The sequence below is a fragment of the Patagioenas fasciata genome, chromosome 3 (genome assembly GCF_037038585.1).
Source record: "Patagioenas fasciata isolate bPatFas1 chromosome 3, bPatFas1.hap1, whole genome shotgun sequence".
Classification (NCBI taxonomy): Eukaryota; Metazoa; Chordata; class Aves; order Columbiformes; family Columbidae; genus Patagioenas; species Patagioenas fasciata.
In genome coordinates, this window is record NC_092522.1 from 61,951,830 (window position 1) to 62,053,589 (window position 101,760).

Below are 101,760 nucleotides of genomic sequence, written 5' to 3' on the forward strand. Positions count from 1 at the left end.
CTCTAAAGTTTTTGGGTCATTTCCTTTACATTACCCATCACACTTTACCTTATCCTACAAACTGCCTTCAAAGATTAGGATCAATGAAAAATAAAAGCTCTGTGGAAACACAAATCCCACTTTCCCTCACATATATTTTCAAAATGCTAAGAAGGTATCATAAACATACCTAAAATTAATCTCCTTTACGAGTCATGACTTGTTATACAACAAATAAAACAGAGGCATGTGACAGGAAAACACAAACTGCTTTTCAGTTTGTTTGCACCAAGTTCAAAGGTGGCAGGGACCATATTACGTTCCGCCTGGCAGAGCACAGGCGTGATCGATGTCCTCAACATTAATGCAAGACAATAGTAACAGGTGGTAGTTTGGGTACTTTGCATTTCACAGTGTTCTCTGCACATAAAAGTGAAGCATAATTCTGCTGTATTAGCAAATTAGAATCGTGCTTGTTTTACCTGTGTTTAAAAAGGACTATGCTTTCTGCTAGAAATTACAGAAAACTTTCATCTGAATGTATTTGTGTACCTGCACGTACCTCAATCCATTCCTTATAGCTGAACTCTGGAAAAAACTAGCACTTCATCCTGTACAGTCTCAACGGGAATTACGATGGGCAGAAAGGAGGGGAGGAAGGGGGCAAAGGCGCGTTTTTATCTGAAGGAACACGGCTTTAAATACTAGTCAATCTAAAACGTGCATTGTGCCTTTTCCCCGAGACGCCGCACACACAGCAGGCGGGACGGCGCTTTCCAGGCGCAGCCGAACGCTCCGGGACGCCGAGGGCAGCACCTGCGCGACCCGGCCCTGCCGGCGGGAATCGCCTCGGCGCCGGCCAACCGCGGCCAGGCCTGGGCGGCGCGGGGAGCCCGGGCTGCCGCTCCCCACAGGAGGCGGGGCGCAGCGCAGCCCGTCCCGGGACAAACCGGGCAGCCGCCTCCGCCTGCCAGGCGGGCGGAGGAACGGATTTCGGCCGCCTCCAGGCACTTCACGTCTCCCGGCCCTCCTCGCCTCACGCAGCGTGGCCACGACAGCGGCGCGAAGGGTCGCTGAGCTTCGTTGGCGGGCCCGTCGCGCTGCCGGGGACTCGACGGCGAGCTTCGCCTCGGCCCAGACGCGCCGCCGACGGGGGTGGGGAGCGGCGACTTCGGGCCCCCTCGGGGCAGCGACGCGGCGTGTCCGTTGCCGGCGGTCTCGGCCGCAGCTCCTCCCCTCCCCCGCGGGCAGGGCGGGTGGCGACGCCCCGGCGGCGCATTGTACCTGTCCCGTAGGAGGAGCCGCAGCCGGGGAGCCGGAGGGACAAAGTTAACTGGAAAGTTTACAAGGGGCCGTGGGTGGGAAGGGAAAAGGGGGGAGCAGAGGGAAGGTCGTTCCCGGGGACTCCCCAGGGGGAGGCAGCAGACGCGCTGCGGGGCCACGGGGGACGGGGAGGAGCGGCAGCCGCAGACTCTCCGCTCCCCTCACCGGCACTTGCAGGCCCGCTGAGGTGACCGGCTCCCGGGAAGGGGACACGTCCGTCCTCCTTGCCCGCCTCCCTGGGCGTTCTCGGCGGCGGAGAGAAGCGGGCTCCTTGGAGCGGGGACCCCGCGCTCGGACGAGCCCCGGTGGGGGCGCAGGGCTGCTGGCAGCCCCCCGGAAGCTCCTTTGCCACCCGCGCAGGGGGTCGCAACCCCCATTCGCCGGCAACCCCTGCTCTCTCCTCCCTACGACCGGCGGCTCCCATGGCTCTCAGCAAAGCGCTGCGGCTGCTCTGGAAGCAGGAGCCGGGGCCGAGCGCCCTGCTGGAGGCGCGCACCCGCCAGGACTGCCTGTTGCTGGAGGCCGGCACCGTGGCGGCGCTCAGTAAGTGCCCCGGGCCGGGCCGGGCGGCTTCCCGCGCGGTGCGTGTGGGGAGGTGGCGCGTCTGTGGGTGCGCGCTGGGTGCCTCTGTGGTGCCGACGGGACTCGTGTGGGGCTGGCGGAGGGGTGCGGGGGCAGCGGCTGGTGCCCGGGAGGTTTGGGGCACTTTCCCCTGTGGCAGTGAGAGGGGAAATCACAGACCTGGGCCCAGTGGGGCGCTGACCTTAGGGAACGCGCTTACCTAATTTCAAACCCCGGCCTCCAGAGTGGCCCTGCAGGCCTGCCCACTTGTTGACCCCCGGTGCCCTGCCGTGCTCGGAGGGTTGCCCAGCATCCCCTCCCTGTGTGAGCCCAGGCCCGAGCCATGTGCGACCGACCGGCCGGTTTTCTGCTCTGGTTGCCTTTAGCCTCCTCACCAAGGGCCCAGGTGGAAGAAGTGGCAACAGCCCCCTGCTTGGCTGGTGGCCACGGGGGCTCGGCATGGGGAATAATAATAATTATACCACCAACCTGTTCCTGCAATCATGCCGCTGTTTGCAGTGTTGCTGGAGTCCGTATTCAAGCAGCTCAAAAGAAAAGGGGAAGACTTAAACTGTCAAATCTTCGTAGTAAGAAATTGATGTATGTTGTGTTTTGCACAGTGTCAATCACAATGTCAGCCCAGAATCGGGCCCTCTGAGATGAATCTTCCATGATGTACAGTGGCAAGATATCCAAACTAAAATGCTTAATTTTTAGGTGTTAGGGATTTTATGGATGAAGAAAGCCAAAAGGGTCATCAGGTGGCAGCTGATTTTCATGAGAACAGTTCCAGTAATGGAAAAAATTTTGACTTGTCGTGATAAAGATCAGTTATTGCCACACTGTATTGTGGTTATTGTGTTTTTTTAAAAAACACAATTTTATTGGAATTTTATATTGTGTAATACTTCAGGGGTTCAGTTTCTTGTTAAATTAATTGGTAATAGTGGATGTGAATGTGTTACATTTTTCTAGGTTTTTTTTGTGTCAATTTTCAATGAACTGACAAAGTGAAAAGTCTGGTAGTACTGAATAACATTTTACTCACTTTCCCAGATTCAAAAGCCTGTTGACATGAAAGCTTTCCATTGATATCAGTGGGTTTTGGTCTGTATTTCATTATTCTGATACAGATCTAAAGCAGTTCCACTGCCTAAAGCAAATGTGCATGAATAAAATAGAGAGACCAGTTTTCATCTAGCTGACTCCAAGCCATTTGTATGACCAGGAGTTGGAAAGATCTCACTACAGTCTCACTAATGAAGGGAATTATCAACTTAGAGCAGATTTTTCTCCCTCAGTGTTGCTATCCCCATTTGAACTGCTATACCTAAAAATGATTAGAGAATTTATATAGTCTCTCTTAAAATATGTGTTGAAAGAATTTTGAAGTAGCAATCTGTATAGTACATGTAAAAGCCTGTTTGTCATAGCTTTTGAAAGTCCAATGTCGCCTTTTGAAAGTCCGATGTTGCCTCTTGAGATAACTGTAATCATGCATGCATTGGCATCCAGCCCACTCCATGTTATTAGCTTTGTAATTTTGTTTCATTTTATTTATCTTTTCCCACCTGGGTTGGTTCCTAGGAAAAAGCTCGTTTATCCAGTTGGGCCTGTTTAGTTTGTTTCTTCTGTTTATGCAAAAAAGGACCAGAAAAGGAGGCAAAACCAGCAGTAGGTATTGTGATGGTGAATTTACAAAAGTTGTGAAGAACAAGCTCTGCAGCCAGGGTGGCAACAGAAACAACATTAATTCTGATTTGTTTGACTGGTGTTTAGGTTGTCACTAACCTTAACCTCACACTGAAGTGCTTTAATGTTTTCTGTATGTGTGGTTTCATTTATACTAGCCCTAGGATTGTGTTAATTTTGGCTTCTCTGTCTAATTTTCCGTTTCTAAAACAAAGTTTTAAAAAATTGCATGCCTGTGGTGAGGAGGAATTATGCAACTGTGCCTTATGCAAACTTCCACACTAAACAAAAGCAGATCTGTATACCTGCAGTACTTAAGTTGTACAACACTTTGTGCAGTTTTGCAATAGCAGCCTTGTGCCAATAGAACCATAGAGAGGCGTAATCATGGATGGACAATGAAAGCCAGAGAACAAATTTTAGTTGTCGTGCGTTATTCTTTTTCCATAATTACCAAGTGTCTCTTTGCCCTTGATCAGGCATGGCATCTCAATTTTTAAAAAAATTCGGTTACTTCTGTAATACTTTTGTACTGGAAGAAACTTAAATGTTGAATTTAACCTAGTTCAAATGGCATAAGGGAGTGAGAATCCATCTAGAAGAAATGGCGTTACAAAAAACAAGTCTAAAAAAACACGTGTAAGTGTGGTGCCTATACAGGCTATAAACCTCTGGCAAATCCATAATTAAAACAAATGCTTTCAAATATGTAAACCAAAAATTTGATACTGTCTTGTGAATGGTTGACTTTATACTTTACCCTGTCTCAATACACTATAAAGACCATTATGACAATTGTAGTTGTAAATTGGTTGTATTTCAGAATTTCCTTATTGCATATAGAGATTTAATACTTTTAACTTGAAAAAAAAAAGGGCACATTTGATATTGGTATTGGGAAAGTATTATGGAGATCTCTAATTGTCTGGAATGTGAGCAGTTTATAAAATGAGAATGCTCAGGCTGTAATGGAAGGCTAACTTAAGAAACTTTTGGAAAAATCAAGGAATCAGAAATCACAGTGGGAAATGTAGCTATGTAACTCCAAACATCTTAAGTTAATCTGCATAGCGACATAATATTAACAGAACAGTTTTCTGTTCTGTCATAAATTATGTAGTATTTTTGAAGATGGGAGTTTTTCTTCCTCTTCTCATGATGTCACTGTAGAGTGGAGGGTAAAACTCGCTCTTTTGAATTTAACAGCACATTCTGCAAGAGGCTTTTTGCCACTGGCAAACCTGAAGCTTCAGAAGGATGGGTGACAGCCTGGAACAGTTCTTCCAGGAATACTCTGAACTAGAACATCAATAACTAGATTTTATGGAAGAAACTCAGAGTTGTGAAGGGTGTAGAAAAATTGTCATTGATTTAGGAGTTTTTGCTTATACAAAAAGGAGTATAGATACAAATGCTGTTCCTACTTTTAACATATTACAGTTTTTAGTGGTTTATAGATGAAGTGAACTGCACAAAGCAGTTCTCAACTGCTGTCAAGTCAGTCACTGAACTAAACTGAGGCTACAGTGCTGAAAATGTAGTTATTTAAACTTCCTTATAGTAGGTAATCTCAGTGACATGATGTCAACAGGAGTGGTCTGCTATTGAAATTCAGCATAAAAATATGTTATTGCAAGGGCAGACCCAAAGGCTGCACAGATTTTTTTTGTTATTGTTGTTTTTGTAAGCACTTTGGTTCTGCAATTACTTTTATTAAAGGATGTTACAACAACTGTTACAGTGGATCCCAAATGACCATGGACTTTTGAAAATACTGAAATGCAAAGCTGATACAATGCATGTTGTTGCACATATGGCTGAAGTTTTTCCTCCAGAATTTCACCCGCAGCTCTGAGAAGTAAGCCTTTACTAGAGACAATAGAGACAAACTTATATAGAACTAAGGGGTGTGTACACTGCAGAGGAGCTTCGGCAGCTGCAGCCCCAGGTACGTGTGTGGTTCTCTGATGTGGCTGAGTGAAACCAGGGTCAGCCTTGCAAGGGGCGGGATGCAAAACCAGGAAGTGGCAATTATTTAGCTACGTATATTTTTTTTTTTTTGGTACAAAATGCAGTTTCTGTCCTGTACGTACATGCACTGTTTACAATTAGCTTTAGTTTTGTATTTAAGTGGATAAATATGCCACTGAGTGAGGTACGGAAATAAAACACCAATACTTCTTTAAATGGATTGTGTATGTATTTCTAAGCACTATATGCTATTCAGAACAACGAACCCTAGAGCATGACTCATTTTTACTCTTACGCTAGGATATTTATATAGCTAATCTCCCTACTCTATCTGTATTCCTAAACCTTCTTGCTTAAATTTAAAGAAAATAAATAATCCAATTACAATTTTTTGTGACGTTTTCTGTAGTTTAGTGGTGATCAAAGTTTTTCCGTTTGTGGTTCCCTGCAAAACTTGTAGTGGAAGTAATCTATGTAGCAGAAGCCTTGCTTTTCGTGGTTACACTGGCAAAAGTCACTTGCAAACCATGGTTTCTTGGGCTGAAATTCAGTGCTCTAGGTTACAGGAAGAAGTCTGTGTTACAGTTCCTTCTTTGTTGTTGAAATGGAAATTGAGTGCACAGAAGAAGAAAGGTGGATTGGTATAAATGTAGAGTGTAGATTACAAGACTCGTTTTCCATGCTAGGAAACTGTTAGCGGTTCTGAAGTGTAAATTCTGCTTGGTGATTTGTGTCTGTAGTGACTAAAAGTTTCTGTGTTAGTATATGTAGTATATGACAGTAACCACATAAAGATAATAGTCAAGCTCCAGAGAAATGAGTTAGGGACTTATCTTTTATCTTTTATTTTTATGACTGCCTGTGGACCACACTGATGGCCAGTAGAAACCTGGTGGTTTTATGAGTCCATTCTTCTTTAGTTGTGAATAAAAATATTCACATATACACATGCAGCAATGAAAACATAGTCCCTCCCTAGGAAAAAAATGTTTTCAATCTAATACAGGAAGCCAGGGAACTGATCTCTCCAAAATGCCACATTCTTGATTTGTTGTGTTTTCAGCCAGAAGTACGAATTTCTAGAAAATAATATTTTGAATTTCCAGAGTCTCTTAACTGTAACTCTGACCACAGCGGTCTTCCCAACTCTGTATTGCTTTACCTATGTTGTATTTCAGAATACAGTATGACTTGCGTAATGTCTGTGTAGCTCAGATTGAATGTGAAGAGGAAGATTTTAGTGATGAAAGATAATGAAAATAAATGAAAATACAACAAAGTGGTTTAGGCCTCTCTGAGGATGTCAGAAAACAGAAGTTAGAGCCAAGTTAATCATCTAAACTCCTATCATATCAGACATTGGACATTTTTCTAGGTAAGATGCTGGTGGTAGTGTTTATATATATATATTTTTTTTTTCTCATGTGTTTGGCTTTTCTTATGTATGAAATTTCTGTTTGATTATAGATTTGCACTTTCTAGGGAAAACTCACACCTGAACAACATAAATAAAGGAAACAACCTACTGAGACTCCATCACATCGTACCTGTGTTCCTAAAAGGACTTAGAAATGCCTCAGAATACACATGTATAGCAGTACCTACCTAAGCAGGTGCCTAAATGTTTTCAGAATCAGGCTTGAGAAAGAGGGGAGAGCCAGAATCTGTAACCTGGTTCCAGACTCTTTTCTTAAGTGCTCTTCAGTGTTGGACTTTGAACCACAGTGCCTTTCTACCCCCTCCCTCCGGTGTCTGACCTTTCCTGGAACCATTTGTTTGAGTAATGTTTTGGTTCCTGTTGAAGTCTGGGGGATCAGTCCCAAGGAAAGGCTGAATAAAGGAAACTGCCGATGTCTGGCCAGTTACCACTTGCCGTTAAATCGAATTTGCAGCTTTTACAGGCAGGAAGTCACACTTGGATAGGCTGTGTGGTATATGTAGTTATAGGTCTTTTCATGGCGTTTCTTTGGTTTTGAAATATTTTACACATGGAAAAAGATGAGTTTTAGTTGAGTTTATTGTAAGTTAGTTTCACTGAATTGTTGTGTGCCTCTTGTTTTGCAAGGGTTAAAATTTTGAGGCAACATGCCAGCCTTCTATATAGTTTACATCAGGTGCTTTTACATAGTTGATATTAAGAAAAGTGCTTGAGGAATGCAGACAGTGTGCAGGTCTCTAAAGCTGTTACAAATACAACACAGTTGTGGCAACTATTGCAAATGGGTGGATACTCAATTATATGCTTAGTGGAAGGAAGGATTACTAAAAATATTGATGGAAAGCTTTAGTGGAGTTTGGTAATTCCTGTGTGTACTTTAGTACCTATAGCTATTATTTTACTGTTTACTACTGTAAACAAATGCACTATATATTAGCAAACTGAACTTGTTCTCTAAGTAGAAAACTTTTTCACGAGTTTCATCAAGTTCTGTAGCAGTATTGTGCATTAAATGTGTATGTCTGCATGTGTGCGTGTATATATGTATTTCAATCCTTCTCTCTCTTCCCTCTTCATCCAAGGATGAAGTCTTACAGTGTGCTGTACAGTGTATGGAGAGGTCAAGGAAAGATCACTTTGTTGCTTTTTTGGTTTCTGAGTCTAAATTGCTTCAGAGAGCAAAATGAAACCTAGAACAAACAACAGAATCTGCCATGTGGTAGAAGTGATTGGCAAGTTGTTAGCCAGCCAAAAAGAGTGGCCACACAGACTCAAGTCCTCCAGGAGCTTTGTGTTTAGAGCTTCTCCCTTCCAGGCAGCTCTGCTGGTGCAGGTGCCCTGACCAATGCTGCTGTGGAGGCAAATGTCCCGTCCAATGACCTGCCCAGAAGCACAGGGTATTTCTGTACCAATACTTGCAAAACACAGCTATTTCTGTGTTTGGAAAAGTCTTATGCCAGGAGCTGATGTGGATGTGGTGCCGCTGGCTTGACCTGGGAAGCTTTGGTGGCTTCTGTGTGTGCCACTGTCAGGTGCTTCTTGCCATTAGCAGCATGAGTTATGTGTTGCTTATTTCCACACAGAAATAAATGCCATTATTTTTGATCATGCTCTTACCAGACACTTTAACAGCCAGCTTTCCAAGCTGTAACTCTATTTTGAAGAGTATTACTGTGCTTTCAAGATGTCTCTTGAATGCTTTCAGGTTGTGCCTAGCCTGCAAGTTTGCAAGCTCCTGCATCAGATTGAGACCTGAATCTCTTGCTATTTGTGGTGTTCTCTCTTGCTTTCTAGAAGTGGAATATTTGGTGCAATAATTTTGTTTATGATTTTTCTTTTTTATTTTAAAGACAATGAAGATAAGCTTTTAAAGCAAATAACACATTTAAGAAAAATCAGTATGTTGTTGCTGCTTTTTTCTAGTCAAAGTGCCATAGAAAGCATAACATCACTTTATAACTTTTTTTTATTATTATACATAAGGAAAGCCCGAGAGTGAGTCTTAAAAAAAATGTTATCAATGTTGTACTAGTATCAATGTTTTATTAGTATTAATGTTTTACTAGTTACTGTATCAATGTTTTACTAGTTACTGTAATTCACTCAGTGTTTGTAAGAAAGCAAAATAGGTAAGTTGTGAAAGTCTGATGTAAAAAGTAAAATTAGGAAAAAGTTAACAAATCCTCTTTATTTGTCATGGATGCAGAAATTGAGACAAATGTGTTTTAATTTCCTTTGGGTATTGCCTCTACTAAGGACTTCATGAGAATTGTGGAAGTGGAAATGTCTTTTCTTTCACTTCAAAATGTCAGAAATATAAGAGATATTTATTTATTTTCCATGCTTCTCACTGAGCGCTGTGCCTCCCTGAGATTTATGAAGTCTCCTCCTTCCTCTCCTTCCTCTCCTTCCTCTCCTTCCTCTCCTTCCTCTCCTTCCTCTCCTTCCTCTCCTTCCTCTCCTTCCTCTCCTTCCTCTCCTTCCTCTCCTTCCTCTCCTTCCTCTCCTTCCTCTCCTTCCTCTCCTTCCTCTCCTTCCTCTCCTTCCTCTCCTTCCTCTCCTTCCTCTCCTTCCTCTCCTTCCTCTCCTTCCTCTCCTGTTCTATCATCCATCGCAAGCAGTTCCAGTTTCCTTTTTATGTTCATCTGTGGTTTGAAAAGTAAATGGACATTAGAGAGTCACAGCCTGTTTTCCTCATTCATGAGTCTAACCTTACTCCTCATTAAAAATTATGTACAAAACACAGACTTGCTCATTCAGGAAGTACTTCGGTTTTACTTTAACCAGTGGCAAGTTTGGGCCATGTTCTGGTTTAATATCTAAGTGTTCGGTTTGTGCCCATTGAAGTCAGTTGTTGCAGAAATAGACAAATCTTACATTAGCATCTGACCATTTATTTATTTTTAAACAGCTAATTCTTACTTCACTAAAATATAAGTTTAATTTCTCTTGAAATCAACATCTGATGTGTCTACATCAAATTATGTTATCTTGCATAAAAAAATTCTGATCCTGTCTGAAATTAGACTATGAGAATCTGCAAACAGAAACCATCTCTTTTTGCACATTAGTAAAAGAGACATATTTTAGCTTGTGGCCAGACAAAATATTATTTTTGTCATTTTAGAATGGTGTAAAGTTTACATGTGCCTGTATATTACTTTGCTTATTCTGAGTCTGATGTGGTATCTGTTCTGTAGAACAAGAACATCAGTAATGATCATGTTGTTTGGAAGGGTAGTTAGTCCCCTTCCATCTTCTAGGGTGGTGTATGGAGGGGCTTTGCATTTCTGTCTGGTCGCTTTTTAATCACTGTGTTCTTATGGCATTTCAACCCTACCTTTGTACTGTAGTTTTGTTTACTGAGCAAAATCAACTGGGAAGCATTGGTGGAGGTTGTAGCAATCTGAAAATTTGATAAAGACTGGAAAACTAAGGTTTGCTGCCTTTTGTTTTTCAGCTCCAGAAGAAAAGGATGCAATTAAAGGACAATATGAAAAACTCCTGGATGCTTATGGCTGCTTAGGAGAGCTTCAGCTTAAATGTGGTAAGTGATCATCTGTATGACTGAGATTATAAAATGGCCAGACAATGCCAAATGACAAGAACAAGTGGCTAAAGTTTCCTAATTCCTTACCTTGTGGAAGCTAATTGAACTTTGTTATGTACAGTCTGGAAAAGATCTATTTCTTTTTCTATGTCGTGCCAAAAAGCATATCACTAAATGATAGTCTAAGAATTTTGGATACTTTCTCACTTTTGTTTTGTCTAACATTCTAAGCTGCCTGAAGATAATTGCCATTTTTTTTCTCCTACCACATTTGTCCAAAGCAAGAATCATGTTTAAATACTGATTAATCATGATCATCTGAGACTGCAGTAGTACAGATTCCCAGTCCATACTATAATGCCCAATTGCTTTTAATTCAGTAACTTGGGTGGATAAGGATTTGCAGAAACCAACTTCAACAAGTATACTATGGAGTATTTATTGTCTTTGCTATAAATTTCTGCATGGTTTGGGAATCTTGATTTAGCAAAGGACTCGCTATTATACTGCCTACAGGAATGTTAATGGGAATAACATGTTTTAGGAAGACAACTGCAATCACTGATTTGTAGGTAATAGTACCTTACCACGCAGACTTCAAATTCACTGATGAAAAAGATGCATTGAAACAAAAAGCACTATGTGCCTTTTTCCCATAGTCGTCTTAGAGTGAGCCTCAATTTTGTCTTGGAGGAATGACTGTTTTCCATTAAATAAGATGCTTGGTCAAGGAATCTGCCACAGAAGTGGTGGTGTGAGCACTGGTGTGTTTAGACCAGTAGATTTAAGGAGGTATTTTTTTAGCTCACTTACCATTTTATGGCTTGAGTAATAGGATTTGAGATTGACCTGAAGTTGTGACTGCAATCTGAAAGATTTCTGTGTCATGATTTAAAACTGTAGATCCATCCAGTCTTTTTAAATGAATGTGGGCTTTTTTGTTTTGTTTCGTGTGGAGTTAATTAGTTAATTTCTATGGAGATTGGTATCAATTTGTCAATGTAATGAAAAATGGAGGGCTTGTAATTAGTTTTTCTTGCCACTTGGACCTGTTTTTCTTCATAGGAGTGTAATGAATCCTGTTGTAATAGTAAAGGAATGTAGGTGTTGAATTTAGGCTCTTCAAGCTACAGATGAAGGTAGTTTCTTGTATGTCACAGAAACTAAATATATCTGGTTTTAGCCTTCATATTAAAAGGCGAATGATTTCAAATGGGGTGTGAAATACACTCATTGTATTAGTTCTCTTTTCTCCTTTTATTTCTATGTTTCCCATGTCCGTCCTTTTATTTGAACAACACCTGCTTAACTTCAGTGCCCTTCAAGTGTGAGTTTTTTTCCTCTTTGATCTCTGTCATTGCAACTCTGTCTTGTTCTAACATTAAATTACATGTCCTGGTACAGGACTTCCTTTAGAAGGGACTGTTAAAAATTTTATTGGTAATTGGATAAAAAAAGTTAACTACTGGAGGCAAACCTCTATTAGTGAGTGAGTAAAAAGTCAGGAGGGTCGTGCTGTAATGGTAAGCAAAGGTAAGCAAACATTTTCTGCTGCTGAAGATGTTTAAAAAAGCAAAGATGATTGCATGCCACCTCACCATTCAAGAGGTAGCTCATTTTTTTCACTGTCTCGGTTAGATTTTCCGTCTCTACACATAAATAAGTTCTATCCCTTTAGCTATTGCTTACAGAAAAAATTAACACTAGAAAGGAATGCAATGTAACCTTTTTCTTTTCTACATAATGTATTCTAGCAGCTGCAAACAAGGGCATAATTGGCCAGCTCTTCCTGAGTGATCATGCAGGCTTTGTTCAGGAGTATCAGTATTTTTTCTTCCTACTGGAAACCTGCAGACCATAAGTACTAAATTAACTGAAAATATTTGTGAAAGTACATTCCACTGGGATATTAAAAGAGTATATTTGCAGAGCAGAAGGGGAGACTTTTTTCAAGACATGAAAGATGTCTCTGAGCACTTTAATTAATCTCTAAATATCGCTACTTAGGAATCCAAATAAATCACATTGTATACCCGCCAAAGCAGAGCGTGCTTTTCACAAGAAAGTAGATGAAATATGTGAAACTGACTCACAAAGTTAATGTTTCCCACCAGTAATAACACTCACTTCTATGTACTTATGTCTGTTAACATGACTCACTAAGTTCTTCTGCTTTCTTTTATAAGATGGATGGCAGCAGAATGAATTGTACAGTGTTTCTGCCCTGTATCTCAGCCAAGATTTTGCTGCCAAAGAAGATCTAGCAGTGGTAAATACATCTTAAGCAAAGTGTTAAAAGAGCTGGCTTTGCAGCTTTTGGTTTAAACACTGTGATGTTAGGAAGGAGTCTGTATATTAGGTAGTATTTTTGTCACCATCATCACATAGGTTGTTTATTTTAATACAGCTGCTGTATTTGGGGAGGCACTCTGAATTAATTTGATTATGTGTATACTCTTGCTGTTGCACATAGAACGTGTAGTTGAGAAGAGGAAGTTTCAAAGGCAAAAAGGACAACTGACTACCTGTTTTCTATTCCTTTTGAATGTTTTTCTAATGTGTAATTCTGTTCAGAAGAGGGAGAAAGAGTATCTTTGAGACGAAAACTGTAGTTTGGAAAATCTTGGTTATTTTCATAATTCTGCTATAGATTTCCTAAGAGGTTTTCAGCTAGTTGCTTGGAATCAGCTCCTCTGCTGTGTTCTGTTGCTATTTTTGAAGGCAGATGAGAGGCAAAAATACCTTGCAAATAGTTTTTCAGTGGACTGTCAAGTGAAATGGAGATATGTGTGGGGTGGAGATGGAGCAGGCTGAGGGAACATAAGACAATGGCATAACTGTGTTGGACAAAAACTGAAGCAAATTGATTTTTAAAAAGAAAAGGCAGTCTGGAGTGAAATATTTATGGTTAAGAAGGACAAAAGAACTGAGTGTTGCCTCCTTTTTGCTGCAGCTCGTAATAGGCAACTCTGAAGTCATGCCCTAAACTGCAGGGGAAACAATTGCCTTGAGTCATGTACACAGGTTAAATACAGAAACTGCAGCTTATTATTGTAGGCTGTGACGTACCAGAACTGTATTTCCTGTTCAACTTGGATTAAGGCAGTTGATTTCACAAGAGTTTTTGGAAAAAATGGATGCAAGTTATTTTTGTCTTGTTTCTATGCCAAATATTCTTCATCCTCTGCCCCCTTGTGCAACCTGATCAATGGGCATTCAGCACATATTGCTGTGAGCAAAACTTTTCTTATGTTTCCTCGAGAGTGTTCTTTACAGATGGTCGTGGTGATTTATAGCAGTCATGGGGCAAAATAATGATCTTGGTCACATTTAATGAACACTTCTACCTGTCTATCTGAGGTCAAAATTTGGTCCATAAGATTTGAATTTTTTTTTCTTTAGTACTGTAGGTGGGTCTTCCTTTTTCACAGATACGTTGCTGTAGAAAGTGTGACCAGTAAGGAACACTTCACTTCTTGCTCTAAAATTATTTCAGAGTTTTCTTTAAAACACTCCAGATTGCATCTTAAGGAAATGAGGGACATTTCCACAGATATGATTGTCAGATGTAGTTCTTTTGTTCCTAAATCACATAGTCTATGTGTAAAGTTTAGAAAGGCTAATATGAAGCAGGACTGCACATTAAACTAATTGTAAAAGTTTTCAGTTTTTTTTTTTTTTAGGTTAGTTTTCATTTGCCTTAGCTCTAGCCTCATTATTCACACCCTTTGCAGCTGTCAATTGAATATAACATGCTTTCTGCTACCATAATGCACATGAAATCAGGGGAAAATTACTATAAATTTTGCACACAGTATACTTCCATTAATTACTTTTTTAATAAGAATTGTTGGGCTCCTGTTTCAAGAAATAAGACTGGAGTTTGGCCTGTCTCCTACTCCAAATAGCTCCTGGGAGCCGGGAGCCTCCATAGACTGGCTGCACTGGTAGTACTGACAGGGCCACTGACATTAGGGAATTGATTTAGCATTAATTCTGCCTTTAATCTTAAGGATGCACTGCCAGCATTTAAAAACTCAACTTCCTGACTTATTTGAGCTACACTTAAGTGATGACTGCTCACTTCATGGCTTTAGTATTTTTTTTCCATGTTGCTGTCGGTGTTCTGGACGAAAGAAACATAAATACCTTGATACTGTTTAGCTCCTTCTGAAGACTGTAAACCCATAATATGTTTTCTGATGATGCTGCCAGGTGTATTTGACTGGACTATCTTGTATATTTTTGTTGTGATGGGTGTTAATCTGGTACTTCAAGTGATATTTGTGTAAAAACAGTTTCACTGGAAACTTAAAAAGGAGCAGTATTTTTAATATAATTATAGAATTGGAAATGGTAGTGAGCTGCAGTTTTGAAAAGTTAAAGCTGCAGGGATTAATAGAATAGTCTCGACTAGTTTAAGGGGAAATACCTTCTAGCTTTAAGGAATGTTTGGGTGTTTCAATTTAGAATCATAGAATAGTTTGGGTTGGAAAGGACCTTCAAAGGTCATCTAGCTCAACCCCCCCCGTGCAATGAGCAGAGACATGTTCAGCATAGAATTGTAGAATGGTTTGGATTGGAAGAATTTGTTTTCTTTTATTAAAGTTGTGATATTTTCACAATTTTTGCGTGGTAAAACCGATTTAATTTTAAAAATCCTCACTTTCTTGTGCAATGGCCTCACAAATCCACCTACCTTCAGAAATTCTTAATTGTGTTGCTAGAAGGATTTGTGGTGGTGGTAGTTTGTTTGTTTGTTCTTTGGGGGTGGTGGTGTAGTAAACCAGGAATCCAGGAATGCAACTTCTTGCATTCTTGTGTGAGATTTACTGGATAATAAAAATGAATTGTTTAGGAACTAGAAGAATTTCTCAGTAAATTCTTGTCAGCTAAAAATTTTATTTTCCTTGCAATGAATGAACAATTACCAAATAACTTAGTATCTGCAATTATTAGAAATTGAGAAAATTTATTTTAGTTTTGCTTTTTATAAACATTACTTGCTCCAGTAACAGCATCCATCCTGATAGAAGTTGAAGCAATTTCTTCCCTTAAATTTAAGTGCATTTAGGTAGGGTTGTGGTGGATACAGCTTTTTCATGTTAAGTAGCTATTTTCAACAGGAACGAGTATGGTTTGTTGACACTTACATACCAGAAAAGAAGCCACATTGACATTTTAAAGTTTAAATTTAGAAGTAAATGGACTGATTTTTTGCTTTAATGTATCCATAATAATAATTATACTTTCAGTGACTGGAAAATAAGCAGAAGCATTCTTCCTGTGTCTGGTAATGTTAGATTTCTGCCATATTAGGTACTATTTGGATGTATAGTGCTTTTTTGTTATTCCTTGGAATAGCATTTTCAATCTGACACAATGCCCGAGTGAAAGCATGAGTGGAGGTAGCGCAGATATCATTTCCATCACAAACGCTTCCAGTGTAGTTACTGATATATTTAAAAACATTGACAGCCTGGCTTGAGGGTGCCAGAACACTGGAACAGGCTGCCCACAGAGGTTGTGGAGTCTCCTTCTCTGGAGACATTCAAGACCCGCCTGGACAAATTCCTACATCTGCTCTGGGCGAACCTGCTTTAGCAGATGGGTTGGATTAGATGATCTCCAGAGGGCCCTTCCAACCCCAACCATTCTGTGATTCTGTTGAAGTGTGAGAAAAAAATGTTTGAGATTGAATGAAGAGATTCGCAGACATAAACCGATGTTGCTGGCAAAGAAGGAAAGATGGGGAAGCTTTGTTTCACTCTGTATAGCTTAGTGGTGGGTAATTTCATAGACCTCAGTGGAGACATGATGAAAAGATGAATAGCGGAGTAATGTTTTGGTAGAGTTAATTTCGCTGTGTGAGGTTCTAAAAGGGTGAAAAGCTGATGGGAGTCTTACCTCTGCTCAGGACCCTGCGGCTACATCTGTGCTGTGAATAAAAGTGGGTCAGGGCACAGGCCTGAGCAATGTCAGTAGGATATTGTGCTTGGCTTGCTCCCTGTGCCGAGAGTGGCATGCACGTTAGGCAAGGATCTTCCTCCCCCAGCCAGTGCAGTGACAGCCTGGAGCTGATTCTCAGGAACACTGTCCAAATACTACCTGGGATGAAGGGGGTATCAGGGGATGGGGCTTGGGGCTTTTTCCCAAGGCATAGAGTCAGAGAGATTGGTGGTAAGCTGAGGCTGTGGTGTTGTGCAGTTTCTGCATTCTGGCTGTTTTGTAGCATATCCTGAGTGATTTAAGCAAATCAGAGAGATGAGAGTTGATCTGAAGCTCACAGAGCAGTCTAACTGGCAAAGCAGGCTAGCTTTATCGTAGCTTAAATCAATTCATCTCTACTTCCTTTTTTCTCCAATTTTCTGGCCTGTAAGTGTGAACTCTTTTGCTAGCCTGCCTGTGTTCAAAGGCATCATGAAAAGTACATGAAGGAGGAAGGCTGCTCCATAATTTGGCATGCTGTAAAGAGACTTATTCTGTGTATATAGAATCATAGAGTGGCTTAGGTTGGTAGGGACCTTTAAAGAACATCTAGTCCAACCTCCCTGCCCTGGACACCTTCCACTATACCAGGTTACTCAAAGCCCCGTCCAGCCTGGCCCCGAATGCTTCCAGGGATGGGACATGCACAACTTCTTTGGGCAACCTGTTCCAGTGCCTCACCACCCTCATTGTAAAAAATTTCTTCCTTATATCCAATTTAAATCTGCTGTCTTTTAGTTTAAAAACATTACCCCTTGTCTTGTCACTACAGGCCCTGGTAAAAAGTGTCTATCTTCCTTATAAGCCCCTTTTATATATTGAAAGGTTGCAATGAGGTCTCCTCAGACCCATCTGTTCTCCAGGCTGAACAACCCCAACTCTCTCATGGGGTTACTGCACAGTGGCAGGAAACAGCATTACGGCTTTGGAAAGCTGTCAGTCTCCTGATGCTTCAAGAACAATACAATAGCTTCTTAGCTGTGATTACCATTTTTGAGCTCATTAGTTAGTGATTTGGGGCAGTAGAGATGATGGACTGGCAAAACTATGTAGTTTTGATTGGCTTTTCTGTCATGGTTTATTCCTACTTGTTGCCTTCTTAAACTAAATGATTGCTTTGTTTAGATCCAGGTATCTTCTGCTGGTTTATGAGCCACAGATAAAAAGCCCACTATTATTAAGAATTTGTTCTTCTTGGCTGTTTTAATGTTGACTTTTATAATTTGGTCTCTTCTGAACCCTCTAGGAAAGTTTAAGGTCACTGAAGCCAATGACAGTGCTTGTTTTCTTTGTCTCAGCATCCCAGCGAGATGGCTTTCCCAGTCTGTCACTACTGGTTTTCTGTCCTTGAAGCTGACTCATACTAAGGCATATTAGTAGTGTTTCTATACATTGCTTCTGAGTTCTTATGAGTGAAGTTTACTTGAGCTGATCGGCTTTGCGTGGTTTCAGGAAAGTCACAGAAGCTATTAGCTGTCCCGAGAGACAGCTAACTCCTCCTAACCTCTTCTGGAGGCTGCAAGACAGTATTTAGTCAGGTATGAACAATCATGGTGATAACTAATATATCTCCTACTCTTACTTCTTAATGATTAGGCAGACTCATGTGCAAAACGAGGAGTAAACTTAGGTTTTATGTATTTCTAACCCTCCACTATGATGTCATCTAGAAAAGTACAGAAAACGTATTTCTTAAAAACACTCAAGAAAGAGCATACTCTTGTTACAGAAAGAAATGTGATGAACAGAGCTTTTTAGTAAATACCACCTACACTGGCCTTTATGCAAAACTGGAGTCAGCAGAACAGAATGAATAAGATCTAATCTCCCACCTTGTCCTGCCATTCCAGTCCCGCATGCCCACGCAAATATTCTGGCCCTGCCACAAACCACCCCTCATTCAACTTTCTGTAGCCAACCTGCGATCTGGAAGCAAGGACTTCCCTGCTGGTGCTTGAGAAAAAAAATGTAGCTGCGTGAGAGCTGATCTGCCTTTTTGGACAGTGGGTGACCATGGAGGGTTGAAGAGTGGCCCTATGAAGTGTTCCCTTTTGCTGTCTGAAACCTTACTGTCCTAGATTGTCACTGTGACCTTAGCTAATTATCTTACTCTTGGCAGGTCAGCTGTTGTTTCTCCTATGCTAGAGCAATAAATCTTGGCTCACTTCCACCTTTTCTTACTAACCACAGTGAATTGTCTCCATTAGAGACCCATTTAAATGAATTAAACAGTTTCTTCCTAGCAAAACCAGTGTTTTCAGAACAATTGTTCTACTCTTTCTTAATCACTTTATCATTTCAGAGAGAAGGAACAGAAGTTAAAATCCAGCTGTATGTGAGAGATGTGACTACAGTGGTGTTCTCAGGCTTCAAAATTTTGGGGCTCTGAAATTAAGCTGCTTCATGATTTCACACTTTACTTCACAGCCATGAGAGCTAGAATTTTTTTTTAGTGATAACTCAGGTTGTCATCTATTCATGTACACTCTATTATGACATAAAAAGCAAAATCTCAAGAATTGGTAACAATGAAACTTTGTGGATGGCTGAGCACACCCAGCTTCATCAGAAGCCAGTAAGAAATCTGAATCTTCGAAGTTCAGAAGTCAGTTGAAAAATTCATTGTGAGGTATACACTTAATCTCTTAAATGACCAGTCTTCTACCTTTCCCTTCAATTGCATCCGATGAAAACTGTGTGTTCTCTAGGGGGGTGAAATTTAATTTCTGAGTAGTGTCCCAACACCAAGTTCATTGCACTTCATAAAGTAAGTGGAAAAAACCATTCCAATGCAGCAAAGAAAGGGAATAGTATAAGTATTGTGGAATATTATGCAATTGCCCTCACTTGCCTGCAGTCAAAGGGAACTCAGAAATGTAAATGAACATAGGCTGCGTGCTTGTGGTTTGTATTTGTTTTCTTCTGAAGCAAAGATAGTGGCCTCTGCTGGAGCCCTGTCAGCATTGCATATGACAGGACCCACGCGAAGTCGCTTAGCTTGTGTCTGCCTGTAACCGTTTTGTAACTGTCTGTCATCTTCTAGGTAACGTTCGACTGCACTTTCTGGTCCTGGTGACAGGCTGTACATCGGTGGGAAAAATCCTGGACGCTGAAGTTTACAAAATTACTGCAACAGATTTCTGTCCTCTCCAGGAAGAAACCAAGGAAGAGGAACGTGTTACTGCCTTGAAGAAAATACTGAACTCTGGGATGTTCTATTTCTCCTGGCCTAATGCAGGCTCAAACTTTGACCTGACTGTGCGGGCTCAGAAGCAGGGTGATAACCACTATGAATCCGGTAACTCGTTCTTCTGGTTAGTACTGCATGTTACACCAATGTCTTCTCTCATCCCCACTTGTATCTTATTGGTCAAACGTACTCACAGGGAAGTGAACACATGCATTTCAGATGCCCCTCCTTCATTTCAGTGTCATGTCATTTTACACGCCACGAGGCCTTCGTGAATTCATAGTAAACCTGGGTCAAACAAATCACTTCTATTTAATTAAAATTAATCGGATAGTGAAATTAAATTCTAATAACTGGACATTTTGTGTTTTTAAGAAGCAAACAGATGTATTGCTCACACTACAGGAACATGTCTTTACATGTCATGAATAGTTTTCCCTGCAGTTCTTTTTAATAATTTGCTTTAAAAGTTATCTAATAGAAACCTGCACTTAAACCTCATAAATCCCATAATATATGCTGAAGTATCTTCTATTTCTTAAAAGTGTATGTGTCTAAAGCCTGTAGTTTAATATTTCAATAATGTGCCCTAGTTTTTATGTTGAAAACATCAATATTAATATGTTTGCAGATCAATGTAAATGTGTGTTGCACAGAAGGAAACTCCTGTGATATTCTGCCCTGTACTTTTTATTTTCTTGTGCTTATAAAGCAAATAAAAAGTATTTCTTGTTGTGATAAGTATTGATTGAGTGGAAAGAAAAACACATAGATGCTTGGTTTTGTTTTCCTTAGGTGGGTTCACTGCTGATGTAATTCAGTTTGTTCACTTTACAAGTTCTGTTAGAATTCTTGAATTCTTATACCCTCATTTTTTTCTTTTTAAACAAAAAGATAGTGAGGAAGCACAGATGTACTGGAAATAAATGAGGGTTATATGATATAGGTGGAATATAACTGGCAAAGTTAAATGTGGGTGTGCTGCTGGAATAGGTGAATGTTAAATAAGAAAATCGTTCATAATGGATGATAAATAAATGTGAGAGAGCATTTCATTCAGGCTAAATAATCTTTGTAGCTATGATGTGATTTTGACTGATAAGATCCAGTGTTTTCGTTTAACTCAGGAGAGAGATATAGAAAACTTTCTTTCAACTGTGCTAATTATATGTCTCTCAGAAAAAGCTCCCCAAGCATGTCAGGTTAGACACATGGCACAAATGAACTGTGTTCCAGTGGTGGAACTCCTAAGGTGGCAATATCCTTTAATAAAGAAACAACCTTTAAAGCAACTCTTTGTACCTGTACTGTCTTGTGAAACTTTTCTTCTTAGAAGATAAGTATTTGAACATTTCTTCTTTGCTACTTCTGGCTAATCTAGGAGTAGCCCTTGAAGAGGGTCCATTCTCCTATGTGTTGTAGAACAGGGATGAATGGCAACAACATCACATTTAGGGCAAAAAGGTGTTCCAAAGAACACTTATCTTTAGGCAGTTATGTGATATGGGAGATTTCAGACCAAACAATAGATTCTTGAGAAAAGTAAGCAATGGGATAAATAGTTACATGATTTAAAACGTCACACGGCCTTAGTTATAGGCAAGACCAACTGCCTGTTAAATAAACTGCAACAACAACAAAATTCTACTGGAATTTGTCTGAGTGAGGACTTCTTCTGTTAGTAGAGCTAGGAGAGGAGGCGGAAGAGATACCAAAAATTGTTTTAGAGCTGCTTTTTCAGTTACATATATAGTTGAAAAATGTAAGAATGACTTACATATTTTTCAGAGAAATGTTTTACTCTAGATGAACAATTCTTCAAGGGTTTTGCTAGATGTAGTAAGTCTTGTACAGATCTGCTATTGAGCAATAAATGATCATAAAAGGGATTTTCTTGGCCCTCATCTGTCACCAAAGGCACATTTTGAAAAGTGAAATTAGGAGACCATCATAATAAAAGAGACTAGGGTCACTGTTAACCAGGCATGACAGGTTTCTTGGGTTGTTGATCTTGAAATAATTTGAAGGTTAAAACAGACACTTATCTTAATTTTAGTAGCACTTCTTGCAATATCTCCATTGACTTATGGGTCTAGTTCCTGCTTGGAAAAATTTTCCTGAAAATCCTGATGAGTTTTAAAATTACTCTTCAACCTGTAGTGTATACTGAGGTCCAGGCAGTACTGTTCAAAAAGTAATTAGCTTGACACCGCAGTAATTTATGAAAAAAGATTACTAAAGATAAATTTATTTCTGGAGCTGAAATAGGTGACATATGCATCTGAGTTTATAAGACAGGTACAAGATATAAGGACAGCATCTTGGTGATAGCTGTGCTGTTAACATTTGCCATGTTCTGTTCACTGTAGTAGTTCACAAGGATTTCTTCCCGATATTTCCTGGTTTGGCATAAAGGTACAACAGAAAAGGGGTCACAAAATGCTAATTGCTCACATTAATGATTGTTGTGGGGTGGGACCCATGCCTGTCTTATTTTATTCAGTAACATGTCTCTACGTTGAACTTTTCAGGAATCAGCTGTTGCACGTGCCCTTCAAACACTACCAGGTGAACTGCTCTGACTGGTTGCTCAAAGTGATCTGTGGCGTAGTGGACATTCGCACTGTTTATGCTTCCCACAAGAAGGCAAAAGCCTGCCTCATCTCTCGCTTTAGTTGTGAGCGGGCTGGTGCCCGGTTTCACATTCGAGGGGTCAATGATGATGGACATGTGTCTAACTTTGTTGAGACAGAGCAGGTAAGTGGATGTATCTGTTAGCTTTGAATGAGTCAGTGTGTGCTGTGCTATGGTGAAGAGTTCTCAGTGCTCAAATATATCATTCTAGTCAAATAATCTTTGGCTAGTAAAGGAAATGAAGAAGAAACACCATCTTCTTGGAGTCGGGCAAATTCCAGTGCGACTCATTTTGGAAGAGACTTCATTATATATTCCACTTTGCTTTGTGGGGGATTCTTTCCAGTCAGAGGTGATATGGCACAGTTTTTATACGTACATGATAAAAACCTTATTTCTAGCTTATACTGAGACAAAATATATGAGTGAAATGCATTTGGCAGGCTCTCTTGATTGACACAGCCAAACAAATAACAGAGAGTCAGCTGTTTTTATTACACATGGTTTAGCTTACTGCTTTGAAAGTCAACAAAAAGCAGTGGACCTTGAAGAATCTGAAATCTTCCGTGCCAGCTGAAATGAGTGCTTTCTTATTCGAGTATAATCACCTTTTCTTTTTTGAATAGAAGTGGTAATTACTAGCAGTCAGAACCAGCATACAGAAATGGATGTCTCTAGAAGCAGAACAGGTAAATGGCTGGTAGTAGTTACCAACAAAGGACAAGGATCTGCTCCTACAGTTTGGTTGCTTTCAGTGTCTTCTGTGCAGATCTACCAAATATGTGTATGTAGCATAGATTGTTTATGTGTGTGTGTGTGTATATTTATGTAGGTGCACACAGAATGAACATAGATTGCATGGTGATGTTCACAAGGGGAAGCTGGTGAGGCATCCCTACATGACACAGTGAGTGTAGCATATAGATACTTAAGCTACCTGTGTCATTCCCTGTTCCAGAAGAGTTGTAGCTCTGGCATAGTAGGACTGTGCCTGTCTGCTGGGGGCGATGTCACCCTGCAAAGGTGCTCATACTGCAGCACTAGTATTTCCTTATGGCTCTGCATGAGTGTAGCAGCTCAAAATCAGTGTTGTCCTTTCTGTTATCCTCCTGCGTGAGGTTGGTTTGCCTCCAGACACCTGTTTGTCCAAAATCCAGCAATGGTTGAGCACTTCCAAAATTTCCTACAAGATGTTGCTTTGGTGGTACAGCTTTAACCTCTTCACCTGCTTCTGCCTAAGGATGCATGTAGAGCTGCCTTAGACTGACAGTGCTGCGTTGCTCAGCATTAGGCCTGGAGGAGTTGCAGCCTGATATTCCCCACTCTGCCACTGAGGTTTGATCCCAAGGACATGCTCAACACATACATGATATTACACGTGTGACTTTCTGCCCAGTGGTCAGAGTTCTCATCAGAGATGTGGGTGGCTTTTTGCTCATGTCTCTCCTTTTCCCGTTTTGCCTGCATTTTCAGTAGGCTGCCTTGGCAGCTTTCCACTTAGTGTTCAGGCTTCCACAAATTCTGCTTGCTGGTTGCTACACTCTTCCCCTGCAATGCCTGGGCCTCTAATATCAGCTTCTGAATTCTCTGCTAATAATTCTCTTTTGTGCCTCTGCTCCAAAGCAACTGTGAGTCAAGTTCTGCAGCGTCTACACCTTTCTAGAAAGTCTGTCACTGCATTGGGAAATGTAGATAGGGCTGCTCAGCGAAAAGTGAAATTTTCACCCAAACTTGGGGACAGAAGAAGGGACATAAGCCATTTTAAGTAATATCTTGGTACAGTCTGCGGTTTTAGTTGAGTGCGTTCTCATGAGCATTAGTGCGAAATATTCTTCAGATCCTGAATAACATGTTCTCTTGTTGAAATGCAGAAGAGAGAAACTGTTAGAAAGGGTTATCAGCTGTCTTTCAGATCAGTCTCACATTTGCAGTGCTGCACTTAGCAGTTGTCTAATTCTGACAAATACTTGTCCTACCCTCCTCACTAGCTGGGTCAGAAGTAACTCATTCTATTCAGTTATATTCCTGGAGCACATTATGTTGCAAATGATTAGCACGAAAAATAAGACGGCCTTTGCATCCCAGCAGAAAACCTGGGGATTGGCTCCTGGTGAGTACTTGGTTGCTAAGGCTTCCCTGAGCTGGGGCTGGGTCAGGCTCTTCACTGCTGAGCTTTGTTCCCGGTGTGAAGTAGGAGGACTGAAGGCTTTTGAGTGTTTTGCAATTGGGAAAGCAAAAGCATGAGAGCAAAATGGCTATAGGATGAAAGGCTCGAGTAGGTTGAAAATTATAACAAGGGCTGGCAGTTGTAAAGAATTGTGCAGTTTTGTTTGTTTTTTGTTTTTTAAAGGATAAAAGAAGGTTGCTGTTGCTAATGGTAATAAACACCAGTTTTACCAAACTGCGTGTCCTAAGAAAGTGATGTTGGGCTAACCACTGGGATGCCTGACAATCCAGTTCAAGCTGGCTTCCACTTACCATTAGGAAGGAAGAGCCCTAGAATAAACTCTCTCCTAGTTTCATAGTAGACTACTGACTAATCGCCTATGAGGTAATATGTTGGCTGAATAACATTTCGTTTCCATTTGCTGCAGCCTGTACAGTTTAATGGCATGCTGGCCGTGTGCTTTCATGGCTAAATAGCACCCTAGGATTCTGAAAAGCCAGGACTTTTCCCCCTTTTATAGGAATGACTTCTAACATTTTTCTGTTTTTAGAAGAGGGAGAAACAATTAGTCCTATCTCCAGGCAGCTCTTTTATGCATAGATGGTATGCTTTTGTCTCCCACTGAGTTAGCCTTGTGGCATTTTAGCTCTGCAATGACTCATTTCTTGTGGGCTCACTTAACTGCTGTGACTCAGAGTGCTTGAGAAGAAGGGGGGAGAAGTTAAATATCTCACTTCACTTTTGCTTTTCCAAAAAAAAAAAAGCTACTAGTAGATCTTTCAGATGTTTGATCATTTGGTTTGCATCTCTACAAAGAGAAAAGAAGAAAGAAAAAATGGTGGGAAACACTTAAAGAAAAGCAAAACATGATGGGAAAAGATGATTTTTTGAAATCTCTCCAACATGTACTTCCAGCTGTGCTGCCAGTATTTTGTAATGCAATGGCAGCCCTTTCTACTTGCAGTGTTGCAGTTAATCCTCAAGTAGTTTTAAAATCACATTCTGTCTCCCAATGACAGCTTAAATGTTTCCCTTCACCCTTTTTTCCTCCCCTACTAATGCCCTAAAGTTGAGACTGTATCGCATTCTTCTAATTCTTTTCTGCTGATAATGTTGAGAAACAAGCATGCTTTCTTAATTTAGTTTGTGTGCTTATCACTGTTTACATTTCAGCTCCTCTCCCAGTTATTCTCCGAAGAGTTGTGCTAAGCTCTTACTTTGTGACTTATGGGGAACAGCTCTAATCTACCAAAGATAAATTAATGGTTTCAGTTGTTTTCCCCTTCATAGAACTGTTCAATAAAGAAAATTGAAACCTTGACAAGACATTAAAAAGAAATGCCATTAATTTGGATTAACCTTCTCTTTCTTCCAGTTTAAGAAAAAAGTGTCAGGCATGGATTAAGACAAATGATCCCTATTTCACAATAACTCCTAGACCATGTTGGATAACTCTCCAAGAGAGGAATGGATGCAATCATGTGGTTAATTTATTTTCTGGATCAAGTTTTAGTATGGCCCCAGGTGGGGCAAAGAGGATTATTTTGGCAAGTGTATCCTTGGCTCCCCTGGTCTGAGTTAAAGGGACTTGCAGAGAGGTATGTTTAGACCATCTGTCATCCATGTGCTTTGTGGGTTGTGTGGCAGAGTTGGGGGTCCCAGAACAAGCCCTGTGAGTATCCATTTAGTCACGGACTGTGTCTCTGTGCCCCTTGAGTCTGTAATGAATGTTGCCATTTGAAGTTGTGACTGGATAATTATTTCCTTCTAATGAAGCTGGGTGATGGAGATTAGTGAATAAATTATTCCAAGCGATGAATGGGAGCTGCACGTTGGGATTAGAACACCAGCTGTTGATGTAGATGTTTGCCTCTTGCTCAGAAGCTTGCTAGCAGTACCTGTGCCTGAAGCTTGTGTTACTGGGAAAGGTCTTTGGATCCCAGGGGCAAGGTCTGGGCGTAGGCAACAAAGAGACTGAGAAGCGTCCTCTTGAACTGTCAGCCCTGTCACACTTGATCCTGGAGACAGAGAAAGAGACCACAGAAAGAGTCTAAGAGAGCAGAAGTTGAAAGAAAAACATTATAAATTCTAATACTCGTTATCAGAGGACAGGCAATCTGTTATCAAGGAGAATAGGTCCTCCACAGGGATCGAGTTGCTGGTATGTTGTCTGGTGGGAAACTGCCTGAAAATCCATCCAGCTAACTGGATTGGAGTGTTCTGTAGGCCAGACCCTTTAAGATTAATGAAGTAGTCCTCAAGTGTTTTGAGGATTTGATAGGAATGAATGTTCTCCCTGGAGCAAGTAGGCAAAAACTTGCAGCCATTTTGGATCTAAGACAAAAAAAAAAAAACAAGACTCCACAGGAATTTTTATGAAGTCCGAAGACAAAGATATAGTAGTATGTATCAACCCTAATGACAAAGTGTTGTCCAAAATGTTACTGATTGTTATTGAACTATTAGAGGAGAACTTGTGTGATCCTCTTGGATGTATTTCTTGTCCATGAGTTAAGGAAAAGAGCTGACAGGAAGATTCTGGAAATAAAGTGCTTTTTAAGATTTTTTTTTTTCTTAAAGAACTGTTAATCTTTTGTGTAGTGCCTTGGAATAAGAGAAATACACCTGCTAGAGAACAGAGTAATGAAGTCAAAACTAGAATGGCAAGAAAGTGGGACAGATGTGTGCTTGTAGAAAACACGACATTGTGAACAAAAAATGAGCAAGGCTTGGAAGAATATGAGAAAAGAAAGGCTGTACTTAACCATGCATAAATGCTGGAATTGCATAGGCAATTAAGTTGGAATCTTTTATTTATTAGTGTAATTTTAACCTGGGTATGTTACTAGTGCTCATTTAAAATTTTAACAAATGTGGTTTCTTATAGTGTATATGGGTATTAAGATTATGTCCATTCCTGAACTGGAAAGTTGTCTTAGTCCCAGTCTTTCAACCTGTTCACTTAAGACATCTACTGGCAGGAAAGCTTGTTGCCCCTATTATTGTGATGTCATGGGACTTACGGAGAAGAAGTCAATGTCATGTTCCTTGGAGTGCTGAATGAAGGACAGTGGGTATTGCTGAAATACAGGGAAGATTTGCACAGTGGTAATGCTTAATGAAATGGTTACGGTCAGTTTAGGAAGGGATAACTGGCAGAAAAGGGTGTTATTCTCCCACTCATTAAAAAAATACTAGGTCTTCTTCCAACTCACTGGCAACTTTGAAGAAAATAATTTTGGATTCATCTGGGTCATGAAAATGAGGTGAGAGGATTGTGAAAGGCTACAGAATTGCTCCAGAGAACGGAATGATGAGCCCTGTAAGTGAAAAGAAAGTGCTAATGTGCACAGCTTTCTTGCGAATGACTGTTGGAGAGGCCATGCTCCCACTTCGAAAACGTCTGAATTTCGAAAAGCTACATAGGAAAGTGCATTAAAATGTCAGTTTCTGTAAGATGCCCTATCATCGTACGGGGGCTCTGTGTTAGACCTTGTCTTGACAGAGGTTGTCCGCAACCCATCACATCAGGATATGGGCATCCTGTTTAGATCACAGGAATGATTCCCAAATAATTTGAATTTTTGTTGTTGTTGTTCAGTTCTCCAAATGGACAGCTTAATAGAGCAGAAAACAGAAGACGTAATGGGTGAAAACCAGTTAACAGAAAATGTGAGTGATAGTAGTAACAAACATCAGTTAACTCTTTCCATGTTGCATCACTAGTAAGTAGAAATATGAGCAACTGTTAATGAAGAAAGGCGGAAATGTTTGGTCAGGTTTTTTTTCTTCTGCATTTGGCATAAAAAAGGCAGGTTATATGTTCACAGTCTGTAATGGTGAAGAGATACTTTCCATTTAAACTGTAGCTCAGGAAGATGTTAAACTGCAGGTATTAAAATCAGAGTTATTATATTTTAATCAGTGGATCTAGAGAATTTGCAGCTGGGACGTCTTTTAAAAGAGCTGGCTGAAGAGATACTTGAGCTGTCGATTTTTCAGTTAGTCATGGAAACAGGATGTTCTAGAAGATTGTGAAGAAAACTGATCCTCTGTAACAAGCTGTTTGAGTGGCCAAATTGTAGTTCATGTGAAGCTTTGTCTGTAATCGTCATCATTAGATGTTTCATTTCAACTCATTGCATCAGTAAGGTGATGACTTGTGTCAGATTTTGAAGGGAGACAGTCCTGACTCTTATTTTTGTGTAGGCTCAGGACCTGATCATCAGCATTTAGTATGAGTCAGGATAATGCTGGGACTGTCAGCAGAGCTACACAAATTTGCTTTAACTTAGAATTGGCTCCTTTGGGTCCATGAGTGTGAGTGAAAAGGTGATTCAGTGTTTAGAAGTCACTGACTTACCTTGGTGCAACCTGTCTCAGTGAGGGTGTGGTAAAGACGAAGAACGTGGGCCTGTTCACCCTCCTTGAGTCCAAGGAGAGGTGCACCAGTGTGTTGCCATGGTAATTAGCTCCTGCACTCAGATTTTGGCCATGTTTAGAAAACTTTACTGAGAGAGGGTGTTTTAGAGCCATGTTACTCAAGCTGTTGGACAGACCTTGCAGTAAAGCTTCTCTGGGCAATCCCCTCTCTTGCAGGGGGTTGTGCTAGGATGCGATGCAACAGAGAATGTTTCTTAATTCATTGATGTGAGGCTAAAAACATCAAAACATGTCATTTTGCACTACATCTGGGCTAGCCATGGTTCTAACATAAGCATTGTGTCCTTGATGAAGCCACTGAAGTCATCTTAGTGAAACGAGGATAGTTTAAGTGCTCTGCAAAAATATTGTAAAGATTAGTTAGATAAAGCTGGTGATGAAAGATTTAAATACCTACCTCTGGTGTAACTATACTTATTCTTTTCACGTGTATAGCTCTAAAATTGGTACGTTGGTAGTGATTATAAAGATGAGAGGTAGGGAAGCACTTCCCGTGAGCCACCCAGCCAGCACATCTAGTGGCAAATCGAAAAGCGCAAATCACATTAAAGCTGTAGAGTAACCCATTTTCATCTTCTTTTCTATTTTGGGAGCTACTAGCCAGCTGGCAGCAGTTGTGCTAACTGATACGATGTGCTTCGAGAAGCAGCTACCTGGATGACCTGGATACCATTCCTCCATAAGGCTGCAAGACTCATTGTCATGCATGAGATAACAGAGATGTGTATCATGTGTCTCATGTATCCCCTGTGGCAAGCAGCCAGGATTCCACTGCTAAGTATAGGCCAAGGGAGTAAGCCAGGCTTTGCACAGTTGCTCTGTGGTCATACTGAATCTGAAGATAGTACCTTTTGTGCGAAGTTAGCACATGTAACGCTTTGCTTGGGGGCTGGTGGAGGGGGAAGGCAGAGGGGGAAATTAGTCTTTGTACTTTGCATAGATTTGACTCAGAATCAGCTTGTTAGCAGTGATCATAAGAACAAATATTAAGAGAGACTGAGGTCTGGTTAGGGAAGGAAATGTGGGGAGTTTGGAGATTCTCACTATAAGCCTTCTGGAAAAGCACTAAATCACATGCTGTTCACTGTATCTTGGAATGGGAGTGGCTAAGCTGCTGGTTTCACTGAGATTTATTTGGATACTCTGACAAGGCACAACATGCAGTGAAATAAGAAATAGCAAATAAAGCAAGAGGTAAGCTTATCCCACACCTGACATTACCCATCATCAGCCACAAGGAGCAATGACATTTTGCACAGTTAAATTGTGTGAGAGAGACAGGGAGAGTATATGGCTGGTCTTCCTGAGTGTGTCCGCCAGTTGATCAAATCCATCTTCACTGTGAATGAAAGATTCCTTCCTTCTTGCCAGTGGTGGTGTTTTACATTTTCTTATTTCTGGTGAGTAGTGAATTGAATGTTCTGTGATTACATGGAAGCAAATACGTTGTGCTTTGTTCCACTGACTGTGAGACTATGGAAAAGTGGCTGAGCAGTAAGTGGATACAGTGAGATACATGCGTTACTTTTTTTACCCTTTGAGTTCAGTGTCTTAAACTGTCACCCAGTGAAGGGGTCACAGACTGATAGATCTAACTGCAAATTCCTTCCCTTATTTTATTTTTGCAGACAATTTACTTGGATGATGATGTCTCTTCCTTTGTGCAGATCAGAGGTTCTGTTCCACTCTTTTGGGAGCAACCGGGGCTTCAGGTAAACAAATAATCAAAAAGCCTACCTTGCATATCTCTCTTACTACTTAAAATGTAGAAGTTACATAAAATGTAATTGTTTTCTAAAATTAGCTGCAAACTCATTCCATGACAATGCTGGCTCTTTCATTTTAGGTTTACCTTGTGGGAAATTTTGTGTATTTAGATAAACAGAACTAAACCAGGCAAATGGCTATAGTTAAGTGAAGTTTAATCCTGTGCCTCTGTAGGGAAATATTTGTAAGGAACTGTGTCCTGATGTCCTAAACTGAAGCTTACAGCAATATCTTTATAGCATTTTTACTTTGATTTGGAATAATCTTTCCTTCTGAAATGCCCAGTTGGTTTGATGATATTGACCTCCACAATAAAATTGGAGTATCTAGGGATACCAGGAGCTCTATGGGAGCACGTTACCTTGAAACAAAATATAATGTCTGGATGACGTGTTTGCTAGATTTCAGTCAAAAGAGCGATGATAATCTAATCTGATCTTCTGCTAGGCAGAGATGTAGGGTTTCATGAGGAGATTATTGCATCAAGCCTAGTGGGTTATGTATTGTCTGTGACTTACAGTTTATATACAGCTACAAGCTTAAATAAGAATCATCCTAGCACTCTTTGCATTTTCTGAACAGAGGAATATACAACTGCAATGAGTATGCACGTATATGCATGAATGTTAGTAGAGAGAATATGTAATATAACTGTTTTTTTCAGATTCTTAAAGATTATTTGATACTTTAAAATCATTAAATCAAGCACTTAGGTACCTTTCAGAACTACTGGATTTAGTGCAAAAGGAAGATGACTAAAGGATCTGTGTTGTTGTCTGTTAGCACCATCCAGTGCAATACTTACTTATTTTTATAAAGGAGTTCTGCCCGTAGAGTTGTGCACATGTCCTGCCCATGGTGTAGCTGTATCCAGCACTGTCGTTCTGTGTGTTAGGAAACCACAGAGCTCTTCCCCAAGTATTTTTTGGGTAGTGAGTAGCATCTCTAGTTAAACAGAACTTGAAACATTTCAGTAGGGACACAATCTGGTTTTTTTCCTAATCTGAATTAGATTATGCATCTTTCATTTATGCTGGTGAATACTCATTAATTTTATTCCTTGGAGGAGAGTGTGCTGGCACTGGTATTAGAAAGAACTGCAGAAACCAACCTCATGAAAGAAGACGATGAAGTACAGGAAACAATGCACAATCCTATAAATGATTAGCAGGGTGTTTTTTGGAGAGGAAAAAGCCCTCTCCATACTGTAATAACAGTAGCTAGCATTCAAAAGCAGCTTAAGGCTACTGTTGTTGACATCTGTATTAAAAGTCCTGTTAGGTTGATGGCACAGGATTTCACCCTTCCTGTTTTTAAAGGACTGTTCTGATGCTTTTTAGTTTCTGTAAATAATGAAAGATGAAATAACTCAGGACACCCAACCCATGGAACTGGCATAACTGCAGCCTTTTCTGCTGAGGGAAGGGCAAGAAGAATGTTGGGCACACACTCCTGTAAGGCAGTATGGGATATTTGCTAGAGGAAACTGGCCAAGGGATGTGCTTTGTTTGTCCATGAAAGGATGTGTAGGTATCCTTTTGCTTAATAATAATCATGTTTTCACTTGTAATTGTAAATGTTGTTGTCTAATAAAATCTGTGGCTTTTGCATTAAGGATTTTATGTGTGTGGGTGCATGGAGTCTGTTAGAGGTGATTAATGCTGTTAGATGTTTTTCTCTGAAGGAAAAAGGGAGACATCTAGTGATTTAGAACTCTAGCATTTAAAGAATTTATTTCTCGCTTCTCTTTCCAATGTTTTATTTTAGGTGGGTTCTCATCATCTAAGGCTTAACAGAGGTCTGGAAGCTAATGCTCCTGCCTTTGACAGGTAGGCTTCATTCAACTTTGTCAATAACGCAGCAGCCTGGCATTTAGCCAAGGTTGCACAACTTTATGCCTTCCTAGTGAATTCTGAGAGATGCAAAGCATCTCTCAGATTATGTTACCAAACCCCTAGGTGCGGTGGGAGTATTCAGTGGGTTTGCTTTATTTATTCACTTTTTTTTTTTGCATTTTCCTTTCTGTATTCAATGGTAATTGAGTTATTTTGGTATCCTGGCTTGTTTCTAAAAAAGTCTAACAAATACTGAGTGTTATGCAAAAGGAAGGTCTGTGTAACCTTTTGTGAGCCAACAAATGTGAATTTACATTTAAGGTGCACAGAGCACCTGTTCTTTATCATTATAACCCATGTAATTAAAAAGTAAAATACTGCTTCCTCTCCAATCCAGATCTTTTTCCCTCATTGTTCTACTGCTATACAGAAATAACAGTGTCTTATTCTATGATCAGTGTTGTATGATGCTGTCATGCTGATGCTTTTCTGCTTTAACCAGAGACTGGCTTGTAAACATTTTTAAACCATTAATACTCTGCTTGTCAGTTGGAAGCTGTAAATAAAAAAGCCACACATTAGCTTGGTTCCTTTGAACATCTGAATATGAAGTGCTGTCCTTTAAGGGCAAACTCCCATGGGAACATTTTATGAAAAGCACATGAAGGATTTGGCCTGTGGGACATTTTCAACTTGTAAGTGCAAGGCTGTGTGATTAATTTCTGTTTTGATTTGGTTTTGGAAAATCAGAGTATATGTTGATTTTGGTTAGGGCCTGTTAATTCCTTGATTTCATTTACTGCAAATGTTAGCAAACATGGCGTTAGTGACCATTAGTAGTTTTGCAGCACTGAAGACTCCAAGCAGGGATTAGAGTCTGAAAAGGACTATGTACCATAGCAGTCCCTGCTCCAAAGGGTCTTAACCTACATTCTCCAAGATTTTAAGGCTCTTAAATCCTACTGACCTCAAATGCCTTTGAGGGCCATGGTCTTTTGGTCATCTGGTGCCAGTGTCCCTGAAGCTCCATGTTGGAGGTTTGCATTCTGCAGCAGAGATAATCTATATAAGAAGACAATAATTTATTCAGCATCCTCTTGTGTTGCCCAAGAAATTGAGAGTACCTCAACAAGGAACAACTCTGTAAGACCGTTTAGTTCAGAGACTCTTTTCTGTCTGACTGATGAAACTGATAGTTTTCTTGTAAGAAGCATGAACATGAGGATCAGCTTGCACTATTCCTTCTTTCCCTTGTGCACAGTAAAGCCTTTAGGTTAGATGAAGTTAGGGATCTCTCTACTTACAGATCTGCAAAAGACAGTCCTTTGAAAATGGACAAGGAATAAGCGATTGCTTATATGGAAAGACACTGAAACTTAACAACCTGCTATCCCTTTTCTGAGTGTTAGAGTAGATTTAGCCTGTTACGTTTTTCCATCTGATAGGTTAACATGTTGAGAAGAAACTGTGAGAAGTGAATGGTAATCTTGTTAGTGGATCTTTTACATCCCCTCCCTCTGAGAAATCCTCAGGGAGCTTTGCTTACAGTGCTCTAGCAGGTGACCTGAGCTTCAGCAGTTTTACTGTAAAGAAGCAACATTGGCAGAGAAGTAGGATCTTGATGCTGGGATCAGTGGGGTACAAATGTATGGGAAGAGCTGGTGCACAAAGAACTGGTTGCAAAATCAGGAGCATAAATAGTACCAGAAAATGTAAGTAGCCATGTTTCTTAAAGGTTGTGCTGAACACTTTTTCTTTTCTACTCTTCCATTGTTTTCTTTGTGGTTTATTTCTGGTTATAGGATGTAAAGGTGCATGCTGGAAGGTGTGTGCTTGCTGTTTTTTCTGACATTTTGATGTTGCATGTCCCTTTGCAGTATGTAATAGCTTTTCATTTGTGTATTTGTTTTATTTTTTCCTGCCTATTTCTATCCAGCTTCCTCCTAAGTACTACTACAATGTTGTTAGTACATGATGGAAGATGGTTTTAAGATCTAATTGTTTCCTGATGAGCCAGCACAGCTCTTGTAGCACATGCATGCCAACTTGAAGAACAATTACTGAGGGGAGAATGGATGCTTCAGCATCTGGCTAAAAGCCCTTGACTTGAGGGTCCCTAAATGTCAGGCTTTGAAAGGTTGGGGATATATGCCAAAAATATACCACTTTATATTGTTCTATTCTGCATTTTTCCTGAAGAATCTGGGCCAGGCCATTTGGCTAAAAGGAACTTTGGTCTGATCCAGCACAGCAGTTCTTATGATTACTAACCTTCCTGCTTATATTTAATTGAGAGTGAATGTCTCAATGTTGCAGTAACTCAGAAATGTTTGTGGCCTGAGATGTGTGTTTGTACCTCTCTGGCCTTGGTATGGGGGTCGTAGGCCCCATTGCTGCTGCTGATTCTTTGTAGGCTCAGCCTTGCAAGGTGCTGAGCAATTCCAGTTGAAGTGTAATACACTTTTTTCTCTTCTTGTCTTTCCTATGTAGTTCCCAAGCTGACAGCCAAGAAGTGGGGACATACAAAGGGCAATACCAAAACTAATAGTGACATGAAAGATCTGGGGCCTGTTTCCTAATATGCTTCTGTCTTTAAGTTCAGTACAAAATGCTGTGTCCTTTAATTGCGTACTTTCACCATTTGTACTATTTAATAATTGATTGCAAGGGAACTGAGGAAGATGTCTGTAGCTGCTGTGGCTGAAACTCTCTGTTGGATGGAACAACCAGTGAACTCTGTTTCTGTATTTTGAAAAAAAGTAGTAGGAAACATAACATGTTTTTGTTTAGTACTTATGGTTACTTTTGCTGTAGGCATATGATGCTTCTGAAGGAGCAGTATGGAAAACAAGTGATCGTTAACCTGTTGGGAAGCAGAGGAGGGGAAGAGGTGCTCAACAGAGCTTTTAAGGTAAAAGCAAAGTTGTTTTTTTTTTTTTTCTTTTTAGCTGCTGATTTCCCCTGAGCTTCCGTGTTCTTTTGTTTCCTTCTGGCCCAGTAGGTGATGAATACTATATCTTAAGAAATTATGTTATCTCTTTACTAGATGTTACATACTGAGAGAATGGTGCTTCACAGTCTCATGGCTTAATTTCCAGCACTGCCTTCCTGTTTATTTCTTCACACATTATGCACATTTAACCAGACTTTTAAAAAAATAGCCTTAATTCTCGTAAGAGTAGTCCACCTTTGAAAACATGAATCGTCATGATTTCTATTATAGCCACCTATGCGGTCAGGTGCCTCATTGGATTGCCACAACTGTTTGGGGGCCAGGCCCTGGCTCACTGAGCATCTTGCAAGCTGTCTTGCTCTGACTGCAATGGGAAGTAGCTCTTCTGCACCGACCGTGATGGGAACTGGCTGCCTGAACACTGGTTGACAGCCTGGTGTATGAAGAGAGAGGTTTTCCTGGCCCTTGCGTGTCCCTAGGCACAACTAATACCTGAAAGCATCTGGTTGTGCTTCCGGGATGTCAGGCATCATGGAATTAAAGCTGCACTGAGTTCTAGTATGGTATTCTCATGGCCAGATTTCCAAAACGAATGCGTATTTGAAGCTGCAGGTTGGCACTGGTGGGATTTGCAGCAGTGCGCAGCTGCCTGAGCCTGGCTGGAGGCTGATGGAATCTGCCTCCTAAGAGCCTGTTGCTTTACAAATCTGGCATAGGTACTTTGGGGTATGTCTTCCCAAGAACAATCTGAAGAATGGTTTAAGTACACACCCGTAATGTGTTAGGTATCTGTCATTGGTAAAGAACGATGCAACAGTTCTGAGTTCAAATGTTTACTGTGTGAAACTAAGCAAAATGAAAATTGTAGTTAAATAATAGTTTCCCTCTCTCTTGGAATAATGTACTTGAGACAAGGAGTGTCTTGAGGTTTGGGCTGTTTTTCTCTGTGACCATTTCCTCCTCCTCCAAAAGAGCTGGCGGTGGGGGGAGCTATCAGCTTCTCCAGTGGAAAGTGAAAGTGAAAGTCTCACCCTGGACAGAATGTGGCCAAAGAAAGTGATTATCACTTAAGTTTGCAAGGCAATGAGGAAGCTACAGGAGTGAAGTCTATGAATAGCTTCTGTTTTCAGCTTCTTACTGAACTTCTGCATGACACAGATAAGCCTGTATAATCTCTTTGATTTCCCTATCTTTAAAATAGTTTTTATGGTTTATTTTTTCAAAAAAAACCCTATTGAAATTTAGGGGTAAGAGATGATTGCTTGCAAAGTGCTCAAATAACTTAGGAGGATATGAATCTGGCTTTTCTTGTTACTTTAATACTGATATTTTATCAAACACTCACGTTCTTGAAGACAGTGTTCTGGCCAGTACCATACAAATAGAGATTAAGTCAGAAATGGTGCATCTCTAGAATAAAGACTTTGCATTCATTCATTTATTATAAAGAAAGATCTGTTTTAATGGTTAAACTTTAATGATGTTTAAAGATAAATAAATTATGAAGGCACTTTGTGAGCTGAAAGAATTTAAACTGACAGCACCAGAAACTGAAGTTTTGTACCCATCCAAAACAACCACCTCTTGGTCTTTTCTTTACCTTTTTGTTTTAATAATGGATGTTTGGAAAGAATAGATAGCTAATTCTTACTTTGATGAATTTAAAGAGCTTGAATTAAAAAGAAGGTAGTTCATAGGGAATGATTAGAAATGAAAACTTTTCTCCTTTTCTGTCATTAGTTTATATCTTTGTTTCTCCATCTTCCTTTCTTTGTATTCCTTCCTTCCTTTTTCCAAGCTCTTCCTGCAGTCTTAGTATTTCTTACCAGAGTTGGTTCAAAATATTATTGTAACTGCTGCTGCAGGGTTTCCTTGATCAGCATGTCACTGCTACCATTTGTTTATGCAATGGGAAGAAATGAAAAATTATAAATGACCAACTTACCTTCAACCTGAATCAGCTGTTACCAGGCCAGAAATCAATACTGTTCTCAGTAATGCTGTTCCTCTTATAAGCATCCCTTACAACAGATGTAATTATGTTTACAGTAAAAGCAATACTCTAGTGTAGAGTTACAAATGCTCTGACAATTATTTACACTGAGGCAGTGGGTAAATATCATCCTCGATTGCATTACTAGTGCCAGCAGCTGTAAAGGCAAGTTGAGGTGTCAACAACAGAGGAGCAGATACCAAGTGTTTTGGCTTTTCTAACAGCATAGTGAAATGTATTTTGTACATCTCTCTCCAACCACCATGCAGGACCTTTTAAATTTGTTTCTGTGAGGAAGGCTTAATGGCTTGCTTGATACAGTTATACTGGTATAACTGCTGCATGTACACTTCTAATGTAATATTAGAATTGTTTTGTTCAGTTTGTGTCACAATCCAAGTGGGGTAAAGTGTCTGTCTCTTGAGAGGAAAATGTGCAGGAGGGAAGGGAATGCATGAAAGCTCACATAGTCAGAGCTAATATAAAAGTTTTCTCTGTCTTTGTTGTGGAGAGCAGGACGTATTATTGTCATATCTATTACAGATACCTTAACAAAATTTGTGGTGGTTAGGGAAATGCATGTGAGGTCATAGAAACAGGAAATGAAATAATGACGCTATTTGTGCCTTTTCTTTCACTTTCGTCTTTTACCACAAACATTTCATAATATGTTTCTTGGGACATAATTTCGTTCTTACTTCCTCCCCAGGCACCCTCTACCTAAATTTAGGGCCACGTTTTTCCCATGTCTTGGCGCTTCAAGAATGGTTAAAAAATGCACCCATGCACTTTTCTGCTCCTGTACGGTAAACAGCTTTGGACACCCTTGCCATCACCGTCCTCGTCCTGAGCCTGCCCAGAGCATCCCTGCTGCTGCACACCCTCAGGCACAGAGGCACAGCCCAAGCTGCAGGGGTGCCACTAGCCAAGGTGCAGACAGCAGCAATTCTCAGCTATACTTTGCAGCTGCAGTTTGGGTTCTCTTGCAGAAATATTGGGGTCTGACAACTCAGTTTACTTTTGGAAAGGAAACAAATAGAGAACTTCAGTTGCTTTATTTCACATTTGGCCTTTCAAAATTCCTTGTGAACTTCTCAATATTAAAAATATGATGAAGAGTCAAAGTTTAGTAATGCCAAAAGCATGCTGGTATCAATCCTTACACTGTGACTTGAGCATGATTTGTTTTCCTTCATTCTCGATCTAAACAGAAACTGCTATGGGCCTCTTCCCATGCAGCAGACACTCCCATGATAAACTTTGACTACCACCAATTTGCAAAAGGTGGGAAAACAGAGAAACTGGAAAATTTGCTGAGGCCTCAGCTGAAGTTGCACTGGGAAGACTTTGGAATCTTCACGAAGGGCGAGAATGTAAGTCCACGGTGAGTGTCCCTGCCCCTCTGTCCCAGCATAGCCAGGCACCACCTGTCTTGGCCTTCCCAGGTTGGTTGTTGTGTTGGGACCATGAGCATAAATGGCCACCTTGAAACAGAGTTTTGAGACAAAGTGTAGCTGTGATGTAAATAGATTATTTGGCTTAACTGCATATTCATTGTTTGAAATCTGGAAAATTACCAGTGCATGGATTTGCTAATAGAGTTTTGCAGATGTAGTCAAGTAATTAGACATGCTAATGGAACACATTGTGCATAACGTGCTTGTACTGTCAAAATGTGTGTGGGTATATTCAGACTGAACACTTGATGATCTTGTTCAATCAACTAATCATTAGATGTTATTTTAAAATATACCTTCTTCTTCCTCCCTTTTCTTGTGTTTGATTACCAAAGTCTGCAGACAGGTACTTTTCGAATGAATTGTCTGGACTGCCTGGATCGTACTAATAGTGTACAGTCCTTCGTTGCACTGGAGGTGAGTTTGTCAGAGGACCTTTTGTGGATGCCTGCACTGCATCTGTTGTCTGTTCCATGGGGCAGGCAGGAAAGAGGGCATAAATGTCAATGATACAAGTCTGTCTTGTCAGCTCTATGATACAAAATGATGCTGGCTGGAATACTTAAACTGGGGCTAAAAAGCAAAAACACATTTAAGAACAATGTTGGTTGGTTTTTTTTTTTCTCTCCTTCTGCACCTAATCCAGATCCTGCTTACTCAATTAGAGAGCCTTGGGTTGAACTCTAAATCTATAATTGAGCGATTCGTGGAATCCTACAAAGCAATGTGGAGTCTCAACGGTCATAACCTGAGCAGAGTATTTACTGGCAGTCGTGCCCTTGAAGGGAAGCAGAAGGTAAAGAAAAACGGCAAAACTGCTTATTCACAAATAAAGAAACATGTCTGATTTACTCTTTAGTGCCACCTGCACTGATGGTTCCTGTCTGATATAGGTTGGGAAACTCAAGGGTGGTGCCCGCTCTGTGTCTCGCACCATTCAGTCAAATTTTTTTGATGCGGTAAAACAGGAAGCCATCGAGTTGCTGCTCATGGGTGACTTTTTCAGTGAGGAATATGCAGACAAAGGCAAGATGCTCATGGACCACACTGCACTGCTGGGTAAGACTGGTGTAAATACTTCACTTTTCTTTTGTGTCTGTTTTTAGCTGTCTGATGTAAGCAACTGCACCCTTTTGAAAAAATTGATAAGCTACTTTTGTACAAATCTGTTGTTTAAAACACTGATTTCAAATGACCAAAGCACAGCTCTCTGTGTTTTAATTCCACTGTGCTTATTTCTTATATTTTGTTTTGGACTTCTGGGTATGTTTGTCTGCTGTTTGATGATGATCTACTCTGGCAGTTTAGAGGAGTTGGACCAGAGGGAAAGATTTAGGGGTTATATTCCCAGTGTGGTCCTGTCTAAGTTTGTCTTGAGGAAGTCTGTTGAACTTAGATGTTTTCTCTCCTTATTTTTGACCTGCAGTTTGCACATGCTTTTAGCCATTTTGATATTTGAAGGCACATTAATGTTGTTATGCTGGTTCATTCTCTGCTTTACTCCAGGCCCTGACAGTCCACAACATATACACATTTGTTTGCACCCATCTGGAATAAACCAACATAACTCTCTCAGAGAACATACTTGTGTGCAAAATATAGGATAATTGCACCCACAAGCAGTATCGCATGGTCAGTTTGCTCCAGAGAACTACTGGATTTTAATAGGATATATGTGAACCCTTCAGTGGCACTTCGGTCCTGGGGTTGTTCCCTGGTGTGGACCACAAGGAAAATGCAGATAACATCTCTATGCCTGACTGCCAGTGCAAATCAGGTATTTAAAAGATTAAGGTTAGCTCAGGTTCTCACATAAAAAGCCCGCACTGCTAATTTTCTGTACTCATCAAAAATAAATGAATATAATGGTTTCCTGTGAGGAGTTCTGACCAGGCTAGAGAGCCACAACAGTGCTAGTTTTGGATGGATTTGAGACTCTGTGCTGCTCTCTGCTTTCCCACCCCCCCTCTAAACTTTTTAAGGCTTCAATTTAAGTCATAACTTGCAACATGCTTGATTGCTGTAGCCTAAACTGAAAAGATGAAGGGAGGAAAAAGAATTTATTTGCTTATTACTTGAAAAATTGCAGCAAAACATATTCTGAAAGTGCATGACCAGCCATTCACAACCTTTCAAATGGTTCCTGGTTTCTGGAAGAGATACTGCTGACGTCAGCCCCAGTTATCTTGTAGCTCTTTCCATTGGAGTTAAGTCCTTAGCTTTTGTGTTGTTGCTACTAGGGTAATGTAATTATTTCACAGTGACTGTGTGTCTGCTGCCTGTATACTTTGTGTCCTTTTACAGCACATTCTTTGACACACCATCTTTCTGTCTCCCCCCTTCCATCAGTAACTCCAAGTATTTTGAAGGCCATGTCAGAGCGTCAGTTTGAATTTACAAGCTTCAAGCGTGTTCGTGTTGCCACGGGGACGTGGAACGTGAACGGAGGGAAGCAGTTTCGAAGTAACATCCTCGGTACCAGTGAGCTGACAGACTGGCTGCTGGATTCTCCCAAGCTCTCTGGAGTTTCTGAATTTCAGGGTAAGACTTTACAGTAAAAATGTGGAAGCAGTATCGCTGGCATCTCCAGGCACAGTGAGTTGGGACATAGGTTTGACCAGCCATTCCTTTCAAAGGCAGTGCATCTCAGAAGGCATTTTGTGACAGTTCTCTGGGATGTATTCAGCCCCATGTAGACTTGTGCTGCCTCCCCTCAGCAGTGCAGCGGTGCATGTGAAGGGCTTCTGACAGGCAGAGCAACTCATGCATCTGTGCCAGGTGACTCTGCCTTGAACCTTCAGCAGGTCAGAATTCAGAGGTATCCTTTATGCCATCATGGGGTGTATCTGGCTGTTCTGCATCCCATATTTCATTTTCTTCTTCAATATCTCTGTCCTTTTTTCTTCATTGTGAGTGAGAGCTACATGCTTAGGTGCTGTCAGAGTGTCTCCTTGGTCTTTACCTGGAGCTAAACTTATCTGTACAATCTAGACTCTGACATTGTCTGGAAATGTTACTATCAAACCCTTCAGACAAGAAGAGTTGTATTATTACATTTGTTTGAGGCAATTTCCTTTCTTTAGAAGTACAGAAAGCTCTTGTGCTTGTGGCTTGCCTAAATTGGCTGTCAATTGCTTATTCACAGAACAAGGTCAGGTATTGCAATTGATTTACAGATTTTATTAAGAAAATGAAAAGTGAATGTTCTGTCATTTAAAAATTGAGTTTGCAAAACTATGGCAAAACCCATGCTTTTATTGTTACAGTGAAACATTTAGCTTTCTGCAGGCATCAGAGGGATACACCTGTGCCTAACTTTCAAGCTCAGGAATTCATTCCTCAAATCCTTGGCTATTAAATGAGTTGTGTCGTTTGAACCCATAGTGCTTGAGTGCATGGGTATGTGATTATGTGCAGACAGCTGTACTCTGAACAGCTTGGGTGGGTGATTGGTCCAGTCTGTTTCAGAAACAGTTTAAATGTGTTAGCACATGACTATTCCCATTAAATAAAAATTTGTTAAGAGCCTGTCATGTGCTAGCCTTGCCAGGCCTTGCCCTGAGAGAACTGGAGGAGCAGGACCAAATGGTAAAGGCAGTCATAACATGATCGGTCTAAGCAGTTTCTGGAAGGGAGCTGAGCTATGTGAATGGGCAGAGCTGGGATATGACCATGCAAAAGTCCGTGTTTGTGGTAATGTCAGTGCAGTGCCTGTACCAATGGATAAGTGTTCAAAGACAAGTGTCCGAAATTATTAATGGGAAATACACATGACAGTGCCTGCCATATTAAGCCAGTGAAGGAGGCCAGCTGACATGTGCTAGTTTCACCTTTGTGTCTGCAGAGAGCTGAGGCATATTTTACTTTTCTTTCCGTTCTTATTTTCTAGAGGCAGGTCTGATTTGGGTTCCTATGGTTGTCTGCTATTTAAATCTTCATGTTTAATTATGTTGCTGTTACCTTGGTTGTATGACAGTTAAAAAAAATCACTTTAGGCAATGGACAGACCTGATGGGTCAACAGATGTGCTTCCCACTATAATATGAGAGCACTGGATCTTTGATGTTTTGCCAGGTTAATATCCACATGTCTGGGCTAGGGAGTGGAGAGTCCCTGTGCTCTAGAGTAACCTAACCTAACCTTAAGTTAGAAGAAGTAACATAAGAAGAAACTTCAAAGGCTTCCTTAAATGAATAGATAAATTTACAAAGGCATTGAGAGGGAAAGGACATACTGGTGTGTGGACAGTGAGTTCAGTTACATAGCAATTAGCGTCAAAAAAGAAAACAAAAAGGAGAAGCATGTTGGGTAAAATGGCAAGAGGGTAAAAAATGGTGGGTAGTGAAATATTATTGCTTTAGTTGATGTGTGGGGTGAGGAAGAGAGAACATTGAATGTTTTCTCATCTTGACATTGCTACAATATAATGCTCTGTTCTAAAGTGCTTCCTGCAAGAGGGTTGGAGACCAACTGGTGGGAGAAAAGCAGGAAAAAAATTTCAGAGGAACTGCAGGGGTTGTTTTGTGAGATTAGATTAAAGGAGCTATGAATATGTATAGCTTGGCAGGGGATACACAAGACAGAACTACAGGAATGATCTCTGATAGAAATTAGAAAACAAGTCATTAGAAGAAACAACAAAATAGTAACTCTTGTATGACTTTTTCCTCTTTCCAACAGATGATGAAAACTGCACTCCTGATATATTTGCAGTAGGATTTGAAGAGATGGTTGAATTAAGTGCAGGGAATATTGTAAATGCCAGGTAGGTTTTAAAAAAAACAACAACACAACAAACACCACACCAAGACAAAACAACCAAACAAGAGTTGTGCTTTGTATGGTCAGGTGTATGAAATACTTCCTTCCAAGACTTGCTTGTAATCATAGCTGGAGATACATTTGCCATTAACAAATGGCACTGAGATAATGTTGAAAGTGCTGTTTCTCTGTGAACTTCTGTACAGTAGAATACACTGGGTTTCTAAGTGTCTTAAGTCTTTGTGTTGTCAGAGGAGGATTCTGATGGTTGTCATTGATTTTAACGCTTGTCCTTAAACCCCTGTGTGATGTTGGAAATATGTGCTCAGTGCCTGCAAACATAATTGTCATTTATATGGGAATTCTAAGATGAATGAAATGTCTCTGTGGCTAATTGTATTTGTGAAAATTATGGCTAGAGAAGGAGTTAAAGGCCAAGTCTGAGCTTGGCTCGTCAGCGTATACAGTGGGCTGTGGTGTATAGCAGTCCCTTTGAATCTGAATCTTCGGAACACTGAAGAGAATGTTTCCCATGCTGATTCATCAGGCTGACCAGTTAATATTCTGTTTCGGGAATGATAAGTTACAGCAGTGCTCAGCATGGCTGCTGGGCGGACAGTATATCTGCATGTATCAGTTGACTTTGGAGATACGAAAGGACTACTTCTGCAGAAGCAAAGGTATATGCACCCACCCACAAACCTTCAGCTAAGAACAGCCAACAGCTGTGGGTGGCCAGTCATCTCCCAGTCAGGGAAGATCCAGAGATGATCTCCTCTTCAATGTGAGCACAAGAAATCTTACAAGTCATGAGACTGACGTGGATTTTTGGTTTTATGGTCAAGATTACCACAATTAGCTTCTAGTTAGCTCCAGTGAATGGGGATGTTAAACACCACGTATGCATGGCTCTTTCTAGGTGTAGCAGACAGAATCCCCATGTATTTGTGCGCTGTGTCTGGGCTCACTGGCCCTGCTAACTCTGGTCTCATTCACAAGGAGGTATTTATTATCTGTCTCTGCCACTTCCAGTTCTGGAGCCAGCATGTGTACAGCCTAATGGGTGTCTGTAAACCTAAGGCACGGTTAATCTGCTCATTTTATTGACTGTATGTGGTTTGCTTTGATTCCATTAAATGATTTTGTGTTTGTTCCAGTACGACGAATAGAAAAATGTGGGGAGAGCAGCTTCAAAAAGCTATTTCCAGGACTCATCGCTACATTCAGCTGACATCAGCACAGCTTGTTGGTGTTTGTCTTTTCATCTTTGTACGACCTTATCATGTCCCCTTCATCAGGTAAAAAAACAAACAAACAAACACAAAAAACTCCCACCAAAACCAAAAACAAAAGAAAACCCAACAAACTCTCAACCTTTGTCTACAGTAACATCTGCTGTGGGAGCATGACTAGAGAGGGTAGAGGTGATTTTTCAATTTGGTGGGAATTATGCAGACCTAGATTCCGGTCTCTGTTCAATGTGGGAGAGAGGTATGTTTCCAGGCAGCAGTAGTCTGGAGTTCATTCTCATGTTGGATCACCCAAAGGCCAGGCAGCCCCAATATCTTACTCCAGTTCAGCTGAGAAGCTGGGCATGTTTCAGGTGCACAGTCAGGGTGTAGCACCTTTTTTGGGTGCTGTCTTTCTGGAAGAGGAATGACCTGAGCTAGTAAGTCTGAGAGTGTTTGGAGCACCAAGTGAAGGCGAGTGCCTGCCCTCTGCCCAAAGGGCAGGGTTTACTTTTTTACTCTCTCTTTCGTGTTTCCATATGGAAGCAGGGCTGGTTCCAGGCCTGAAAATAATGGTGGAAAGGGAGGTGCAGGAAAGAGAGCTGATTTTGCCCCTTGACATTTTACAGAATTGAGAGCTATAAGGGCCCATTAAGTGTTTGTCTCTCCTAGATGTCACATGTGCCTAGTCAGAAGGGTGCAGAGCTATGTGTCCTCGACTTACTAGCATTGGTGTCCCTGGAGACCAATCAAAATCCTCTTGCCTCTAGACGATTCTGACTTTTATTAAAGAGGAAAGATAAGAATACCAAGCCACAGGGATTTCTGCATTAAAACGCCTTTGTCATGAGCAAGAATTATGCAGGCTAAGTGTGAATGGGTAGGAAATAAGTAATTAGCTCTAACTATCCGTGGGCACCACTCTGTACTTAAAGTATAGAGTGATCCAAACAGCACCATCTACTCCATGTTAGGGGAACTGATAGGCCACTGCATTTTGTGATTTAAAATATCAAAAGCTGTCTCTTTCTCCCCTCTGGTCTCATATCTACTGAGAAGATGAGTGCAGAGCTTGCACAACACCAAGTGCTCTAGGCTAGGCAGAGTAATGCAATCCAGGTAACTCTGATGGTCTTGCATTGATACCTTCCCAGTAATCTTTCTTCAACATGGCTTTTAAAAATTACTAATTTTTGGTGGCACACAGCAATCCAGAAGGGAAGTGTTTCTATCAGTTTCTGACTTTTCACCCAGCTTGCAAGAAGTTCTGAGTAATCCTGCAGGAAATGCCTGGTTTAAATGGAGATCAGAAGCAGAACAGCACAGTGGCTCTGCTGCAGCTGTCAAACTGCTAGGAATTGGATGCAGGCCTTTGAAACTCAGAAGAAAAATGGAAGAGTTTGATTTTGGTGACTGAATTTCATTATTTAATGCTAATGTGCTGCTATGTTATATGAGCATAATCAAACCTAACCTTTATGCTTGTGTAGTTTTTCCCATGTCTAAAAAAGGAAAACAAAAATCATCAGAAGTGGAAAAAAAATATAGAGGCTTCTGTGCTTACAGAGATTAAAGAGATTGGGGCAGAAGTTAGAGAAATAAAATGAGATAATAGCTGAAGCTTATACAGCAGTGAAAGGATTGATGAAATACAAGCAGTTGAATGTACAGTGTGTTATCGCAACATAACCTTTGCTATGAATGTGAGTCAGATAAATATCAGTCAGCAGTTGGGTAGGCAGGCAGCAGGAAGGGAGAACTCCTTAGAGTGAAAAGGCTTCTTTCGGAGCGCTTGAGACCCATCTTTTCATACAAAACATTGATGATCCCTTTCTGCCTTCCTGAGGGTGTGTTTTCTGGAGCTTTTCTGCAGTCAGGAAAAGAGGGTAAAATATAGAAAAGGTGGAGGGCAAGGAAGAGAGGAAGATGAAGACAAGGTGCAAAAGAGAGCCTGTAACATCTTGCATCGAGATCATGGATGTTTGACAATAACTCAAATAAGACTTAGTGGTTTTCCCCTTGCCTCTTGCTTAAAGCCAGTAATATTCTGGTCCAGATCTGCTTGACTTTTCTCTGGAAAGTAAAGTTTTCTCACTGGGAAGGACACGCACAGTGCTGGGGTTGGTTACAACAATGATCTCATCATTTACTTATCTGATCAGACAGGCGTGCTGTGCTTTATTCTCAGAGTAGACTGGCTATCTGGGAGAAATTATCCTGTGAGCAGGTGGTCTGCTTTGTAAAGCAAGTGATCTTTCCGTAGTAAAGTATATGTTTATCAGAGCATTGAAATACTATGTAATTAACAACATGGAGGATCTAAGCAATTTGTCATCAGCACAGAACTAATTTTATGGGTTAAGTATAAATAGTTGTATCTGATAATCACTGATTTTATTGCATTTGATTTAACAAATTATGGGTTATGATCCATTGCTCTTTAGTTGATTGAAAAATCCAGCACCAACTGTGAAGTTGGATTTCAACACAGTCACAGTAATTAGATTGTTAACTGTCTGAAAAACAGATTCCCATATGTTCAAAAGTAAAAGGAAACATAATAGTTAATGTAGTTATTGTCACTATTTTAAAGTTCATGGTAGAGGTAAACTTGAAAAGTATATTCTATAGAAATTCCCAATACTTCAGAAATAATGTCTTGCTGGTCTGTTTGGAAGGGACAAGAAGAGGAGGAAAATACTTTCAAATAGTTTTATTTCTATAATATTGTGTTATACTTCATCTTAAATGTAAGTACCTGAACATCATGAAGAAACTAAAAGACGTGCCTAAAAGCAGCAAGCTTTCTGGAGGGGAGAAGACATGGCATGGTAAACTGGGTTTTCCTTTATGTTGCAGTCAAAGTTAATTGAATGTTTTTTAATACAGGGATGTAGCAATAGATACTGTGAAGACAGGAATGGGAGGAAAAGCTGGAAATAAAGGAGCAGTGAGCATTCGTTTTCAGTTCTACAGTACCAGTTTCTGCTTTATATGCAGCCACTTAACTGCTGGGCAGACTCAGGTGAAAGAGAGGAATGAAGATTATAAAGAAATCACGCAGAAACTCAGCTTCCCAATGGTAAGTGTAGGTGTATGCATGCTGAAAACATTGGATGTAAAGGCTGTGTCTTTACATTATGAAAACAGGTCTCAAGCTGTCTTTGATGACAGGTCATCCTAGTGCCATGGAGAATGGGCATAAAAGAAAATGGTAAAGAAAACATAAAAAAATAAATAAAAAAAGTCATGTTTCACAGGAGGCCAGATACTGATATACCAATATAGCACTTGCTTTACAAAAGTTCTATGCCTTTCAAAAAAAAAAAAAATCATTGCTGCAGTGCTTGAAAAGTCCTCACTTTTAAACAGTTTTCAAGTTGATCTTTCAGAATGGTCCAACCTAACTGGTAAATCTGTAAGGCCTTGCTGACAATAGTTAGGGTTCCTAAAAGACCATCCGTGGCACTCAGTGCATCAGTGCTTTAGCTGCTCCTGCTCAGGTACATCACATCAGTTTTTAGTCACTGATATGGTACTTTCTGTTCCCTTAATTTTATCCTCATGAATGTGTCACTGTCAAGGAATTGCTGGCTTTTCTGTGAGAGTGGCAACTAGGCACTATTGGTCTGTATGAATAACTTTTCCCCTAAATCATGTCAAATCAATCACCTTAGTGTTTTATTTCACACCCGTGTCCTCAGGCCAGCAGATAACCCCTGGGATTTGTAGCATGGCTGCTTTAATGTTGGTTGCTTTAATTTCCACAATGCTTTCTCTCCCAGACATCTCTGGAGAGGTCCTACGCCAGAGAGGAAATGGACCAGTTTGTGTATTCTGGTTAGCTGGCAAAAAATGGCACTTAGGTTGCAAAGCATAAAATTTTAACTCCCTATTATTTGCAAGGTTTAGAGGCTTGGCACGCGTAGCATATCAATCAGTTGTTTTATGTAAGAACTAACAGTGACAGTCTGAACGTCCTGCATAGAATATCTGTTCCAAATGGCCATAAAGTTGTGCTTCTGGTAGTTTTTCCTTCTAATCCCTCATTAACTATTTTATGTTTTTCACGTTTACAATAGCTAAAGGTACCTTGTGTCTATAATGTGTATAAAGAGTGCCCTCTAGTGCTGTGACAGCCACAGCTCTGGAGCATTTCATTTACCAGTCTCTGGGGTTTCAAGGTTTATAACTTAACTTTGAAAAAGCCCACAAACACAAACAAACAAAAGAAATAAAAACAAAACCCAAACAAACCAACCCCCAAAACAACAATGACAAAACCTACCAAAACAACAGCAACAACAAATGGCTAGAGAATAATATATTACACTTAGAATTGGAGTGAATTTTCGTTACACGTTTTATTTCACTACATTTACAAAACTATGACGTGCACATAAGATCAAATTCAGAACTTGTTCTTACTCAGGACCTTTGTTGCTGAATGTGCCTTGGTACCTGAAGCACATTTTGTATTATATTTAGAATATGTAAATATATGTATGTGAAATGTGTTAGGGAAACAAAAATAAGTTTTTAATATTCATGATAGCCAAACTGTGAATCTAAATCTGGGATCCCAGCTTAGATGTACTTTCAGGAAACAGAGGTCAGAGTCTGACACTCCTGTTTACAAAATTCAGCTCAGCAGGATGCAAAAAATAGTGAAGGAACATTGTAGCACAAGATGGATTTTAACAAATCAAATGTGGCAAGTAGGCACTGCATTTAGTAATTCAGAGAGACTGTGTTCTATATTTCAGTGCATTTAGAAGGTGTTTCCATGAATGTGATTCAACACTAAGCGTATTCTGTACCTCTAACCTAGGGGCGGAGCGTGTTCTCACATGACTATGTCTTCTGGTGTGGTGACTTTAACTATCGCATTGATCTGACATATGAGGAAGTCTTTTATTTTCTCAAACGTCAAGATTGGAAGACACTTTTGGAATTTGATCAACTACAACAACAAAAATCCAGTGGAAAAGTAAGGCTGTGTGTCTCATTTTCCAGAATACCTGCATGTTGTCTTGGTCTAATTCCTTGAGAGGAATTGAGACGTTGTGTTTCCAGAGCTTTGTAGTACCTGAATGTAGTAATTTGTTCAATGATCAGAATGTCATTTGTTTGCAAAGAAGTTGATATGTTACAATGGCACCTACCTCATCTGTAACTTAATCACAGAGATGGTATTTCTTTTCATAGATTTTTAAAGACTTCCATGAAGGGACTATTAATTTTGGACCAACGTATAAATATGATGTTGGCTCAGAGGCTTATGATACAAGTGATAAGTGCAGAACTCCAGCTTGGACTGACAGAGTGCTTTGGTGGAGAAAGAAACTGCCTTTTGAAAAAACAGGTGTGTAGGATCTTTTCTTCTTTACTTGGAAGTTATTTTAGATTTCATCCAGAACCCACGTAAGGGGATTGAATCTAGTGAATGGTGAGCAAGGGAGTTGGTGGGTTCTGGGCTGAGCGCTGTCTTTAGGTGTGTCCTGCAGGCTCAGTCAAACTGCGGTGGGTTTACTGAAGCAGATGTTCTTTCGGCTTCACTGGAATAACTTGCAGAGACAGAGAGCCCTTTCTTCTTGAGCCTCTGAACAATGGCTTCGTGCTACGGATTGAAAAGGTGTGGGGAGCTCGCTGAGGAACTTAAAACAATCCAGCTGTATCAATCTTGAAATTATTCTGTTGCTTTTCAACAGAATCATGAATCCAAATAAAGTTCCCGTGTTGTAAGGTCTAGATTGTTATAACTGTTGTCCTCAGTAGATGTATAAACACTTTTCTGTAATTTCTTCTGCCTTGGTAATTCTTAGGAATATTTTTGCTAGTTTCTGTAATTGGGGAAGATTTCATTAATTAGAGCTTATAAAGTACTTTGAGATCATGAGTGTCCAGCACAACAGAAGGGCTGTTTTCACTTGTTATTAAAAAGTTACAATAACAAAATAAAAAATACTTCTTTGCATATCCAGAGATGGTTTTCACAACCATTCTCTCAGTCTGCAAGTACATCTATCTCCCAGTGTCTATAAAATCTGAACAAATTCATATTAAAAGTACAATTGCTGGAAGAGTAATTTATTTTGTGCCTGCAGATGTGATTTTTCACATGTCTGGGAACTACTGCTTGGAATCCAAGTCATATCTTGAGTACACTGAGTGTAAAAACTACAAAGCAAAACTAGGGCAATCAGAGAGTACATGTCAATGTGATACAGAGTTTTTTGCTCTTATTTAAAGAAGGAAAAAGGAAGTAAACCAAGCAGTTTAAACAGTTGCTAGAGTTGTAAGCTGGGAAAGAAAAACTGTATGAGGCGTAATAAGGAAATTAAAACAGACCTCTTGTGCTGACTGTTTCCATTTTAGGAGAAAGAAAACTTTTCAGCATTTTTAATGCATATTCCTTATTTTGTATGGCAAGGCTTGCCCCCAGGAGGACTTTAGTTGATGCAGTACACCCAGAATGTAAGACCTATCTAGCTGGCCTGGAAGAGCTGAGGCAGGTTCCTTTCTTTAGAGCTTGTAGGCCTCCCATAGCCAGCTCACGTGGGTACATAACTGACCCCATCTCTGTTCACCCACCTTCCCAGCCCTGCAAAGCTTTTCTAATTAGTTTGCTGCCAGCATTCCTCTGCTTTACTGCTGATGGTGAGGCTCTTTGGCCTCTTGGCTCTATTTCTTTTGTCTTGCTTATTTTTGCTGCTATAGGCTAGAGGTCTGTTTGCCTTCTGAGAAGAAAGCTTAGCCCCATTGCAAGTGATTAGTACACCATATTGTGTATTAACTAATTTTCCATTCCACAGAAAAGAGATAGAGTTATCCATTAACCCAAACAGTGACCTAAAACGTGTCCTGTTACTGACAACAATATAATACCTCACTCTAGCACCATGTCTGGAACACTTTCAGTCCCCTAAATGCATTGCAAAAGGAGGCTGGATTTGCATGGGTTTGCTTACTCCCATCTCTTGTGTATTATTTCTCCATTCCATGTGTATTATTCAGATTTGCAGTGTATTTTGCAAGTACAGTGTCTGTTTCTATGCTCAGTAATGGGGCAGGAAGTAAAATACTAACATGACTCTGCCAGTCCAGATGGTACAGGTAATTGATTGGGTCACATTCAGGTTAACCATTTTGCAGGTGTCTTTTTCTAGTGATCAGCTGTCTCTGTTGCACTCCCTGTCCTTTCTGTTTTTGTTTGTTTGTTTGTTTTCTAGTCTCTAACTTGTTAATCTTTTAGGATACAAGCTCTTCTTTGAATAGTATACACAAGAACAAAAAAAGCCCACCTCCCACTACTAGGGTCTGTGAAGTGCATCCTAATAAATTCGCTTTTAACTTAGTAAAGCTAGCTTTGAGTGAGTTTTAAATCACGTTTTGTGCTTCGTAGCTGGAGAGATCAATCTTCTAGACAGCGATCTGAATGCTGAAACTAAAGTCAGGCACACCTGGACCCCTGGAGCCTTGATGTACTATGGGAGAGCAGAGCTGCAAGCATCTGACCACAGGTAAAGTCCTAAGCGAATAATCAGAGAAAGGGCTGCTAGCTTAGAATGTGTTGCACTGAATTACACCTTCAGATTGAGGGACCAGGTCTGATTGTAAAAGGAATTACACCCTTATTCTGTGTCCAGTATCCGTTTGGTGTTTTTTTCCCTCATGGTGAGTTTTATACCAGGGTGGCAAGTATCGATGGTCCTGTGTTGATTTCTGCTGCACTGTGATCTTGGCAAGGGTCGGATAAGTTGCAGCAAGCTTTCTGTTGCTGGGCTTTGGAAAGCTCCAGTACCAAAACAAGCTGCTCTGATGAGCTCTCACTCAGCTTGCTGTGGGAGAGAAGGTTGGGACTGTGTGGTCTGAAGAGGTGTAAGCTGCGTATGTAGAGTCAGGTGTGATCTCTTCAGAGTAGGGAAGTGTTGGGCTTTTGCCCTTAGAAATGGAGACGGGAGGAGGAAAGAACAAAGACCAGTGCCTCTGGTTGGATCATATCACTACTTTCTCTTTAGGGATTTGAGTGGCCTTTCTTTGTTAAACTTGTCACCACTTCAGTTCTCTGAAACAAATTCGATATATAATAAATGCACCTTGAAAGCTCCCTTGAATTCAGAATAATCTGTCTCACCCCTTGCATACCCTATGGAAATGCTACAATATTGTTCCTCATAGCAGGACTCAGTGACCCACAGTAGCAGCTTCTGTGCTTCTCATGGTGCTCTTGTGTGCGAGCACTGTTCTGTACTCCTCCAGCAATGGAAGAATATGCCTCTTGCAACCAATTTTTGTCTGTCAAGGCTTTGACATTGCTGTATTCCACAGTGGAACTGCTGCACTCGCTATATAGGACCCTGAGGATGCAATCTGTGAAACATGGCTGTTGTACATGGGTTTTCTATTTCAGCAAAGCTGATTGCAAAAACTGCTTTTTAATTACAGTCGGCAGGTTTGCTTTCCTGAGGTTTGTGCTGGGAAAAGGGCTTAGCTATATCTTTGTGACATATGGAAATGCATTATGATTCACTGTGCTTATAGGAATAGTTAACATTTCCTATATTTTTTGTCCCTTTACTGTTTCTTTCTAGCTCTGCTGTTGTTGCTTTCATATGTTCTGCTGACGCATATTCCAGAGCCTGCTCTACTGCAAGTAGGAGGCAGCAATTTTGACATAGAGCAATCATCCCAGTTACTGCTTTGTGTGTATGTGCAGGTGGAAGTCGGAGGATGTGGATTGCAGCCACTGAGATGGGACAAGCTTTACTCTTTCAGACAGCTTTCTCAATTTTGTTTAGGTCTAACACACAGAGAGGTCATTTGTAAGAAATGGCTGAAGAAGCAAATTTGCAGTGCTGACTGCTTATAATGTGATGGATTGACATATGTTTGCTATGTAACTACATTATACACTTAGAGGACCTTGTCCTTAGTTTTTGGAAGAAGACATCTTCATGTGGCCTTGTCTAACAGAAAATAATATATTGCCTTCCTCATTTATGGGTGTTTTAGGAGACAGCTGTTTGATAATGAGTGAAATGTCCTGGTATTTTTAGACTGCAGGTTTGCCAGAAGTGCGGTACACAGTTGTTATTTCAATTGCTTTATGGTGTGTCCTCACTGTTACATTCAGCTAATGCAGGGCTGATGAATGTAATTAACAGTGCTCAAGGTGTGATCTTCCACTGCAGGAAAAATTAAGCAAGCTTCCAGACTCTGAACTTCTGGATTGTATTGCCAACCACAGTGCTTTTTTGCAGTGAGACCTTAAGTAATTTTTTCCCACTTCTCTTTCTGCGTAGAATGTACATAGTAATCACTTCCTTCATAGGTATAGCAGACTTAATTAAATACTTACAATGAGATTTGACATAATGGAGTTAAAAATTATCATAGATGTATAGAGTTTTAAACAAGACACTATTCATCCTTCACATAACTAAGTTCTTACCTGTCCTTCTGCTTGACATTGATTTTAATTTTATATAAGCATTTCCTATTGGGCGATGTTGATCTTAATTTTAAATAAGCATTTCTCCTTTGTTTCATGTAGGCCAGTGTTAGCTATTGTAGAAGTGGAAGTTCAGGAAGTTAATCAGGCTGCCCGTGAGAGTGTTTTCCAGGAAGTGTCATCTTTCCAGGGACCACTGGATGCCACAGTAGTGGTAAATCTGATATCACCAACACCTGAAGAGAAAAATGAATTTCCTGAGGACTTGCGTACAGAGCTTATGCAAATGTTTGAGGATTATGGCACTATAGTTCTGGTCAGGTAAGTCTGGGATCTGAAATGGCATGTCATCCATTCAAAAACACAGAGTAGAAATTCCCTTTTTGTCCTGACAGAATTAACTTTGTATTACGAAGTAGTACACCAAGTTCCTTTACTGCATGTTGAATTCTTCATTAGAAATTGAGCACAAGTATTTTGAATGTCTCTTACCTCTCGTCAGCCTGTTAACGTAATAGTCTAACAGCTCTCTTGGCTGAGTGGAGGGAAATTTTATTCAGTACAGCATCATAAAGCAGAGGCTTTGATGTGAATCTTCGTCTTTAGATTCAGGCCTCATTTCCATGCATTGCTTCTGCTGGCAGGCCCTTGGGGCCCTGCTTCACTTCCTCTGAGGAGGTCTGCTCTCTTCCAGCACTCTTTTATACTTACTAGGATTTCCTGGCTGGCTCTCCTTTCTTTTGGAGATCATTTTGCTTGGTTTTTAATAAAATGGCTTCTCACAGTTTGAGAGGGAGAGTGTGATACCTTCTGACAGAACAGTTTGATTTAATTGTGATTGATTCTGTACAGGGCTCCAGCATAGCTATAAGACTTCTGTTTTGAGAAATACAGGCAGAAGACCTGACAGTTGACTTGGGAAACAAGACCAGAAACTTGTTTATGTTGTATTAGACCCATTTCTTCGTGAAGAAAACTGTTTGTTGTTGTATGGTTTTATGAAGTATCAAATATAAGTAGAGAGTTCAAAAGCAGCACTGCAGCACCACTTTGCTTGTGAAGAAAATGAGCAAGAAAAGAACATGCTGTGATTTGGGTTTAATTTCTTTAGAGCTTGAGGGTATCCTAGTCTCTGGGAACATCACATGTCCTCTGAGGTGAGGGATATGCAGACCTACGGAAGATAGTGCAGAGGGAGTGTGGATATCAGACTAGGTATCCTGTCAGCAGCTGCTGGGTGTTTGTACTGCTGCTTCTAAAATAGAGTTGTGAGGAAAATACAACTAAAACCAAATAGCTGTACAAAACCATCATGCTTTCCTTTAAGGCTTATAATTCAATGGTGAAGTAAAATGTACTGTTTTCCCATCTCTGCTTTTTTTTTTTTTTTTTTTTTTTAACTAGGATCAGTGGAGGTCAAATGCTGGTGACATTTGCAGACAGCACGTCAGCCCTTCGTGTTATGGATATAGATGGTGCCAAAGTAAGACTCTCTCAAACCTATAATAATAATTTCATAACAAGTTTCTCAAAAGTGTTTGCTTAGAATTAGATAGTTGAGTTGGTAGCTAAGTCAAGTAGCTTTATTTTAAAGAAACTTAGTGTTCTCAAAGTCGTTAGTTTTCAGAGCTACTGAGGCTTTTAGTGCAGTATTTCAGTTTCAGGAGGGCAGGAGGTGACCTTTCTTGGAGCTCCTGAGCAGTGCTGAGTATCTGGCCTCTGATACCACTGCAGAACACATGGACTCACTCATTGTTCTGGCACTCGAAGTGGTTCTCCTGAGTTTATGTGCAACTTCATACTGTTGCCAAAGCATCCTCACAATTGCGGTTTGGAGATTCTTTGTTTCTCTTAAGGATATCAAATAATCTCCTCCTTACCAAACTGGAAGGACATGATTTGTTGGTCTCCATGGCAAACTCAGCATTAGCAGTAGGCGTTTACCTTCTCTTCCCCTGCTCTTCCTTCCCACGCACATGCTCTAGAATTCATCCACCCCTTCATTTATGCTGACAAAAGTATGGGGCTACACTATAAACTTAACATTGAAATAATGGATTTAACCCTCATTCTTCTTTCATATTTGGAGTTTTACTGATTAATTTGGCTCACTGCATTGAGGTAACTTATAGCACAGACCCAAACACAACTGTATGTGCACAATGTTTGAAGGTGCTAGGAATCTGATTCAGGAACTTTCCAAAGTAATTTTGCTGCCAAAGCTGCTGCCTCAGAAACATCTCACCCCAGATGTCGTAGAGCAACACATATAAGCAGATGTGCTCTTAATCTCTATAATAATATACTTTCCATGTATCTTGACCATCATTTTGGAAATTTTCTGAGTGGAGGGTCTCCTTACAGATGGCATCAGGTAGCAAATTCTTGTCTGTTTTAAAGCTACTGACTCAAAATGGAACCCTCCCACACCATTATTACAATCACAATATCATTTTGATATTTGGTGTTTCACCTACTTCTCCAGTATTTCCCAAATGCAGCAGCAGTGCGTTCAAGCTGTGAAGCAAATTTTCTTTTAAGAATATTGTTACAGTCTGAAAACTTGGTTATGGGGATAGGAAGAGTGCTTCCTTCTCATTTAGGTTCTGAAATGAAGCTTTAGTTATATCTGTTTCTGAAGCAGATATACAATAGACTGGCAACACTTGCTTATTCTGTTCAGGTGTTCTCATTTTGTGAAGTTGCTCAGCAAAGGGGAAACAATTATTTTGTTGCGTTAGGTCAAAGGCAGAACAGTGAAGATCCGACCCAAGACCAAGGACTGGCTAAAGGGCCTTCAGGAGGAAATTGCTCGAAAACGGGACAGCATTGTCCCCATGTCCCCCACAGCAAACTCCTGTCTTCTGGAAGAAAATTTTGACTTCACAAGTTTGGACTATGAATCAGAAGGTGAGCAGCAGGTTTCTAAGCTAATCTGTGAGAAATTGCTTCACTGACTTTGGTTGCATAGAGAAGGTACAGTATGAATGTTAGGGGTATCTTAATTTGTAATTGGGCCACACTTAAAAAGAGGACTGTAGCTAAAGCTGTGACCCAGCACTGTGCCTGGGCAGAGGACTATTGCTTAGATCATCCTACCAATTTAGTGTTATAACATATATTAGCAAATCCAATGTATGGTACAGTTGTCTGTATAAAAACAAACTGTAATGAAGCACATAGGTTACACAAGAAGCTTGCCCAACATATAAATGGAATTCATTGACTGGTAGTAGAGAGAGACAGAGAATGCATTTGCTCACTGAGTCTGTGTTGTCTAATATTTTAATTCAGGTGATATAGTGGAGGATGAAGATGATTATTATTTAGATGATGCTGTAGCAGACACTGCAGAAGATACTCCTGAGGGCTCTGGACATTTCGCATCCATAGATCGTTCAAACAAATCTGGACAAAACCCACAGCTGTATAAAGGTAAATTATCTACATTCCTTAAAGTAAGACCTGAAGGTTTGTCGTTTGTTCTCCTTTTGTCTCTGTTTCCCTGTTCATTTATATTTACATTGTAGGTCCTCTAAAGATAAGGATCATCTTTTCGGTACATGTTCAGACAGTGCTCAACTGCCCCTTGAGTTAGTGACTGTAACTGAGGCCCTTGGGCATAACAGCAATACAAATAATAAAGCTTAGATCCTTCTTCTCTCTAGCCCAGGGGAGTGCTGAGAAACACTGGTTTCCTTTTGTAGTTCAGAGAAATAAAATATTCTTTTCCATTTGATGTTTGGCACCAGAGCATACAACAAAAAAGTTGTCCTTTATTTTCTTATTGGCGAGGGCCGGAGCAAAATCAAATGAAATGAATTCTGTTGATTGAGTGATGGACTTGGCCCCGTCCTTTGAGCAATAGCTGTGGCAATGCAGTCAGGTGTAAGCTGTACAGTCCAGGAGGTCATTATGTTCAAGTGACTTACTTCAAAGAAGCCTAAAGTTTCTCCTTTGTTCCTATTTTATTAATTTCTGAAGAAGTTGAGGTTCACACAACAGGGTATATTCATTCTTTTAGTGATTCACAAGTGTGTTACCTTTTTTCCTGATCAGCTGGCTTGTTGGCAAATTATTGTGAAATGACTTGGTAGAGAGAAGATAAAGCTGTGAAGAGAATACAGATAAAAACTGCAGCAAGAACTAGCCAAGCCAGTGATCGTCTTACATGGGGATGCGATCAGGACATACTGTGGTGACCAAGCATTGGCAGGCTGGGTCACGTATTAAACACTTCATCATTACAGCAAGTAATTCAGTAGCTCTCTTTCTGCACTCTCCCAGAAGCACTTTGTCTTCTGACATAAAAAGGGAAAACTTTAATACCTTCAAAGGTTGAGTCAGAAGTACAATTCAGAAAGATTAAATGGAATTCATAAGTTTACACAGACAGGTTTTTCGAACAATCAAAGTGATATACAGCTTGCTTGCCCACATTGAGTCATAGGCTGGGTGCAGCGTGGCCAGACTCAGACTCCCAGCCCTAAGCCAAGAAGTGATCTCTCTCTGTTAAATACTCTGAAGCCAATCACTTTGTATTATAAGGATGCCTTGCCCTCCAAACACCTCTGGCCTACTGTGTGATGATTCATTAAGCTACAGAGAGTTGCAGTGATTCTTTTCACCCATACTAGCTCTTCTCCACAAAAAAAATCACAAAGTAAATGGAGATTATAAAGTATAGTTTGAAGGAGGTCAAGGTGGGGTCATGATCTCAGGCAACTCAGAATACGATATATTCAGTCCGTCTTGAAAGTCTCTGCAATTTCAGATGCCTTCATAAGCTTCCAATTCTGCCTGAGTAACTCCTAATCAAAGGTATGATGATTGTATAGGGGATGGTAGACACAGATGGAAGCCACTGACAGGCTGAACAGTGTGTATGTGTGTTCCTGAGGTCAGAGAAGGGCATAGCCTCACAAAACTGATGTTCCTGGGAGCTGTTGCCTAAAGCCAGCAGCCTTTTAAGGGAAGGGACAGAGTGGTGGTGGATGGTTTTTGTCTTGTGTTTGGTGTTACTGCCAGAATTTCAAGGCATGTGTTTAGGTACCTGCACGACTCCTTACATCCTACCGATGAGCCCGGATCTGCAGCTCAGAAGTATTGAAAATGCAGATGGCAGGGGGAGGGAGGGTTGGGTAGATCACAGGCTGTGTCTCTGTGGCTGCCATCCACTGCTGAGTGGGAGTCGGAAACTGAGAGGCAGCTCAGCATTCCCTGCAGAGGACAGCTCTCTGAAAAACAGGAACTTGTGTAAAAATGCCTGAAGTATGAGAGACTGCTGCTGCCACAATTCCTTCCCCATCCTCTCCAAACCACAGGGACAAAATGAAACCCAGTAGGTTTTGGAACCCTGAAGAGCACAGCTGCATGACTGGGCAGGGGAGGGAGGTGGGAGAACTGAAGTGAAAGCCCTCACTTCAGCAGGCTGAGAGACTAAAGCAGTTCTCCTGAGCATGGAAAGTTGTCTAATCCTCAGAGGAAATTCCTGCATTCAGGAACGAAGAGAAAGGGATGGACCATGACTCGTGGTTGCCATGACACGGTTTGAATCAGAGCAAGTTGCCACCAAGTCTGGCTCTGAAAAACTCAGAATCTAACAAGGTGACTGACTAGTAACTGTGAAATCAGATGCAGGTAGTCTGTGTGTCAGCACAAACAGTTAATAAATGCTGGAAAAGGAGAAAGAGAAGTGTTTTTGATGTTTCCTGGAGTGAGAGCAGAGAGACTTTCAGGGAGAGCGAAACAGAATGAACGGAGCCATGTTGTGTTGCTGAGATATACCTGGTTGAAGTTTGCCATTCATAATTGCCTCTCTCTGGACCACCCATGTTTGGTGCATCTTGCCCAGTGGCTGTCTAATACGGATCTTTTCTAAAATTTCCCTAGATGATACAGACCTGGCCGATTTGAAGGGGGAGCTGGAGGGAAGCGGGGAACGCCACCGCCGGCCCCCGAGCAGGTCTCTGTCCACTCCTACCAGGCCTCGGCCACTTCAGCCGCCACAGAGGCCTCCCCCTCCTGGTGAGTTGAACTTTCTTTAACATTGTGTTGGCCTCAGCTGAAGAGTTTTGCCTACCATTTCTGGGTCACAACAAAAGTCATGCCTTGTTTTGAAATGTCAGGCTGTTGAGGTACTTGACTTACTTCCAACTGGGTTTCAGGCTGTGGTTAGGCTGTGGTTATCAACGGGAGAGTTTTGTCTTTAGAATGACAGATACTCCACAAAACATGCCTTTGGTGAGAATGGAATGGCCCGTATGTTTCATACTAACTCATCACTCAGGTGAGCATGTTGACCAGCCACTTCATGGCAATAAAAATAAATACCAGTATTTATGTATGCTGACTTCCAAAGTCACTGAGTGTTTTCCTACAATTTGGTTGGTTTGTTTTGTGTTTTTTTTTGTTTTTCTGATTTAATTGTAATCTTCCTTTTAAAAAGCTTTGACAAAATACTTGTTCTGGAGAGTTTTTGTCCTTTCCTGCTTTACAAGTAATTCTTGCTTCCTTTTGTGTTTATGAAGGAAATGCAAAGTGGTTTATGATTTTCAGTGAGGCACAAAGGGAAAGTGATGCTTTTTACCTAAGTCTACCCACCTGAGATGCCATCAGTGCTGTGCTGCTCCTGTTTTTATGGCTACTTCTAGATGTCTGCTGACTGCTAGATCAGCATAATCATCTCATCTTTGTCTTCTGTATGACACAAGCTATACATCACATACTTGTTGCAGTCCAAAAGTCTCTCTTCTGTATATATTTTCCAGCCTTAAATCAAAGGTTCTGTCAGACTCACAGCTGGAAGTTGAGTTCTTCAGGGTTATTCCCATTCATTTCTAGGTCCATTGCACAGAAGTGACAAACACTGGTGTCTGTATTTCTGTGCCTGGAAAGCAACGTTAATGCTGAGCTGAGGTTATTGAATTGATTAAATGAAAGCAAGACTAACAGGAAACTGCTTCCTGAAACAGTTCAAGATTTCAGCATTTTATTCTCTGTTGAGATTTTTTCACCTTAGATTAGACCAGTAATGGCTCAGCCCACCACTTGTCCTAGATCAAAGCATCTTGCTCTTGGCACTCAGGCAGAGGGACTCGAGGTCTCTGGTGTCCTGCAGGAAGGCCTTGCCTCATATGTCTGTCCCTGCAGGAGCAGTGAGGGTGAGACAGCATCTCTTTTATTTATCACAAACAATTTCAAAGCACATCAGTTTTGCTCCATTGCCAATAAAATGTTGTACCAGCTTTTGAATGTAAAAAGCCACTTCTGTTCTTCTTTCAGCCGGAGCATCAGGCAAAAAGTCCCCCTCAGATGGTTCCCTCTCTCCAGGAAGCCACCCCACCTGCTCCATCCTGGCAACGGCAAAGCTGCTACCTGGAGCCCCTCAGCAGCCAGTAAGTCCTGCAGCTCAGCATGGCGGTGCAGCCTCGTGCTGATCTCCCCCGTCGACACAGACACTGAGCGTCACGCACATGATGCACCTGTCATACGAGGAAGGAAGTCCATCACATGCCTGAGCTGGAAATGCTAAGATGGACTTGTAATGTATTGCTAGACTGTAGGACCTGCTAGACACCAGAAAAATGTTATTAAACTGCCAGGAATTAGAAAGGTTGAAGTGGGAGAGAGACAATGATGCAAGACCAGGGCACTCTTGGTTTATTCCACGTGCTGCTGACAGATGCCAGCTTGAATTTTTCACACCATGATAATGTACTTTAATTCTTTTCTCACCTCTTTGTTTATGGGCTGCACTAATGCCCAGCATACAGGAAAAGTCTTGACTGTTGCCAGCCAGGCTGCTAGACCCCTGAGGGAGACCAAGATGGGAATGTGGGAACACAGCCCACCCCTGTCTTGTTGGATGAGAAGCCTAATGTACTGAACAAGGGATGGCTCAGGGACGAGCTGTGGCAGTAAGCCACCGGCCTGTCAGCTGGTAACAAAGATGTAATATCTGCCAAAAGGGTCCCCAGCATTTCTGTAGTATTTACAGATTGCTGAATACCCGCGGGCAAAACCAGGACTTTACATTTGTGAGAGATCAGCTGTAAGGTTGCAGGTGTACAAGAAAAAACAGTTCTCTCAGTATTACTCATTCTTTTATTTTTTTTTTAAGCCTAAAGTCCGGACTGGAATAAGCAAACCTTACAACGTCAAGCAGATCAAAACCACCACAGCTGAGGAAGCAGAAGAAGCCATTAGATGTCTTATGGAAGCAAAAGGAGGTGAGTGCAGCTTTCTGACTTCTAAAAATCTTCAAGTAAAGAAAACTGTAGGTGTATTCATCCTTCTCATCATAGTCCAGATGCACATACTTCTATTCAGCAGCTCACCTGAACACTGACATACACATTCTTGCAAGATGGTACTTGGTGTTCCCTGTCAGTCTTGAAAATATTAACCTTTTCTTTATGATGACTCAAGCTGCACATTTTGGTGTAGGACCTGTTACTAGGAGCACCTTGGGTTAGTTACATCCAGATTTAGTCTGAAAATTTACAAGATAAAGATGAGATCTTACTAAAATGAGGGTGCCTGTGTTAGCTCAGAGTTGCAGAGAGGGTGTTTGCTGCTCTGTGTAGTAAATGCTCACTATTGCAAGCACAACTAGAGAACAAATACAGCTGTGGGAGAAATAACCTGGATTCTGTTCACATTTGGACAGCAAGTATAGCAGTAACCTAGATAGAAGCTTGCACCACTTTAGCTTGAATAGCTGAGCTAAAAGGCTACTCTGCTTTTAGGCTCCCTGTCTAATCCCAGGAGAAGAAAGGGCACGTTAGAGCAGGAAACTAGTTTCAGTATTGAAACTAAGGCAGTGTGAATATACCCACCATGGTTTCAAGCAGCTCTTTCTGCTGATGATGTACGAATGAGAAGATGCAGTATGACTCTGCCATTGCTACCCAAGTTTGCAAGGCTCTCAGTTTAAGAAAAAAACATCCCTTTTCATTTGTAAAAAGAGCAAATGCAGTCTGGAATAATCTAATTTAATTAGAAATACCATAAAGTCATCTTGATGTTTATTCCTCAGTGTGCTGTACATTTATTTTTTTTAAAAAACAGATTTACTCCATTAATTTTGAAATCCACATTAAGCTTTTCATTCAGCGTGGGTAAGAAAACTAGTCCAGTCAGCATCACTTTCAGTCCCTTGTGCTGTACCACCTCTTGGCATTTGCAGTTCTTCCCAAAGTACTCTGATGATGCACTCGATATTATTATTTTGATTACCCACATAGAGAAATGAGGGCGAAAGGAGACTCAGGACTTGAGTCCAGTACTCCTGAACTCCCCCAGCCAGTGTTTTATCCGCTTGGCCAAATGGTGTCTCAGCATCACTGTCTTGGCATGAAATTATTTCAGACAGGGGAGGTTTTTCCCTAAAAGCTTCTTACAAACATGACAGGATTGCAGAGGTCTGCATTTATTTCTAAAACCTACCTTTAGGCATGCACATTTGGAGAAACATGATTGTGAAAGAAATTCTCTTCAAGCTACGTTCTCATCAAGCCAAGCCGCTAATTGTTTTTGCTTTTCAGGACTACAGGAAGATGCACTAAAGCCTGCTCCAGCTAGAAAACAAGTGGTCACCAAACCTGAGCCTCCTCCCAGCATCACAAAGTCAGCATCATTGCCAGGGCTGCAGGTGGGACCAGCGCTGGTGCCCCATCGCCCACCACCCAAAGTTCCAACTACAAAGAAGCCAGTACCTCTGCAAAGGACCGGAGTCAAAGCAGAAAATGTAAGATAGTTGTAGCAAAATACACCCAGCCTATATTACAGTGTGTATGATGGCAAGAGGAATGAGCTGTTAAACCATTTGTATGAAGTTCTGCCATTTAAAGTTCTTAGCCAGCAGGCACTAAAATGATCTTGTGTATTGTAGCCATTGAGGCGTAAAAATGTACTAGACAATCAGAAAGGAAAAAGAGCTTTAACTTCCTTACTCAACTGTATTCAGCTTTTCTATTTGTCAGTTCAATTCTCTTAGATTTTGCTACTTCTGGTTTGTCTAAACCTTGTCAGGATTGAAGACTCATCCCTTCTTTATCACAGTGTTTACTTTTGACCGTATCATGAGTGGTCTGCTCTGTATTGATTCGAAGCAGCTTCTTGATCAGTGTGCTGTTCGATGTCCTGTTCAGGAACATCTAGCTTTTCTCATACACCTTATGGGATTCAGCCTTTCGCTTTGGATTCTGGGTTCTCCTCAAGAGTTTGGGTTCTTAAAAGTACAAACCGCTAGGTGTTGGGGTTTTAATCTGTCTCTCTGTCACGTCTCTACAATGGAGGTAATAGTTTTCACCTCTAGAGCTGCTAAAATGAACATTTAATGAAGAAAGCAATTTAAGTACAAGAGAAAGACCTTTTATATTCTCCCTTTGACGGAATGTCTACTAGGAAGCTCTGTTCTAAATTGTCAGGACTCCTGCTTTACCTTGTTTTGTAAAGGCATTCGCCCCTTCTCTAGAGTGGACTTTGTGCCATCTCTACTTAGCAGATTGACAAAAAGAAAAAAAACAGACAACACAGTGTGTGCTCTTTCCTTAAACATTCAATAACAAGGAACTGTCTGTTTATTTTGTTCATGCTGTCGCCATTCCCAGCGCACTCCTGAAAGGTGAGTGGGCGTTTTGGTGTTAGTGATAGGAAATCTCCTGCAGGAATTTATTTCAGTTTGACTCTGCTTCAGCCTTCTATTCCTTTCTCCAAGTGAGTTCAGGTAGGAGTTGTGTACTTGACAACCTCTAACCCAGGGGTGTCAAACTTATTTTCACAGGTGGCCACATCAGCCTGTAATTTTAGGACTGTATAAATGTAGGACATGCTCTCTAAAGGCAACTGCGAGGCTGATGTGGCCCCCAGTGAAAATGAATTTGATGCTCCTGTTCTAACTGATCCACCTTTATTGTTAAAAAAGCATATACAATCACATAGAGGCAACTTAACAACAGCATATAGACAGAAGTGGCAGGGATATGTCCATCATGAAATACTGACTAAATATTTTGACTCTATTAAAAAGCCTGTATATTATTTTTAATATTATGGGAGAGTAATAAATAATTAAAATGCTTTCATTTAGTCACACTGAGTGTCAGGAATCTGAAGCAGCCGTTGCCCTCTTGGACTGACTTGGGTTCCAATGAGTTATTGATATATTCTTAAATGTTGAATATATGCTAGATTGTACTTCAAGAGCTTACTTTTAGCTTCAGTCCCTTGCATCAGTGAGACATGACAGAGCCATTAGTGCATTTCTTGGGTTAGCTTAAGCTAATTGTCCTTCAACTTGTATGTATCAGAACATACCCAAAGGCATATGCTAAGGGCCCCATTAATTTAGCCCTCCCTATGCACTCTTCCTTAAATACTATTATTAGTCAGCAGAGAGATGTAACAAACATGTTATTTGGCCCAGAGCAAAACACTAGCATGAAGGAGAGATGGTCAGAAAGAGATGGATTTCTCATACAGGGAGCAAATAGGCTGTAGGATCGTTGTCCTCAAATTGCACTCTCTAAATGAGCACAGGTCCAAGGCACAGTGCATGAGAACAGAACTGAGCAGGTACAGTGTTAACCTCTGCTGTCAAGCCTTGTCTTTGTACTGCTTTTTTTTTTTCTTCCATTACTGTCAGCTTTAGTCAGTAAATCCATCACTAAGACTTGCACTGGAAGTGACTCAGTTTAAGGTACCATTTTTGTTCTCAAATTTCGTGTTCTTTTTTCCCCCTAGGCTGTGTCTGCAGAAGAGCAATTCGACCCACAGACAGTACAGTTTCCTTTTGGCTTGCCAGAGCCCTGTCTAGAAGCCAGACCTATTCTTAGTCCAACCAAGGTTACTCCAGTCCCTAAACCCAGGACACCACAACCTGGGAAGCTTCAGGAGAGCAGGGAGAGCAGTGAAAGGCAGCCCCTCTCAAGAAGCACAGCTGAGGCCACCACAGTGCCTCCCCAGAATGCTTCCTTTGCCCCAAAGGTGCCACCACGAAGAAAGAAGTCAGCTCCTGCAGCTCTTCATCTGCAAGTTCTCCAGAGCAGTGACAACCCACTTTTTAGTGGGTTAATGTTCAACTGTAACAACAACAGTCCTGGGTTCTGCCCCCAGGCTCAGGACTCTCACATCCCTGCGCAGTCTGGTCTCTCAGCTCATCCCTCCTCTGCCAGCCCAGAACATAACGCAGCTGAGCAGCTGGCACCAAGCACTGCAAAACTAATGGTTAATCTTCAGGGCCCACCTCTGCCAGAGGGCCAGCATCCACAGCTCTCAGATACCAGCTCCCTTCCAGAGAATAGCAATTTTTTGGACCTAGACATGGATTCCTCCAGCCCTCTTTCCATACAGGCAGCATCGACTACTTCAGCACACACTCCAGAAAATTCAGAACTCCCCAGATTGAAAGATTTCAGTCACTGGGTTACATTTAGTGATGATGAAGACAGTAGTGCACTGTCAGAAGGGTCCAACAAACTGCTTGTCTTAGAACAAAACAAAAATAGCTTGATGAAGACAAATACTGATTTAGAATTGTAAAATTTTGTCCCCTTAATATTCCTATAGAAATCAGAATTATGATGCAAACTAAAAATAATCTTTTGCACAAGGATTTTATTTAAGGAAATAGATCATCTGTCCATGCTACATTTCATTTTCATGTTTAGAGATACTGCCCCTGGAGGGAAATGTATAGATTATAGACAATCTAACACTATCTACAGCTCGTTTGAAAAGTTCTTTAAGTTATTTCTTTTTATTAATCCATCTTAAGATGTTTTGTTTTGTTTCAGGTACAAATCGTATGTAAGAACATGTAATTATAGACAGAAAAAAATGTTAAGAAAAACATCTTCCTGTGAAATTTATATATTAATCAAATTTGTCACATGAAATAAAGAAACCTTACCTTGAATAGTCACTGTTAACAGTTATTCTGGAACAAACATCCAAAAGAAGAATATGTACCAGTATAACTACAGCAATAACACTAGTATTGTTCTGCTACTAAATTTCTGCAGTGGAGACAAGGCTTAGACAGTATTTTCTAGTAGATCTTGACTAGCTACAGTGCTGGCAGGCCTAGTACATGTTAAACCCATTCCTGTGTTTAAAATGAAAGGTGTGCTACGAGGCCATAAAGAAGAACCATGAGAGATGGTGCCTCTGCATCAGCAAGAAACACCTTGTCTTACTCCAGACCAGACAAGTGCACCCCCATATTACAACAGACCTGAGTGCTGTTAATAGCACCGCAATAACGTCTCAGCTATTTGAAAAGGACTGGAAGCTCCTCAAATATTGCTGACCTGTGATGAGATGAAGAATACCCTTAGTTGGTTTCCTACCACTGTTCCAAAACTCCCCCTAGTTTTTGTTGGCCAAACAACAATTTTACAATGAAACAGCACATGGACAATGACAGTCCCTTTTTGAAGAAACATTAGTGTGTGTGTGTTTGTATTATATATGTAAATACTGTGGAAATATGGTGAACAGTTGAGACCTGCTGATAAAAATAGGTCATTAGCATATTAATGTCTTATGTTAAAGGCTGTTTAGTAATTCAGTAGTTGTGTCCCCATTGTGTTGTGTTCCCATTCTGCTTCCTCTTAAGAAAAATGCCATATCAGTCTTTATTTCCACAGTGCAGCTGAGGAAAGAGCTGCTGTTGGAACCAAACTTCATGCATGCACAACAGGAGCTGTTACATCCTGAAGCAAAGCCACAAGCACATGAGCGGGGATGGCAGAACCCTCCTGCAGAGAGGAGCAGTTGCTTACAGCCTGATAACAAGTCTTCCCACTCACAGTAAAGCTCAACTTGGACACCAAACTGATAGAGGGGCTGGAAGAGTGTAGAGCTTCTGCTCTCATTGTGTATTTCTGCTGCTCACCAGCCCTCAGTCTGTTCTGTACCAAGAAGGGGCGGCAATGTGTTTTGCAGTTGCCTCCACAGCTGTGGTAAAGCCCGGCTGCAGCATGGGCCAGGCTGATTACTGAACACAAGCTGGGAGGGGCTCACAAATGGAACCAGATGTGGGCAACTGCATCTAAGACTAAGGAGAGATTTAAGAAGCATGTGCACTGCCGTAAATAAGCAGGGAGCATACCTCAGAGGCAGTTACCATGCACAGAGTAAGACTAACTGTTCTGTGCAGGTTCTTGCAAACAAAAATTTTAAAAGATTATCATGTATGTTCAATGGTTCAGAATGTGACAGCTCAGACTCCCCAAGCTGGCCGCTGCAGAAACTCCAGGCAAGTATTCCTGCATGGCCACTCTGTGTCCCCCTTATCCTTACCCGGTGTCCCACCAGAGCCTATAGGACAGGTGTTCAAGTGAGTCTGTGAGTCACTTCCCACAGCAGGCTGGCTCATGAAGTGCTGCTGCTCAGCTCAAAGGAGACTTGATCATAGTGATGCCATCTCTTGTTTATTAGCAAACCCCGGCAGTCAGGCTTCTCAGAAGCCTGAGATTTTGGTGAGGATAATCCATGGTGCTAAATGTGTCTGTTACCTTCTTTAGCTGCACAGGCTTTTGCCTCACATGTGCAGTGAAACTGTGCACTAGAGATGCTATTTGTTCAAAGCAGGCAGTTAATAAACAGATTGCAACTTGTCACGGTAACTTAAAAGAAGCATAAAGATTTTTTAATAATCAAGTAAGGAGAGCATTTTTAAGCAGTTGGTGAAGCTAAAAAACCCTCTTGTCTTTAGCTGGCTTTTGCAGAAAGGTATATTTTTCTAAAGGTTTTTTTTTTTTTTTCCATAGGAAAATTAATTGCCTTATTCTCAGCTTCTTGGAACCCAGCCATGTTCTTACTTGTAATGCCTGCCTCTTTCACTGTCAGTGCCAAATTTTGAACACAAGACATCGTGTAAGAAAGGATGCTGCCTTTAAGCACCTGCTATCCTACTCTGCTCCCTCATTTGCCAGGCACTTTTAAAAAAAAAAAAAATCCCTAAAACCTTCAAAGGCCAAACCAATAAAAGCCAATCCTAAGCTTCTTACATGCTTGTCAGTTTAACAGGGTAGCAGGCTGGTGAATAATGCAGAAGCAAGGTAGCAAGATACTTGTTTTTCTACAAGATGACACACAGCCTCAGCCTCTTCGTCCTTCTCTTAAAAAAAAATTAGGTATTTATGTGCACATTTCAGTATAAAACATTAAGAGCAGTAAAAAAAAAAAAAAAAAAAAAAGTACGTTATATGACCATATCCAACATTTTCTGCAAAGATAATTAACAGCTCTAGGACAGCTAATTTACATGTTAATGAAAGTGTTAGCAGCAAAGCCAATTAAAGTAGATTTATACAAGTCAAATAAAATCTGCTTTATTACTCTCCTTGAATAAGAGAAGTATGTAGCCTTTAGCATTATAACTTACGTCTATGTATGTGGCAAGCTGCCCAGTGAAGTCTGAATCTCTGCAGCTAGCTGGTTTATACCAGCAGCGACAGCATACATTGTTCAATCGCTGCCAAGGAAAGGAACAGACAGTCCAGCTGAAAAGGTTACAGCAAAGAACAAGCCATCTCCTGTCTCCATATATTATCTTCCTCACCGGTGCCCAACACCCCAGCCAAGGGTTTTTTCAGAGGCAAGTGCTTGTGGCCTGGGTTCTAGTTCTAACGCTCAGGAGAATCTCAGCAGGGCCAGACTTATTCTGCGTTTGGGAAACCACTACAGAAAACCCAGACTGCGGGAGGTGGCGGTTCTGTCCTGCTCATTCTGGATTACACCCCACTACAATGTGAAAAGAAGCCAAGTGACCTGACCAATCGTCAGCTGACGTCCACAACTAGGGAACACACAGCACAGCACTGTCTTCAGCTCCGATGCCCATTCTCACTGGGACATTATCAATGGAAAACAATGTTCACAGTGACAGCTGTCAGTCTGAGGGCCATATAGCAGGTGGCAGGGAGTGGCTATCCCATGGCATTTTTCATGTTGTCAAACCAGCACTTGGAAGTCTCAAAATTGCTGACACTGGCTGTGAAACCAGGTATGGATGATTTACCAGATGCAATTACATAAGCATATAAGTCTATGTGCTTATTTAATGCAAGAGACTTCAGCAAGAGATTAACACCATGTGAGCTTGCCCAGGACCCTGTGGTTTAAGTTGCTACAGGTGTCCTGGTCCTTCAGCTGCATTTGCGTTTGGGGTAGGGAAGTGGTTCTTCTTGGTATAGCAGCTACTGATTTAGCTTTTTAGGTGGGTGATCACTGAAACAAACAAAAAGAAAGAGAACCAAAACCACAATACTGTTTACAATTTCCACTCTGACAAAACATAATTTTTGCTTTTTCTTTTTTGTCCAGAACTGACATTTTCACCAGATGGACAATTTATCCTTTCTAGCTGGCTGCTCTGCCTGGCACCACGGAGCACAAATCACAGTGAAAGCCAGTCTGCACTACTGTAATCACAGCAAATAAAAACTTGATGACTGTTGCTACTAGAAATACAAATACACTTAAACAAGAGCACTGGACAACAAGCGTACAAGGACTGAGAGATTCCTATTAGCCCACCTTTCCTGTCTTACTATCTTAGTCTTGGATACCACAATGCAGACAGAATACCATTTTCTGAGACAACTCACACATACCTGCCAGCCACTTCTGCAGCTGGGTTTCCAGCTAGATGGGATTAGGGACATAGTTTGAGACCTCAGAGTTTACATAAAGGCACTGTTTGGAATCAATGTGACCCCAGGGTGGCACAAAAGCACACATTTCTAATGTGAAGCAGACACGAATGCTACACAACAGACGCTCTGGCCCTTGAAACAATCTTTGAAGATGGTTTAGGCAGAACTTTTGCAAAACCTAAAAGAAAAACTGAAAAACTGTTCAGTGTGGTGAAACAGATGACTGGCTGTGCCCCCCAGTACTACACCTCCTACAGAAGATGCAAGGTAAACATTACATTCTTCCAGCATGACACAATCACTAAAAAATAATGCAGGTCTTTAACAAAAGTGAACATAATCCAGAATATTCATCTGGCAGATCATTTACCTTTAACACATTTTGTGGCATATCTAGTACATTTTAAAAAACGCATTTCATTACTATATTCCAAGAAAACCCTAAACCAAACAACTCCCTCCAAATATTAATTTTCAATTTACACACATATATATATATACATACAGTAACAAAAAGAAGAAAGTTGCCTTAAGAGTTCCAGTTACAATAAGAAAACATAGATGCGTTTACCGAGATCAATGCATACTGTCATTGATCTGAATCCCTGTAAGCCAAAGTCTATTAAAATCAATAAAAAATTTGTTACACTAAACACAGGTTCAGTTATTAGAAGTTTTGTCTATTCACAATGAATTCCACATACCCTCTACTTTGTGAATACAAAGTGTTCTGATATATTTACACTCTGAAGTTTAAACCACAGTGTAAAAAGCATAAACCTGTTTAGAAGTTACAACAGTTCCCTTAAATTTTCTACCTGAAATACTGCCGTGCAGTGTTCTTACCTACATCTTGCTTAGGGAGAAAATTGTTCTTTTTGCTAGTGTAGTGCTGTACACTCTCTGTACTACTCTCATGAATTTTACTTTGCAGCTCCAGCAGGTCAAGGCTCAAACTCCAGAAATACATTTTCAGTTGTGTCCTCCTGGGCTGGAGTGCTCTCAGGCGGGACAGCTGAGGTGGCCACAGGACATGGCAGGATTGCAATGGCCACTGGTGCCTGCACCAGCCCCATGCAGAGCTGCAAGGCACATGCCACCTCCTTGGCAGCTCTCATAGCCATAATTTCCAGGCAAGAAAGATGAGATCCATCTCACATAAGCGATGCTAAAAGACATCTTAAGCCTGTCATCAATACAGGCTTTATTTAACAACTGGTCAGCTAGGGCTGTATAGCCTAATCATAGCCCATGTCTGTTTTCAGAGACGGTTGGGGGAGGGAGGGAGGAAGGGAGGGAGAAGACCACAATTAGACTAGGCTGCTTGTAACTGCATTGCAAACTATACTAAGACTTTTAAAAAAGTGACTGAGTGCTGCCATTTTTTTCCCAAAATACTTATTTCTCATCAGTACTGTTAGTAAACATAAAAAATAAGACAACACTGATGTTTTTCTCTGTATGTACACCAATAAATACACCTGGGCCTCAATAAATCAAAACATCTGGGATCTTCTCCATTTCCAGTGGGACCTTATGACCACCTGATTTCTTTCCTGCTTTACTCTTTCTTTACCTGAGCTCCAAACTCTAAGAATCAGTGTTCCTGTCAGGGCCTACATTTGTCTTACTCCACCTGAGCATTTTCAATGCTCTTCTTTAGATCAGCTGTAGATCAGCTAAAGTTTCTAAATGAGTAACACATCTGTGGAAGACAACCTACCAACCTCTTCCTCATGTAGAACACAGATGCTGTATTTGCTGGTAAATCTGGGTGCTCTATTAAAAAGGCAAATCACAAATCCCTGTAACTGGGCCACTAGAGCAAAATGCCACCTTCATTCACCTGGACAAATTTCCTCAGGCTCCAGCGAGAAGACTTAACATGGGCAGTAAGCCAAAGCTTTGAGGCAGCTCCTTCTCCTTTTTGACACAACAAATAACCACCTCAGTTAATTGTTTCTGATCCCCAGTAGTCCCAGATATATATTTACCTTAATGAGGCCACCTAACTCCAGAGAAAGATTTTTTTTCTGAACAAAGATATCCTGGGCAGTCTCCACATTCCAGTTATGTTGCTCCAGAGGGATATCTGTAGATTAAGTAAAACTTCTTTTCCACTGAATCCTCATCCTTTCCCAGCCAAATCGCTGGAAAATTTACACACATTTTGTTGACAGATCATGGTCACTAAGCCAACACTCATTTTTGCTTTGCCAGGTTTATAGGACTTAATTCTAACATATATTTAAAAAATCAAGTTTGAATGGTGTCTAAGTTGGAGATGTACTGAAAATTGACACAGCATCTTTGTAGTTCTGCAGGTCTCCTAACAAATGTTAGGAGAAGAGTTTACTGTGTTACACCAAATGGAGGAAATAGGCAGCCAATGATGGCAAAAACTCAGTCTCCAAGTTCTTGGGCTAAAACATCCTGAATGAACTTCAATGTACGTTGGTACAGGAAAGCATCCTTCTTCTTTGGCTTACAAATATTTAGATGATTAACATCCACTGGAATAAGGTCTCCAATTCCTAACTCTGGGAGAGGAGAAAAAAAAAAAAAAAAGAAAAAGAAGAAAAAAGCTACTAAAGTTCTTAAGATCACCAAAGCTGAAAAGGACATCTTGCATTAGCAATTTCTCTCTCTAAAGCAACTTCTCCTGTCTTCAGTTTAACTGTTATGTCTTCATTATTTTTTAATGTGCTAAAAGCAGCAGTACACACTGTTAGTCAGATAGAGCTATACATTGCTACAAACCCCATACCAGTAAACCATTAGGTCAGAGTTCTACTGTTTTTATCGGAAATACACAAATGTATATTTCTCCATACAGACAACTCTGAAGAATCAAAACTTAATTTACCAGCACCTGACTGACAGCAAAGTCCTAACTAAAATTTAAGTATTGACGTGTTTAGGGATAGGGTTAAATCCAGCGTATCCAGATTCTGATCACCACTAATTGCCCATATTCCTTATAAAATACTTTGATGTGGAGATTAAAAATGTGACTAGAATGACCCTGAAATATGCCACAAATCACTACACATGTTTCTGGGGAAATGAAAACTTTACATTGCCTAGTTGTAGAACACAAGTATTCCATTTTCAGCTACTGATTTTGGAGCACACTACTGCATTTATTCTTTCCTGACAGCTATCGCTACTAGCGCACTTCCCAGATAGGGTGCTATGACTGTCACATTCCAGTTTATTATCCATTCACTCAACCTCCTGAGAAATCCTCCATTTTGCTTGGAACTCTTCATCTTTAACCATGCAAAAATACCATAGAGCAGGATGAAGTTTTGATTTCATGTGCCCAAACATATATGTAAGAAACAACAAGTGTAACACTTGTTAGCCTGGGTTTTTAACAAAACAAGTGGCTTGCCACTGAACCACCATGTACCCTCTAAGGGTTTCGAGAGAGTTCATCTGCTGCACTGTGTGTCACCTCTAGAAGAGGAGACATACACTACAAAACTGTTACTGCACAGTGCTTATTTGTGCACTCTTACCTAGTCCTCTTTTGTACTTTATTTTGTTAAATTTAAAAAAACAAACAAAACAAAACAACCCAACCCCTCCCCCCAAAAACGAATGTCCAGTTTTTCAGTCCTTGCCAATAAAATTGCATCAGCAACATTTTTGCAAACAAAAAAAGTAAGAAAAAACTGCCTGGTGTTTCCTTCTACAAAAGGCAAAAAGATGGACGACTCTCCAGGAATCAAACTCTATTGCTTGAGTACCTAAGATATGGAAGATAAAGGACTTTTAACACTGAAAAACAGCTTTGTGACTTTTTCTTTCCATTAGCAGTTTGCTAATTTTCTTTCTTATTTTTTAAAAGGAGTAAATAGCTGGAATTTGTGGCAGCTTCTGAAACACTATTCGGCCTACCTGTACAAGGATAAACAATAGTTACTCATAATTATAAAGGCTAGGACTACAACAATGTAACATTAGACCAGGGTCTACCCTGCTTTTGTCAATAAAAAAGTGCTACTTGCATTTAAAAAAAGCAAACCAGACAACTGCTATCCTAAGACACAAATGTAGCTGCTTCTGACCTCAGCATGGAGAATGAGACAAAAGTTCGAACAAAAAACCCCCCACAACACAACAGATGTGCTTTTCTACGTCTTTTTACCACAGCATTTATAATCCTTCCTCATTATCGATGCTTACATGAACATATGCAAAATTAAAGAAATTAAATAGATATTTGACTTACTTGCTGATTCCAGAGGTACGACATGTAGTTTTATCATGCTGCCTATGTGTGTTGGTAAGGTTTCTGCAAAACTCAGCACTGAAAATTTCTTATCTTTGGCAAAAGACAGGAAGTCATCATTCAGCTCTTTAAGGGCAGGAGAATCTGAGAAAGAGCAACACAACATTTGCAGTGTTATCTTGAACGTAAGACTATAGCATTTGTCTGGCAAGACTGTATTCCTAAAGAGATGTTTTGGCAAAAATAACACTCCGGTAAAAGGAGTAGCATTTTGTTTGTAATCCATTTTTCCAGCTATCATATACAACAATTATTTATTTCTGCATAGCACAGAATTTGTCTAGAAGAGTCTGAAGTCCAGTACATGTTGAGTTACTGCATTGCTAAATGGCCCATACTACTCTTCTATGAACTTGGTCTGACTCCTTTTCCCCCCTCACCTCTGCAATCAAACAAAACAGTTACTGAGAATTACTTATAGTAATTCAATACACAACCCAAAACATAAAAAGGGGGTTTGTTGTTTTTATCCAGCTTTTTCTGACAGCAGGATGAAAAAAAAAAAACACACCATGAACAGATTAGCATAGACCCCTGCTGCTAAATGGCAGCAAAGTGAACGTACCCTTGCTGAGTTCTTTAACCTCCACAGACGGAAAGATAAGATATCTGGCATTTATAGAATATTCAGCCAACTGGGAACCATGGTGAGGTACACTATAAAATATGATTCCTCTGGTGTTGTTTACAATTTTATCCATCTCTGGGTTCTTGGAAGCATCCACCAGCATCTTTTTGACTAGAAGACCTGGTAACAGAAATGGAATTAATGCACTGTGAAAATAACGATCATGCTATATTAACCACAAAACAACTACCATATTCTTGCCTCGGTTGATTAGTCCTTAGTTTGTCAAATATGTAAGATTAAGTTGAAAAAAACCCAAACCAGACCTGAGGAGGTATTAAAATGTCAATGAGTGATGCAAATCCAATTTTGGTTTAAGTGTTGCTATTGACATTTACTATATGCATGATCATGGAGAAAATTTTGCATCTGGATTCCCATTTACATTAATTTCAACTCATTGATTTTGTGTTTTTAAAAATCAACGCAGTAAAAACAAATGGCAATAAAAATCTTTTCAAAATACATGTGCTACTGAATATAACGCATTAAGAAAGAAGAAATCTATTGTGTATTTTTAGGTCTTTGTAAATTTTTTAGATAAACTATTTTGAATAATTGCATTTCAGATTTAATTTGGTTAGCAGCTTGTCTTGCAATATAACAGCAAATACTTTATCTTGAACAGGCAATGTGCTTACCACCCATGCTGTGTGATACCCATACCAGAGGTCTGTCTCCAATCCCAGCAGCTCTGAGCTTGTCAAGAAGCTCATTGCTCCTGTAAGCAATAGACTTCCTGCAAAGAAAAAACAAACACAAGTGTGATGAAGCATGATAGGTTAAGAGGCAATGTTAAAATAGAAAGAATTTTCAGTGCTGCATGTTTATGGAAGTGACTTAGGTACATTTAAAAAATAATTAATTGTTGTTGCTACATCGAAAAATGCCAAAAATTTTTGTAAGGTTGGCTTCACAAGGACAGCAGGAATTGAGCTAAATTCAGTTTCCTGATCTTGCTAGAAAGTTTTATTTTAATTTCACTTACCACTCATTTCCTTTAGCTTTAGTTCTCTTTATGGGATTTTAGAGAATTTCATTTACACACTGTAACAGAATCATGTTCTCATTTTATGAAAGAATCACCAATGCATAATTAACTTCATGCCCTGAAACAAGAATATACCTAATGTGTGACAAAAATGTACTTTGCTAAACAATACCAAATATGTGGAGCAACGCACAGGAAACTAATAACTAAGTGCATGATCAGCCAATACATTCAAAAACCACAGATAATGTCTGTTATACTTTCCAGACAATAACCTCCAAATGCTTTGTGCTGAAATAGTATAAAAGCATAAGCATCTCCACTTCATTAGTGAAAACAAACCCAATGCCAGTTCCCAACCCAAGCCTGACAGTGCAACATTGTTACTTTTTGCAGCATAACAAGAATCAAACACAAAAGACCCCTGGATAATGGAAACTGCAGGATATTCAGGCAACCACTGTGCAAAGTCTAACACACTTCGTCTCTATTGCTCTCCACATTCTCACTAGAAATTGCTTTTCTAATACATATGAAAAGGATACTGAAATATGTCTTTTCAGCCGAACAATAGGCTTAGGGTAGCTGAGGGACATAAAAATTCTCTTTTGAAACAGTGAATGAGCCTACATACCTAAAGCAATCATGAGGTTGTGATTCTACTGGTACATCTTTGTTCCTGCTAGTTAAAATTATATTAAATATCTTTCATTTTTTACTAACCATATCAAGCTATAAAAATAATCAAATACTATGCCTGAGTGACCATAAATAGCTGGCAATGTAATCTTCCATTTTGTAATGAAAAAGACATTAACTTAATATAAATAAATAAATACACTCTTGTTTGTTTTTCAAATTTTCTTCCATTATACTTCTTCCAGACAGACACAGGAAAAAATTCATTCTGTAGAGGTAACAATCTACATGTTTTTTTTTTTAACTATCATTGTTCTGCCTAATTTCAAATAGACATATTAAGAGCCACATCTTATGTTTTCCCTGCTAACATGCTTTCTTTAATGCAATAATTGCATTGATCCTTTGTATATCCATAGGGAGAAGAGAATGAAGAAGTACCAAGTTCCCTGTCTATTATACATGTGCTCAATTCTTTTCTCCCCTCCACAAAACATATTTCAGATTCTTAACCTGTGAGCAGTCACACACATGACTCCATTGAAGTACACAAGTTGAACCTACAGGACTAGTTACATGCTTAAGAATCTGCATGAGTGTTTCAAGGACTCAGATTAGGGTCTGGTTCAAAGATCACTGAACTACATTACTAAGCCTAAAATCCATTCAAGTCAAATAATCTCTATGGGCCCAAAGTATTTTTATTTTTTAGAAGGAACATGTTTGGAGGTACCATCTTCCTCTGAATTACTGAGTTCATTATCAGTAAAAACACAGTTCCTCTGACAATACTCTCTCTGAGCAGACCAGGTACAGTTGCTGTATTTTATCTATGAAAAACTTATATGAATCTCTTTCCAGGGATTATCACTTCCTGAATGAAATTATATGCTTCATTTTATTGCGAGTAAAAAGTCATAGCACAGTGATTTTTTTTCTGTGCTTATAAAGCATTATTGGGTTGTTTCAAGTTCAAGAAACATTCCCCTTAAGATATAGTATTAATACTATATTTACCTCACCTAATAGTGTAATATAGTGTGTCTGCTACACACAAACAGACTGTAAGAATTTAGGAAGTTGCCACAAATTCTTATCCATGAGCCTAAAAAGCTCACGTATACCATGACTGTACCTATTTCCAAACTTGATTTTCAAATCCAACAGGAAAAGTTAAATTCACTGTGTCATACTAGGTGATCCCAAGGATCAGCTTCGGTGGTCTCTCTCCTCCCTTCTCCCGCCCCTCCAAACTGCAGACACCTAATTCATTACCTGTGAGCCTCAACAGGACATTTTGCTTTCCAGTCACTCCAATGGGTGTCATATTCCACAGATATGATTCTAAGGGCAGGACAGTCTGAAGCCAGCCATGTCTAAATTAAAGAACAATGAAAACAAAATAAACTCATTTGAATTATCTAACAAACTTGTAAGAGTACTTTATTAGTAATGGAGCAAAGATGTTACCGCGGGTACAATATCAAACAAGATTTCTGCTCTTCAGTTAATCCCCAAATAAATCTTATGCCTAGACTATTTTACTTTTATAACATGTTGGCAAACTCTAGTGCATTTCACAGTCACGAAGTAGGCAAAGGATAGAAATGGATTGCTAACTTGTGTATTCCTGGCTCCCTCTCCTGGGTGAAACAAGAATTACTAAGATTACCAACAGGACCGATGAGTTTAAGTTTTACAGAGATACTCTGTTGGTTATAACCACGTGAGCTGCTTGAAACAGTAATTACTTATTTGCCAACAACATTTAAATAGCAATCTGCAATGAGGTACTTGGACACGTATGTAAGAAAGGGTATTTAATTTAAAATGTAATTTTATGTATCTTTTTCTCAGCAATAACATTCTGTTCTAAAAAAAAAAAAAAAGAGTATGAAGAAAACAGTCATTGCTGCCTCTTTCGCTAGCAGAGGAATGATGCTGAGAGCATTAAATTAAGCAGGGATTTCCCTTTGCAAGAACAACCTGGTCAAAATTCCAGCTTGCTAACCAAAATATACCAGGAACTTGAAAAGTGCTACTTGTATAACAGATTACAAGTATTTTGATTCAAAAAAGACAACTGCCAGACAGTTTAATTCTGGATCTTCTGGACAGCTCTCATTAGTGAGAAAACAGCAGCCGCATGTGAAAATGTTGTCTTTTTACCTTTGGCCAGCACTGGGTATAGTCCTCTTCCCCTTCTGAAGCCTTTTTATCCAAACGTCGGTCAACGTCTTGCTGTCGCCAGGTTTTAAATGCCGCTCCCAAAAGACCATGAACAAAAAGGATGTCTGCTCTGATGGGCTGACTGATATAGAAAAATAATTTTTAAGAGATGCATGGTACAAATTCTTTCAGTAAATTAAATTTACACAGTACTTTTAGCCTAAGGATGCCAAAATGCTATTTTTAAATCACTGTATGCGATTTCTTATCTTACAGACAACATTTTACGATATTTCAAAGAGAATATTCAGATGAAGACAGAAAAACAGGGATCCACCCAGCGGAGATATAAAAAGAGCTATGGAAAGTACCCACCTCAGAAATGGTGTTTTTCTATAATGAGAAACACCATTCTCTCTGGCTACTGTTAATGCAGTTTGGTAGTTCCAGCTTTATCATCAAACTGTATCTTCACTGCAACCTGACTAACACCAGTGACCCAGAGAACAGTTGCTACTGACACACCATATTGCAGGCTGCGTCAGGCCCAGACATACAATCACTATTAAAAGACACTGAAGCTGTGAATTTACTGCATCTTAGGCCCACAGGTGCTGCTGCCAATGGAATAATTCCACAGCACTGTATCCCAAGACAGCCAGTGCAAAGGTTAGATGGTTGCATCAAACGCAAAACAGTAATTCATCTCATGGCTTGTGTCTGGATCTTTCCATGCAGTACAATAATCCTCCTTTCATCACTATGGACTGCTCCGAGCACTTCTGTTGTTCTCCTATTTGAGAATCTAAATTCAGCCCTCTCAACCAATCAAAGAACAGGTGACATGAGTACAGCAGCACTGTGATGCCAACTCTTCCAAAGTTTTGTAACTGAACAGTATAACAAGTAACAGCATGTACAATATCTCCTTCTGCTTTACCTGCTACGATATTGTGGATGCAAGATATAAACACCATCTGAGTACTTTTCTTGCACTGTGTCTCTGTCTAGATTAGCCAAAGCTCTGGATGCATGAGAAGACTGAATGACATGTGGGGATTTCATTGCTTCAGCAAGTACAGAAACCCAACCTACAGTGAAAAAACAAAGTGGCAGGTTAACTAATTAAAACATCCAAACAGAAGAATTCAAAAACATCATCCTTCAAAATATACTTGTAAAAATAGATGTTCAGTCTACTCTTTTTATTGCAGGAAAGCCAATGCTAGATAAATGGAACCTCCAAAATTCAGAAATCCAGTGTGGTGAGGAGGCAATGTATTTTGCCACTGTTCAGCTTACAATCTGAAAGAGAACCACCTCTCAGAAGAATAAGAAAGTGTATCAGCAAGTCAGTGCACTTTTTAGAGAGTGAACAGCTTTGTAAGTCTTCAGCAACAATGTTTAGTGGCAAGTTCTAGTTTGGTCACACACTGTATGGAAAAAATGCATATTTATTCATTCTGCCTATTGATAACTTAATGTACAAGAATCTTTGGTCTTGCATTATGAGAAACAGCAGATGACTGTTCCCTCTTTGCCTTCTCTATGCCAGTATGGATTTTATAAATCTCCATCATATTCTCTGTCAGTTGCTTTTGCCAAACAAAGTGTCTTAGTCTTGTTATTTGTCTTCTATCACAGTCATCATAAATTTTTAATCACCCTCACGGTCTTTCCCTGTGACTTTACTACTTCTCCTTTTTGCAACATGGAGAAAAAAAAAATGAGGCAGACACCAGCGTGGATGTATACATGACCATATTGATATTTTCTATTTTTGTTTTTATTTCTTTCCTAATAAAACATTGGGAAATACTTATCTGCTAAAGAATTAGAAGGAATAATTTTATTCTGTTATTTAGAGTGTATTAAAAAAAAGAGGTACCAGAGCAAGGCTTAGCAGAAGTTACAAGCTTGACATGAAACAAGGGAGGGCAGGAAGGCATGTTTCACTTTACTTCAAAGGTAAGGACTGCAAGCTGCTCCGTGCCTTTATGAGACTAAAACATGGTCAATAAAATAATAATGTACAAGGTAAGATCTCTAAGAGTAGGAAACACAAAAAATATTTTTACCAGTAATGCGAACTGAACATGAACCAAGTCCAAATTTTCACCACCCATCAGACTTAAAACATCACTGTAGCACTGACATAAATTGGCTAGACAGGACATAGGACTTCTTCATCAACACTGTCTAACCTGTCCGTATTTTTTGTATAAAGACCACCTTCCCAACCCCCCAAATATAAAAATCACACCACTGCCACGGTCCACTACATTTTTCAAAAGCACTGAATCCTCTAAAAATTTTAGAATAGAAAACTGACACTCAGACTGCTTGTACTTGCTTTCCTTTTACCTGCACGTACTATGGATGAATGAAGACGTTCATCCAAAGCCATATTTCCAATAATGCGGATTATGTTCCTTTGTATTTTTGCTGAATCTTTACGTTGCTGGTATATCCTCTGCAGTAGCTGAAGGCCTCCTTTAGCTTCAATTTTATCACAGTGAGAAGAAACCTAGCATTATACAGTAAATACAATTACAATAAGCAGATGATCTGTCAAAGGTTCTTTGAGATGCTGTTAATTCACAAATTAGGGAATTTTAAAGAGCTGATATGACACAACGCCCCTATTACACTGGAATTCTTATTAATCTAGAATTTATTATGCTGTAGTTGAAGAGGAACATTTTAATATGCTAAATGCATGATTTCTACGGCTTTACAATCTGAAAGATTCTGAGTGCCATGACTCTACTGTCCTCCACATCTGAGGGAGATGAGATTGCTCTCTGCTTGCCACCATCAAATTTCAACTAAAGTTCAAGAGTTTGAACAGGACAATTGCCTGCATTTGTTAAAGTACTATTTCAACCAGAGCTACTTGTCTTCCTGTCCACCACCTAAAATGCAATAATTATAGTCCCTTCTCTTTGAAATATAAAGGTATTTCTACTTTCCAAATAGTACTGCTATCATTATTGATCTTAAAGACAACAATAGATTCTAGTTCAAGAAGATAAATTATGCACTAATTAGTTGCAGTCTCAACTACCAAGAGCAGTGAAATGCTTGTAACTTGGACATGTTGTCTACAGTGCTTAAAAATGTGTGGTAGTCATGGAACTGCATATGTCCTCAAGTCTGTGGCGCTCAACAAAGACAGACACACATTCAGAATAAGAAGAGTCACAACTTGTTCAAACTGAAAATCTAGAATACAACAAATCCTAAATCAAGTCAGGATTTCTACATGTATGGAAGATGGGAAAAGAACACTAGCAAATTGCACTTTATCCTAATAACAATTTACTATTCTCAGTGTTCTAGGTTTCTGAGTGATTAAATGCACACTGAAGAGTGCAGCAATTGGAATCAAGAAGAATCATTGTTACACAAAATCCTCCACATTCTTCATCTGTGTCTACAAAGAACATACTGGTCCTGGGAAGATGCACTGTATTAGCAGAGTGCTGTGCAATATTCCACAGGGACCGCTGAAGGAGGGACCTTTGTAAAAGGCCAAGATTTGCATTTCATTCTGATTAGAGCAAATTCACAAGGCTACATTGCTTTCTGGAAACCTGGCACTAGGGTTAGATTAAGCACCATACGAAGAGACCCCTTGTATGCTTTCTGAACTGATGTATACCAACTCACACAAAGCCACACATGTTTTGTACTGAGAATTTCACACCATCACTGTCTTGCTTACTGAGAAGCTGCAGAATGGAAACACTGTTTCTTCATGATATCTATCTCCAACTACTCTGAGTGCCGATGGGAGGTGGCCCTACACAGAAAAGACTTGCTGAGGCCCTCTGGACCTCAAGCATTTCTCTCCTGGTTTTTTGTGCCAGATGGCCTCCCCTTCTACTTCTTGAAAGACACGTGCAGGTAGATTAGAGGGGAACTCATACAGGCTAATTAGAAACAATAACAGGATTTAGATATACTTCACATGAGAAAAAATGAGTTTGTAATGCCGCTTTCCAATTCACACCAGTCTCTGTCTGAAGATTCTTACAGAAGGGGTGAGGGATAGGAGACAATGAAATGGCAACTCCTTCCCAATATATGAGAAAGCATTAGAAAGGAGTGTTTATAAAAGTAGCTTTTCAGTTACAGTTTAAATGACAAATTACCTTAGAATGTTGTACTAAAGCTTGCAAGCAAAAGAGTTCCACTGTCTCTGAAGGGATTTTACTCAGTGTTTCACAATATGGAAGTCCACTTCCCCCAAAACACCATAAGCCTCCCTGAAATGAGAATCAATAAAAGCTATAACACATTTCAAATGGCTACATAAAATAAGCATTTCTAAACTAAAACGTTAAATGTGCAATGATCTACGGAAATTGCTATAAAGAGCGCACAGCATGCATGCATTTTTCAAATGTACAAATTACACAAAACCAATTCATAAAAAATCTACTATTTTAAACTGAAAATATTTAACAGATTTTCAGTCAGTAGCCTCCACAGTCTATTAACTTCAAAACATACAATAAAGGGAGAAAATGTAGGATTTTCATTTTGTTAATTAATGTCTTCTTTTAGCACCGTTCGCTTAAGCAAAAAAAAAAAAAAAAAAAAAAAAAAAAATCAAGAATCAGACTGCATCTAGACTTCCATAGTTGCAAAAACGAGGAGGAAAAAAAGGCCTTCGGCACTCAGCATAGTCCCCAAAGACCAGACTGTCACAATCATGCAGTAGGAAGACCAGCATAACATCAATAAAGAGCAGTTTTCTAGAACAGTGCGATTATCAAAATGCCTCCAAGTGTGATGTTTTACCGAAGCTCCTTTTGTATAGCAAGAGCTCTGGCTGTGGAAACAATAAAGGAGTTGTAGTGTGAAAATATTACACAAAATTGTGGCATAGAAAATAAAGAGTTATTGCACTATGAAATCTCTAAATAAAGGCTGACAGGTATCATTGTTATATTACAGTAATTTTTATTATTGCATCTTACAAAAAATAATAATCACAAATTTAAAAACCAATTGAAAAATTAAAAACCAATAACAGCATTTTAAATGATGTTCCTAAAGCCACTCAGGAAGTTGCTGGATGGACAGAACTGAAGAATTCCTAAGTTCCAAGTCCAAACAGACCACTACACTATTCCAATTCTGGTTTTGGCAACATTGATCTGTTACAGGGAGGCATTTCCCTGTGATGTAAGAGACTTTACTAGTTAAGGTTTGCTAACAACTTATCAGCTTGCTAGTAAGACTTAACAGAGGTTTAATCATCTCAGCAGTAAAAGAAAACTCAACAGTAAGATGAAATGTGAAAAACAATTTTATGAGCACTGCAAGGGGAAGGAAATGTTCTGGACAAAATGCTGAAATACCTACTTTACAGGAATTTTCCCAGTGAGAAAATTATTCCTAATATCCAATCTAAGCCTCCCCTGCCACAATTTGAGGCTGTTTCCTCTTCTCCTATCGCTTGTTACTTGGGAGAAGAGACCAACACCCACAAGAGATTTTACTTACGTTGCATGTATGGCAATACAGCAATTTTACTTAAGGTCACAAAGTCTCTGTATTTCTCTTCCTCTTATAATGCTCAAAAATATGGAAATACATATGGAACAAAGAACCCAAATCGTTCTGTTCTGCAGGTGGGAACTTACTCGTTGTGCAGCGAGAATCTGACTACTTTCGCGTAAAGCAAGAGATGTGAAGTACTGGACACATGGATCAAGATCAGTCTGAGGTAAAGACACTAATAACGAACGAAGTTCATCTCCTATGAGATAATCCTGTGAGAAATAAGCACAAATTGCTTTTAGTTCTTTTCAAAACGTGAAGCAAAACACAGAGAAAAGACAGATCTGAAATATGTGAATTAGTCATATTAATATGGCCATAAAATATGAACCCTGGACTTGAGTGCTCTGCAACTTTGGTTTAATAGTTACACCTGTAAAGACTTTGGAGATGGATAATTCTAAAATCATAAACTGAGTGATGAAACACAGGCTTTACACTTCATACTTTGGTGGCCTTATTCTAATAAGTCCAGAAGGGCAAAAGAAAAACAGTTCCTCTTGGCACAGGAACCTTAGAAGTTCACCCCTAGCTACACAGTAATTTTGGTGCTACTTCATTAAAATGAAGGTATAAAGTACTAGTAAAAACAAAGACAACACTTAATTTTAATAATTTAACTTCAAAATATTAATACATATGTTCATTTAATAATCCAGAGGAGGTGACAGAAAAATAGATTCAAAGTAATTTTATTTGCCCACAAGATATTCTAATTCTTGCTAAAAATCAGAAACGAAGACATATCTTATGTGCAAAGCAACACTTGCTGCCACAATTATTTGCTTCCATTTCCTAATCAGCAGATTGGAAACTCTTAGCTTCTATCACCCCACAATCATACTGCTGTAAAAACAAAGTATACACACAAACATATACTAGTATACTTTAGTACTTCAGGACTGCCAGGTACAGATCTACCATCACATAATGTTACAAATAAAAAAAACCCAAAAAGTGAGAATACTGCTACCAATCAAAGCTGCTTTTCAGTGTTTTGTTGGTTAAGATGTACAGGTATTCTCTAAAAGGGACTTTTGCCAGCATTCACTCTATTAGCATTACAAAAGATGCCTTATATTATGCTTTATGTGCCAATTCTATTTATTGAAGAAGCTGATACGACAATATTTGCTCAATATTGCTCAAATCTTATATACACATACACACACACTTACTAATTAACATGAAAACAAAACAAGCTCAAATCTATCCCATATGGATTTGTTGGTACCCAAAAGGTGGCAAGAAAGAGGTGGGCCTACAGCAGGCCTGGGTATAAAGAAAACAAAGCTGGTAGATCTTACTCTAAGTACAGAGGATGGAGAAGAGCCGCATCTGCACCTCACAATCTCTGAAGGCATTTGGGAATTCAAGACAGATTACTTAAATCTGTTGCAGATGTTACATACTTGCTTAACTGACTAATTTTCAGTTACTGTATCAAGGTGCAATGCATTTCAGCAGCTAAAATCGTACTTTCTGAATATTCTGTTGGAGTTCTAGTCAATTGTTAAAACTGAAGCTGGATAAAACTTAGTTAATAGTAATAACAGTAAAGCTCATCTCCAAACACTTGTTATAACTTATAAATTCACACATAAATAGAGTAATATGTCAAACGGAGAAAACAGCGGAATTTTTGGTGAAAGACAGTGAGTATGCCTGCATTAGTGATTCAATACATTGGAGTAATTTTTCCAGGGAGTAAATCTGCTTTGCAACTGCATTGGGAGTCACATGGTACTCTCAAAATGGTTTCCCTCTCAAGATTAAAGCTGAGTGCCAGGGCACAGCACTAGCAGCGAGAATGCGAAGACCTTCAAGAGCACGTTCTATGCGAAGGATTCTGTCCATATCAACAAGGCAATCTAGGATGACTTGATATAAGACTATTTCATGTTGCCTGTTGGGTACAGACAGGCAGTGCATGCAGACTGATAACTGTCTCAGCCTCTACTGCTGGCAAATGTATCATGTGGACATACAGTCAGAGAGCAATAATTGATCAAGCCTCCATCCTTACTTCTTTCCTTCATGCCATTCATTAATCCAGATATACCACAGAGGTATATCACTATATTAAAGTTTTGAATTTTACTTCTCATTAATTACTTTAGAATTCCACTGCAGCATGGTTACCAAAAACGAAAGCACTAAAAACAAGCAAGCAAGCAAAAAAGCATCTAATACCTACTTTTCATTTACTTACATTCTTTATTCTTGGCAGTGGTGGAGGCAGGAAAAAGCGAAGGTCAATATCTTTGGATCGAGCTAAACCTATAGCAGTCCTTTGATCACAGGTTTGAGCAACTGTACTGTACTGGTAACCTGCAGCACGAGAGTTTAAGTGTTAGGGTTAAAACTAACCTTAAATAGTTCATGTGGTTTCAAAAGTAGTTTCTGATCTCCTTTGTTAATGTAAAACAAAACCACCTCTCTGCGACCTACTTAAATAACCTCCAATTTTGTAATCACAAATTCCAAAGGACAAACATTGCATACGTCAGACCAGTGCTATACTAAACTGAAATATACTTGGGCACTCGTTCAATATAGAACAGTTTGATAAAGGTCCTCAGATATAAGTTGAGCACAATAAAAGCAAGCGTTCAGTATTGCCACTGTGAAAAGACTACAAGGACTACAAACTTAAGCTTAATCCTCTGGGCTTGAGTTAAAATTTGAAAGGCATAGGCATATGCATATTTTTTTCTGCATACAGTATTAAAAACCACAGCCTTAAATCCCAATGCTGCCAAGACATAGACACCTAATTCTACGTGATACAAAAGCTATGTTTCAATAAAATTGCTGAAGTCCCAAAATCAGGTGACCTCAGAAAAGGCAAGATAGCACCACAGTACAATTTTAAGTAGCCTCTCCTTACTGAAGATACAAGACAGGCTTTCAGTTACCCTACAGAAGGAAAACCAGATTTAAATGGTAACTACTGTTCCTTTCCAAAACCTGTCTACACTATAGCTGGAGAAACTGAAAATTACATACTGAAATTAAGTGGCAAACTGAAGCAAAAGAAAAAGTAATCTTAAAGCAGACCAGTACTTTTTCTATAAAAATTAGTTTCTATCCTTGTTACTGTTATACAATTCTAGAAGAAAACTGACAAGCCAACTAAAAATATACTTTTTACAGTCACAGATTGACCATCTCTTTTTCTTTGATGCAGATCGCTTACAGCTGCAAACTGAAATCACTGATGGTGTGCTTTGGACAAGAAAATTACAGTGTTTATGATAACAGGTATGCTGAACAATTTGGTCCTAGCTGTGAAAAGCTAGCACATATTTTCAGTCTTAATCTTTCTTCGACTTGGTTTTGGAAATAAAGTTTATAAAAAGCCTATTTCCCTCATAAGGTAGTTGGCAAGAATAATTAGTGTTTGCAAAACATCAAAATACTACAACAGTGAGCACTACACAAAAAAGAAGATAATGAAAAGCAACTAGATTCCTGCGTAATGGCCACATTGTGCACTGAGATCCCCTGCTAACAGATAGTACTCTCCTGCAAACATGAGACTGTTATACTAGACTAGTACACATAGCTTCAGTTTTGGTACATCCTAGCTTTCAAACATTTTAAAACACAGATTTTTGATGTAAACTGCTTGGGGTAATTTATGAGAATTTTATAGAGGCAATCTGAAACAAAATAAATCCCATGGTGTGGAATTGCACTGGAAGAGTGAAAGGTTCTCAACTGACTGGACTACCAGAATAACAAGAGCCAAGATTAGAGTATCACCTAGTTTATATGGACTAGTGATGGAGGGGGGGATAAGGACACACAATACACCTCCCCATCCCACACTTTCAGTTTCAAGGACATTCACTGCTAGGTGAACATGGAGAACTTATTACTACTGAATAATAATAATAACTAGGATGGAAAATGGCTTACAAACAATGCTCGCACATGCAAGCCCTCTGCCTCTAGTTTGTCATCACTACCTACTAGCTCCTAACCAATTTTTCTTGACTCAACCATGGCTTTAAACCCACTCCCCTACAAAGCCTTATAAAAATCACTACCACAACTAGTGACCTTGTTAGCAGTCCCAACAGAAAAGCTGATGAACTAATGAGCATGAACTGTTCTCCCACATCAAGGCAGTGACTGCAGTTCCCTGGTGGAGAAACAGAAAGTCCCACACTGCAGACACACTGTATCAGGGTACTAGGAAAGAAGAATTACTTGAAATTTAAATAAAACCTCCACATTTTAGACCAAATCTCAGAGCGTATTTACACTACTTGGAGCTACTAGCTTGTTTTCACGTTGGTAGCAGACATACAACAGCTAACTGAGACTTTGTCACATTTCTGGGATGAATCAGGCTACATCAGCATACGTTACCATGCCAGTGAGTGTTGTTTGCCAGGTCCTGTACAGCCTGCAGTCGGACCTCTTTGTCTTCTGACTGACATCTCCTTAGGAGCAGCCATAAGGCACATTCATGATCTTCTACATCAAATGTACTGAACTGTTCTTTTACCAGGAAACAAATAAAATCCAGGTTACTATTGATAAGCATTTTAACAGTCATGTTTCTATACATTGAGTAAGAAAAAAAGAATATCTGTTTAATATTTGAATATTAGTCCTTAACAGTAGAGTGTAATGTTCTAATATTAAATTAGTGCAACAAACAAGGGCACAATGGCATTAGTAAAATGCTGATCCTTAAATTAATGGCATAATTTTGATTAATTTTAGTGGCACCAAGTTGATATTTCATATATATGTTACACATACACACCCTGGTTGGCACTTACCAACCAGAACTGCCAGCTTCCAGCAGGAGCTGGAAATGATTAGCAACTCTTGAGGCTCTGACCTTGAATAATTAATTTCATATCATCACAGTGGATGTACATATTGTTAGAATCATGTAACAGATAGTTAAATGAGAATAGATAGTATGCCTTGGGAGCACAGTTTCTTATATGAATTGAAATTCTTATTTCAAATTACTCTAAAAAGCAGTGGCACACCGTTACAAAAAGACTGTGCTGCTTTCAGTTAATATTGGCAATTCTGATGAAAGCATAATATACTTTTCTAAAATGAAATTTTGAGAGTCCCCCAAACACCTTTTGTACACAAAACTTGTATCAAATATTAACCTGGTATCTTAAGCTTCAAGTCTCTTCTGAAAAAGGACAAAAAAAACCCCAAAACTTCAAATATCTTCCTAATCATCACTTCTGTTTACTTTAAGAAAAGCAATGGTTCTAATATACAGAAAATATACTAATATTCTATATTAATACAGAACATTATAGCAGTATTACCACCATTTCAAATACAAAATAACATGTTAAGCTTGTAAGAAGCCTCTAAAAGGCTTATGTTCTACTATTCAAAAGCAATAACCCCAGATAAAACCATGCTTTCAACACCTACCATTAAAAGGTCTCCGGAAAATTTTAGCTTCTGTTTCTAGAATTTTCCTCACTGCTTTATGGATTTCTTTTCTGGCTTGGTATGTGATCCCTATGAGAGTATTTTCAGATTACTAGATGACTGAAACACAGTTCTATTACATTATTTTTCACACACACCCACACATATATATGAAATATACACACACATACATACATGTATATGGACACACATATATATAATTATCTCATATACAGAGAACTGTGTGTACCGAACTATCTTAAAAAAAAAAAAGATACCAGCTTGAAATAAATTTGGTGAAATTGTGAATAATACTATTTTTGTAAAAAAACTCAGGAAAAATATATTTCCTTATATAAGGGTGACTTCCAGAATCATTCTATTCTCTTAAAATTCTATTTTTAGAATCCAAACAATTATGTATCTTACCTTGATATTCACTTGTATTTAGAGAAGTTGTATGTACATACACATAAGATTTAAGTTTTTCTTGATTTATAGCTTGAGTATCAATTTGCAGTAACCTCTTTAAGGACAGGACTTCATATGTAATGAATACAAAACCTCTTTAAATAAAAGAGAACCACATATTACTATTATTTTTTAAAAATACATGAACAGTCACTTTGGTATAAATGATCCAGATTTTACCACATACATAATAGTCTGCAGATTATTTTAATTAAGCAGAGAAAAAACTCTAAAATACTTAGAATAAGTACTATTAGAAAACATGTTTCAAAACTATATTCCACCACGTCTAAAAGTCCCCTAAAATTGTTGCAATTTTTAAAGATACATTAATTAAAATTTTAACTGCATATGTGTCATATACGCTTGTCAGTTACAACTTACCCTAGCATAAGCGATCCAGTTACCTTTGCAATTTTTCCTTGAAAAAATGAAAAACTCATGTCAAACAAAGTTGTGTGCATCACCTTAATAAAAACATAGTTACCATTTGATTACCAGACAGTAAGGATTTCAGCCACTAAAAGTAAGCTTTAATTTTTTTTTTCTATTGTTCTCTGGCTTTCAGGAAATCATTACCTAAATTTACAAACAGTGAAAATATTACTTGCTTTAGGATTTCCTGCTCTCCTAAGCAGGATGATAAAACATGTATCCTGCCAGTGCTATCTACTTTGAGTACTGTGACCCATCAGTTACATTAATTGCTCAGCTGCAGGAATCAACAGCAAACTTTCTCTGCCTGCATCACTAGCATTCATTTGGAACTCCAGATTGTTTTAAGGAATTAATGTTTTCTTATATGGCATGGATATTTCTTCAATGTCTATGAATACATTCAGGTGTATGTACATTCTTTGAAAAGTTGAGCTGATTATGTGGATGTAAGTATCTCAATACAGAGAAACTCTTATTATTACCAGTAGCAGTAAACCCAAGGGAACACATCTCACCTATCATGAGCAATTTCTTTTCCTCAGCAGGAATTGGGAGATTTGCCCCACAACCAGCACCACCAGGTTCTGACTTTGCAAGACCACAAGAATTTTGGCATGCAGGCAAGAGGCAGCTACATGTTGAAGAAATAGCTGGCAGAGAAGGTTGAAAAGGCAAAAAAAATGCAATGCTTCCTGTAGAGCAGAAATGGCAATATCCAACCTTTTAATGCTCAAAAATAAACTTCAGAATTGGAAGAATTGTAATTCTATACAGAAGACACCAAAGAAAGCAGAGACTAAGTGGAGAAGACTGCAGAACTAATATCACTAAATAAAGAGGAAGAAACAATAGAAAGAAACCTTATTCACAGTTTATGGATGCAATTGCCTCATGGCTCTAGAGGTTAAAAAAAAATCAGGTACGAAAGAGAGTTCAAGATAGTTACTGAGACTGCATCTGGGGGGGGTGCTCATCTCATGTTCTAATTTCAGATAATCTGCTGGTGTCATTTTATGTATCACGACGCAAAACTAGGTCAGAAGCAGATACCCACTTTAGGCAAATAAAAGCTTATGATCAGAAAGTATTCAAGGATTTAGATCTTTTGTATCATTTAATTATGCATGGCATCATACCAACAGAGATTTTTCCTTTTTATTAACACTTCAGATGAATACATATAGAACTGTACTTACTGATATAATTCCATGGTATGTGTTTTTTGGTGGCTGGACCAGAAGTTCCTATTTGTCTATAGCAAAATATACAGTAAGCAGCCACTGACATTCTGTATATTGGGGGGAAAAAAAAAAAAGAAAAAGGAAAAAAAAGTAATTACTAGTCTGAGAATTACAGCAGAAAACCTGTAGTAGCTTTTTTCCCCGTCTTTTTCAGCAAAGGCCATGATAGCAAAGGTCATGATTTACAACAAAGGTCACAATAAACCATATTTATGTTATTTCACTCCATATAAAATGCTTTAATTAAAAAAGTCTATAAACTCCTCTATTTAATAGGCTGCATTTCAATTACAAGAAAGTTTAAAGCTGTTTTTCATACAGTTATGTGTTACTGTTGATTTTACTGAGTATATGTCTCCAATTAACTTCTCTGCTTTTAAGTCTCCTTTCCTACTTCTTGGTAGCTCTCCCTTAAATACCAGATACAGTCATTTCTCCATCAAGACATCACTCAAAATGACACAGGCTTTAACACAACTCAGTAACCAACTGCTTTTAAAGTTAATAAATTGACTGTGTTAGGAAGTAAAGCTTTTATTTTTACTAATAAGGCTCCAAGAACTATTATACTACATACTTTCGCCTTTAAAGGGTAAATCAGACTAATACTTCAAGAATGTAAAAACACTACAGTTAATAAAAATAAGTGGTTTCTAAAATGTTCTGACTCCATGTGCTTGTGAGACTCATAGGGCATGCTTACAGGTAAAATGCATCCCATTCTAGAAAAGCTACACTTAAAAGGAATGAAAACGTAGCCACAGCCATGAAGAAGAGAAGAACATCTTCTAAAATTAAGACCTTAGCAATTCAACACTGTGAAGGCACAGAATACTGACAAGCTGCATTCTGGTCTGAATTCACTGAATGCTGAAATCAAACCAAGCAACATTTTTTTTTCCCAAATAGTCACAAACAAATGCACATATTTTAGAACTACCGAAGTTCTGAAAATAGAAGCAATCCAATGCAAGCATGAATCTTCTTGACAGTAATATGGTCTCCATGAAGGTAACATCTGGCTGCTTCAGACATATGAAAGAATTTATTTTTCTCACCTATCTTTGATGCAATACACTGAATTTTCCCCATTCTACAGGTAGGAAAACGAGTTAAGACAAGCACACTGCAACTTCCTTACACAATCCAGATATTATCTTGCCTCTTTAAACACACAGGACTGTTCAGGAGGGACTGTAAAAGAGCTCTTTAGCCCACTGTTCAAGATTGCATCTTAACCATTGCACAATGAAGTTCAAATAAAGTATAGTTGTATTAGCCAAGCACTGAAAACCAAGGCAATTTAGGCCAGGCAAAAGCAACAATTCATGTTTCTACCACTTACATATATCTATAATTTTATGTATTAGCCAGTGTTACTGCCTTTACATTTTATTTATACAAGAAAAGCTTACCTAAAGTTTGGAAAATAAAGAAATTGGCTTAGATAACCCACAGCAATCAAATTCCCTATGTTATTTTTGTTAGAGTCAATCTGAAGTCTTAATAGATAGAATATGTAATATTTTTAGTGCAAGAACTGTGCCCAAATCCACAAAGAATATTAAACGTATAATAATCACAAAATACACAAAAATCTGTTGCTGCATATATTGCAGAAGTAACATGAGGTTAATATTTTACGACAGGTGAAGTTTTAGTACCTGCACTGATACCCTTATGCTGACTCAATCTGTTTAAACAGGTTTAACTCCACAGCACTATCTATCATATATTTAACAAATTATTATGTTTGAAACAAAGGTGTCCTTACAAAGTGCCAAATTAATTTCATACCACCACAACAACAATTAACTCCAAATAATAAAATGTCATGCATGTAAATCTTGAACAGTAAACCTGATCTTGAGATATGGGAGCCCCTGATATTCTCCCTGAATTTAAGAATATCTCTACAGACCAAAATGAGCTTATATTGCTTTTAGTGTCAGTGTCCAATTTCTGTAAACAAAGGGACTTTTCTCTTTCCTTCTGTTACTATGTCCTTGCTCTTTTCCCGTTTCCCCAAAAGTTTCAAACTTTCCCTGTTTTCTTGCTTGTGTTCAGGACATGTTGGAAAAATGTCAGCATTACCCCAGCACTGCCACAATCACAACAGACAACTTTTTGGCTTCTGTCACTTCAACATCATGTTTATCAATTCACTTCAAAGGGCGGCACAACACTAAGAAGCACTTTTAAGACAGTAACAATCATTCCCCTGGAGACACCTCTTCCACCTCCAAACGCTCTTGTCTATGGTAGTTCTTTTACTATCTTTATTCATAGAATCACAGTACTCACGTTTAATCTTCTACCAAACCACAGCCTGTTACAGCAATAAGCCTGTAGTTCAGTGACAGCAGATGCCACAACTCCCTGAATTCAAAACCTGCACCTGCAAACCCAAGAGGCCAAAGCGAACGCCATTTCTTTGTTGCCAGGAACCTCTGTTCAGGCCTGAGGGCAAATACGTTTAGGTGTACACAAACAAAATGCAAAAGGACCCCTTTCGCACCGTGTTTCTCTGCAACCTGCAACGAGCCCCCGCGCCGGCGCGTGCCGAGGCCGTTGGTGCCCGCGCGGGGCCAGGAACATCGGCTGCCTCGCAACCGGGGCACATTCCAAAAAATGAAACAAAGCTTTTAGTAACGCAACACCTAAACGGTCCAGGAGCAAAGCAGAGACGACTCTGTGCCTCTTTCCAAAGGGAAAAAAAAACCCAACATTTGTTGCCTTTTACAGGCCCGCAGAGGAAGCCCAAGGTACCACTGCTCTTTCTGGAGGTGCTTAACAAGCCCGGGCTCCCCCAGGGCCAACCCGCGCCCGGGCGGGGCCGCGCCGTTCGGCAGGCCGAAGCCGGGGCGGCGCAGCGGAACAGCCGCGCTCGCCGCTGAGAGCTTTCCGAGCGACCTCGAGGATAAAGTCGTTAAAATACTAATAAATATTAAACAAGGAAAGCACCGCGCAAACCCTCTAAGGTAAAGGAGCACCCGTTTCGGCGGGCGGTGACGGCGGGGTTGAGATCCCCGCGTGTCCCGCCCCGGAGCCCGAGCCCCACCAAGCCCGCCCCCAACGTCCGCCATAACCGTGCCCCCCCCGCCCCGGCAAACACCGCCGTTACCTTCTGCCTCTCCTCGCGGCACCGGCGCGCTCCTGTGACGCCGGCACGCTGCAGGCGATCTGGCCAATCCGAAGGCGAGGTCGGGAGAGGGTAGGGCTGCGCATGTCGTGGCGCTGGTCGGCGGCAGCAGTTTCTCCGTCGTCAGAGCAGCGGTTGGCGGTAGCGACGCAGGTAAAGGGCGGGTGGAACCGGGGCCCTTAGGAGCCGTGGGACCTGTTGATCGAGAGTTGTCTCGCCCGTTCACCATCCCTGGCGGTTCCAGAGGTGGGTTGGGGCTTGTCCTCTTTCGCAAGGACGGGGCTCGCCTCCGGCGGCGGAAGGGCCTGTGTTAGGCCGCAGCCGCTGGTGGTGTGGGGCAGAGCTGCCCAGGCTGCTCTCAGGGGTGGGACCTTTAATTTTCACAGCTGAGTGCCAGAACTGAGTCGGCCCTGCGCGTCCCTCTGCCAGTCCCCGGCCGCTTGGCTGAAGAGCAGGGCAGCGCTGCTGGTCCGAGGGGCTGTGGGTTATATTGAAAGATCTCGGAGTTCAACCAGGGTGTTGTTTCTTTTTCTTCTAGATTTCCGCTGTTTACGTGTGTAACCCAAAGCAAGAGTTGTTCTTGTCACCTTTTTTGGTATTTGTAAGAGAAGTGGGAAGATGGTGAATGTTCTGAAAGGTGTCCTGATTGAATGGTTAGTAACAGCACTTACTGTTTTCTGTTGTGTCAACGTCTACTTATCTCTTTAGAGCTGGAAATATTGTAAGTCACTTAACAGCCTAGACAAAAAAAAAAAAAAAAAGAAATTGTGAGGAGGGGGCATGCTGAACGATCAGACAGAAGTGTGTTCTTTGGGGGAAGGAGAGGGGCAGTTGTAGGTAATCCTAAATCCAAACTCCTTTTTCTTTTCAAGATATTGTTTTCTACTTATGCTTAACCATTAGATGTTCCATCTTGTTCTTTCTGTTGCTTACAAATAATATTTGTTGTTGTTGTTTGTGAACAATGTGTTTCTTTACTGATTCTAGAGGGTGATAATTTTTCATCCTTTCTTTTCTGTCTTTTTAAATTCCAGTCCAAATTCTGTTCAAGGCTGAAATGTAGTTCTCTTTGTAGATCATACCTGAATATGCTTGTAGTTTGTAAAAGAAAGCTTTTGATAATGTGCAGTAAAAAAATTTCATGCAATCTGAAGTCTCTAGACTAAGAGCCAGATAACTGATTACCTCCAAAGTAAAAAGAATTATCAGTCAAGATTTGTGGGCTCATTGCGTAGCATTATATGACATACAAGATTTCTACTGTACACTTAAATTGTAAACATATTAACAGATGATAACTGCACAAAAGCAGAAGAATGTCGAACCTCTTGTGATGTGCCCGCACAGTGCATATAGCTGTGAGCTTGCTGCAGTGAACTTCTGAGCTGACTGGATGTCTAATAGCTCTGTTTGAGAAGTTCAGAGCCTAAACTTGGCTGTAAAAAAGTCTGTAATCTCAAATTTGTCTCCATGCTAGTATGTTGGAAAACCTTCTGAAGCAACAGAAATAGCCTGCCTACAGCTATTCTAGTCATTTTAGTCATGTTTCTGCAGGTTTGAGGATAATATTAAAGGTTGGGTTTAGAGTTGCTGGATACGGGGCAGGGGAAGCATTTGGTTTCATAGTGCATGTCTTTACACCATGTATACTTTTAGGGAAAGGTGAATTGGTCCTTGTAATGCATTTAAAAAAGAGAAGATTAGCTAAGAATTCTTTTAATATTTACTGTGTTATTAAGAATTGCTGTGTTGCCAGAACACCTATGTTCACAATTTTGAAAGTTATCCTGAGCTACCTGATTCCAGTTTCCTGTTTTTCTTGCACATCTTCTTCACTAGTTGTTGCAATCAAATGCTGTTTTACCAAAGAGCATGTTTTTCCTGTGTCAAATACTGTTGTCTGAATTTTTCAGAATTTTAGTGGATCAAAGAGCTTATATTTTGAAGCCACTTTATCTAGCTGCTTAGTATAATGCAGTTGTTTCAATTACCTGTAATTTCCATGCTTCCAAAAGGTTTTCTTTTAAACACTTAGTTTACAAGGCAACATCATGAAAAAGAAGAGACTATCTAGTTACGGTGTGATAAATGTGCAATTCATACATGACTTCTTCTCTGTGCTATGCTACTTTGAGTAAGATCTATGGTCTCTTGGGTTTTGGCTACTTTTTAATTAAAGTATACTGTAAGAAAACATGTTTTAATGGTGCTCTTTCTGAGGATAAAAATGTAAGTTCAAACCTCAGTAAGGGTTGTGGATTTTTGTGCTGGTGGTTTTTTGTTTTGGTGTTTTTGTTGAGTTTTTTTTAAACTACTTTAACATCAGTATAGGGTCACTTCTCTGCCAATCAGCCAGTTCTTCTCTTTAGACTTCATTATCAGTTTATTTTACCTCTAACTCAAGCATTACTATTGTGAAATAAACTACTTTTTCAAAAGCTATGTAAGCTTTCTTTAAATTATGAGCAACTCTTGAAATTAATATTAATCTTCCAAAGGACTTAGGGAGTGTCTTCAAAGGATGGTTTTGTTTGCTTGTTTTTAACTGTATCTTGTTACAATGAGGTGGGGTCTTATGTGTGTTTGTCTCTACAGTGACCCAGCAATGAAGCAGTTTCTGCTGTACTTGGATGAGTCAAATGCACTGGGAAAGAAGTTCATCATACAAGACCTGGATGAAACCCATGTCTTTGTATTAGCTGAGTTGGTTAACTTCCTCCAGGAGAGAGTGGGCGAGTTGATGGACCAAAACTCTTTTCCTATTACTCAGAAGTAAAAAGACTAAAATAATGAGATTACTGCGAGTTTTGGAAGAGTGCATTTCAATAGCTTGAGTTGTTACTGTTTTAGTAGATACTCTGTGGTTTCTGTAGATACTCTGTGTTAAGTTCCGCATGGAAGTGGCTACTCTAGAAAATTGGTCATTTTCATAGACAAAATACTCTTGAGTTGGATTTTTTTCCTCATTGTGATATCTTTATTAAAATACTTAAAATTATACACTTGAGGACTTGCCTAGAGAATTTTTGATGCATGCTCTCCGTTTTTCCTTTAGGATTTTTATCTTGCAAAGTGGTATGACCCAAATGTTAGAGTGGTGTTTCTGTATTGGAATGCTGTATGAACTCCTCTGACATGTTACATTCCTGTGGAATTGATTAAATCTGATTGTAGTGTGACTGATAGAATGTAAAGTATGTCTGTTAAAGTACGATGGAACATCTTGATAACTTGAAGGCATTGTCAGATACTACTTTAACTTAATGGGTTTTATACACCAAAATGAAAGTTGGTATGAGTTTTCTTTTTGTTTAGTTGATTTGGTTTTGTTTGGTTTTCATTTTTTTTTGTGTTACTTTTGTGTGTTTGTTTGTTTTCGTCCCAAACATTTTACAAGTGCTCCGTACTACTTGCCTGCTTTTACCAAGGTTATGTTTTCTGGTTTTTGGGTGTGGTGGTGGGAATCTAGGAGTTTGGAGAGGAGGGAAGGATATAGGGGGCTGGGGACAACAAAAGTCATTATTCCAGATCATATTTTAATTGTAAACTGATTATTTGCATATCAATGATAGCAAATCAAAGGGCTAATATAAATGGGAGACCAATCCTTTAGCTATAATTGATTGTATTTTTCCACTGAAGCTAATACCTAGTCACAATAAGCTATGTGATCAGGAAGGGGAAATAAAGACTTGGTAGCTCTACCTGTGAAGAAAACTGGTTTTGGCTTTTTTGGAGTGTTGGGTTTTTGTTTGACTTGTGGTAGTGCTGGTGGTTTTTTCTTCAGCTTAGCTCTTCCTCCATTATTGCACTTTGCTGCAAAGAAAGAGCCTTACAATTTCATAGGTTTTCCTCTCCTGGAGTAGAAATTCAGGTTTACACTTGTAACTCATCTCAGACACTGGCTTATTTAGTAATTTAGCTAGTGCATGATGCTAAAACGTGTCAAGATTTCTGTCTACAATTATGGCAGATACAGATGACAGAAACACAAATAATAACAAGTTTTACCTTTTCTCTTATCCTACTTCTTACTCAAAATAGTCAAATTTGTTCAATTTATAAGAAATCATTTATAAACGAAAGACTTCTAGGATATTACTTCAAGGCTTGGTTTTCAGAGGTGCTAATTTACATCAGATGCAATTTTTTTTATCTTTAGGGGAAGAACGGTTGTAAGCAGGATGTTTTTTCTAAGGAACAGTTTTCCTTACTGATTCTCCCACTGTTGCTTTTTTGCTTTTCCAGTAGCTATGAGATTAGTTGGTGGGGTTTTTTTCCAAGGAATAGGGAAGCTTTGGGAAACCATTTCGTTAGATGTTTTTAATCAAAAAGCTGTCCAAAGAAAGTTCTGCAGAATTGCAAATATTCAGGCTTACGTGAATGAGCAAATAGCCCTGGGGGATATGTAGCTCCCTGTAGTTTCTGGTTCCCCCCCCATCCCTCTGACTGTGTAGAACAGTGGGTTTTAGTCCAAGTGGTTTCATCTCTTGTTTTTTGTTTTTTTTTTGTTGTTGTTGGGTTTTTTGTTGTTGTTTTGTTTTTGTTTTGTTTTTTTGAGTGGATGCTTCCCCAGTAACATGGATCAAAAAACACCTTACCTTGAAATAAAAAGCTGAAAAATGTATGAGTGGTTTGTGGTTCCTTACCTCTTTCTTGAGATTTACAAGATCAACATTTGACCAATGTTATTTTGTGGAATATTATTGGAGCTCTTTTAATGGAGAGATAGTCAGTAGTCTTAACATGGCATGGTAGCTTAATGCAGTTTATTTAGAAGTGTCTTATAACCGTTCTTTGGAATCCTAGTTTATTTTTCATCCAGATTTTGATGAAAGCTAAATGATCCATCACTCTCTCTTCAAATGATGGTATTTGAAAAGCAATGTTAGAATTGCACCTGTTAAACTTTGGTCTATTTAGCATATCTAGTGCTACATTTCTATTGTGATTTTCATGTTGAGTCTGTGATAAACTTCTGACAGTCCTTGTCTTTTTCTCCTGGTTAATTGTACACTTTAACCTGTATTTTAGCTTATATTTTCAGTGATAAATGTCTTATATAATACAGAGGGGTAGAAGTTCTAAGCTGTATAAACTGAACAGTTAGGCATCCATTTTTATACTCTTTGCTCTCAGTCTTTTTTGAGCAAGCATGTTTATGGATTTTAACTTCTAAACCTGTCAAAACTTAGCTCCTTCCTGCAACCTTACCAGGCCTAGCTGATTCTATGCTGGAAGAATAAAGAAAAGATACAAAGAAGCAAATTGGTGTCACCTTATGGGATCTAAGGAGCTGAGTAGTTTGTAGTTTCTAGGGTCTTTAATTATGTAGTATGGTCAAGGAAATCCGATGAAGAAGCTGTTACAGTATGTGTATGTATTAAAAACAAACAAACAAACCCACCAAACAAAAATGCCCAGGGATTTCTGGAGTTTAATAAACTTGGGCCCCAGAAAGCTTTTTAAAATTTATTTTAATGCATATAGTCTGAGAACTAATATGCTTTTTAAAATACGTACATATATATATATATATACACATGTATGTATGTGTATATGTATGTGTGTGTATATATACATATATATACACATATATATATTTTGAGATATATGTGTGTACACACACACACATATATATATATATATATCCCAGATGGGAGAAAAGTATATACTAGCTTT

At 39.7% G+C, this 101,760-nt stretch overlaps 3 protein-coding genes across 17 annotated transcripts; 2 read left to right on the plus strand and 1 right to left on the minus strand.

Annotated features, from left to right (window-relative positions):
• Window positions 1–1,363: 1,363 nt before the first annotated feature.
• SYNJ2 (synaptojanin 2) lies at window positions 1,364–67,833 on the plus strand. Of its 4 annotated transcripts, none has more exons than XM_065834965.2 (27): window positions 1,364–1,845; window positions 10,425–10,511; window positions 19,546–19,816; window positions 22,224–22,449; window positions 30,565–30,648; window positions 32,471–32,532; window positions 35,353–35,449; window positions 38,696–38,868; window positions 39,277–39,358; window positions 39,588–39,737; window positions 39,835–40,000; window positions 41,291–41,482; window positions 43,622–43,706; window positions 44,860–45,000; window positions 47,821–48,013; window positions 49,763–49,921; window positions 50,140–50,296; window positions 52,337–52,454; window positions 54,488–54,706; window positions 55,790–55,868; window positions 57,127–57,295; window positions 57,680–57,820; window positions 60,278–60,412; window positions 61,670–61,782; window positions 62,508–62,616; window positions 63,934–64,136; window positions 66,134–67,833. In XM_065834965.2, exons 1-27 carry the CDS (start codon window positions 1,725–1,727, stop codon window positions 66,929–66,931), a joined length of 4,530 nt encoding a protein of 1,509 aa, XP_065691037.2. In that variant the 5' UTR covers window positions 1,364–1,724; the 3' UTR covers window positions 66,932–67,833. The 4 variants fall into 4 exon arrangements, with proteins under 4 accessions (XP_065691037.2, XP_065691038.2, XP_071662548.1 ...); XM_065834966.2 differs by lacking the exon at window positions 1,364–1,845 and adding an exon at window positions 6,797–6,901 and having other exon boundaries at window positions 19,656–19,816; XM_071806447.1 differs by lacking the exons at window positions 1,364–1,845; window positions 10,425–10,511; window positions 19,546–19,816; window positions 22,224–22,449 and adding an exon at window positions 25,894–26,091.
• On the minus strand, window positions 61,744–96,188 carry SERAC1 (serine active site containing 1). Of its 11 annotated transcripts, none has more exons than XM_071806452.1 (18): window positions 93,877–95,226; window positions 92,892–92,983; window positions 92,211–92,387; window positions 91,642–91,678; window positions 91,216–91,352; window positions 90,787–90,876; window positions 89,737–89,868; window positions 87,569–87,687; window positions 85,440–85,568; window positions 83,940–84,053; window positions 82,147–82,309; window positions 80,723–80,873; window positions 79,783–79,924; window positions 78,889–78,989; window positions 76,625–76,722; window positions 75,921–76,103; window positions 75,296–75,439; window positions 61,744–61,869 (listed from the first exon to the last, which is right to left on the minus strand). In XM_071806452.1, exons 1-18 carry the CDS (start codon window positions 94,026–94,028, stop codon window positions 61,853–61,855), a joined length of 2,178 nt encoding a protein of 725 aa, XP_071662553.1. In that variant the 5' UTR covers window positions 94,029–95,226; the 3' UTR covers window positions 61,744–61,852. The 11 variants fall into 11 exon arrangements, with proteins under 11 accessions (XP_071662553.1, XP_071662551.1, XP_071662552.1 ...); XM_071806450.1 differs by lacking the exons at window positions 61,744–61,869; window positions 93,877–95,226 and adding exons at window positions 71,405–73,595; window positions 96,061–96,188; XM_071806451.1 differs by lacking the exons at window positions 61,744–61,869; window positions 93,877–95,226 and adding exons at window positions 71,405–73,595; window positions 95,455–96,006.
• On the plus strand, window positions 96,121–100,705 carry GTF2H5 (general transcription factor IIH subunit 5). Of its 2 annotated transcripts, none has more exons than XM_065834976.2 (3): window positions 96,121–96,231; window positions 96,617–96,731; window positions 98,674–100,705. In XM_065834976.2, the coding sequence occupies exons 2-3, from the start codon at window positions 96,697–96,699 to the stop codon at window positions 98,852–98,854; spliced, it is 216 nt and encodes a 71-aa protein (XP_065691048.1). In that variant the 5' UTR covers window positions 96,121–96,231; window positions 96,617–96,696; the 3' UTR covers window positions 98,855–100,705. The 2 variants fall into 2 exon arrangements, with proteins under 2 accessions (XP_065691048.1, XP_065691047.1); XM_065834975.2 differs by having other exon boundaries at window positions 96,189–96,324.
• The last annotated feature ends 1,055 nt before the right edge of the window (window positions 100,706–101,760 follow it).

Bases quoted from the DNA above. Each gene is read 5' to 3' on its own strand.
- SYNJ2 (XM_065834965.2), top strand. From the start codon at position 1,725: ATGGCTCTCAGCAAAGCGCTGCGGCTGCTCTGGAAGCAGGAGCCGGGG. The intron at 35,450-38,695 runs GTAAAAGCAAAG...CGATCTAAACAG, and splicing joins TGCTCAACAGAGCTTTTAAG to AAACTGCTATGGGCCTCTTC. The intron at 50,297-52,336 runs GTGTGTAGGATC...TGTGCTTCGTAG, and splicing joins ACTGCCTTTTGAAAAAACAG to CTGGAGAGATCAATCTTCTA.
- SERAC1 (XM_071806448.1), bottom strand. From the start codon at position 94,028: ATGGGGAAAATTCAGTGTATTGCATCAAAGATAGGTGAGAAAAATAAA. The intron at 90,877-91,215 runs GTAAGATACATA...ATACTCTCATAG, and splicing joins AAATACAAGTGAATATCAAG to GGATCACATACCAAGCCAGA. The intron at 82,310-83,939 runs GTAATTTGTCAT...GTATAATGCTAG, and splicing joins CTTTAGTACAACATTCTAAG to GTTTCTTCTCACTGTGATAA.
- GTF2H5 (XM_065834976.2), top strand. From the start codon at position 96,697: ATGGTGAATGTTCTGAAAGGTGTCCTGATTGAATG. The intron at 96,732-98,673 runs GTTAGTAACAGC...TTGTCTCTACAG, and splicing joins AAAGGTGTCCTGATTGAATG to TGACCCAGCAATGAAGCAGT.